Source organism: Symphodus melops, assembly GCF_947650265.1.
Source record: "Symphodus melops genome assembly, chromosome: 5".
Taxonomy (NCBI): domain Eukaryota; kingdom Metazoa; phylum Chordata; class Actinopteri; order Labriformes; family Labridae; genus Symphodus; species Symphodus melops.
The window spans coordinates 13,551,424-13,695,602 of record NC_136695.1 but is presented as its reverse complement, the minus strand read 5'-3'; the positions used below and the strand labels follow the sequence as shown (position 1 = coordinate 13,695,602).

The 144,179-nt window shown below is 41.6% G+C and overlaps 3 protein-coding genes across 3 annotated transcripts; all 3 read right to left on the bottom strand.

Moving 5' to 3' along the window:
* Nucleotides 1-27,570: 27,570 nt before the first annotated feature.
* LOC306823391 (eukaryotic translation initiation factor 3 subunit H) lies at nt 27,571-87,700 on the bottom strand. Its single transcript, XM_079342877.1, has 8 exons — nt 87,541-87,700; nt 77,453-77,609; nt 55,235-55,402; nt 50,300-50,399; nt 47,289-47,438; nt 36,606-36,726; nt 28,356-28,488; nt 27,571-27,874 (listed from the first exon to the last, which is right to left on the bottom strand). Exons 1-8 carry the CDS (start codon nt 87,640-87,642, stop codon nt 27,780-27,782), a joined length of 1,026 nt encoding a protein of 341 aa, XP_079199003.1. The 5' UTR covers nt 87,643-87,700; the 3' UTR covers nt 27,571-27,779.
* A 1,891-nt stretch (nt 87,701-89,591) lies between these two features.
* Nucleotides 89,592-96,435, bottom strand: LOC306823540 (double-strand-break repair protein rad21 homolog A-like). Its single transcript, XM_079343131.1, has 14 exons — nt 96,181-96,435; nt 94,801-94,991; nt 94,434-94,563; nt 94,138-94,237; nt 93,842-93,948; nt 93,230-93,427; nt 93,008-93,133; nt 92,661-92,786; nt 92,333-92,556; nt 91,646-91,799; nt 91,388-91,533; nt 91,066-91,248; nt 90,714-90,797; nt 89,592-90,525 (listed from the first exon to the last, which is right to left on the bottom strand). The coding sequence occupies exons 2-14, from the start codon at nt 94,942-94,944 to the stop codon at nt 90,334-90,336; spliced, it is 1,914 nt and encodes a 637-aa protein (XP_079199257.1). The 5' UTR covers nt 94,945-94,991; nt 96,181-96,435; the 3' UTR covers nt 89,592-90,333.
* Nucleotides 96,436-101,713: 5,278 nt separating this feature from the next.
* LOC306823911 (exostosin-1a-like) lies at nt 101,714-135,028 on the bottom strand. Its single transcript, XM_079343842.1, has 11 exons — nt 133,078-135,028; nt 114,173-114,266; nt 111,231-111,338; nt 110,745-110,864; nt 109,046-109,178; nt 107,935-108,053; nt 107,022-107,117; nt 106,058-106,147; nt 105,774-105,934; nt 105,478-105,649; nt 101,714-104,765 (listed from the first exon to the last, which is right to left on the bottom strand). The coding sequence occupies exons 1-11, from the start codon at nt 134,016-134,018 to the stop codon at nt 104,580-104,582; spliced, it is 2,220 nt and encodes a 739-aa protein (XP_079199968.1). The 5' UTR covers nt 134,019-135,028; the 3' UTR covers nt 101,714-104,579.
* Between the last annotated feature and the right edge of the window lie 9,151 nt (nt 135,029-144,179).

Genomic DNA, 144,179 nt, shown 5'->3' with positions numbered 1-144,179 from the left:
GGCCCTTGTTCTTATACAAGGAAACTGGCACCTCAGCAGTTTAGGCAAACAAGGTGAAAAGATGAGGCTAGCAGCAACTAAAAAATTGAACGGAAACTTCCTCAGTTTGAACTTTATCAGTTCTGCAAGGAAGCTGTCACATGCTGCTAAAGCATGCAGTGTATCTCTAGAGTGTATCTTAGCTCATTTATAGTCTCCACTGATGGAAAATATCTGACTTTAGATGCTAAATGTTCCACTATCTCAGTGTATGTTCTGATTTTTGAAACAGCTAACCATGTTAATGGGCTAACTGTGTCTGTGGGCTGTCAATTATCGGGAGAGAGAGCTTAAAAGATTCATCAGAGCTTTACTGGGGGAAAAATGCTGTCGACTAAGCTAAGCTCACAAAGTCAACTTCTAAACTATTAATGACTTTAATTAGATGCAGTCAGAAAATCAAAGGGAATAAAAACATTTTATTTTATTTTTTAAAAGGTGCTTAAGGTCAACTTGAATTCTAGTTTAAAGCAGTTGCAGCTAGATAAACTCTCCTGTCTGCTCGCTCCTCTCCATCCCTCAACACCTTGGCAGGGTTAGATAACAAAATGCCACAGGGTATGAAGAAGCCCTGAGGCCATCATCTGAAGCCCCCTCACTGCTGTCAGAGGTGACCAGATAATCCAAAGTAATGAGACGACAGAGGCCTGAAATTTGGTGGGAAGAGTGTTTGAAAGTGTAGTAGAGTGATCCTGGCAGGTACCACCAGAAAAAGCCAAGGACTATTTATTGATGGAAAGATTTCTGCAGCCCAAGAAAGCAAAATTTAGGCAGTAAAAATGACTTTGGTGTCCTGCCAATGAATTAAATTCTCCTTTCAATATTTGCCACAAGTAGGAAGTTCATTTAAATAATCTTAAATCACAACTCTTTAAAATTCTACCCTAAACATATCTTATTTTGTCTTGCCTTTGAGTCATCATCTGGACCGCTAAATGCATTTTGTGTTTGTGTAGAAATGGCATACAGCTATATGTTTGGCAACATCTTCATCCTTGCTCTGAGCCAATCATTAGAAACACCTACTAAATGAATCCACTGATCACAGCGGTGTGTGAAGCTGAATCGTATCGGCACAATTAACTCCTGCGCTCTGACACACACTTATGCTTCCCCTCTTTTATGCCCACACATATGCAGAAGTGGCTGGTGTGACGGACAAACATCAAAGAGGCAACAAGGAACTGGAAATGGCTGAACAGCGGCAGCTTCGGCCGAGCCACAAGGTGAGGGAAGGAGTGAGACTAATGAAATGGGACGTGCTAAATGTGAGCTAAAGCACCAGCCGGATGTGGAGCAAGAGGGTTTCAAAGCGGAGGCAGGGAGGTGTTGAGCAGTGGAGGCCCTAATGCAGACTGACACTGTGTGAACTACAGTAACTAATCCCTACATCAATATGGAGCCCTGTCTCACTCCAGAAGATGATCTTATCCCTTCAGACAGGCTGACATCCACAGAGCCAGATGGGACCCTCAGACAATAATAACCATTAAATGCACATTAACAGTGGACAATGAATAACAATAAATATCTGTTCACTACATATCTTAATTTGTAATTCAAAGTAAAATGCCCAATGTTGCCCTTTTCATGTTAATTTACTGTTCTTGTCTCTGTTCATTTTAAATGGAGGAAACTACATGAATGAGACCTCCACGGGCAATCTTTTAAGTACTCATTTGTATGTTTGGTGTTCCATGCTGGTTGTAAGCTTGCAAGCTTCATATTTCACGCACGCACGCACACACGCACGCACGCACGCACACACACACACACACACACACACACCTACACACACACACGCACGCACGCACGCACGCACGCACGCACGCACGCACACACACACACACACACACACACACACACACACACACACACACACACACACACACACACAATAACATACATACATACATACCAAGTGTCAATTTGAAGAGTGTTTGTAGAGTTTGAACTGTTTCTGATAGAACAATATTTTCTACAGCCCATTTACATTACTTGACTTAAAATTATTCTGATTTATGTTCATTATTCTTATCTAACTTCATGAAGACTGCATAAATCACACAGGATTAATTGACAATAAGATACTTCCATGGCCCATACTTTTAGAGCCGCACAGCTTTAAAGCAGAGGCGCTGCTTGTCAACAGACAAGGCAGGTAACTGCTAGGGTCCTAGACCAGCATTGGCTCAAAATGTGCACATTTCGCAGTGACAGGAGGAAACCTTCCTGATGGGGCCCCATCTGACAGCACTGACTCTTAATGCCCTGCTAAGGGTTGCATGCATTATTGCTGTGAAAATAATAATGGATGCTGGTTGGAGGGGCCCCCAATGAATGTTAGCCGAGGGCTCCAACAGAACCTAGAAGCTCCACTGCTTTAAAAACATTTTTAATCCTTCTTTGTTCTACTGTGTTGCCATCCTATTTCTCTATCAGAGTAACAGCTGTAATGTGCCAGACTTCTTTCTGTTGTTTAAAATGATGGCTGTGACCTATAATGATAGTTTTCCATTTTTCACCCAAAATTGATGTATGAGCCACAGAGCAAACAAGCTAAATTCAGCCAAGAATTACATTTCAGCTTTGGCTTCACAGGTTACGCCTGTTAGTAGAATCAATGTGTTTTAAGTTTTGGTCTTTTTATGATATTTGTTGACACCAAGGAAAAAAATAATAGCTCCATTCTTACCGTAAAAACTAAACTGGCGAGCTCACAGATGCTGAGCACAACAGACGTACTATCCTCTCATTCAGTTCAGTCGTATTCAGGCCAGTGCTAACCTGACATGTGGGAACACCCAAGGACCCAACCTGTTCATACACAATCTGCAGTGGCACAATCCCATTACTCAGCCTGTTATTGGCCCCTTTCACAGAGTGCAGCGCAGCACTGGATCAGTCAGCCACAGCCAGCCTTGCTCGTTCTCGGGGGAATAGACTGGCTGCTTGATTTTCTATGGTGCTCGTCTCACACTCTCCCTCCCTCACCCTCGATTGTCCTTACTCTGTGCTTGGGTCTAGCCTACCTCTGCCTCCCATTCTCTCCCTGTCTCTCCATCTTTTCCCCCTTCCATTCGTTCACTCTTACTGTTGCCCTTACTCCTTCTCACTATCACTTGTCACTCCTCTCTCTCTCTCTCGCTTCTCTCTCCACGGTCACAGCTTTTTCTCTGGACAACAGAAACCTTATTTAGCAGTCTGCTCAGCACAGCCATAGCAAAGCTGCCAATTCACCTGCTTAGATTGCTATATTCGCCACTCAGTCTCCAAAACCCATCGCAATTACAATCCCTGCATAAGTAAATGCACCTGGTACACAGACATGTCTGATCAGCACCCTGTATCATAGACACACATCTTCCCTAGATGCTTACTCCTACATGGTCTCACTACCTACAAACACAGCTTGTTGAATATAAAGCAACCATTACCTGACATTGCTTATTGGATGTGTGTAAAAGAAGAGTGCACTTTCGTGGGATGCAGGCTATTCTGTGTAAGAGCTTCCGGTCAACATTTGAGTGTCAGTATGTTTTTAGATTCTAGTCTTTATAAAGCTATGATGTGCTTTGCTTTGCTTTGGTTTGAAAGCTGTCTATTTTTCATTCAAAATCAAATTCCAAGCAGAGGTCATATCATGTCACACATGCCTGCTTTGCCAGACTTACATTTGTTGCTCTGAATGCCAATGTTTCTATATTTCAAAAATGTGCTGTTTCATCCTAGCAGAAAGGGGTGCAGCGTTTTCTCGGCAGAGCTAAAATTTTTTAGATTCTTTATTGACTTTGAGTCAATTGTTTAAGCCGTATATAGACACGATAGAAGTGAGGAATGAGCTATCCTCATTTCGTTTTAAACTTTCAACAGTAGCATTGGAGTAAGAAACTCACAGCTATGGTTAAAAAATCACAGTCTCCTGTGCATGTCTGCTGTGAAGACCTTCTCAATTCTTCTGACTTCAAACGCACCATTTAAGATGGTGAGGCATATTACCTTTAACTTTATTCTACTTTCTGAAAAGTAAGAAAAAAAGAATAGTTCTAAGAGAAGTGCTCGTCATATCATATCCTATGAGGACAAGTACAACAGCAGCTGGATTTAGATAATTTACCTGAAAAGGACCATAATATTTAACAGGTGTCAAAAATATCTGCTCCTTTTAAATGATATGATATGATATTTTTAAAAAAGATGTACCTATAGACAGATTCAGAGTTTTATGGCTGGGTTACTTCTCAAAATTATATTTTTTGGAGTTTTATAATAATATTAGACCAGGTCTTCCGGAGAAACATATTCAAACTGGTTTACAGATACAGGCCAACAAAGGTTCAGGTTGTAAAAATAATACATATGATATATACTGTATATAAGCCGAGTCCTGATGGACTCAGGTGTCATTGAACTAACAACCTTTCAAACTCCACCTACTTTCTGCAAAGCCAGGAAGCAAAACAAATGCAGACAAAGGGGAGAAATCGCTTTTGATTGAAAACCTTTGGCCGTGTGTGATTAATAGTATTAAATCATATTAGTGTCGACCATAACAGTCATAAGGACAGATGGCAACAAGGTTTGATATTCTTTCAAGCAGCATGCAATATGATTTTTATATGGGGTTTTCAAAGTTCTACTCTATACAGTGTACTAAAGTCTTTCATTTAAAAAAAAAAAAAACATTTACGGTATGTGGTATATCTGTGCATTACTTTGACTGACTCCCCATAATCAGAGCTTAAACAATACTGCTAACATCTCAATAGACTAAATATATAAGAATAAATGTTATGAACCAAAATATCCATGAAAAATAAAGAAGACCGTCAATTTCTTCACAAAACCGTCTCTGTGCTCCCTGTCAGTGGATGGAACAGAGAACAATATGGGATATATACTGTGTGTAATTGTCATAAAACACATCATGCAATATATTCGTCTGTCCTGAAGCATGTACCTATGCCAATGGGGAAGCATGTACCCTGATGATGCCCTTATAAGGGGTGTGTGAGAACTTCAGGTTGGTGCAAATAAAAGGAGTGGTGTTAGTGTCAACTCTCAATTGTCAGAGCAATTAAATCTGTCTTTAACGTCTGCTGTGATGCCTTGCTGACCTTCACAGGGCTGCTGGGAAACTGTGCAAATAGCCCGGGGCAACAGCCATTAAGATGCACACAAATTACAACGTCTGAGAAGCCATTGGACTGTTTGCCCACTGGCCCTCAGTGGACAGGGACTCAACCTGAGGAAAGTTAAACAAAAAAGTTTTTCTAAAATGGCTGTAAAATGTCAGAACTTTGAGCTTAACGCTTAGTAGGCATAATGGGGATACTGTAATAAGTGAAAGTACTCACTGAATATAACTTGTGTGTTCTTTGTTATAGTTGGTTGAGATTAAACTAAATGTATTTCATTTATAAAAGACAGAAATAAATATGAATGTTTGCATGTGATATGAAAAGTAAACATCTGCTATTCCTTGAGGTCCGAATCTGAAACCAAATCTTTTTCGTATTAGTTTTTTCAAATCTTTATAAAATGTATCCAGTTCATTTTATGTCAGTCCATTCATTCATAGAATGAATGATCATTTTAAACCAAATGGTTTGGTTGTTGAATCTACAAAATGCAACTCATTAATGAACTTTTCTCAATCTGAATGAAACAAGAAACTAAAGATGTTAAAATAATTGCAACTGAATAAATAATCTGGAGTTTTTACTGTCAAAAATGTAGTGCATACAAAATTCAGGTTGTATGAAAACGATGATCTCAAGCCCTAAAATGAAGTACAATAGCACTTGGCCTTTGTCACGCCACCTCAGCCAGGAGTTCTGAAACAGTTATTCAACATAGAGTTAGTACCTTAGAATTAAAGTGTCCAAAAAGCAAACAAATAAGAGCCACCCACAAAAAGCAGCAAGAGTGCAGGAACATGTTTATATGTTGCGAGGGAAAAGTCGAGTCGAAGTATAATTCGATGACTTCTTTTTTGGAGACAAAGAATCACAATCTATGTGTGGATTATAATTTTTGACGACGATATGCTGCCTGTAGGGCCATTGTGTGAAAGCAATATCCCACTCAAGGTTGTGATGCTGTTCTGAATTTTAGCTGGCTTTAATTATCTCAAGTGCTCGGCCTGCTTCCTTACCCGATGACAGAATCATACCATCTCTCTCTCTCTCTATCTCTCAATGTTCTTTCAGATAGTTTATAAAGTTCTGTTCTTTGTAATCAAATCTGATCATTTGCAGATATACTCTTAAATAGATTACTTAATTAAATAGATTACACTTAAGAAATATGAGGATGTATATGTGTTACTTTCAAAGTCACACACGTTTGAAATAACAAAGGACAAGGACTTTAGAGAATTAATTCAGGTGGTCAATTCTTTTAATAAGCTTGCCTCCCTAAAGTGGCAAAATTTGAAGGTGGAAACAGCTGGTCTTAAGTATCTCCTATCTTTTTCCAGGACAGGTAACTGATTATATACGGAGACAAGTACTTTGGTTTGATACACTGACAGGCTGACAGGGATGAGAGGAGCCACCAGGAGGGGAGGACACAAAAAAAACAACTCTCCACTCTGAGGATTCACTAAAAAAGAGAAAGGAAGAACAAGATCAGGATGACATAACCCACAGCAAGTTGGCAGTGATGGCTGAGCATTCATATCGGTGTGATACTGCTAATGAGTAGGTGCTGAGTTGTTCTTGTGTTTCAGCCTCTACATGGTGGTCACTTCTGTCCCTGCTGATCGCTGCAGGCAAGCAGAAAGTAAAGCAAGTTGAAATATACATTACTCTGCAGTCATGGGCAGGATACAGGTGTGGAAATTAGCCATTCGATCCAAAGGGGGGGCCTGTTCACTGTTACCTTGGCAACAGACCCTGGTACTTAGTTCTGAGTTGCCGACCTAAAAGTTTTCTCCACAAGAAGATAGAAAGAGGATGAACCACACTATCTATTCTTACTGAATTTTCCTTCCTTTATACCAACTTTATGGCATACATTAATTTGGCTTTAAAACTATTCAAAAGCACTGTGAGTTTAAATAATTAGTCAAACATTTTTCACATATTTAACTTCCTGGTTCACTAACATTTACTCAATTACATTTACTAACTTATCCCAAGAATGACTACAGAAAAACAAAGTGTTAACAACTGCAGTTTCTTGATCGGCCGATTGGCTTCTTGATGAGTCAATCCCCATAAAGCCAACTTTACAGCCAAATAAAACATGTTTACAGTTGAGTGTGAAGATTGATTTTGGTCTCAATAATTAATTTTTCTATAAAGACAACTATATGAAGTTTTTTTTTTTTTTTTGATAACTGGCTGAATGTTTTATTAAAGGTATATTGTGTAGAACTGCATGACAATGTTTACATTCAAATATATCAATTAAAATACCTCAAATATATCAGAACAGTTCGAAATCTGTAATTTTATAGATGTAACGGGACGTGCCTGTCGCAGCAGCTGCCATGACAGACACAAAATGTTTATGGTTGCCAAGGAAACAATAAATGTTACATCAAAGAGCATTGCATAAGGAAGTGGGAGCTGCTACTGAAAGCTGCCATACAGTTGCTGTATATGCTGATGTGATAAAAATAACATGTACCGGTAAATTATACTTAGATACAATGTTGGATAACAATCTGTTTATTAGCTGGGCTTTGCACGTTTGTATTGACTACTGTCAACACAGGGTTTGTTTTCACAACTCCCATGATTCCCTGCTAACTGACCATCCAAGAAGTCTGTTGCAATCAAGGCAGTCTATTTTGTGATGTTAATGAAAGAACAGCAAGTCCTACTACTACATCCTACTTTCCACAAATGTTCTTTTCGTTTTTAGTCAGAAAACTCCTGTTGGCTAGCACAGCAAATCTGGATGGAAACAATGGTAAACGTGCTCATTTACAAGCTAATGAATTAGCCACAGGCACTGACTGTATAGCTTTGATATCTTCGCATTCTCTAACTCCTCACAGCTCCCCAGCACCACATTCTTGTCCAAACATTTGACGCATCTAGCTGCAGGAATCTAAAATTGCCATGGCTAAGATAAACCAACAGATGCAACTGTGGTCCTTATAGAGCCTATGCATTGAAGTTCATCCACAGGGTTCGCTTAAACCCACAGTGGTAGACTTATTGGGAATTCCAATGCAGTCAACTCTTTTCGTCACTTCTTTTTTTGATTCACTGCAACTGTGGAGTCTGTGGTAGAGGCTGTGTATTCATTTTCCTTTTCTCATTCGTCTCCCCTCACAAAATGGATCAGAAGTGGATGATGCTATTGTGTTCTTTTCTTTCTCTCCCTGATGCTTGCCGGGTGGAAGATTACTAGTTTTCTGTACTCCATAAAGTTCAGGTGGTGTGTGATTTGTGCTTGAGTGAGAAGCCCAAGCGATAACTTCAGACAATTTTTGCATTTTCCATTTGAGACATTTAGCCGATACACTCATCCAACACATCACATTACAAGCAGAGTGCAAGTAAGACAAACAAGAGTTCATGCCATGGTCGACACGTTTATTTCTTCTTTTTCCATTCAAGTATTAACTTCATTGTCCCTGTATAATGGTCAATTAATCCGTCATGAACTAAGCCCTTAATGAAAAGCTTGGGTGTAAAGGTACTAAATCTACACTTCCCAAACTGATGAAAAACCCATGAAATAACCTCAGATTTAAAAAAAAATGTTTATATGCTTTGAGTTAAGTTTCATATCCGTGTCACTAATGGCTTTGAGCATTGGTGTTCTTGAAATTGTGCCATCGTATTGCACCTGGAGACACTTTTGGCATGATCCAGCAAACTTTTGATCTTAAAGGGGGAAAGTGTCTTTAATCTTGATGCAACTGTGCTCGGCAAGTCAAGTCCCAGGAGTCCCTGGTGAGCACAGAGAAAAACTGAGTGGCAGTAAAGCCAGTGTCATCAGTGCAGAGCCAGGCTCACTGATTCCTGGTCTTATAATTCTGCATGCTGCAAGGCCTCAGCTGTGCTCGTGTCCCCCTCTCATCTTGTCCATCTGTGTCTGGGACCATGAGGGCACTCCAATCCTTTACCTAGCTCTCTCGACAGGATATCTCCAGATCCCCTCCCGTAATTATAGAGTGGAGACTAAAATATGAAAGAGCCCAGTTTTTAAATAGTGGGTATTAGGCCTGTGTTTGAACTAATTCTTTGCTCAAGAGAAATACATCTTTAAAGCTGAAATCTCATATTTTATCATACCTTCTCATGATGTTGGAAGCAAGATGGGAAAGACGGACAACAACAACATCCTACAAAGACCTCTAAATCCCTCTCCTCGGTGTTGCTAACATTTCAAAGCATCATCAAGAGGTAATTGTGCACGAATCCATCCCGCTCTCTGGCTCTCTGGTCGAGGCCACAACAGGTTATCAGTGGAGATTTTGAGCTTTGGCTGACTCGACAAGAGAGAGAAAAAGGTTAGTGTGAGAGGATTATGACACAGACACCCAGCAGTCAGATAAGTTGGCTGGTTTATAAAGATAGAGCTTTGAACTGAGCCTCAAGTAAGTCAGATTAATAAACTTGTTATAGACAGGATCTCTTTTTATTTAATTTCTAACTAATTATTTAATTTAATCAAAATAGCAGCAACAATTTTTACTTTATTTTGGGCTTCTGAGCCTGTGACAAAAACTGTGAAAAAATGTAGCAATAAACAAAAACTTCCTTCCTGTCTTTCAAACCACACATCACACATTTCTTCATCGACTGATCAAATATTCATATAGCTAGTTCAAATATTTGATTGGCTTTAGCACCGCCCCGTCTGAGCTTACTTTCATATTTTAAATCTCCTCCTTCATAGCTGAAGCATGATTCAAGAACACACCTCTCTTTATTATTGAAATGAACTCCTACATCATTAGTATGTGGAGACATGATTCACATTTGAAGTGCTCACCTCTGCTCATTAAGCTTACTCATTCAGTAATTACTCACCAGCAGGGCTTGTTACGAACGTGACCAACGCTAGGAACAGTTACAGCAGTGCAATCATTTTCACTGTATCTCTACATGGTAACATATCCACGCTGAGTGATAATTGAGCTCATATTATGTGACTTGCTTTAATTGCTGCCTAACTTCTAAAGTGTCCTTGGTAATTACATTTAATGAACCGAGAGCAGTAATGAGAAACCTTTGCTTCATGTCTTCCTAATATTTGCCTTCAAGGTGATCAATATGGTCCTTGGTGTGTTTGCAAAAAGAAAACTGTGTTGTTTCAATATTAAAGTGCAAAGACAGCCAAAAGCAAATGATGGACCCAAACCAGAGCTTAATTAAACTTTACAAAGTTCAACTTGCTACATAGTGCATGATAGACTGAGCACAAATATTATTCATATTTCTGTAAGTATATTGTCAAAGACCTTCACAGGTGTTTAGCTACAAGCTAATTTCAAGACAATTATATTTAATCCAGTTGTACCATCAAATGTAGAAACGACGGAAGATGGGAAACATTTTATTTAATCGAAGTAAAAAATAAAGCTTTTATACCATCGTAAGTTGTTGAATGAGAGTGTTTATACACACATCACGAAAGTGGAGAGATTTTTAAAAAACAGCAGTTAATCACAACATTTCAATACAATGGTCCTATATGGATTATTACCTTACAAACAATGATCCGATGACGACCATTGGATGGAAACATTGTGATACAAATACATTTTTAGCATTATGAAAATGTGCAGGATTTTCTCCTTGTCTTGCAAACCATGATGAGGTTTGAAATAATTTTTTTTTTTAAATGCTTTAGAAACCTAAATGGAGATATAGATCTTCAAGATCACTGAGCCTCTTATAAACCCCAATGTTATGTTTGAGCCTATATTAGTATGCTATTGGTTTTGAAACTGGTAGCAAGGCAGCAACAACAGAAATTACACCTACAAATATTTATTGTGATTACATCTTTAAGTAAGAATGCGCCTGTTGGATGCAACCCACTTGAAGTTGGAGTGAAGTTAGAGCTGTTCTTAAACAACAATATGATTGTAACCAGGCTGAGTGTGAACTATGAATAGCTTGATAACAATCTGGTGCAACAGGCTCTAGGCAGCTGACACTCTCAAAATGTCAAAGGATTAATTAACAACAATGACATCTGAGCTAAGCAGTCTTCATCTGACAACGTCTGCATGGAGCATTGATATATAAGAAGAGTATTCTTTGCCACGGAACCATTGTAAATGATTTGTCTTTCTGGCTCATAAGAATGAGGAGTGGGTGTGGGTCGAGGTCATTATAATCAAAGTAATGAAGGAATCCGTGTTAATGTCCTTTTGTTGAAGCATTACATTTTACCTCATCTTCCTCTGGGACTCTATTCAGGCCCATCTATGAGGTTGTTAATTTCTTCTTCACATCCTAATTGTCTTCCTTTTTGTCTGCTTTTTATCTGAGGCATGCAGTCTCTCTCTCTCTTCTTTGCCAATGGCATGAGGTCTATTACGTGTTGATCATGGCTTTTTAATGCATCATTGGTGGGAGTTATGTGCAGAATAATGCATTTGAATGAGGTCTTTTGAGTCTACTTGCCAATGAAAGGTATTCTAGATGTCCCTTAGATAACTGATAGATGCTCGGAGTAAACATTCAGCTCAAAGGATAAATAATGGTTGTGTTTGTTATGCTAGCTCTGAGCCCACCAACTGAGGGATTTCCCTCATTTATAGCTCTGTAATGGCTGCTGTTTCTGGCATTCGCTGCTCCTCTTTAGTAGCCAAGGCTAATGTTTATCACCACTACCATCATAATTCTGAATAATCACCCTGGTACTCCATTTTTATGTTGGCTAGTAAAAGCTCAAATGAGATAATATCTGGTTATTAAGGAGGGCAAGTGTAGTGTCAGAGCCACACAATCATAGAGACTATGTATAAAAAGTAGTATTGATATCTTACAATTGTACTGGCATTGATCTATGAGCTACTAGTGGAAAATAGCAAGTCTAATGTGGATGGAGAAGATATTTGTCACATTTGGTTCTTCAATTCTCCAACACCGAAGACTGATAAATGAGGCCCAGCTGTTGATTTACCTCTGGGACATAACATACATCAAGCATTTATATCAAATAACATTCATTTGGTGACTCCGGGGACTTCATACACTGTTAAGGCACCACAATGTAAAATCCGACATGCAGATTTTATCACATCTAGGTCTGTAATTGAATCTTTGATACTGGGCTTGACAATAATTAAACAGTAATGCGTTTAATTGGTAAACTGTAAGTGAAATCCATAGAATTGGATTTCAGTTGAGAAAAATAATGACTTAACCTTTGTAATACACTTTAAACACTATTGTTAACCTACACACGCATGACTTAATGTATTGAGACCCTCCTCAGACTCTATTACATTGGGTCCCATGGTGGTGTGATCAGACTGATTAAATGCAGGCTGCATGTATGAATCAGATATATGAGCAGCCAAGGGAGACTAAAATAATGAACGGGCTGCAGCATCAATTAGCAATAACCATGAGGTAGTCTCAGATAGTACTCAGCAATGCATCCTGAATAGTCAGCCAAACTAATGGAACTGAGCTGCAGTGTTTGTGTGCATCTTTGCATGTGTGGCTGTGTGATGGAAAATGAAACAATGAAATGAATTCTGAAAAGAGACACATCTGACTGAATTCTGCCTGAGCCTTGAATCCTGAAGCAGAACAGAAAGTAATATTTTTCTTTTGGTAAATGGGCCTGCTGCTTGATGGATTTCCCGCCTTGAAGATGATGCCTTAAGAAAACTTTTTTGAGGGAACTAACAGCAGCTGTCATTGTCATGTCAAAGGGAGGAAGCATGTAATGAGATTCATTGTGTGTCTGCAAGGTCATGGTGCGGAAGACGTGTGGGCGAATGGATTAAAAGCATCCTAGTGCTGACCCTCCAGGAGCCTCCAAGGTGAGCTGCATTGACTTTGTACTTGGTCCCTGTGGATGCTATAATTGCATAGTTGCTATAATCATTTTTTAAATGTTGCTACGCTGCATTCAACTTCCTCTGCATGTTAAAACAAGTTAGTTCAGTATATTGGAATTGCCTTAAGGATTGTTATAGACTTCCAAGCTTCAAAGTCTTAGTTTCTTCACGTGCAAACCCTTTGTACAACTTAAATACAGAGAATTTCCCTTAAATAGGCACATGAATTGTCCTATTTCCTGTGAGGAACTTTTAGTTTGAGTAGATTTGAACGAACCCTGAGGACAAATCTCCACATCTTATGTCTTTACTGATTTTATTCTATATACGTGTTTGAAATGTAATCCTGATTTTTTTTAACATTCAAATATTTCACTCATCCTTTGGCTTAAACATGGGTTTTTTTAAAAGTCTCATTCATAACCTTCATAGTCCTACCCCTTTTTCAAGCTTATATTTATTTGTCTTCATCACATTTAGTCAATCAATCAAACTTCAATTGTAAAGCACTTTTCAAACAAAGATGCATCACAAAGTGACTTACATGATAATAAATTAAACAACAACAACACAACTCCTTCCTCCACCTCACCCCACAATTTAAAAACTAAGGTAAAAAATAAAAAAAAAACTAGATTAAAACAGGTTCTGACTGACCGAGATAACGCTATCATTAATTCTTCAATGAGGAAACACTGGAGGTTACAAATGTAATAAAACTAATTAAGATAAAATGAAATTCAGTTAAAAGCTAGACTAAAATGGCAGGTCTTGAGTTTGCTTTTAAAACTGTTTACATAGTATTCTGTCCTCAGGTCTCCAGGTAAACTGTTCCACAGACGGTACCGTTATAATAAAAAGAAGATTGTTGCACAAGGCCATGAGACTTGGAGCAGGCTCGGAAGCCATATAGCATCCCTTTCAAGCAAGTTACAAAATGATGGCACCAAAAGTTTGTTGGCAACAGTAAGTGACGACTACGCCTTTCTTTTGTGTATGGTTCTGGCTTTGGATGCAGATCAGAAGAAACTGGCAAGGAATCCTGTTTGGTTTGATACTTGTTTACATGTTAGTTTCTCCAAGGTTGCCTACTCTCGCTAAAAGGAGTTTCTTTCCCTGCAAGATTTGATGTAAAAAAGCTTCTTAGCAGCAGTAAAAATCGGATTAGAAACTATATCAGTGCAGTAAATCACCCTGTGAAAAGATGAAAAACCCCTCTCTTTTTCCAATCTCAATCCTTTGTAGAAGACAATTCTAGAGACAATAAACCCGCTCTTTGATGGGAGAATCACATCCATTTTATCTCCCCATGCTGCAATTGCACCATTCCCAACAAAAGTTATTTTCTCCTTCTGCTCTAAACTACTTCTGTTCAATATAATATCCAATTAACTAACTCTGGCTTGCCTCTGTGTGCTCTCCTATCCCTCCGCAGTCAATGAAGAGAATCAGCCCACAGGCAGACTGCATTGTTGACTTTCTGGCTCTGATGTTGGCTTAGATTAATTAATCAGCGGATGTTCTCGCACTGGTGCAGAGATGTGTTACAGCAATGAACAGTGCCGGATCTACTTCATGGAGAGGCACACTTTGTAGATACCTGGTGTTGTTCAAAGCGAGCAGGCCGACAGAAAACAGACTGCTAAGTGGCGGGGTAGGTTCATGGTGGGTGTGAGGCTGAGCCTGACCTTTTTATCAGGAAACAGTACTGAGCTGCTGACTGCCACAGTACTAATCACCCAGCAGCCTGGCAGCAAAAGAATAGGCTAAAGCCCAGGCTGGATTCACTCAGCCAGCCAAATGACAGCCTGGTGCAGAGGAAATAACTGCTTTCAGATCAGCATCACTCATATTAGTCAATAAACACTGTGGGCTTTCACCTGCACCTATGCCATCAACTTTTCTACTGCACAATAAAGGGACCTTTAAGCTGCTTGGCTCAAGATTTTTTTTTTCTTTAGTTTTTTTTTTCTGTTGACTGTTGGCAAGCAGCTAACCTGAGGGAAAACAAATCATAACATAGCATGGTGCCAGATGACAGCTAAAGTTGAATCTCTCATTCTCGGCCAGGTTTCAGATGCTATGATACTGTCAGAGCAGCAAAACAAAACCAAAAAAAAAAACAGCAAACAAGGAAGCTAAAGGTTTGAAAGAAACTGGCCAAGATCACCGCACTACTATGCACAATGTGAAGTAAAACAAAGGCATGTTGACATAGTGCTATTATCTGACCTACACATCTTTAACATTACATTTACTAGATTTACATTTAAACACGTTTAATCATTTAAAAATAGTTATTATAAAATTTACATTTCGCATTCACCCAATATTTTTTTGTTGGCTTTATCTACAGACTGATCAACTTCAGTGAGCATCTTCAGCTCATGTTAAACCAGTAGTTGCTTATTTACACATTGAGAAGAGTCTTACATTAGCATTCATTTTAGTTCATGTTTTTAACCACCCGAGGAATATAAATCCAATATTTACTCCAATTTTTTCTGCTTTTAGTCTCTACCTGCTCCTGAGGGAAATATCTGCCTCTTTAGCTGCTAAGTATTCAAGTATATTCAGTCACTTTTCAGAAACTGGTTGCTTAAAGGAAGATGTTATAGCTTTGCCACTGAAAGCAGTTGCAATGACAAAAAAACAATGTGAGATTGATGAGTGTGAACCAAAACTTAAATGTGCACTAACAACTGAACAATATGCTAAAACTGGATTGAAGCTCTGTACTTCAGACGGGAGCTGAGGTTTACAGGTTATTTCTGTTCGGTTCAAAAATCATCCCCCCTTGGGGATTTCCGTACTGTACCAACAAAAGAGCTGAGAAGAATTAGTGTGGATTTAGTTGAATAAACACCACCCCATTCTGCCCTGGCCACACCATGCTAAGCTAACTGGCTGCTACTTCAAAAAACATTTTAATTCAAAGACATGAGTGGGCTGCTTGTTTGTTTAACTCCAAGCAGAAGGTCAATTTAGTGAATTTCCTAATATGGCCAAACTATTCCTTTGAGAGACATTATGGCTACTAGAGCATTTGTACTGAGAATATACTGTCCTTTACATTTTTTTTATTTCTCAAAGGAGGGCCATTTTGATTATATCATGTGCACTCAATGTACATGTTGTCTTTCACATTGTCACACATTTTCTTTGTCTTTCCATTTTATTCCTAATAGGCACAGAAGGTAGGCAATGTACTATATGTAGGAAATGAAAATGTAATGCCTTATTCTGATAAGTGGTCAGTAATCTGAAGTGTACAAACAGTAGATGCCGAGTTTAAACATGCAAAGCCAGTTGTTCTTTCCTTTTAGACCTTTTTATAATGCATGACTCTGTAGAATATCCAGGCAATACAGCTCCTCATCCAATTATAAGACTAAGATGTCATCATTCCCTGACTGATTTCTGTTAAGAGAAATATAAAGTCTGAGATCAGTGGCCTTCTGGTCAGGGTCGGCGTTGGTGCAGATTGAATTGTTGAAGGAGACGTGTCAAATGTGATAAGCTTGACTACCCACACAGCAGAATATATTCATTCATTCATCCCAGTACTTAAACTGCCATATTCTCCGCATGCTCTTTTCAGAAGAGAATTGAAGAGTTTTTCTCTTCTTCTATAATTTCCAAGCTATTGAATTGTAATTGAATATAGTGCATACATTAGACACTCGAAATGTATTGTGTCTTGTGTAAATTCATTTTCCTGGAAATTATGTATAAAAGAGTACAAAGGAAATACTTCCAGTGAAGGGTAGGCACTTAATGCAGCTTCTATTTATCTACACCTGTATCTTCCATTTTATTTGGGGAGTTTCTTTGACAGTTCATATTAGAAATAATAACTACAAGCTTTTAATAAATATCCTTCATCAGTCAATGTACCTATTATCTTTCTGTGGGTTTCTGCAAGGTCATAATCTGTCATTTACATGATGAAGTTGAGCAAGGATTGATGAGATGTGAATAATGGTAAAACTGCACTCAGGCAAACTTGCTAAATGTCATACAGGATATGAACAGCATGTCCGGATTTGACAGACTTCCAGTGTACAGTAAAACCTGTTAATAAACCTGGCTAGGTGACTAGTCTCAGGTTATATGAAAGCATCATACATGCTCCCTTTTTGTGCACAGACCATGTCAAATCCACCCTGAGAATCAGGGCCAATTCATTTTAGATTGGGTAGAAATTTAAGAAATTTCTCTTTGCGAAGAATGAATCATTTGTCTCGTCAAATGCACAGAGACAAGCCTCTAAACACGAGCCTCAGGCAATTTTTAGAGGTCGAGGGGAAAAAAGGACACAATGACTGACCAATTTCAGCCTGAAAATTGTTTGAGAATGTATTCCAGCTGAGAAAAAGGTAAGGGATGTGAAAAGTGCTGACACTTCGAAAAAATTTACAACTGCTTGGCCTTGGCCGGTGCTTCTTCTGCAAAGGGCTGGAGAGCATCAACCTGATTTTCTCTAAATCACTTACCTGCAGGCCATCATGCCCTTACAAAAGCCTGTTATGGCTGCTATAAGCTTACGCTCTATCACACTTCTGCAGTTACAGGTCGGCAGCTGCATCCAAGTAGTGCAGCATCGCCCTTCAGGTGGCTTGGGAGCAATTGAATTAAAATATTGAAGGAGAGAATAGAAGTGCATTCCTGGATGGCTGCTTTGTTTATTGATGTGCATGTTATTACTTATTATCTGTTCTGCTGGTCAGGGTCTCAGCAGGAGATTCAGTTAGGAATCTGAGTGTCCCGATGGTTTGATTTACACAGCCCTTGTCATGCACTGTGTAATGTGTGATTCAGGTCACAGGTGGAGGCAGCGAATCATTGTGCCAAAATAATGTGATTGAATGTCAGTGGGCTTGCTGGTTCCCTCCAAGGAAATAAATGGGCACCAGATGACAAGGTTCAGGGCCCAGGCATCAACATCTGTTATAATCAAAACGTGTGAGGACAGAAAAAATAAAGCTGAAGGTGAAAACTGCAACTAATCTTATAAAATTAGCTTCTTTTCATCTTTTCATGTGTCGTTTTCTGTTTTAGCAGCTGGGGGATAATGTGTAAAAGGTCAGTGACGTCTTTCTGACGGTTTGCCATAACAGTGAACGGCCAATATTAACAGCTAGTGAGCAAAAATGATATTTTTTATGCACTGATGCACTCTAAATGTATAAAGCCAACTGTGCAGCTATTTTTGCTTCAGACATACCAGAGATCAGAGAGATGACATCAACTGAGTGAATCGTACATGTTGCTGCTTGTATTTTAAAGGTTACTGTGATGAGTCAAAAATAGATGAAAAAGCTGAGGGGGGAAACAGAAAGGAATCAAGAATAAAAAAGAGGGCGATAATCAATTTGAAGTATGTACATAGTTTAAACGTTCTCAGCGTGGAGTGCATGGAAGAGAGCATAATCTTGAAGCAGATGAGTATTTAAATTAGCACTTAGCATAAAGCATCAGCTGTAACAGTTGCCTCTTTAAACAGTTTCCAGAGGAATTAAACTTAAAACAGGTCTGCTATTATTGACGGAAACTCCCCAAAATCTAAGAGAATAAACAAAGAACTTATTTCACACAAAACAACAACTTATTGAGTTTCCCCCCCCCCCAAAAAAAAAAGTCTTTCCAATACACCTTAAAGACATTTTCCAAACCTCCATTCCTCATCACTAAAGAGAAGCCTAATGGTATTTTGGCAATGCTGCTGGACTGCTGATCAGTCTCTTATGCAGTTCACAGTCACTCCACAATCAGTTTGATGCTCCATGATATCAGAACTTGAAGTCGATGTTACAACCCGTGAACTGTTGCCTCTGTACATGAGGCACCTGAAGAACTGCAGATTCAAGGGCTTGACACTAAATGTTCCTTCCAACTACACAACTATAGTTTTTTTATATTCAAGAGTCTTACGATAGCACTATGATAGAACTCAGACTAGGTTAAACATCAGTTCCTCCAAGACCTTGTGCTTCATCTCCTTCATTGATGTTACTTCCACCACAAGAAGTAAAGCCCTGCAGGATATGGAGAAAGCTCAGGACGATTAGTAGAGATGACTGCATGCAGAAAAAGAAATCACACTTCAGAGATTCTTCCTCAATCTGATTCCCAACTTTGGCTCACACAAGTTCTATATTAAAATCCTTTTTTCTTTTTTCTTTTGGTCAAACATTGAAGTTTGCGGTGTAGTGGACACATTCTCAAGACAGCACAGAATCAATTCAGATGTTGTATTACAATGGAAGCCCTGGTGAAAAGAATGTGTGGTTGGCACAAGAAAATGTGGTTCAGGACAACATAAGCTGGAAGAGATGAATTTTTCATGGGCTGAGGCCAAACACGAGTCCAGAGACCAGAGCAAAGGTTCCAGTACTGGTCAAAGGCTCGTGTCTCACAGGATAGAGGTAAAAGTACAAGTATACATAAGCCACAAATATTAATAAAAAAAACAATGTAGATGGAGAAATGAAGAAAATCTTTGTCCATTTTCCTGCATCATATGATAAATCATTCCAATGAAAGAGGATGTTTGGTGAATTTGTCCTGCGGGCACGCAGCATGAACATAAACACACTTACATTAGGTGCTGCTTTCCCTTGAGAATGACTGTGTGGAACAGACGGGCTACAATGAAGCCAGAGCGAGGAGGAGGGAATGCATAAGTGAAGGGAATGTTAATGTTTACCTGCGTGAAAGAAATATTCAAATGCACATCAGTCATTCTAAGGACACAAGCTGAGAGCAAGGCATGATTGAGCATCAAAGGGGAGGGTGCTATCAGCATTTATCTTCCAGAGTCACAGCTGGGAGATAAGGTGCACTTTAATTGTGGGTCTGTCTATTGTAGGTCACAAGCATCCCATCAATCACTTACTGAGGGTAACGTGGCATCTCCAGACTTTAAGGAAGAGCGGGGAGGCGATCATGAATTATAATAAATTACTCTGCAAGGCATTTTCTCATTTTCTTCATTAAAATATGATAAGCCAGCAAAAAAGAGGGAAAAGGGGCAGAATTTGAAATTCAAGGTTTCGACAAGGATGATGGCTAACATGCGTTCAAATCCTGAATAAAAAGCAATAGGCACATAAAAGCCTCATCAGGGAAACAAAGTATTGCATACAAACTCAAGAATAGATACAATATTATGTTATTATTATGGTCTATAACCAAGAGAAAGCCAGAGTATTTTTTTTTTTTCACTGTCTGAATCTGACGTACAACTAGCTGGTTGAAGTAGCAGTAAAACCAGGGTTTTGATATTGTCTCGTCTGTCAACTTAAAACGCTACTGTAGAAATGCAGATACGATGTGGTATATCTATATGTATGATAAAAATGGTTAAAAATGGTTAACATCCAGGGCTCTGGGATAACCTGAAATAAACTCATCATATTCACTTAGTAGGAGCAGAAAAAGAGCTGTAAACTCAATATTATCACCTCTGCAGGTAATATGGATAAATGCAATAAAAACACTGTTGCATAAGGTTGGAAACCCACATTGATGTATTTAAAGGACAAAAAGGTTATGAAAGAGACTTATTTTAGAGATGGGACAGTGGCTAGATTCCGAAATTGGGGAGAGGGTGGGGAACAACGTGGAAAGGAGCCACAGGTCAAATTTGAACTTGGGCCAGTCGTTCACAGGATCACAGTCTCTGCACACGAATCCCTAAGCCACTGATGCCACAATAGTGAAGCTTCTTCATGACAAAAGCAAACAAGACCTTTAGCAACATAGATTTAGGGCAACTTCTTATGACTTAAACTGCTGCCACTGTGAAGCAATCAGACAAGACAATTTAGAGCACACTGATAGAAAAAATAATCATTTGAAAAGATTCTCCACTGCACATCTTCACAATGAGTGATACGTTCGACATTTTAAAGAGATTAAGATAAGATGTAAGAAAACACCAGATGTGCATATATAGAACAGGGTCAGCAAAGAGGTAAGACACACTGCTTTGTCCACACAGGGCGCAAAACTGACAAAACAAAATTATTACATATATAATCTGTGTTCATTAGCACATGTGCTTCATTTACATAGAACTTTGAGCTGTATGAGGTACAAATATATTAATTGTACCTGCTTTGAGGGATTTGGTTGACATTTCTTGTTGAAGAAAACAAATCATATTTAATATTTGTATGCTTGAGCCCTTCTGTACTTGGATGAAGGTTAATTTACCTTAGCATGAGTTTGTCTAAATGACTTACAGAACTGTTAAACCTTGTGCATCTACTAACAAAACAGACAAATAAATACAATCCACTAAAAAAAAAAAAGGTTCTGTCTAACTGAGAGGGCCACTTCTGAACTGGGCACAAGATTAGATTAGACTTCTTGAAGTCTTGCCATCAGTTATTAGATTGAACAAATGTCAAAAGTATCAGCTATATAATCATTAGGCATGCTGAAAGAAGTATTTGGAAACTTTGTTTATACTAAGCTAATTGACTTGAGCTGAACCACCAAATGTACCTGATAAGAAAAAACCCTTCAACAACCTGCCTGATCAAGACATCAATAAAAAACATAGTTTATTATGTGTTACAGACAGGACCAGCTCTGAGAATCAGTCGCAGAGACAAAGCGCAACAGCAGATTACACACAACACATGATTGATCTCCTGCAGAAGGACACCCAGTGCATTTGTCTTAGCTGCTCGAGGATAGACGAGATGTAAGTGATGGAGTGGGATGACAACAATGCATTGTAGCCTTGCCTGAAGCCCACAGATACATGTGACAGACAGGGTATCATGCTCTGAAACCCTCCTTGAAAGGCTTCTGATTCTGCCGTAGTGGGGATTAAACCTGCCTCATAATGGCCTGTGGGATTTGTGCCACTGCTAGGTGACAGCCGTCGAATTGGGTGGCAGGCAGAGACGAATTGCTACTAGAACACAGCGTTCAATCCATACAGTTGCCAATCACAAAGCAGATCTATTGACCGGAGATAAGGTAAATATAGAGCTGCCTCAGTGACAGGTGGAGCATTGTTATGTGAAGAAATGTGTTCACACACTGGTTGTGTCAAGACCTGTGTAAGTAATCCTGAAAATGGAAAATTCCCAAACACAACCTGCTCCCTAAAACTGCATCTGCCTTCCTCTCTGCTCTTGTTTTAGGGGATTTGCAAGATAATTTTTTTTTTCCACAGGAACTACTTTACATCCTCAACAGCTTCTTTATACAGGATCCACAGTTGCCATGGCAATATCTGTGGCAGGAAGAAAAAAAAAAGACAGCGAGAAAGAGAGAGAGGGAATGCAAAGAAAAAGAGAAAAAGTATTCAGAGTTGACAGTGAAATAACTGGTTTCATTATATTCAGCCAGCTGATTCTCTCTATCACCGATGACAGGGCGACGGCAGAGAGAGAGAGAGAGAGAGAGAGAGAGAGAGAGAGAGAGAGAGAGAGAGAGCTTGTGTTTGTGCGGTCATAAATTACTGCTGGGGTCAGGGCTGTGCAGGCCGCACTGCCTGATTAAATGAGACCAAACTTATATCCCTCTGACATCTACCAGCCTCCTTCTCAGAATCTGAAGGTGCAGAGACAAATCCCATAATCCTAATGAAGTATTTCCTCCTATTGCAGTGTACAAAACGCCCAGCTGTTTACACAGCTAAAGCCTTCATTCGCTTCCCATGCTTATTTCAAACACATAGTTTAGCGTAATCTGTGCAAACATTGGAAAAAAATGTGAAACCATATGAAGTGATGAAAAAGATAATTGGGATATTGAGTGAAATCTCTGGAGAAGAAAATGTAAAGTTTAAGTGTTGCGTCAGCAGACCACAGACTCGGCTTCTGATCCGTTTGTGGGTGAAGACAATTTGTCTCGTATTGGAGGATGTCGCTCTCATTTTCCCGACTCACAGAAGTCTCACGGTCAATTGAGTTGGATAGTGTGCGAGAGAAAATCCTCAATGCAGCTGCTGTGGGTTTCTTTTCTTCCAAACAGTTTAACATTTCAAAAGGAGCAATACAATGAAGCGGATACTCTGCACTTCTAAATGTGCATCAGTGTTTCCCTCGAGTGGGCACATAATGTGAAGTGTCTGCATGTATGGAGGGATATAGGTGCAGTGTATTAAAGCCAAATCTTTCCTTTTGCATGAATAGTGTTCAGCTCATATAAAAAGATGAATTTACTCAATTAATTTTAAATTGCATCAGACCTAATAAGTGGTTGAAAGTATTTGTGCGCTCAATATAAATAATTTATGACAATATAATGTTGCAATGGAACTTAAAAACCAGAACCATTACAGAATATTTGTTTCACATCATGTACAGATTTTAACCCTGACATGCAAAGTGACATGGCAGTGGTAAGAGGGCTTTACATGTTTAGCTAGGAACTATCTGCTGATATGAGCTTTTGCTGAAAGTAAAAAGAGTTAAACGTGCACACAAAGTCATTACCCAATGAATATTAGCCATCAAGTAGTGCCTTTGTATCAAACAGAAGGATCATAACCTTATGTGCAGCATTTTAATGGAGAGGCCTGAGTGCATGGTAAGCCGTCAATATTCGGTTTTCCAGGAAATAGCTAACTCTAAAGTCGAGAAGAAATTCTTTAAAACATAGTTCTCTGCATAGATTGACCATGTTTATGCAATAACCAGCTAGAGAAGTATATAATTAAAAAAAAAAAAATCCAAATAGCTCTTCATCCACCACAATAGGCATTCTCAGGACTCAATATTTACACCAGGTAAAGCTGTCATCTTGTGATCATATCACTACAGGAGGAAGGTACCGTTGGGTCCAAACAGGGCCATAAAGGACAGCCCCTTCTGGAGAGAAAAATGCGGCCCTCCTGGTCACGTCATACAGAAATTATGCATGAGTGCTTATTTTTCCCACACGTTGATACCAGTTTTAAAGAGTCATAGTTAACACTAGTCACATTTATCTGGCTTTTTCAGTCCAGGGGAGTCAGTAAGTCCAGCAGTTGAACTAGAAACAAACAGTTTTTGTATATTTTCAGATTCTGACGTCTATTTTTTTTTTTGTTTGAATGGTAAGACAAAGCTGTCTCTAAAATAGATATATATTAAAGGTTTAAACATACATTTGAAACACTGCACATGATAGGTACGAACATTATATATTTCCATTAAACTAGTCCTGGAGATGACTTTACTTTGGAATGTAATTCAGGACACCACATTGTTTCGTTGATCTGACCCTCTGATTTACTGCCCAAACCCAACTATAAAAAAACGTCATCTTAGTTTGTTTGGCATGACAGTAAAAAACTGATGTAATGATTTATATTGACTGCTGAGAAATGTGGAAGAAAAATACTAGTTTGACTCTCATGCACTTGCACTCTGTTGCCCTTGAGCCCTGCCGTGACTACATGAATCAGTCTAAACTGCTTTCCACGCCAAACAAAACACTGTCACTTTAAATACAAGCTGAGCCTCTCTGTTAGCGTGTTTCCACTCCGCAGGGGCGAGCGAGGCCTCAGCGGCTTCACACAACGCTCATCAGTTCTGTTGAGGGCATTTAAAAAAGTTTGTAATTCCTCACACATCTCAGGATTAGGGACATGGAGGGAGGCTGTGGCCCCATCTGGCCCTCAAGGGCAATGCCCCCCACCCCCCTACAGAGCTGCTTCAGAATTACAAACAACACAGCTTTAGAAGGAGACACTCATCAAACACTAGTCAATACCTGCTTGGAAGAGAAGGCCTCACATCATACAACACATCAATCACAAGGGCAGGTGAGCCTGTCAAAACAGCAGATCCTCCAATTAATAAATATAAACCGAGCCCTCTGTGGTGAATTAATATATGCCATCCTGCCAGCCTGTCGGGGAAACATGTTATGATTTGGGGAGGAAATCATTTCCGGCTCGAGTGTCACCATTCCAATAAGCGTTCATCATGTTGCTTGACTTGTAATTATTGTTAATGACATTGTGTTGATGACAAGCAGGAGCACTACAAGTTATTACTCGACTGGGCGATGCTGATGACGAGTTAAATAACATCATCTGCTGAATTAGATGATGCTGTTTAAGCACAGGTCGAGGAAGAACAACGGCCACACACACGCAGCGAGATAGAGCTGCGGTGTAATTATTATACAATGAACCACACGCCGGCAGCTTTCTTATTACGTGGAGCTCCAAGAGCCATCAATTCAGCCTCGTGTTGTTTTCAACTGGAGTGGACACTGGTGACAAGCCATACAAATGAGACGGGCTTTAGTGGCCAGAAAGGTAATACCAAGATATGCGCTGCAGAGGACCAGCAGCTAAACAGCTTACACATGTGACGCTCTCATGCAGGATTTGAAGTAAGCGAGCTAGTGGAGTGGCAGACAGGTTGAAGGATACTTTACTGGACCTTTTACTTACCAACATGTTCAATGCAGAATTATTGGTCAGCAAAGGTTTATTTTAAGATGCCCTGCCCTTCATTTCTGATGGACTTTATGAGCACTTTTGAAAGTGTTCTTTGTTATCAGTTCCTTTTTTTTTTCAATTTTAACTTTTCGTGGTTGTTTTACTGAGCTGTTATGCCACATGAGTCATCTACATTTATTCCTTCAAGGGCCACTGCACAACACAGTCCACCTCCCAACTCAACAATCATGCTCTATGATGAAGCAAAAAACATTCAAGAGTTTCAAAGCTATTTCTAACTTCTAGAAATAAAAACATAAACTGAAAGAAACGTTTATTATCCAACACTCACAAAACATTTCTATATTCAGGATACATTGTGGTAGTGTAAATGAGCGAATGTTGGTTTGATAAAACTCAAGACGATGAGCATGCTAAACATGTTTTTTTATCATCACTATGATAACAGCTTTAAGATGAAGGAAGCAGTACCTCATTAAAGTCCATTCTGAGAGGGTAACAAACTACTCCAGTACTAGAAGGAAGAACTGATACCAAAGTGTATTAAAGAGGTAAAAAAGAAAAAGGGTGGGTGGGTTAGCACTAGTGCAGTGAGGCTGTTGCTGATTGTGATTTTCTAGCAGGTTATTGACTGACGATTTGGAGTTTGCGTTTTCTCCCAGTGCAGCGCTGGGCTCTCTCTGGGTCCACTAGGTCTTCAGCATCCGTCCACAGTCCAAAGACATGCTCTTGAGGTTAATTGGTGTCAATTGTGTCTTGGTGTGAATGTATGAATATGGTTGTCTGTCCGTTTTTTTTTTTTTGGCCCTGTAATTGACTGGGTGGGTGTACCTCATCCCTTGCCCCACTGACAGCTGAAATCAGCTTCAGCTCCCTCAAGATCCCTAAACAGTAGAATGGATGGATGGATTTTAATCAAAAACAACAAAAAAAGCACAACATAGAATAAGCAGCAGTCTAGAAATGTTGGATAGAAGATGGTATAAAGTCTAACAATTATTTTTTTACAGGTACGCTGTGGTCAGGTAGGTTCAACATGCTCATTGATTCCCTTATCACTGGTTGGCCACTAAAGAATCACTATATTTGACTTCAATAACAATATTGTTCAGGCTGATTCTGTCGCCCTCTGATAAGCTGTTACACACAAAAAAAGAGGTAGGAGTCTCCATAAAGGATTTGATAAATGTTAGAATAACAGAGTCAGGTTTCTGAAGGTGAGCTCTGTGATGGCCATGAATGACAATGAGGTGGATGTTTACATCCCACTTCAGCCGGCTGTCGGACAAATTCCCCGTGTTCTTGTAAGAGCCGTCTATTCTAGCTTTCAACCCGCTCTTTATTGATGTTTTAGCATGGATTATTTACACGGTTTCATGAGTAAATTTTAAAAAGCACAGTTTTTGGTTTCCCTTGTTGCCAGTTTCCCTAAAATGTTGTCAAATAATTTGTGTTTTTGGCACTCACAGACAGAACAGCAGTTAATAAGGAAGGCCTCAGAGTGCATTTGACGGTTTTTTCCTCTTTTGTTTGGCACACCTGCAGTCTCTCCATGAAATGGTTACTTAAAAACTCAACAGAAGAGATTTCTTTTTTTAAAATCTTAATCTGGTTAATGTCACTACAGGGACATTATTACGCATCCTAAAAATAAACATTCTTTTTTACCTGCGTGGATAAAAGGCTGTGTAACTGCAGTCGAGTTAGAAAAACATCAAAAGTCGATTCAGTGCTGCGAGACAGTGGAGGTAGAGACATGAAAGTGGCATTTCATTTAATGCTTAGCTTTAACTTCTTCTTCTACGGCTGTTATGTTAACAAGGATATCACTGTTCCCACGGTTCAAACCAACACTTCAGCAAATCCAATCATAATTGTTCTCACCTGCTTAATGTTTGAACCGCAAGATGAAAAGCATGAAGCTAGGAAATTATGTTTGAATACCATTGTAGTGTGTAATTATTTTTCCATTATCCCTCATTTCAGCAATGTGCACAAAATGAAATAGTCCTGTAGAGACAATCTTCAAGTCTACAGTTAAATGCTGCAATTACCATGAAAAGTAGAATCAGTTCAACTGTGCGAACAAAATCAAAAGGCAGACATGACGTAGAGATGGAAGAATTTTATTTCAATCAATATCAAGGGTTTTTAAAAAGATAACTCTTTTACAAGTTATTGTTAGGCATAAACAATGAATCGTTCTCCAAAATTATAAAGATGTTTGTAATGTTTCTCCTGGTGTCAGCGTTCTATTTCTTCATCCTCTGTGCGCCTTCGTTTCCTCTCTTGCTGCTGGTTTCCCTCGTTTGTCTCCTTTTAGTTGTGTTCTTGTAGAGCCTCTGCCATGAACAGCTTCCCCAGATTCTGTGATGTGAACTCCTTCACGTTCTGGCAGTAGTTGTTGATTTGCCCTGTTGGAGGGTAGCCACATGCATCCACGTGCCCCCACACGAAAAAAAAACAACAACACACACACGGAAACATACATACATGCGTGTACGCAGACATGTACACAAACAACCGGGGGAAGCAGGGGAAGGGGAGAAAAACAGCAGCACAGCAAAACATTAAATTAGAGGGGGAGCAGAGTAAACAAAAGGATCCGAATGTTGTCATGGAGGCGGAGGAGAGCTGAACAGCGTGAGGGAGCAGGGGAAGGGGCGGTCGAGTTGGAGATTGAGTCAATAAACTTTAAATTAATGTAATTTCAAGATAATAGCGGAGATAATTACAAAACAGAACCTGAGCTCCTGTGAGGGGAGCGGAGGCGGCTGATGGATTTGAAGCCAGGAATGTGTGCGTGTGTGTACGTGTGTGTGTGTGTGTACGTGTGTGTGTGTGTGTGTGTGTGTGTGTGTGTGTGTGTGTGTGTGTGTGTGTGTGTGTGCGTACCTGCAATAAGCAGCGTGTCCATGCGAGGAGGAGGCTGGGGGGGCTTGAACATTTTGGTGATGTCCTCCTCAGGCAGCGGGGGCTCTCCTCTGCTCTGCCGCTGGGCGTTCTCCTGCTGGCGCCGCTGGGTGTACTAGAAAAAAAAAAAAAAGAGAGAGAGCGAGACAGAGAAAGAGGGGTTGTGTTAGAGAACAGAGGGCACAGAAGAGGAATTAGAAGAAGAAAAAACAGAGTAATTGCACTGAAAAAGGATCATAGAAAATATTTTTACGGTACATGGAGAATGTTGTTTGTTTCTATTGTTGTTCTTTATTCTAATGAAGAGGCAGCTAAATGTATGCAGCCCGGGAGGAGAAGACCTATTTCCCCAAGGGGACATTAAAGTGTACGGCACGGTGTCGTATCGTTAAGAAAAAGGCCAAAATCTCCAAAGAGGGGAAGCCAAGGGAGGATAATGTGAGTAGAAACTTAAAAGAGGAAACAATAGATGCACATTTGTTTAATGACTCTGATTGAAATGACTCTGATTGAATGGTCTAATAAGGTCTGGTGTTTACATGCGTGAATGCCTTTAATTGAAACAGATGTGTTTGACGTGACAAAGTCTTTAATACAGCATGCATTCCTTTTAGCACCGACCCATTCAGCCACTTTTTTTTTTTTTTTGGACTCGTGTTGTCTGTCAGCGTTGTAGTTGCAGTTTGTGTTGCTTTTAAACTTACAAGAAAGAACATTTCCGACACCTCATGAGTTCGAACAAACAGGTCAAGAATGAGAAAGAACAGAGCGAGGAGGTTCTCAGGCTGAATCTTTGATCGATTCATTAAAGGTTAGCATAAGTCACGCTCAGATTTCTTTTCTTTTGGTGTCTAAAAATGGAGCCTCTGTGTTCTTGTTGGGCTTAATAAGGATTCTAATCAAAATATTTGGCTCCATAAGAAGTTATCTAATAATATCAGGATGGTTCACTTTATTAAGTAGCAAAAAAAAGGAGGATAAAGAAGGTAAGAGGAAAGAATGTCAGGAATGGGGAAAAGAAGAAGAATAAAAAAAGGGGGGTGATATAGCTACAAGTACTACAGACAGCAGCGACTGACAGCTGATAGTAAAAAAACACAAAGAAAGATGAAGAACAAAGAGAATGGGAATGGCCTCAAAACAGTTAGAGGAAGGCAGCGAGATGCAAGGAAACATTGTGATGAAAGAAGAGACAGAAAGAAGAGTTATAAGTGCTGGCAGGGATGGAGTGATTTGTGGAAGGCTGACAGTCGGTAAATCAGTAAGGTGCCGGGTCTCTGGAGATCCTAAAAGCCTTGTTAATTTGGCAAGATGGAGGAAAGACTGACACACAGATTGGTGGAATGGGAGGCTGCAGGAGGAGGAGGACAAAATGAGGTGGGAGCATCGAGGGCTTTTAACCAAACAACCCACGACACACCTGTAGGGGTGACTGAGGAAACTGCTCAGAAATGAAAAATGTAATTATTTGTTCAAAAGAATCGATACTCCTCCAGTTTCCTTTTCTCCTACCAACGTGTCACATCACGACTGTGCATCATCAAAATGCTAATGTGTGCAAATTTAGGTGACAAGGATACAAAGGCAGTTTGCAGTTGTGCTCCACTTTCCGTATTTAAATATAGACAAACAGAGCCTAAAATGTCTTACCAAACCCCATTGGAAGTAAATGTCAGAGTAAAAAAAATTCCACTGATCTAATTTAAGTACAAATATGAAACTTCCTCCTTTAAGCCCCCATTTCCAGTTTTGTCTTTTAGAAACTATACACAGGCTCGGTGTCGTTTTGCACTGCAAGTGAAAGATCAGGTTTAAAGTTCAACTTAAAGTCTTAATTAGACTGAGGTCTGGACCCCTGTGAAGCTTTGCCTATACGTTTAAGGTCGTGGTCTTCGTTGAAAATAATCCAGTCCAAATTCACTGTTCTTTTTTTGCAGACTGCAGCAGGATTTCTTTTAATTTTTGTTGGATTCATTTCCACCTCCACCTCCGTGAGTCTCTCCAGAGCTGCTGCAGGGAAGCGTCCCCTCAGCGTGCTGCTGCTGCTGCTGCTGGAGCCACCATGCATCATGCTGGGGATGATGTGTTTCTAGCTACTACTGGGTTAGGAGACTTAGCTGTAATTCACAGACAGCTCATAAGTTGTGTCGACTTTAGATATCACAGTTCAGAAGGGTGCCATAATGATCGTAAAGTTTGTAATTAAAGAAAAAAAGAACAAGAACATAAACATGTTTTTTAAAAAAAGGCAGAGCTGTTTCTGGCAGATAAGTTGATTGATTAGAGCATTCTTGACCTTTTTTATTCAGGGTTCTTAAAGTCTGAGAATAGAAGCTTGACTGTCGCATTCAGTATCTCCTTCCTGAATACACTCCTGCGTGGTGGGATCATTCAATCCCTTGGCCTTAATCTTGCTGTGCTTGCTATAAATATCCTAGAACTAGGCAGGGTGTAGCACTGCCCCTTTTGTGTACTGCTTAACAAACCGTTCTCACGTCTGGTGCCGCCTCGTAACAGGCTAGGCAGTTTTCCACAAGTTGATTGTGCAGTTATTGTAGGTTCTGTACAAAGTGGCTGTACACTGGTGTCGAAACAGGTAGTCCCCCATCACAATCAAGAGTATAATTGTTTACAACTTGAAACTGCACCTGATGAACAGCAATGTCCACCTGCTGCTTTCCATCCAGATAAGAAAGGGTGGCGTGTGCTGTAATATTCATTTTGAGTGGGTGGGTAGGATATTGTGCCCTGTTGTTCCACGCTGTCAGGTGCACGTCAGAACTAACAACTCGGGGATTTCAAGGACAGTCTACGTAAATATGTGTGTATGTTTTAATGACAGTTCACTGTATTTACTGCCCCTGTTTGCACTTTTCTTTATCCGTTTATGATTTCCATTTAAGATCCAATAAAGATAAAAACAATCTCCCCTCAGTATCTACATTAATCATTGTATAGGAACAGTAGTGCAATGGGGTCTGATACAGGCTTTGTAGATCAACAGAGAGAACCTCGCAGTTAGTGCCCGCCCCCCTGTACGTTGGGTTTAAGTCCTCAAGAGTGGGTGGTCTGGGTTCCAATTCTACCTGTGATTCCTTTTCTGGAAGTGGTCCCCCCCCCTCCCCCTCTATGCCTTCTGACTCTATCTACAGTCTATCTCCAAACATAAAGGGACACAATAACGGTTCAAATTCCACTTGTGAGTACTCAAAGGAAAATACCCAAGATTCGATCATGATTATATCTGGGTCCAGAAAAAGCACTAAGTGGTGCAAAAGGATCAGAAAGTAGGCAGAACTGTTTAAAATGACATGTGATGAAACAAACATGCATCGTTATGTTAAAGGTAATCAGGGGCCCTAAATTTAAAAATGATCAAAAACATTTACATATAACCATCGTTTAACTTTGTACATTGAGAGCAGAGTAACTGAAGACACATTCCTCTCTGTGTGTGTGTGTGTGTGCGTGTGCGTGCGTGTGTGTGCGTGTGCGTGTGCGTGTGCGTGTGTGTGTGTGTGTGTGTGTGTGTGTGTGCGTGCGTGCGTGCGTGTGTGCGTGCGTGTGTGTGTTCGAGCATACGAGGCCAAGAAAGCTGATTGTGATTCGGTAATGTGGAAAATGTGACTGTTATTTTTCTTTCAAGAATGTTTTCCATTTAAATGCAACAAACATTTCAGCAACAGAATTGTCAAAACACTGAAATTGCTTTTCATTCTGTGTAATGTAGCTGTGAAATCGATCGCAGAACCCTGAATGGAATCAATATATAAAATCATATCGAAGCAGAGTTTGCGATAACCACAAATATCCATATCGTTTTCCAAAGAGTCAATAGAATATGTTATCATGATGAAAGTGGTAAATTAAACTCCCAAGAACTAATGACTGGAAAAGGACTGAACAATGTCTTGGTAATTGAATTGCATCATTCGCCATAAATCACGACACTATGGTTCATAAGATTAACAGACTGCACCCTAATCTAATCTAAAGCACAGTGAAAAAACCAACAAGAAAAGAGGAACAGAGGAATAAACAGGGGAAGAGAGAAGTAAATCCCGAGGTATGAAGACTAAGGTGGCCACAGATTGTGGCTGGGATTCTGCTATTCACCGAATTCAGAGAGCTCTAAATGATAAATGGAGCCCTCTCAGCACGGCTCCGTTTTGCAACTTTCTATGATGATTAATAAGGTTCCATTTGTCCACGAAGCAGCAGGGTCAATAGAACAAGATTACATGGAGCAAGTACAGCAGATGTCTGAAAGGTGCATTAGAGGCTCACTTTCTTCTTCCTCTGTGGTCGTCATTGTGGGGCATTGCATGAAACGGAGAGGGCGTCCGCCTGTGCGATAATGTGTATGACACCAGTGTGTGTGTTTCAGGGCTCCGGCTTTGTGACTGTGATGATCTGAAGGTCAGTAGGGGAGGATGATGGATTATAGTAGCTGGAGTGTGGGTGATTTTGGCCGAAGGGGAGTGGGACTTTGTAGGTGTCTGATTCTCTACAGTCCAGGTTGTAAACGCATCGTCTGCATACGGCGGACTAGCTGTGGTCAGAGACCACACGATTGGTTTTCGACTCTGCCAAACGTGTGTGAAGTTGGTGGTGATTTTATCCTCCGCCGGCCGAGGAGATGATGACTCAGTCGGGTTGACATGAATATTTCAGACGTTTGCTCGTTCCCACTCGCGGAGGATAATGACAGAATAATGTGTCTATTTGAACGTAGGTGTCATTTGGTACGTGCTCACGGGACGCACAACCGTGAGTCACCTTGAGCCTCTGTGCTTTATTTCCCTGTGTAATGACTGCGTGTATCTGTGTACGTGGTGCCAGATGTTTGCATCTGGCTGAGGTTGCAGTTGGTACATGGCTGACTTTTCATCTCCGCGGCTGTACATTTTGTTCTGGTCTTTTCTGGAGTTTGTGCTTGTAGGTGGTGTGTGTATGGTTAGTGTTGAGCACATGGGACGTGTGTGTGTGTGCGACTATGTGTGAGCTTGTGCTGCTTCGAAATACATTTTGAGTTTGTACCCGACATACTGTATTAAAAAAACTTGAATTTTCAATTCTCTCATTATAATTATCGCATACTTGGAGTCGGTATGAATCAGAAATCCCAGAGTGTCAATGGTACTTGAAGATTGCCTGAGCATGACTCCTGGAATTAAACCTTCTGAACCCACTTTTCTTTACAGAAGTAAAAATTAATAACTGCACCACCGAATTAACCCTTGTAAAAATGAACCTGACGGATTCCTTGACAGGATGTATGTGTGTGTGTGTGTGTGTGTGTGTGTGTGTGCGTGTGTGTGTGTAGCCAGCAGACACTGATCAGCTCGTTTGAAGACTCCGACACCAACTCCACAACTTACATCACTGTAAACCATTTATTCTCAATCTGCATGCACCATGTGGGGTTGAAATACATTTACACTGCAGACCAGCTGCATTTTAACTGGGCTGGAAGTGAGATATCTGTTGCGATTAGCAGAGAGGAGCTTGTAGTCAATACCACGGCTCCACATGCAGATGTTTACGGCACCGTCTTTTGGCTCAAAACGATGCAACTAGCTAAATATTTTTAGCGCCCATCAAGGTAATTACCGTAAATTCCGGACTATAAGCCGCTACTTTTTTCTCACACTTCGAGCACTGCGGCTTCTACTCCGGTGCGGCTAATGCATGGATTTTTTATGGGGGACAATGAGCTTCTGCCGCAAAAACATTTGACTTCGTCACGTCGGATCTTAATATCAGTCATTTTGCGCTTCATGCACGCACCCTCATCATGGAAAACACACGGAGAAATACATATGATGCAGCTTTCAAGTTAAAGGCGATCGACCTGGCTGTCAAAGAAGCTAACAGAGCTGCTGCACGTTAAGATGACACTGACGGCGACAACAGAGACTGAGGAAGTGAGTAATGAAGTCAATCTGAGGCAGTGAATGGATGGACTTTTTCTTGTGAAATATATTACGGTCATCTTTTTCATCAGCCGTGTTACAGACACCGTCGGCTAGGCTTCGTATTGTAACGGTTCATGTTGTAAAGTCAGTAGTTGATAATGTGTTCATAATTCCGATTATGTGGAGAGTCAGTGAATGCACCAGTGAGAACGTGTTGAGTGGCTGTATGAGAGAACGCTGGGTGAGAGAGTTGGATTGTTACGGCAAGTTATGGTTTTGTTCTCCGCTGTAAACGGCGTGGTCACGGCCGACAGTGATCGGGTTATTAAAAGTTATTATTTGAACGCTCTCGTCGTCCTTTAACGTCCGTACGGACGCTACAGTATTTGCGGATGTTACCGGTAGCCTACGTCTGTGTAAATAGCTCTTGTTATAGCGTGGACACCTGCGGCTTATAATCAAGTGCGGCTTATATATGTACAAATACATTTATTTACCTATTTTTAGCCGGTGCGGCTTATATCCAGGTGCGCTCAATAGTACGGAATTTACGGTATTTTGGTCCGAAGTCAAAAACACTTACAGGTATGTTAAAATTAGAGACATCAAATAGTTAGAATGAAATCTGAAGTGGTTCAACTATTTGTATTCTTTTTTTGGTTTTTTTTTTTACAGTAAATTCTGCAGCATTTCTGACCCCAAAGAAACCCTCCATTCTCATCCTCCGTTGATGTTTTTAATTGCACAGGCATTTCACATAATTGCAGTCTTTAGTGCTGGGATACTGTCAATCTTTGGTCCTGATATTGAATGGCTCACTTTTTCTTCCTTGCATTACCTGCTGAGCTGTAGAGACTTTTAAAAGGTGCTCAGCGTCACTGCTTAATCGTTCAAAAAAAGAAGAAGAAAAGAACCCGACTACAAATCTCCTCTGACGCTTTCTGAACGACAACCAGGTGAAAGCCAATCACACTCAATTTACCGCCTGCAGATAACACAAGTACAAAGTTGTTCACGTCTTCACTCCACTGTGAAGTGAGGGTTACTCCCCGTGCAGAAGAAGCACTTAAATGCCAATCAGTCCCGTCTGCCAAGGTGTCATTGTTGCAGTACACATTTTAGACCGCATGCTCCATTGATGATTTTCTTTTTTTAAGGCAACAAGCTGAGCAACCAGAAATGAATGATGTGCACAGTATAGCATCAGTGAGCTTTGCAGGGTTTTATATAGTTGATATTTAATATTTATATACATTATAAACCTTTGCCATTCACTGCAGACAGATTTTTTTGATCCACAGCAGGTGAATGTACATTGATGTGTGAGCTTGTAGCATCAACCTTCTCTGAGGTTCTGTCTTTCAGTGTGTGTGTGTGTGTGTGTGTGTGTGTGTTTGTTTGTTTTTGCTACCTGGTGCTTATGCTGCCTGCCTGCTGAGATTATAGCAGCAATTGGTTGTATCCATGGCTCAGAGAAATATTCCTGCTGTTTTCCTGTGGAGTTTGTGGCTGTAGGTGCATCTGTGTACGAGTGTTGGTACCTTTTCTGTTGAATAAATTCTGGAAAAATGATGTCTCTTCCGCTGCTGCTTGCTCATTGCGTCTGTATGAGGTGCGTGCGCTTCATTTAATAAAAGCTTGTCTGGCGTGTGTGTGTGTGTGTGCGTGTGTGCGTGTGTGTGTGTGTGTGTGTGTGTGTGTGTGTGTGTGTGTGTGTGTGTGTGTGTGTGTGTGTGTGTGTCCGTGTATGTGTATGTGTAAATACATGCACTGCACTCATTCCATCGCGTACCTTGCTCGTGCAAAGACGTCTGCGATCTGACCAACGTCTGACACAACACCTACATTTTCCCCCATAGACTTTGAATGGTCACACACATGGGCACAATTGCACGTCGTGTTGCATGTTGGCATGATGCGCCTTAACACGTTACCTAACGCCACACTTTAAAGCGTATGCACACCTACGCCACACCGGCATGACACCTAACAAAAATAAATATATTTGTAACGCGTAGACGCAGGTGTGGCGAGACGAGCTTCACTATGTAGCAGCGTCTGCGTGACATGTAAACACATAGAAAAAATTCTCAAGCTCGTCTGACCACAGGAGCTTCAGTGTTGCCACACCTGACACTACACCCGACTACTTTAATGAGGTCAGTTTAGCGCAAATCAGACAGGCAGATACGCAGGCGATAGACTGCAGTGGATGTATTTAGAATGGATTCACACCTCATAGTGCGGGTGTGTGCGTGTCTGTCCGTGTGTGCGTGTCTGTCCGTGTGCGTGCGTGTGTGAGAGAGAGACCTACCTGGTGCTTCTGCTGCTGCTGCTTGCTCAGGTTGCGGCTGTAGGTGTTATATTTGACAATGTCTTGGCTCATGTCATCCACTCTGTCCATCAGAAGTTGAAGGCTCTTCTCCAGGTGGTTGCTGGAAGAAAAACACCAGTAAGTCATTCACACATTTTAATAGTGACACCAGCGACAGTGACGTTTAATCTTTAATTCACTTTCCGTGCCCAACAGAAAAGCACAAGCTTACTTAGGACACAATGGAGCGCATTTATATAGCACTCAAGTTTACAAATCTAAATCCCCCAGACACAAGATACAAATCACTGGCCGGACCGTTGGGAACAATTTGGGTTAAGTTAAGCATCTTGCCAAAGCACGGTTCAACATGTGGATAGTTTGAGCCAAGGCTCCATCGCCAATCCTGCAGTCAGTGAAAAGCTCTGGCTGGCTCAGACTTGGATCCCCATGTTGGCCTTTTGTATGCTGCTCACACTCGCAGCATGTTCCAGAAAAGACACTCGCAAACGTCTGCAGTTATCTACTCGTGGTCATTAGACATATTCTCTGTGTGCCTCTTGAAATACAAAATATCATGGCATGTGGCCATTCCAACCAAGCACATCTCAATAGTGTAAATGTTCTTTCACCCAAATCAGTTTCTTCTCTTCCATCTTAAAACAGACTCTTGAGTCAGGTAGTGAGCATACAACCAGGAAGTCATCAACAATAACACTTCAGATCAGCACATCAACAGTGGTGTTGTACAAATGTACTTGATGTAGTTTTGATGGAACTTTCATTTATTTTGTCACGATCAGCAAACTTTGGATATATTTTGAAAGAGCAGTTTGAGCCCAATTCAATAAACAAAACAAAAAAACCCCTGTGTTGTCTGGGGGGCGGGGGGGCAATTCAAAGGCACACAGAGCGGTTATTAATGAGAGAGCAGCTATACTACAAATTTTACCAAAGATAAAGCATCAACAAATACATCAAGTGTCAACAAAAGAATAAAGTGCCAAGATGCAAGTACAAGGTTAAAACACAAAATTACAAAGTTAAATACAAAACACGGTATAAGTGGTCAGCGATGGACTAAAGATGCAAAATAGTGCAGTAAATAGGATATAGATATATATATAACATATATTACATATATATATTACATATATTATGCATATATATATCCTATAAACAAAAGAGGCTGACAGCATAAGCCACAATGCATGTATGATGTGGATAATAGTAAAATAAATGGGCTAACAGGTTCTTTCTTAATAAAGATAAGAAACACATTATTTTGGTTTAACCTGAAGTAGCAAACATTCCTAATTAATGAAATATGTAAAACTAATAAAATTTATAAATAGGATTATTGTTTTTTGTTTTTTTTTTTAGCCAAAAGCACCGTAGCATTCTCTCTTCTCATTTTCTTTTTTTATCCCAGCTCATCACGAAGGACCTTGAATTTCCTTCGGGATCAATAAAGTATCTATCTATCTATCTATCTATCTATCTATCTATCTATCTATCTATCTATCTATCTATCTATCACATGTCAGCACTGAAGGAAACTGAAGGGCAGTTTAGTGTGTGATTTAAGCTCTGCTGTTCTCTAGCATTAAACCCAGGTAAAGGTTTAAAAATCTGACCGCTTGCCTCCAATCAATGAGTCATATCACATAAGGGGGCGTGTCTGCCAGTCAAATGGAATTCATGAAATCTGCTTTAGTGCATTCTCTCATGTTGCTCCTCAGATCTCTTTCATCTCTCCTCCATCTGCAGTGAGAGCTTCGGGATGATCCTTAACATGGCAGGTCTGGAACCACTCTCTGTTCGGCTGAGGCTCGCGAAGGGAGGCAGCATCATTAAAGAGGACTGGGGTAGATGGGGCTTCTTGTAATGAGTCAGCTCACCTCAAAACCAAAATCACTCTACAACCATTTACAGTTCACGATGTCATGTCAAACGTCGATACGCATCTTCCTTACTTTGGCATCGGACGACGGCGTTCTCTCTAACAAGACTCAACAATTACCGGTATGAGGACGTGCGTCAGTTTCCAGCTCGAAGATCTCTCTTCCGTAAACTCTAAAAACACTAGAGCCACAATTTTTCCATGTTCTCTGTTTGCAGTTCGTTCTGACCTCATCATTGAGTTCACCTCCTGTTTGATCCGTCTTCTGGTGCGTCTGCTGAGACATCTGACATGAGAGATCTCTCGAGGGGTCTGACAGAGCTGAGACCTCCGGACCTTTCTTCCCGTCCCCGCGCCTCAACTCTCTGCTCTGGAATCACATCCCTGATCTTTTCCCCAAACGTAGTCATTCTGACAAAACCCAACACACATCTCTACCAGCCTTCATGTTCTCTTTCCTCCCATGAGCCTCTTCTTTTTTTTCCCCTTTTACAACATGCCTCACTTGAACTGCCTTAAGTTCAACCTTGACAAGGCTGCAGAGCTCCACTTCAAGCCTTCTCCCTCTTGTACGATCCTCTGTGGAATTATAATCTTTCATTTACGACTGTTTGCGTGCTACATAATGCAGCGTGTACTGTGGGAAGACAGATTCTGACTGTTTATTTTAATGACAATTGTACCCGCAAGGACTGCCAGTACTGTGTATGCTTTGGCTGTGTGGGAACTTTTGCTGACGTAACCACTTTGTGTGTGTGTGTGTGTGTGTGTGTGTGTGTGTGTGTGTGTGTGTGTGTGTATGTGTGTGTGTGTGTGTGTGTGTGTGTGTGTGTGTGTGTGTGTGTGTGTGTGTGTGTGTGTGTGTGTGTGTGTGTGTGTGTGTGTGAGAGAATACATGGAGGGAAAGTTTGTTGTTCTTTTTTTTTGGGGGGGGGGGGGGATTACTTTGCTTTCTGCTGTGAGATGTTTCAATAAGTAATTTTAAAAATCAATATCCCTCTTCACCTCCAGGAGCTCTCTTGTGCAACAAAGAAAAAAAACATTATGTCAAGAAATAATTTACCCTCCCTCAATTTTCGTAGACTCTATGAAGTCTTCAAATGAAAGGAATTGCCACTAACCATCTCAACAACTGCTTCCAATTTTCGGGCAATGACTGCTTATTGTTAGAGGATAACACAGATTTTCTTATAAACAAGCTCGAGTGTAACCACAATTGACCCGAGGCAGACACATTTTGCTCATCAATGTGTGCAGATGTTTTTCTTGTCTTTTGTTTTTTTAGGCTGAATGAAAGTGTATTTAAAAGAGTGAAAGCATGGAGAAAAAGAGAAAAATCGAGACGATGGAAACAGGATGTTATGAAAGTGAAAGTACGACATGCTGGAGAGCAGGAGAGAGTGTGTGTGTGTGTGTGTGTGTGTGTGTGTGTGTGTGTGTTTTTTAAGACGGCTGCCTCCTGATACTGTACACTTTTTTAAATTCTTTTTTACTTTCAGTAGTAAGAACTAGAGAAAGTATTTTTGTGCTTGATCGGCTGTTAGAAATAAAACAACGAAGGGAGTTGTAATGAAGTTGTATAATTAATGAATGGCAGCCCAACTTACTGATGAAATCAAGAACAATCTCACATCAAAGCTACCAGAACTCTTACTTCTCTCACATGGATTGCAGAATAAATATAACATGTCAGAACTTAGGCAATTTACTACTGTGTTATAATTTTCAGTACTTATGATAAAAACATGCCATTATAATAATTATACTTTATTTATCCCACAAGGGGAATTTTACACTGTGTTAATGGACATGAACACACACAGGCTGAAATACACACTCATACACAAACAGGATCCTAGCGACAGGCATTAATGGAAAAGGTCTCAGAGTGAGGGGGCTGCCCACAGCGAGCACTCCAGAGCAGTTTTTGGGGTTCGGTGCCTTGCTCAAGGGCACCTCGGCAGTGCTCAGGAAGTGGACTCTCCAGCGACCAAACCAATTTCCAGACTTGGTTTGTACCGGGACTTGAACTTGAAAAAAAAGAAAAAAACAATCCCAACTCAAGTCCCTACAGACTGAGCTACTGCTGCCCCATCCATCCATCCATCCATCATGCCAGGAAGTGTAAAGTATCAAGCTCAAACTACATCCATCTGTTCGCATAAAATCAAGCACCCACACATGCATGATAAAGTTAAATATTCACATCCTTAGGATACTCATCATGATCATCTCAGTTGAACATTTGGCCGTTATCCACCCCGTCCAGCCTAAAACACCCTAATCACATTTACAAGCAAGCAAACATGCAGATCGAGTCCCTCAAGCTTGCGTGTACAGACATGAGAAACTAATGTACCCAAGTAGAGGCTGATTATTTGTATGAACTCTGTTGGTGACGATGTATAAAGCTATTCTCACATGCTTGACTTTCTGTTACACCATCCATATCACTGCCTGCCACCTGCACGATCTGCCGTTTCGTGTAAGTGATCAAATAATCAGCTTGAAGGGCTTCCTGCTGCCCTGCTTCCGCAGGATCTTAGGCACACTGGCTGTGCGGTTGAATACAGCAAATGGGTTTTCAGTCACAATTCATTGCTCGTCTCACCTTTTAAATTTTTTCTCTGAGTCGTGTATGCTTTTACACAGCTCCAATTGTCTCTCCTGTAGTTTAAACTGCTGAGCCGTTTCCACTCCCATCATGTTTGCCTGTGAGGAGCGCTGTGCGATCAGTTTGTCAACCCTCCACTGTGGTGTCAGTGTTGCAAACATGAAAACTGATGGCCCACTACCAAATCTCGCCATAACACTTTCCCCGCTGCGTCCCTCCGGCTGTGTCAGAATTGATTCTCGCTGACGAGAGCCCATTTAAAAGTATTTCATCAAGCAATATGGTGGCTAATTTGTGTGGTGTGTGCATTTATAATATATGCAGAGGAAATTGTTCAGTCAGAGCGGGATCCTTCAAAACATCTGCTGCTAATGTGTGTTGAGTGTTTGAGCTGGAAAAGTGTGCGTCAGTGCGTGTGTGTACGTTTGCCTGTGCATGTGTGATTGAGTGAACAGCATATTGTTTTGTGTTGATGTCAGCTTGTAGAGTAGTCTTTCAATGGCAGTCAGCTGTAAATTGCCCCCGCCCCCAACCCCCCAAAAAAAGAAATCAATTAATAAATAAAAAAAATCACATCTTAAAGTGTTTTCTGAATGCCAGCTTTTGTTCCCAATAAGTAGAACAAAAGCTGAGTAACCCTAACCCTTATTCACAGCACACGAGACAGGTTAATTTAAAATATCTGATAATTATCACTATGACTTTAAATAGCAAAGGAGGGCATGACTTTGACAAAAAAATACTTCATCTATTCTGATTAAAAAAAATAAAAAAATCCTCTTTCCTTAGGGCTCACTCAGCAAAAATGTCCCGTACCATGCACGATTGTCCCCCCCCCGCGCTGGCCTGCACTCACACTGCTCCAGGACTGAGCATGGTTACCTCTTATACAAAACGTTGTCATAGAACAGTTTGGTGGCGTATTGTTGTGCCTTTGTTTGTGTTTATTCTCTCTCTCTCTCTCTCTCTCTCTCTCCTGTGTGCTCCCCCATGTGTTGCTACGGGGCCTCAGGTGCCCAGCCACACATGACTATTTAACAATCAGGGGCTGAGGTATAATGAGCAGCCTGGATTCTCATTTATAAAAGAGTGCATAGAATCCAAACGAAAAATGTAGGTGCGCCTAAAACCAAGAAGCTTGCATACGCACACATGCACACAATGATCCCTTTACAAAAATAAACAGTCAATGCAGGGCAGATCATGAAGGAAATGAAAATGCGTACAAACGAAGGGGCAGATAGATGGCTAATTCTGATCTTTAAATCAGTGATTACATTCGTGCACAGTCTGGTCCTCTGAGGTCCGTCTGGGATGATGAAATACTGGATCTATTCAGGCATACTGAAAGATACAGATAAAAACAGCTCACTACATTCGCCCGTAGAGCCTTAGTAAAACAACTGCTGGTTCTAATGATTAAATTATGACGTGTCACCGTACAGTGAAGTTTGATATTTAATTAAATAAACTGCAAAAAAAACAAACAAACATGAACTGTACTGTCGACGCACACCTCTACCAAGCGTGCCGGGACCAAGGATCAGAGGGCACTCTCACCTGTCAAACAAACCGGACTTGAGGAGTGAAGCATGCTTAGACAAAGTACGGATTCCCCTGAGTGAGCGCACGCTTACATTTCTTCTTTTTTTTTTTCACCCTTACATTTCTTAACTGGATTGATTTTCTCCTGTTCTTTTCTTTGAACTTACAAGTGTAGAAAAAGAGGTCTGAATATGCAAGGAATACAAACTGCTCTTCTTAAATGGGTACACAATTATTTATAGTGTTAAAAAAACTGAAGAGGTTTGCTAGTCTTAGAGTTATCAAAACTGCATGCTGAATAATGCAACCCACACTGCACAGTGTTTGGTCATAGACTACAAACAGTTACATTATTTAGACAGGTCAGCGAACTTACCGATCAATCCTGAATTAGAAATCAAAGTGCACCGAGGGATTTCCTGTCATCATTTATTCTGTTTTAAGGTTTTATTCAATGGCAGCACATACGGAATACCCGTGTGTGTGTGTTTGTATTCACAAAGGACAACAGAGGACAAACTCTCAAAACTGTATAGATGTGGAAGCGAAAAACTGTCTGACATTCAGTAAATTTAAAGTTCACACAGAGGTTGTCAAACAAAGCCGTTACAGGAGTGACTTCTATTCTTGTAATGAGTGTTAAAATCAGACGGAGCGTTTTTAACTGATGGACTGGGACTTCAGCTGACGCTGTCTGGCTCTTTTCTGGGAACGTTTGAAAGATGAAATAACTGAGATCTGACAGTGTTACAGCAAAACTTTATAGAATCATCTCTGTGGAAATATTAAATAAGTCTGCAAAACATTTAACAACTTTGTTTAAATCACTGACACTACTCCATTATCACAGTTCATCAAAAAAAAAAAAAAAAAAAAAAAGGCTGAATCATCCGATCAACGGTTATTGGCTGTTGATCAAAAATTCCATCCCACTTGGGGAGCTGGCATGCTGTGGGTCATTTTTCATATTTTATTCATAGCCGAGTTCTGTCATCACCTCCTCTGTGACCCTTTTTCCAGTTATGTCTCCTCACTCCTCCAAAGGCTGCAGCCCTCATAAAGCCTTACACCTCTGCATTCGCTCCTTTTCTCCCTTATTGAATTCGAATCATCATGGAGCCCCGGTCGAGCACAAAGCTATGTTTATACGTCCTTACACATTTTTATGCAGAAGGCCAACTGCAGTAATCAGATAGGAGGTCGTGGACGGGCAAGTTGCTCATTCACGCACGACGAAGAGTAAATATGAGGTTTAAAGGACGATTCGTAATGAGAAATGTCAGCCACTTTACGCCAGGCAGATTCTTAGGCATGTGCAAACCTCTTTCCATATGTGAAACGCTTCGAGGCCCAACATGACAGACTGTTTTGGAACTTTGCAAACAGAGAGGCGTTTCAGAGGGGAAAGGGGCAACGTGACTGAATTTACGTTCACGCAATCCATCACCCCCATCAACATCATCATCTGTGGTAAGAAAAAACCCTGTTTGCCGGAGTGAAACTGCATTCACTCAGCCTGAGACGTCTATGACATTGACAAATGGGGCTGCAGATTGGAAAATGAGACAAAAAGGAAAAACATTAAATAAAACCCCATATCATTATCTTTTTTTTTGTTTCTTCTTTTTTTTTTTTTTGAAGGGGTGGAAATGAGGAAAAGGAGGTGGGGCTGTCAGGAGAAGATGTGAGGGGAAAGAGACGCCACAAACCAATACGAGGACAGCGCTGCGCAGCAATCTGACAACTTCAGGAAACAATTTCATCTTGGTTGACATTCCATCGCCAGCCACGCTGGGAAACCTTTAGGGAGGGCCGGGCTGCTTCTGCCTCATTTTAGGTCAAATCAAACTCGATGTTTGAACACCCGAGTAGTCATTAGGAAAATGGAACAATATGTCGGAACAGTGAGGGCTTCTCCTTCACTCTATTTGACAATTTCTAACAAATGACTGGTGCCGGGCTTGGTTGGCCATGTTCACGCTCTGTATATATTTGGAGTCTTTATTGAATTCATGACTTTGTTACTTACTCGGCTGTTTCAGGACACGTATGGGACGAGTCACAACAACTCCAGTAAGCACAGTGTGTTTTTGTGCGCCAGCAGTGTGTAAATCTACACTTTGAGTCGTTATTGTACTAATTCCTCACACCTGCCCTCGGGAAGCTTCACAGCTGTTGCTCCACTTGCAGCGGTTTATCTCCATAAATGATTGCTGATAAATTCTCCGGAGACTGAAGCCGAGCGCCTCGGAGATCTGAATGCGAGACTTAGAGTGCCGGGCTGTGAGCCGAGATGCTGGCGTGATATTTGTTCTTATTGTGCTCATTAGTGATGGGAGACAAAGTTTTGAAGGCAGTTCCTGTTTTTTTGGAGACATTTCTGAATAAATTGGTTTTGACATTTTGGATGTGGCATTTGCTGCATCTAGTTTTGGACTGGATCTGATCTAAAAAAAAAGGTGTTTTTTTTTTAAATTACCCCAAAATCAGATTAGGTGTCTAAGATGTTGAAAATAGAAAATGTATACTTGAACTGCCCTCCTTCAGAGTGTCTTACAGTTGTGATCCAACACTCCAACATGTCATTCAACACTATATAACAAAAGGAAAACCACTCCATGACTGGCAAGTTTTACTTTTTGAGACGTCCTGATACTATAACCCTCACAAATCTGGGACTGAAGTCCTAGTAGGTATAGATTACATTTTAATGGACCAGGCGTGTGTTGTCTTTTTTTTTTTTTTTCCATGTAAAGAAAAAAAATACCCCCATCACCAACATGTTCTTTTTGTTTATGCAGCTTATGCTGGTATATGATTGAAGTCTATGATCTTCTGAAAAGTCTAATAAGCTCACAGGAGAGCGCTGCACTGGTTGATCCATTCTTTCATCACAACATAACGGCCCTGTGTAGTCTATCATCTGGAGCTTGTTGTTGTGCGTTTCTCCGAGGCGCTCGTGCTTTTACATCACAGCTCCAACCAAATCTGGCCCTTACATCATTAGTGTTTGCCAACTGCTCGTCTGACCTCGTGAAAAGTATCCGAATGTGACCCGGTCGATGTACATTTGAACGATAATTTGTGCAGCTAACTATAACTGGTAATGCACGCGAAACAAAGGAGGTCAAACGCAGAGCAGCTTCTGTGTGCAGAGATCTAAAAAAGCAGCTGCTGTCATTTCAGAGAAAAGTTCTGCAATTGTGGACATTTCAAAGAAGCTATTTCAATAATGGGTCTCTTTTATGTCTGTTTTTTTTTTTTTTACATGTCTGACTGCGTCACAATTGTAAAAGCATGGCCATTATAGCTCCACCTAACAGGTAAAATGTACCAATGCCGAGTGATAAAGCACTTCCTGGGCTCATACACATTTCCTTTTTCTTTTCTTTTTTATTCCAATATCTTCAAACTACTGCAGTGCGTTGATTGAGATTGCTCAAATTGTTACAATGATGAACACGTGATTTATTGTGCAGCCTTTTACAACAACGCAGAATTACTCGATTTAGCAGAAGCCCCGCCTCAGACAGAGCAAACAGCCAATCACAGTTGAGGATTTCAGGGCGGCAAGAGGGGAAAAGGCCACATCGATTTCAAGTAAGGGCAATGCCACCGCAGGCCAGCCCCGTCCACACATTCCAGCTAAACAACCCCGCTTCCCGGTCTTTGAACAAAGTCTGTATGGCGGCTCCACATGAGAGAAAATACGCCAATAGAGCTTATCCCTCACTTCAGAACAGTGTAGACGACACAGACTAATGCCCAGGAGTTCTGTGATGTCAAATCAATTTTAATTTTCAGAAAGCGTTTACTCATGTCTTTGAAAGCAGCCTGCAGGTTCAAAGAGATACCATGACATGGTTTAAAGCTTGTCAGACACTTTTAGGAAGACGCTATTCTTCTCAATAGAGATTTATGCGCAGTACCATGGTAACCATGTTCAGACGGATCAAATTAAAGTGGCACCTGTTTCCAGTGCTGGATTGTTGGGGATGATGAAACATCCATCAATAAACTCTGTTTTTTTTCTGGATATGATTAGAGTGTTTTTTACAGTTATTTTCCACCATATAAGCTCTTGCTCATGTGCTTGCAGACACAATGATGTAGGCCGCATCCGAAAATAAAGAAGGCTGTTATGTTACCGTCTCCGATGACTAAAAAGCTGCAGAACATTATGATCACACAGAGGTCTCCCCGAGTGCAATAAAAGATTATTAAACTCCAAAATAAAAATAAAAATAAGATTTTCATTTGGGGGGGTAAAAATACGAGGTCGGCATACAAAAATCAAGAGGTCATTTAAATCACTCCAGAGTGTCTACAGCAGTAAAATTCTTCCAGCTATGTCAGTGTTAGATTGCAGCATTTACAACCAGACTGAAGGTCAGGTTTTTTATTTTTATTTTTTACTACTGACGGATGTTGATAAGCCAACAAGACGGCTCACAACACGATGCAGAAACATCTTGTAAATGTTGGTCGTCTGAGAAAAACTCTGTTGAAAACCACAACTCAAGATAGCATTTTGTGGTTACACGCACTGCTAATATATTTACAATACAGTTGTCCGGCCTTTAATCCTGCTTGGGCAAATGATCACGTGACTTTGTCTGACCTGCTGGAGAGGTTGAGCAGCTCGTGTTTGTCCGCGACCGTGGACTTGTCCTCCAGATCCCACATCAGCGCGTTGATGAGGTGCGAGTTCTTGATGATAATGGGCACCTCCTCAAACATGTGCTCGAAGCCGATGCTGGCCTTCTTCAAACTACGGAGAGAGTGAAAGAGGAACAGGAGCAGAATGGAGAGGAATTAAGCGTTAGCCTTTTGGTGAGAGGGACAGAGGCAGACAGAGAACAAAGATATAATAAGACTGATCCCATATTTAGTCCTCTTAACATGAACTGTCATCTTCTGAACCTCTCAGAGTACACACACACTCCACTCAACACATTTACAATGAAAACAGAGCAAGTGAAAAAATGTGTGATTTCTTTGATCCATGATGATCCAGGATTGTGCAAACCAAGAAGTCATTCTGTCCGAGAAAAAACACATTTCTATCCATGTATGGACATTTGTTTTCTGTTGCTGAGACTGAGCAGTAAGAGCTCCATACGTGACAATAAAACACTGATTTGAAATTCAACAATAAGAAAAGCTCCTCTGAAAGCCAGTGTGCTTTTTTTTGTAAGGACAGCTTGCTTATTAATGCACATAAACTGAATGTATAACAGAACACATGAGAATGACTCAGTGTTGGAAGTCAACCTGGAACTACTCATTCCAAGGATATAGACATTTTGAACACCTTACAATATTTGCAGAGTGGATTGAGGTTATTCTAAATGGAACTTAACATCTGTTGTGTTTGAGTCAGAGACGCCTTCAGGATGATTTTTTATTTTTTTTTGCATATGGTGCATATTTTATGTTTTTAGCATATTCCTTCAGAGAGAGAGAAAAAAAGAAAATGCAAAAGGTGCATTACGCTCTGCCAGAAAAATGCATCACAGCACATAAAGAAAAATGATATTAACGTGTAAAGTTAAACTATGAAATCTGGGTATCAGATCACAGCCACACCTGACCAATGTTAGACTCAGTAGCATCAGTAACTCTTTATGGACTTTGCTGAAAATTGGATTCTTTATACATGGACCAATTGTAAACCTCCTCTAATTGTTCCTTTAAGAGCATCTCTCTTTCTTTGACATCGGCCTGTTAACACAAAATGGAGGTTCAAACTTTGCTTAATGTCTCACATAAATTCAATAGCATTGACTGAGTGCCTCGTCTCAGCCCGTCACTTGTGCACAGTGCATGAGCCTCAAACTAATGTCTGTGTATGTCTAACGCTAGCTCGTTGCGGCGTCTTGCTTGTTATAGGATCAATATGCTCCCTGCATTAATCCACTTTGAGCACCGTACCAGAAAAAACAGAGATGTTTACATAATGCCTTTTTGTCTTGTGTGATACCACCGCTTCTGAGGCATCTTCTGATATACATGGAGAAAATAGGCTTTATGTATTCCAAGTACAGCATTCACCTTCAGCGAACTTTAGGAGCAACTCTAATGCAACAAATTGGACATTCCTGCCTGAGGCTTGGAGTGGGGAGGACAGAAATCAGTATGGAGAGCTGCAGTCTATAGGGGAAATCTATTATAATACAAACACACTCAGCCATACATATTTGCACAACTATCCATCTGCGGTGCCTTCAAATATTTCCTGGAGATTATGACCTTTCCAAATGCCTGCAGAGCCATCTACAGAAGCTGCCTGTGAAGATACAGAGACCAGCACATTTCTAGGCAGGACAAATTGCTGCAACCCAACTGGACTTTGGCACACTTAATGCCATGCTCTTTTCGAGTTGGGCCCCGCTGGACAGAGCCAAAAGGTTCACTCCACAGGCCGACTAATTTGCTGCTTTATATTGTGTGCTGAAGTGGAGGCTATTGACCACTTCCCTCCATTGCGCCCAGCAGACTTGGAGGACAGTTCAAAGGGTCTATTCAGCACTCGTCGTTCCCTGCCTTTCAATTCAGAAAGATGCACAATATATGCAAGCTTAACATCAAATATACCGACATGAAAGGAGATAGCGTTTTCCACGCATTGTAGACATAGGGTGGCACGAAACGCTTTTGAAGTTTTCAGTCTTTACGAGGGAAAAACACGGACACACAGAATTCATTTAGATTCTACTCAGAAAAAAAAAAAAAAAAAACACAGACTAAATTATTATTATGGATTGATAGTGTCCTTTTCCTGCCCGCAGCTACCCTCTTTCAATCACAAGCTTATTGGGAACTGTGATAGCTACAGATCAGGGCCTTCATAAATCATAGGAACTAATGAAAAGCTGCAGAAATCAGAAGGTTCCTGACTCTGAGCCAAGTGCACTGGGTCAATAACGGAGTGGATTGCAATAGAGACACAAAGGTGAGGAAATAAAGAGGAGACTGGAGAGAAGAATGGGATGTAGTTAGTTTGTCACATGTTCCTTCATTTTCATTGGCCTTTAGTGGATGTAAAAATGTATATCGAAATGTTCTTAAATCGACAGCCATCTGGTACCACGGACATTTCTTCATTGCTCTGTTTTCCTGCCGCTTACTCAGATTTTACACTGCATGTGTGTGTGTGTGTGTGTGTGTGTGTGTGTGTGTGTGTGTCCTCTCGTGAATGTGTTGATGCATGTGTGAGTTTTTGAACTTGGAGCACTCTGAACTGCCTGGAAAATGCCCTCCTCATTACATTCGCTTTAAGCTGCAATTTAAAAGCAATTATAACAAGCCTTGGGGTCAGAAATAGTGTAAACATTGTACATTTGTTTGTTGGGCAAGGGCGGGCTGATAAATAATCAGCATCAATCTCCGACTGCAGCTGAATACCTCCCCTGTGGACACACCGGCCGATATTTGCATCCATTGAATAAGTAGAAGCAGATGATCAAAGGCTTTTTTTTTCCTATTCATTTAAGCAGTGTGAGTGCATTTGTGTATTTGTGCCGTGTACGCCCACACCAAAGCAAGATTTATTTGTGAACCTTCAGCCATATGCATGCATATCCATCCATCAGGTCTTGTAATTTGTGTTCTGTAGTATGAAGTACTTACGCCTCAGGTGTGAAATCTTTCTCCTTGCAGATCTCCATGAGTTTAGGAGTAAGCCTGTAGGCCTTTAGGGACAGGGAGCCTTGGGCTGTCTTGATAGGATCTAGAGTGAGAGAAGGGGGGGGGGGGGTTGAAAGAAAGAATTATTAAGGTTGAATAAGGTATATGATTCAGCAAAAACAAAGCTGGCACAGACCTCCTTTCAGTTTACAAAAAACACGTCTCTAGATTTAGCTTTAGCCACTGGTGGCCCCTGTTGATGACCCCTCACTGTCAGTACCTTTAACATTATAAGACGTATCTGGAGGTCTTGCTCCAGTTACACAACCTCTGACATCTTTGGTAAATGCTTGGGCGCCAGTTTGATTAAGTGCCTTGCTCAAGGGAACCTTTAGGAGGATTGAATGAGCTCGGCAACATTCGCTATTCAGCAACTGCCTCCCATGTTTTCCCAGTCAAACTCAAGGTTTGTTTACAGGTCCCTATTTCCACCCTGTGGTCAGCGTACTTCTCTGACGCTCCTAAAGTGCAAAATAAGTGTTCGTAAATAGCACTGCACTGGTGGCATTTTTTTTTTTTTTTCACTTTTATACATTTGGAAAGTGCACAAATCTTATAAATGTCATAATTGAAGTATTTTATACCGCCTTCTTGGTGTGGTGGGAGGTTGTGTATGGATGGTAGGGGACACATTGTACACAGTTTTTAATAATTGTTTATGAATTATTGAAGGGATACAAGCTGGAGAAAAGCAACACACATCTATTAAGGAAATAAACTATCAACACTCCCATATGCTGATTGGCTGATTTTGTCACTAGACTGGAATAATTTTTTTTTTTAGGGGATGGAAAGTCTGTACATGCTTACTAATCTGAGCAGAAAGAAAAGTAGTGGGGGAGCTTTTGATGAGTCAATTGCAATAAGATATACAGATGGCAAGGATTCTGTGAATAATTAGTCAACTAAACAAAGTGAAAAGAAAAGTTAAACATCAAAAAAATAAATAAAGACAAAAAGGTAGAGTGCTCTAGAGTGTCTAATCCTTCACTTGTTATTGGCTTGTTTCTCAGTTGCTGCTGAGATTTTAAAAGTTAAAAAAAAAAGTGTTTTACTGGCTCAGGCTGGGTGTGCTGACAGCCAGTCTACCAGAATTCTTAGTGTGACTTATTTACTTCCCAACAGCCAACTGTGAAAAGCCATTTGCCCAGAGCAAGCCTATCTCAAACAAGACACAGCCAAATTTGCGCTGGCCCATCTCCACTGAGGCTGGATGGTGACAGCCACGTTTGATTGAGACAGCTCTCTCCTAACTGTTGGAAGCTTGGCGACTAATTTAAAAGCTTGCATGGTCTAGCGTGACAGGTATCCTTCATTTGTGAAGGGGATCATTACTGGCAGAAAAGGATTGTCTGAGTTTTTTTATTTTGCATGCATTATATACACATGACTTCTGCTCAATTTTATGTAGGATGAAATGGAGTACATGAAAGGGGCTTGTTACAGCTTTCTCTCTCACCTTCGGAATTAGAAGTCTCAATACTTACAAAGAGCATAAACAAAAGCAATGTCATTTAAGTCACACGGCTAGTGAAGGGGATGCAGATCCATTGGCCGATTTTGTAAGATTTTATCGTAACCAAGAAACCAGATTTATAAAATGTACCTCAGCCAGCAATCTGTTTTACATCTTACGGATGCAGATCAATTTTGAAGTTTGACTCCAGCTTGAATGGGGACACTCAAAAGCTCTTTATATACACACTCCTGAAAATGTCGAGGAAATCCAGAACAGCCTGTGCCTGAAATCTTTCTAAGTTGCTCTTTCAAAAGAGAAACAGCAGGGAATTTTCTGTGTGTGTGTGTGTGTGTGTGTGTGTGTGTGTGTGTGTGTGTGTGTGTGTGTGTGTGTGTGTGTGTGTGTGTGTGTGTGTGTGTGTGTGTGTCTGTGTGTGTGTGTGTGTGTGTGTGTGTGTGTGTGTGTGTGCATGCTTGAAATGACTGACCAGGTGTATTAAATGTTTCTTTTCTATCGCAAATATTTGTAGCCAACTGGATCAACCGTCCCCTCTTACTCCAACCTGTCATTGGACGGAAGCCATTTACTCACCTGTTGGTTTAATTGGTGCGACTGGTGGGAAAATGACAGGCGGAACAAAAAGTAATCAATTTTCCTCCAGTTTGACTTTAAACAGAAGTAATGTCAATTCCTTTGAGGTGCTTTGATCCATTAAGCATTGCATTATTGACTGACATTAACAGGAGACCTCATTTAGAATGAAAAAGGGCGGGATGACCGACTTCCTGCCTCAGTGGACAAGTGGATGGCGGGACCAGATTGACGGGTTTATATGTCCGTTAACTAAAATCAATCTTTGTCTGTAATGGATTTGTATGATCCGAGAACATGACTACCCTGAAAGAGATAAAGCACAGTGCCTGGAATAACAGATTGATAGAATTCAAAGTGGTTTTTATCAGTTCATAAAACAACAACTTAGGTTGCAAGCTTCGTCTTTAGGTGAGTGGATAGTCAAAAAAAAAAAAAGGTGCTTTCCAAATCACCAATTGACCAATCCTATTGCTTCTCAACATCCAGTTTTGTTGTCTTGTGTTTAGTTTAGTCTCTTTTGTCGGCTTTGTAATTCACATGTTTAACGTCAACCATGTTAGGGTCTTTTTATTGTGTCTAGCCATATTTTTGTTCTATAAATGATGCTGCTTCTATCATTTTGTCTCATCATTTTTAGCTATTTTCTGTTATTGAAAAGGTTTTTTATCTTAGGCCAGTGAGTTGTAAGAGTTTTTTATGACACCCTGGTTTTACTCTAAAGTTGCTTGTAAGATCGTAAGGCTCAGGGATGGAAAAGGTCGACATCGAATGTTTGTCCTCATTGTGAAAAAGTCCTGTGCGAGTCACATGAAGCTTCTTGAATACACAAACAGTTGTGCTCTCATACCGTTCTTGTAACGTCCTGATTTATTGACTCTGAACTTAATGACCACTTGTAGCGGTAACATACTCGTACATTTACATTTATAGACAAAGAGGAGTTCGATGCATGCCACTTTACGGTAACAGGCTTTAATTTGCTGTCATCTGAAAGAACGCTTTCCACAATCTGGAATGGCATTTGTGGTGTGGTAATTCTGGGCAGCTCTTAGCGGTTTGATCGTAAAGCAGGTGCATACATGATGTCTGTAAGTGTCATGTTAGTGGCTACCAGCCTCCTTGTTAATCCTGTGTGTGTTTTCTTTATTCTGAGTGTCACTGCCTCCTACGCTGTTGTGCTGTCATTTGCTGTAGAAAGACAAGACGGACATTGATGAAAAGCAGAGAGGAGACAATCACTGGTCTTTGTGGCGCAACTACCCTAACACCTCACATTCACACTGCTTACATGTTCTTTGGTAGCAAGTGGCAGAAAAACACATTTCATACAACAAATGTGAATCAAGAATGATTCTTTTTATTCTTGAATCACTAAAGTCTATTTAAAAGATACTTTGATGTGATGAGACTTCAACTTTGAAATGCAGCCATTTCTTTATAACATTAGTGCTTAGCTCAACTAGAATAGACTACTATAAGATTTCTTAGAGGCAGTCCTATACTTAGACACCAACCAGTAAAAGAAACGTTTTATGTTTTGTGATTCTTTAAATAAACATAGACCACAAATGACTAGGAGCATTTATGTTGTTTCATTTCCAATATATGATTTGAGATGGGTTTCCCTGATCGGAGATTGAAGATCTCATAACTTTTGGAGCTGCTGTGTTGATCTTAACTGGTGTGGATGCCTCTCCTTAGAACTACTTTCCACAGACCATTCATTACCAAACGTCAGTAAATGGCTGGCACATGAACAATAAAGCAATGGATTGGCCCTCTTGTTCTTTTACAGCTCTGTCAATAAAGCTTCTCCTGCTGGAGATGGAAACGGTTGTGTTACCTGTATTGAACAATGGTTGAACCCATTTCTGTTTTGGTGTATTTAACAATGAAGATGTAAACTTCTAGAGAACCTGTCAGATCTGCACTGCAGAACTTAGCTAATATTAAGAACATACAAATATTGGGTTTGTGTTTCATTTAGATAGCATGGCTTGGTTGAATATTTACTCATGAAATAAGGTATTCTTTTTTTACTGAAGGACCGAGCAGGGCAATTTATCGAACAGACATTCAAAACCTTTAATTGGCGTAATCTCGCTCATGTCGATTATTTTCGTGACACGTTATGTCATCCGATCCTCGACACGGAGGCATTGTCTGTGTTGTCAGTGGTTTATCAGAAATGCGTTGTTTCATTAGAAACAATAACCCAGCTTTAACAGTTGAGCGCATTTACAGTAAAGACCATGTGACCAGTGATCAATGAGGGCAAAAAAAACTAAAACAAAATAGTTGATCATTAATTGTAATTATGGTAAAATGTTCAATTAATCGTGATATTGATTTCAGCCCTTCTTCTTCCTGATGCTCTTGTGTGCAGTTGTAGCTTGTATAGAGTGAGTATTCATTTTAGTCTTTAACCTAACCTGGTCAAAAACTTTAACGGGCATTTTAATAGTTTATATTTTCTTGCAAATGTCTTGATCCCAGAAAAAATGAAAAGGATAATAGGGGATATTGTGTGTTCATTTTTGGGATTAAATTAGATTAGGTTGTGTATCCAACAGATTTCAGCTCTCGATTCGGTTCATTCAAAAGAAAAAAAAGCTTAAAACATTTTTTGTAGTTGAATGCGGGGAGTATTTCCATAAAATGTGGGGAGGAAATCATGCAGGGGACCAGCCTGTAAAGCAGAATGTTTCAATAACTTCTTTTGACAGGACCCGTCTATGGACATTTCTGAATAGTTGCCTCTTTTTCTTACGTTTGACGCAACAAAAACACAAAACAAACAGTCTCACTAATGTGGGAACACTTACCATAGATGAGCACAACTGACTCTTCGATGGCGTGCTGGTAGCTGAACTGGGAGTCGAGAAGCGCTCGACTGACAAAGGAGCCATAGAAGGTGGACTGGTACCAGCCCACATGCAGATGGTCGATGTTTACGTGACGCAGAGAACGCATCATCTCCATCTGGTACTGGACTAGAGGCAGGAACGGAGAGAGGGGGAGAGGGATGGGACAAAAGAAAGGAGAGAGAGAGAAACATTTAGAATGGCTTTCATTGATATCAGCATGGAGATTTAAAAAAGAAAATGTTTTTAGATCTGTGAATATCTGGTCTCCATCTGGAAGTGGACATGGTGTGCGAACAGAGGGATGGTGATTGAGGATGTGAGATAAGCAGAGAAAAGACGTGAAGAACAAATGCACCAAAACAGGAAAAAAAACAAACAAAAGGCTTCATCTCCTGTTATCAAAAGAGCTTTGGCGGAGATTTTCAATAAGGGATCACCAGTCACCCTTTCCTTCCTTTTTGTCAGTAATACATCCTGGTAGAGGGATGGAGGGTGTGTGACAGATGCACAGGCAGGCTTCAGCAACTGCAAAGAAAGCGAGATACATTGCGAGGAGAGCCCATTTCATTACGCCCGACACATCCTAAGGACGCACCGGCACAAATATAAACAACCTGCCTCGTCGGCTGTAAGTAACAACCGAAGCAAGCGAGCAAAGCAGCATCTCCATGCAGGCTGGCTGGAGGAGGTTGATAAATCAGGGCGTTATTGGGCAGCTGTGGCCCCCTAGACCCCAGCCTGTGTAGCACATCGTTCTCCTGCTGGGGCCGTTAACTGGGAACAAACTGCAAAGGAAGGGGGAAAAAAAGAGGATTGTGGGAAGCAGATAATAAATAAATAAGCCAAGAAGATAGACAGATGAGGACAGGAGAAGAAGTTGGGGAAGAAATTAGAATTGGGGGGGGGAGGGGGACGTGATGTCATTTTGCTACAAAAGGTGATGTCGTGGATTTGCCAAAGTCGTGGATTTGACCCCTGGTTGTGCTGTTATATAAAGTGTTGGGGGGGGTCTTTGGTCAAAATGTATTAACGTTTCACTTGATCACTTCTAGGCGTTTGACCTCCCTCAGCACTGCACTCACAAACACGCTCGGGATGCGTTATGGGATCAGGCGCGGGGGGAGTTTTCAGTCAGGCGCGCAACATTTTTCCAGTTTGTGTCCGTTAATTTATACGGCTTTTCAAAAAAAAAAAAACACAAAAAAAACCTCCCACTAACACCTCTCCCTCACAGTCGTGCGTACCACTGCCTCTGCTTTTACACCAAACAGAAAACGAACTGCAGTGTTCTGCCCACGGAGAAGGGCAGCGCTGAATTGCCTCTTGATCATCGTGATAAAGTCTCGCTGATTTGTAAAAACATCTGGACTGAGCAGATGTTGCTGGCTGCCAGACACAGTCCATCCTGTACAAATCGCACCTAATAATCTAGCCTTTCATTTAGTGATTGACATGGCTGGTGAGACAAAAGGGAGAGTTGAATACGGAGGGACGAGATAAGGAGGAAGGAGAGAAATTGAGGGAGATAGGGAACATGAGGGGGGGGAAGAGAGATTACAGACCATGAAGCAGCTCTGTGAAAAACCAACGGAGAAGAAGGAGGAGGAGGTGTCACTTGTGTCTGCCTGGCACTGCGTGTGTGCTTCTTAGCTGTGATCTTAAGCGTAGTAACAAAACCCAGCAGAAAAATAAACATATGGTATGTTTCGTTGAGAAGAAGTCGCTGGTGGGGAGTAGCAGGTGGGAGAACTCTCATGTCTTTGTAATCTTCAGTATGCACTGACGAAGAAGAATTAGGTGGGGGAAAAAAAAAAAAAAAAAAGATGTTGGGTAAGAGGAGGAAAAAAGAGAGAGCACGGAGAAGGTAAAGAGTGTTTGTGACAGAGAGTTGGGAGCAAGCAGCCGGGCCTAGGGGCAGGCCAGCAGCAGACCCAGCATCACACACAGCTCAATGGAGAGGAATGGCAGCCTGCCACACAAACCAATGCATCTGCAGCGCCTCTGCCAATCAGTATGTGTAGTTACCTCTTAAGCACCGCTGAAGTGTATACGTGCCCCAACACCCCGTCATTAGGAGAGAAATTGTGCACAAAGTGATCTGTCTCGGCGAGAAGTCTGAAGGCCGCAGAACTGACAACAGAGGGAGGGAAAACCAATGAGCTCTGTCCTGTCCTGACCCAAACTCCACTTCCTGCGCAGTTCTTTATAACCCCTTCATGCCACGTTAACATGCAGCGTCCAATAATCTTATTTTCATTCAAATTCTGTCAGAGAAAAATGGCCGATTTGTTTCAAATGTGAGCCTGCATGGACCGCTCTCTCTCTCTCCCCCTCGTCAATCTAAAGGATAAAGTGACGCCCACAACGCCAACTCCTTCACTACCGCACTTCTTTTTTTTTTTTTCCCTCTTCATTTTCACAGATTGGATTCGCCTCTCCTCTCCTCATGAGGAGAAGAACCCTTTTGAAATGTTTGTTTGTTAAATGGAGGTTCAGCTGTATAATTTCCGATGCATTCCAGGAAGTCTAAATGCTTCGGCGTCTCAGCGTGATGCATTGTTCTCTCGTGTAGAAATTGTGGATCCAAAACAGATTGTTAGCTACACTTGAATACATACATCTATTTATAAAGACAAATAAATCTTTGTCATATGGGAGCTGGGAAATCATCACAGTAAATTGGATAGCGCCGTTTTTTTTTGCTTTCCATATGGAGCCTTTTTTTCCCCCCCTGTATACACCAGAGCATGCCGCTCTCTGATTGGTCCATACTGCTCGGACTACAAACCAGAACACTTCCCACACTAAAATCCAGACCCTTGAGTACAGAGTCGACATTTTTTGCTTCTAATCTGTAAAAAGAGACGCATGATGATCTTTACCAGTGTATGTCAATGTTTTTATGTTTTCAACTTTAAGAGAAAAAAAGTAGTGAAAATCACCTCAATCTCACGGTTCAATCTGAGTACCATCATGGAGACTGAAAACATAGTCATGGGTCTGGGGAAGGTTGTGAAAGAAACTTCTGAAGATGCTAAACTTTTCAATGGCGAGTACTAATTCAAAGAGAGGTGGTGCGGCTCAGTGTTCTTCCCCCGAGCTGGCTGGTCAACAGAGCCTCAGAGAGCTCACAAGTGACCAAGATCCAAGCCAGCGAACACACCAAGACAGATTCTTGGCAGGAGCGAAAGATCATTCTGCAGAACCGGCTCCATTCAGCGCTTCACTAAACGTTTTGAAATGTACTCTGAAAAGCACAAAAAAAGCATGGCCAAGTGATGCACGGCGAAAACGCTCGACGTTCCTCGGAATCACACGTCGCTGTATTTTGGGTAACATTTCCGATTTGGTTTCAGGGGACATTTGGACTTTCTTTCAACAACGTCCCAAAGCGTCAAGCTAAATCAAACAATGTGTTAGCTGAACATCATTATCAAAAACACATGCATACACAGGCTGATTTATAAACAGGCTTTCGAAAAAACTAAATTGCTGTACCATGATTGTTTTATAAGGGTTGTTCCTGTTCAGTAAATGTAGTTTTGTATTCAGTGTGATTAAACTCTAAAAAAACACCTGAAAGGATAAAAATGAAAACAAAAACATGCAGACCTTGAACTAATACTGTATAACTAGTACTTTAACATAAAAAAATAATAGATGGAGATGGCTGTCTTCCAATACTGTTAACAACTCTAACTCCACTTCTCCAGGCATCTCAAGCAGGCATGCAGATTTACACACCACATGCTGTCCGTGGTCAGAAGGAAACAGACAGAGGACACATGTAGAGAACAAACTGAGATACAAGCCTCGTAGCTTAACGGAGATTCAGATGGCTGAGAGAGAGCGAGAGAGCGAGAGAGAGAGAGAAAGAGAGCGAGAGAGAGAGAGAGAGAACAGGCCAGCGGCAGACCAGCCAGCTCATCCTCCACAGATCCAATTCAGAGCACAGAGCCCGAGAAATGCCGCAGGATCACTACCTTGTTTGTTCATGAACCAAGAACTACAGCTGCGGAACAAATAACAAAACAAACTTTGGGACAATCTGACTTCAGAGTGTATACGTGTGTGTGAGTGTGTGTGTGTATGTGTAGTTCAGTAGTGAACTATATTATTGGTGAACTGTAAGTATATACATACATGAACTGTGTGTATATGTATATACTGTATGTACAGCATGTGTGTGTTTATACGATACGATTCTGACACATGCTTGTTTCTTTTTGGATGTTGTGTCTTTTAACGTGTCTGTTATAAAGTTTGCTTGTATGGCTGCTCACTGTGCTGGACTAACATTGATCTGCTCTGATACACTTTACTACAAGAGGTAATCATTTCGGGGTTAGGTGCATGACAGATTTGAGTTTTTCTCTTCTCTTTCCATTTCTTAACCCCGAGTAAAGTGAGGGTGGGAAGGCTGCTCAATTATAAACTTCTAACTGCAATCAGTTTGATAGAGACCGTGTCCTCCAGGGTCACTTTAAAAACTAGATGGCAGAGGAACGAGCTGCTTTAGAGTCATCTCAGTTCTCTGAATAGATTGGACTTCCTGCTAATTGTTGTTGCATTGTCAAGACAGCCTGTAATATTGCGTAGACATTCAAAGCAGCATCAGCCAAAAATAGATAATACAACAATATCAAGGAGCCGAGGTGGGAACATGCACCACCGTTTGCTTTTTCCTCACTCATTTCTGCTGCCCTGCTGCCTTCTCATTAATCAATCTGGGTCCCCAGGCCAGACAGAGAGGGAGTCTGTCCACAGTATGCCTTGATTGTTCAAGAGTGTGTGTGTGTGTGTGTGTGTGTGTGTGTGTGTGTGTGTGTGTGTGTGTGTGTGTGTGTGTGTGTGTGTGTGTGTGTGTGTGTGTGTGTGTGTGTGTGTGTGTGTGTGTGTGTCAGAGGCTGAATGAAAGTGTATTTAAAAGAGTGAAAGCATGGAGAAAAAGAGAAAAATCGAGACGATGGAAACGGGATGTTATGAAAGTGAAAGTACGACATGCTGGAGAGAGTGTGTGTGTGTGTGTGTGTGTGTGTGTGTGTGTGTGTGTGTGTGTGTGTGTGTGTGTGTTCTAAATGTGAGGAAAGAGAAAGTGTAAGACGTGCGGAGCCTTAGGAGGACATGTTCTGCAACATGCTGTACATTCACCGCGGAGGCTGTGTGAGTGCATGGGAGAGTAAGGGTATTTATCAGCTGGGAGCTATACCCCCCCCCCCCCACCTTGGGCAGTAATGTTAAGAGTGAAAATCAGTGTGTGTGTGTGTGTGTGCGTGCATCTGTGGGTCTCTGAAATGAACCAGACAGATAGTCCATACTCTAATACTCAATGACACAAGAGGTGAACTGCATCAGACCTTGCATGCCGCTGCAGGCCACAACATCTCAGCGCGGGCAGCAGGGTGTGTGCTGCGATGTGGGGCTGTGTGTGTGTGTTCGTCTCTGCATGTGGGGGATGCACGTATTTGTGTGTCACCACAAATTCTAATCACCCCGATGACGGGCTGAAAGGTCTTGCCTGGAAAGTCTTCTGTGGTGTAACACAGACAATCCCACACACAACCACTGGGCAAAGTTTATTTCCACTTATGTCAAGTCGAGCAGATAAATAATGGAATGAAATGATGTTAAATGTCTGTGACTTGTTGCTCAGCTTGGTGAGAGAGAGAGAGAGAGAGAGAGAGAGCTATTCAAAGATTCAAACTGCTTATTAGCGCCAAAAGACCCTAAGGCAGAAATAACCCGATTATATTCGTCCAAAATCTTCCCTCTCGTACATGCGAGAAAAGGTAGAAGTGTGAGCTTTAGAAAGACACGGTGAAGGACAGACGGGGTTTTGGAGAAATGTAGAAAAATATCTTCAAAGCTTGCTTCAGACCAAAAATATAAAGCTGCAATTGAACGGCACTCTGAAGAAAAGAAACGCTGTTAAGTCTGATCAAAGTCAGACGAGAGGATGAATATACTTTTTTTTTTTTATCCCCTCAAAGTTGACAACAAACAGAAACATAGAAACAACCATTTCGGCTGACTTATTGGACTGCAGGTTTTTGCTGGCTGCTCTAAGTGACTAATTCTTTTTTCCAGTGGTGACAGCAAAGCGTGCTCGTCTTGGCATCTCATGAATACTTCAAAGGCAAAGAGAGGAAAACAAAACGAATGTTTAGAGGCATTACGATTTAAAAGCCACACGTTATTATAAAATCGGTGTTTGTGCTGAGTGCAGAAGCCTGTAAATCCAGCTCGTCCCCCCCAACATTGTTCTGACCCGATCGCACACCGCCGACAACCCTCCTCGAACTCTGCACCGTCATGACGTACATTTTATTTCTCGACACAAACTCGACGTCTGAAGAAGAGCCTGAGCATCACGTGTGAGCCGACGAGAAGAAGGTTGCTCAACTGTTCCGCTTGAGAGACGACGACTATAGAAATTTATTTTAAACTTTCAAGTTAAGTAAAGATTTTTTTACATTTATATATAAATAGTTTATTATTAATTTTAAATAAAGTTTATTGTTTCAGTTTACTGTAAAACTCAACTGAAAAAAAGTACATGTACAAGATAGATATGCCCAAAAATTGTTGGGCATTTCTTTAAAGCGAGAGGGGAAGCTTCTGTTCTTTTCCTTTGAAGCCTTCTATAAATACAGTTGGCCTGACTTTACCCCTTATAAAACAATTACTTCATGTGCTATTGCTATGGAGAATAGAGAAGTGGATTTCACTGTTGGAGGGCCTGGAGACTCGCTGCCTATTCTGCCTTGTTGTTGTTGATCCTCCTTTTTGGTTTACCTATCCTCCTCTAACCTTGCTCCTCTTCTTGATTCCCCCAAAGAGGAACGGAGAATACCCGATGATATTCATGAGTTTTTCCTCCTCCTCCTCCCAGCGTGTTCATCACATTACAAATTGCAGATGAACCGTTGATTCCTCGTCTCTGAGGACCCCGTGTTTCAACGATGCCCTGTGCACTGTTAGGTCAACATAATTCAGATTTGAGGGGAAATGTAATTCATTTTTTTTTGAGGAGAAACCACTCCTCATGGACTGAAATATAAATCCGGTTAGAAAGTGAAAACAATGAGTGCACAATGAATGAACGAGGAGAAAAGTTATTTTCAAGGACACTCAGGATCTGAAATCAGCAAATGCATAGAAACGGTTCTTCTCTGCCCCCCCCCCCTTCAGAGGCCACGTTATAGTCTCTCTCAAGAAACATTTGACATTCTCAAAATGTGTAATATTACACTAATCCATTCCAACCCTGCACACACACTTCCCATGTGACACAGACTTAACATGATAAAAGGCACTGGTGAAGTGTCAGGAGACCTTATTTTCCTCCATGAACAGACACAGAGGAGAAAACCTTCAATGAGTTCTCAGGTTGTGTCAAAGTGTCTTTTGTTCGGGTGGGCTGCTCTTTGTTCCATGTAATACGCCAATTAGGCCTTGAACTACAGACCTCGCCTTGAGCGTGCTCATAAGTGCTCCATGTATATGCCCTGCATTGATTTCTTTTATCTGTTCGCTTTTCACTCCATGTATGTAACTACATTATTTTGATTCCAGCAAGAAGTGCACACAAGAAAAAGCAAGCAATAAACACGCATGTGTATACACACACACACACACACACCTGCAGGTACTTTTAGAGAAAATAAAATAAACACTAGGCAATAAAACCACCCAGAGGCAATGTCAATTATTAAGGACAATGATTTCTAAACCTTTCACATAAAAAATGGAAGGAAAAAAAGAAAAGTGAGTCCAAATTTAAAATTGATACTGAAGTCATTTTAAAATGTAAATGTGAAGTAAATGGACAACAGTGGAGGTGGTTTAAATGTGTGTGTGTGTGCGTGTGTAGGTGTGTGTCACTTTCACGCAGATTATACAGCAGCATAAATGGCTGGAGGAGGTTGTGTTTGATACAATGTCCGTGTGACAGAAGATTAATGAGGTCTAGAACTTGACTACGTTGTGAAATACATGGGCGGAAGAAACAGGGCGGTCACAACGGGGAAGTGACGCTTGAAGACGAAGAAGAGGTGACAGCAGGTAGAAGGAGGGGAAGGGCGGAAAGTGCCTGTCTTCATCAGGGCTGCAATCTGCTAAGTGCAGCAAATGTCATTGTACCTGTGTGTGTGTGTGTGTGTGCGTGTGCGTGTGTGTGCGTGTGCGTGTGCGTGTGCGTGTGCGTGTGTGTGTGTGTCAAAGAGGGCACGGGGAAAGCTGAACTATGACAAGACTATCGATATCTGAGGTTCAGTCTGTGGAGAGGGAGAAAATGATGAGTCATGGTGGCAGGAGAAGAACTAGGATGGCACAAATTGTTTAACATCAGGGCTGATATAGATCCTGATGTTTTTTTATTAACAGTTTAGCTGGTTGCAGATTCTGATATTGTTTTCCTCATTACTTATTTTGGTGTAAGACTTTCACATATCGTCTCATGTTTGACCATGACAACAGAACAGAGTGACAGGTAAACTCTAGACCGGGGGTGCTCAATACATCGATCGCGATCTACCAGTCGATCGCGAAGGTAGTGTGGGTAGATCGCAAAGCATTATAGAGTAGACGTCAGCCTACCGTCCGTCCTCACTATGAAATTTAAAAAAAAACACGGCTCAGCGTTCCGCGCCTCTGTATTTTCCCCTTAAGTTTTGTTGCGATGTGACCGTATTTGCTGAATGAATATGAAAATATGTAACGTAGTGTTAAAAGGCTGCATCAATCAAGTTATCATTTCTTGCAGCAAGAAAGGCAGAGGATCATCAGGCAAAGAGGAGGAAAGGTGAGAACTGTAATAAGCTAAGATAAGAGAAACATGGTGAAGGAGCCGACAGATGAAACAGATAAAAAATAGAGATGGAAATGTAGCCTAGGCTGGAAAACTAAAGGACATTCAATGAATCAGAATATTTCAAGGCCATGTTCAGTCACAGCATGAATTATCCATCAATAATATTATTTGGATGGGTAAGTAATAATGTGACTAATCATGGCATTACAGTTAAAGTAATCATGACTCAGGAGTATACTTGGACTTTTGATTTTAAAAATTCAACAGAGGATGAGACAGGAGAGAGACATGAAGACCAGGACCCAGTTACATACAAAGAGTCAGTCAGTCTCTCTCATACCAAACACTTCATATACAGGTACAGAGCTAAATTCTAAATAAATATATGTTTTGCATGTTTATATTAGGTAGATCATTTTGACATGGTCATTTTATAAGTAGCTCCCATGCCGAAAAGTGTGAGCACCCCTGCTCTAGAGCAGTTAGGTGGACTAGATGACAGCTGATGCCACATGATTTGCTCATGTCTGAAAACAGGGAAGTCTGTACATCGCTCGTGAGGACATTACCTATATGAATAAAAACAATTCTGCCTGTTTGTCTGTCATGTTCCGTTTTTTATGGGATGCACAGGGACACGGTTTGGTCTAAAGTTGGTTATTGATGTATAGAAGATAGAGCTAAGAAAGATATCTGCTGGTACGTTGGTAACAGATATTTATCTCTCCCTGGTTACAATAGTGGGAACAGGGGTGTTAAAAAAAAGTCACCAGCCCAGAGGACCAGGGGCAAATCCTGACGGTGCCCATCATCGTTTGTGTTTTGTTCTTTCATATTTTGAAGTCGATGTTAACTTGAGGAAAAGGAGTAGAGCTGTGATGACGCTTTTAGACAGACCAGGTGTTCTCTGACTGACCAAAGAATGGTTCTTAATACTGTTATATGTCGTTTCATTTTGGAATACTCCAGCACAAAGATGAACATCCCAACGATTTATGAATTAAAACTCATTCATGATCACTATAATAACACTTTAGTTTAGGAAACTGTTCCCATAGGGATCAAAAAAATCAATTGTATTAATAATACTTCATAATAATGCTGAAAATCCTTTTTTTTTTTTTTTATCGTATCAGAAACAACTTGTTCATCTCTTCATTGTTATTCTTTTTTGCATTGTATTTTTTTTATTACCGTGTTATTTCCGTTTCAGAAAGCACTGATAATTAACATGAAACCTTTTTTAAAGAATTTTTAACGTCGTCATTAAATTTATTCATACATAAACAGTTGTGAAAATATTGAAACATAATTATATTTCAGACTATATAACTGACCTTCAACATCTCTAACAGTTGCATTCCTTCCACTCAGTTAAACTCTGTGCTTTCTCACAGAATGTGCTGCATCTGTCAAAGACGTTAAGTTAGAGCACATCGTTTCCCTCTGCATCTCTAATGAGAGAAAAAAAAAAAAAAAGACGAAACACTTTCTTTAAAACGTTTCGTCAAGGTCAGCTGGTGCTGATGTGAGAGGTCCTTCTGTCGATGTGTTTTGTCCGTCCACGTTATCGCCCGACGGACGGACGGAGGGAGGGAACAGTGATAAATGTGGGAGTTGTAGGGAAGTAAATGTTGGTATCGAGTTGCGGTCTGGTCCGGGGTGTCAGGAGAGGTACGAGGCTAATTTCCAGCAGCAAAGCTATAATGGGATGTGTGTGCCTATTTGTGAGAGCATCTGTGTGTTTGTGTGAGTGCACCCACCGCGGTCCTTGTTCCACCTGGCACAGTGGATTAGGTGCAATTAATCTTAGTTAAAGCCAGCCCTTCGGAGAGTGTGCGCACGTGCACAGGCACAAATGCACGCACGAGAGGCCGCGAAACAGGCTAACAAACGCACTCCTTGATGCACAGGAGAGAGTGAGAGCACGGCGAGGCAGCTGCACTGACGAGTTCAGCATATGCACATTTGACAGCGCTGCATGTCACACAGGCTTTGTTGTTTTTTTATTAGTGGGAATGAGGAACTGGCGTGGTCCTATTCGATCATTTGAGAGGGGGGGGAAATCATATCTGATTACATTGTCGATGCTCATTTAACGTATCGTTAAGCAGATTTTTTTAGCTAATAGAGGGAAGTGCAAAGGGTGCATGTATAGTACACAGAATAAAACGCTTTCTGCAGTTTCTTTAAAATGAACTAACAGCCATACTCAGTGAGATATGATGTAGAGATTAGGTAAGACACTTAGATTGAATTAATGTCACAACATTTGAATTAGAAACTAGTGTACATGCAGCAAACTATATGGCCAAACGAACAATGTTAAAAAAAATAAAAATCTAGTTTTTAATTCTTTTCATAGAGCCACGCATTTCCTCTCCTTAAACACCATCAATATCCCTCATCTCCCCTCTGGCTATAGCAGTTGGAGCTACAGCATTAAGCACATGTATCAACAGCCGTGTGCCACTTAGCCTCTAAGATAAGGACCTCAGTGTCTACACAGGGTTCATTATGTGCTACACCAAACCATGTCTCATCCATAACGCATGTGGCCCTCCCGAGAAAAGGAAACACACGGGTGGGGAACCGAGTCAAACAGGGAAGCACATTTACAGCAGCTAAATCAAACATCCAAAAGTACACACTCGACCGTGACGCCTTTGAAGGAAAGATTTAAAACATGGACATAGTCACGTGACCCGTCGGTTTTCTGAAGAAATAAAGGCCAGTGTTAGTGTTGGCAGTCGCCATGTTGGCAGTGCTGACTGGACCTGAAGGATAATTGGGTGTTCTATCAGAAAAATAAAATTAAGCAGAGTGAGTGGGAGGGACGTCATTATCACAGGTCCACTAGTTTAACCCCACAGCACACACTCGGGCTCCATATGCTAAATATGTCGGCACTCGTCGCAGGGCTTCATATGTTCTCCATATTTATATACAATCATGGGTTTAGACCATATTTGTCATTTGTTAAGGTGTATAGGGACACATTTTAAACACGCTGAATGGAGGAGTAGAGTAGACCTCCTATAATGGGCTCTTTTTCAAAGTCGTTACAAACTGTCCTCTCTTGACGTCCTCATCACTGCAAGTTTTATTCTCGCTCGCTATCTCGCTCCATGTTTTGCCGACTTGTTTTAATGCCCCCGCTTCTGTTTACGTCTTCCTCTGGTTGTTCCTGCCCTAACTCCTCCTTTTGCTTGGTTGCACTCATTTCCCTCCTAACTTTCTCTCTCTCTCTCTCTCTCTCTCTCTCTCCCCATCTCCACACCTCACACCTCTCCCTTCCCCCTCTCTCCCTTACCACCCTCAGCCGTTTCCTTTATTTTCCCTCATCCTGGTCACATCCTCCTTGCCTCTTTACTTTTGCCCTCCCCTTACTCCCACCAGCCCACCTGGATTAACAGCAGACTGCAGTAATGCGCTGTGACCGCCCCCCCCCCCCCCTTGCACACAGTGACACACAAAATTTAATGTGGGGCACAATTGTGATGAGACAAAGAAGCAGATGAATAAAACAGTGGAACTGATGGTGATGCTGACAGCACCTGGGGGACCCACACTCTTGATTTATAACGCTGGGTGAGCATTCAGGAGCAGATACAGCCTCAGCCGGGCTCAGACAGTGAGCTCAGATGGGGAGATAGATGTGGGGAGAGAGGCAAGGTAAAAAGGTTGGGACATAAATATTTTCTTATTTTATTTTTAGGGCTCAGGAAAAGTGACCATCTTGAAATTCTAAAAACAATATTACGTCAGGAGTTTTCTAATTAGCCTCACGGAGGAAGAAGACGGAGGAAATCAATTTCCCATTTGAGGCAGGTAGAGTGACCTATTGAAGAGCTAACTCCAAGGAAGACCTTATCAGAAGTGGAAGAGGGCCATGCTTCTTAAAAGAAAACACACAAGATAGTCCCGTCTGACTGCGTACTGAACGGCGTATTTAAGACGAGGAGTTGTGAGATCATGGCAGAGACGTTTTTAATCCCTCTGACTTCAATTAACCCGCCATGAAAATGTCTGTCACAGCCGCCAATTAAAACTCCCGAAAAGCAAAGACGAACCTTGAAGACCCGAATTGAGCAAAGCTGCTCATGTAATTGACCTTAATTAGGTGTGTTTGTGTTTTCGCTTCCACTGCTCCGCTTTAAAGAAGATTAACATTCTTTCTTATTTAGTTTTTACAAACAGCCCCTAAAGTGGACACTTTCCAACAATTTATAGAATTATTGTTAAACAAATGTTGTTAACCAGATGGGAAAGATACATCAGCAAACAAGTCATTTTAATTTAAAGGGATACTTCACCCATTTGCATGAAGCTTTGTATCATGCAATCATCATGCAATATGACGCTTTTTGCATCACATGAAGAAAACTTACAAGCAAAGAAAAACACATTTTTCTCGTCTCAGGGCAAAATGAGGGTTGGATTCACGACCATTCAACACTACTACCATGTTTCTAATGATACACAGCTTCATGTAAATGGGTGAAGTATCCCTTTAAGTCTGCGCTGTTTTTTTCCCCCCTCCCGTACAAATGTAAAGTCTGTTCATTCGGCAGCACAGCGCAGTCTAACTTTGAGAAGGCAATTTTAGATTTCTGTGACGACCTCACTACGCTACGGAAGGAGAAAATTCAATTGTGACAAACAATTGTTCAGCCTCGTATTGAATCCACTTAAAATTGGACCGCTTTGATATAAAGAAGGAAAATGGGGGGGAGGGGGGCTCTGAATAATGAAAACACCTGTTGCGGACTGAAGGACCCGCGAGAACAGGAGAGGGAAGGAAGGGAAGATGAGAGGAGTTAAAGGAGGCTGCAATCATCTAACATTTCAAGGGGAGACCATTCAGTGCAGGGGAGAAAGGATCATTGGATGGACAATGATGGTTCAAGAAAAGTTCAAAGGAAGACGCCTCAAAGCAGAGGATTGAGCTTTTCTTACCGCGCGCCGTCAAAACAGAGATTATGAACCCTCCGCTATGTAGCTCGTTAGCCGACTAGCACAGCCAGACTGAGAGCAATAGAGCCCGCTAAATACTGCATCCCAAATGTCACATTCCACAAGAGACGAGATGAGCTGTATTTATTTTACAGTTACGGGGTGACCTTTCTACCCGGAAAGTTATTTATTTGTTCTCTAACATAAAATGTCACATCTTTGAGAGCAGGCTGAAGGATGACGACGGGGGGGGGGGGGGGGGGGGAGATGTGAGAAGAAATCAGGCAAACGTCTCTTAATGGCCGATGGTGGTTGGACACACGGTATGGCCATTTGATTGTGATGCATCTAGCCGTTCACCGACGGACGTGAGACTTTCAATAAGGGGAGGGGGTTTTTTCCTCAGCGTGTTGTTTCGGTGATCAATGACTTGAGGTGACTTCTTCACCTCAGACAACACGCCACTACTGTCACGAGTTGAAGCATGACACAGCTGAACCTTTACTCTCCTCACATCAACGTGTGGCCACACTTTACTTTCCAATAGTCTTGCTGTCTGCTTTTAAAACAAAAGGCTTTTAGGGGGGGGAAAAGTGCTTCAAACTGAGATCGAACTCTTCGGCTACAAACATAAACTGTCGGGTCCGGCGTGAGAAAGAGAGAGAGAGGAGCGTAGAGGAAAAAGCTGGTTCGAACTGGTGAGCGCTGCAGTGGATTTATTATGCTTTGGATTGATGTGCTAGCCAGAGGCACGGTCGCTGCAGACCTTTCCTCACAGCGCACATTGTGATGTGACAGCATGGAGAGGCACAGGTGTTACTAATAACGTTAATGATCGCTCAGTTCAAGTTAGGTTTCAGTGCACCGTGCGCCCGGGCTCTTGGAACTTTAAATACCGCCACAGGGAATGCAGCCATGATTAATAGTCCTGCTTACACCTGTTTCTGATACTTCAGAGTCAGGCTGGAGAAAGGACCGTTAAAAAAGGCCTTAAAAGGGAAAAAAAAAACAAAAAACATGTACCTGAATAATTATCGCAAAAAGGAAACAAGGCTGGACGAACACTGCTACAGAACAAGGACACTTTGAGACATCGACATGGAAGCAAGAATTGAATTAGAGCTGATGTATGTGGTGCAAAGACAAGAAAAGCTTCTCGGAGACTTGACAAAAGCAGCAGTGAAACAAATACATTTGCCTTCAAATATTCAGTGGAGAAGACCTGATCACTTTTTTTTTCTTTTTTTTTTAAATCACAAACGTTAACTGATTGAATTATAAACTGTGCCCGAGGTGGAAATTCATTCAGTTAGGATAGTTCTTAGTTGTTAAAGACTTTTTTCCATGATTACAGAAGAGCCTTTGGGAATTCTGGCAAGACTTCTCTCGTCTTTTGGTGCCTTTTATATCTGCCTCAGTCTCGGCAGCCAGATAACCCATGCAGGGAAGCATGTTCTCCATCTCTTAGCCCAATCAGATTCACTTCAAAATCTGAACTTGTGTGGCTAATTAGTTTCCTGAGTAATTCAAACCGTGACAGCAGGAGTGACACAAACAACAAATAAACAATGGCAAAAAAAAAAAAACTGTTCCAATCAGCTAAAAATCAACCCTGTTGATGACTACAGGTGGTTTCTACATCAACGTTTACTTTTCATGCTCTTTTTAATTAAGCGTCTTGTTAGACGTGGGGTATTGACTATCTTTCATAATGGCGTCACGTCAAAAGACAAAATGAAATGCTCCCAGGTCTAAAAATATATATGAAAGGGTTTCATGTTTAACCGAGGAGCATTATAGCAGTAAAAGCATTGATTGAATCACTGAAACCAGGACACACAGCAAAACAAGCACCCTAAAAAAACATGTTTGTGTTAGCAGTGCTCACATTGGTGTTTCTGGGCCAATGTGAAGCAAGATGCGAGCCCAGACAGGGAGCCTGGCAGCCCCTGCCACCTGTGCTGGGCAGAGAGTGAGCAGCTTGGCGTGCAGAAGCGCGACAGCCAGAAGGAAGCACTGTGTGGTTTTAGAAAATCATTTCAAGGGCAGATTCCCAATATTGATGTTTATCTCTCATGTAAAGTTAACACAACATCCCCAAAATATGGATTCAAAACGAGAACGCCGGCAACAGAACGCGCTGCTTCAGAAGTCAAGGAGGGGGTCAGGTTTCTTTTAAAGAGCCCATTTAAAACAACAGCGTGTTGGGCTGAGAGCCGTACAACCGAGGCAAGCAGGGGGGAAAAAAACAAAAACAAAGAACACCCACATCCATAATAAAACACAACAAGCCCAAAAGAGATAAAAGCAAAGAGCGGAAGTGTGCAGGACAATAATTGACTGCCGTTTAGAAAACAACCGGTCTTCTTCAGCAGGTGTCAAGACGCTGAGCAGCTCTCACTTGGATAATTAAACTATTCCACAACTGCAAGACCACAGAAGCTCAACATGATCAGGAGCGGCAGTTCCACGTCAAAACCTCGAAACGATCAATCAAGTTTTAAAATCAATCGTACGACGGACAGTCAGTCGGCGTCGCTGAAATGCTGTCGCGGTTCTTTGCCGCCGATTAGCAGGCGCGCTGCACAAGCTGGAGACGCCACAGACGTGACTGATGTCGAGCTGAATGAGATGGATCACAGAAGTCAAACCTGGATGTGATAAAAGTTATGGATTACACTCTCAAAGTCGTTTGGACAGAGAGAGGACTTAACCTTAGCGAAGAGTCTCAGCTGGTTTGTCCATAATAAAAGTTTTCTAAACACCGTTTCATGCACTGATCTCTTCTCTGAATCAAAATACAATCCTGGCCATCGTTGAGCACAAGGTTCCTATACCTTGTGTTCCCTTTGCTTTATTCAAGGACGTTATTCTCCCAAAATATTGTCTGGGCGCTTTACATTATTTCTCTCTCCAAATGTATGAGTCTGTTGCTTTTTTAGAGGTCGGGGAAAAAAATCCATTCACGTAAAAAAAAAAAAAAAAGAGATTCTTCAGAGATTTTAAATAAATGTATGACTTCTAAAAGTCAGTGAGTCACTCCCTGCTGAGCGCTAAGGCTGGCTCTTTAACTTCCAAGAATGCCAAATGGAGCAGCAAGAAATTCCTAGATCCTAAAAATATGTACTGATTCATTAATAGACTTTGAATCCAGAGTCGCTTTGACTGATTGTGATGCACCTAAAAAAAGGTTCTCAGCCCTTTGCTTTACTTATCTCGCCACTGTTGGGAAAGACAATAAAATGGGTAGAACAAACAATGTGGTACACAAGAAAGGAACAAGGGCTAATGAAGAGAATAAAAAGAAGAAGCTAAAGGAAAGGGAGAGGGAGAGGGCCGAGGCAGCTCTCTCACCTGCAGTGACTCAGAGGAAAGGAGGGATGGTAGTGGAGGGTGAGCGCAGAGAAAAGGCAGGCTAATTTTGTTTCTACCTTCAGGATAGCTTGTCCTGCTGCTGAACACTGGTGACACAGACTGAATATCAAACGCACGCAGCAAAAGTGGTACTGAGCGACGCTTAGTTTGATATAATCCCTCCTTACGAGTCAAACAGGCAACCCAATCTTGCTTTATAAGCCTGTGAATTGCACCGAGCCACACTCCATCAGTTGTTTAACCAAGTGGCATTTACAATTTGCTGAAGGTTTTTTTTGTTTGTTGTTGTTTTGTTCGCCTGTTCACTTCTTTCTGAGTCAGATCTGACCAAATTAAATCGCACTTCTTATCACAGCGTGAGAATTATCAGAGAGTCATCATAAACGGTTATAATGAAAGACACTTTCAGGCGTCATCGTTTGAGTCAACTTTTTTTTTTTCTTCTTCAAACCACCTTTTGACTCATCTTTGTACTATTACTCCTTATTGTATTGTCCACTTCTCATGACAAACATCTCTATTTCTCCAACTAGCTGTAGCTCTGCACTACTTTCCAGACACCTGTTTGAAAGCGCTCTCTGACCTTGGTGCAGTGCGTCTGTCCGTTTATTAAATTGGAGCAGCCTGTCCATAGCTTAGGTTTTTGTTGTTTTTTAACGATAGCTGTTGAGTGCAGGAAATATTGAAGACAATTCTAGATAAACCTGTATGAGATTAGACAGGTGCATGGCAGAATATGGGAGTTTGAAACAAGGGGGGCGGGCGGGGGGAGACAAAAAAAAGAAAAAAGAAACGCCTTTTTCGCTGTCAAAACTTGAGTGCAGTGACATTTTCAACAAAGATGCATCGTGTGTCGACAGGGTGCAGAGGTTGGGAGAAGCCAACGGGAGTCAGCCACATGGGCCGACGCGCTGAGACTATGCGCTTGAGCCGCAGACGTTAGGTGTCGCTGCTCAGCAGGACGAATCCCTCGTGCGAAGATCTTAATTGAAGTGTTGCAAATGTAGCTTCAGGCGTCAGAATAAAAAAAGAAAGAAAAGAAAATGTAAACGCAAGGTTGAATTAATTAATTCTCTGAAGGGACGAATGGTTTCCTGGAAAGAAAAAAAAACATCACAATCCTCTCTGTTAAATCACGTGTGGTCGTTTCGTTGCCGGAGGATCACAACCACTTCCGTACACGCCTGTGGTTGTGTGCGGCCATGGAGACGCATCCGTGTGCGTCAGGGTGCCTCTTCTGTGTGCCATCGCAACAACAAAAGAAGAGGAGCCAAGCACGTTATTAGCATGCTACGTGCGCCTCCAGTGCACAAAAAAGCCTAAAGAATAACGGCGTGTACTTCAACGCATCTCTCCCCCCCCCCACCATACGTTCTGAAAATGATACAAGGACAGAGTTTGCAAGGACATAGGAAATAGGATGGTTGGGGTTCAGCCAAGGTTTTTTATCGGAGGCCGACTCTGCTGCATGTGCTCCATTACTCTCTTTCCATATCTTTTTATCACTTCTGTTGGTCACACTTGCTGCCGTCAACTGTCCTGCAAGTGCAGCTCCACAGTGGCACCTGTTGATAAAAAAGCAGCACAGCAGAGACACACAGCCGCCGTCTCTCTCTCAAAAACACACACACACAAAAAAAAAAAAACACAGTCACGAATCCACCAATCCTGTCCATCTTTCTGTGGAGAGATGGATTGAAGGAGGGCAATGATTTCAGTACGTGGCCTCTGGCAGGGATGAGTCAGTGTGAGGCGATACAGGTATACAAACACTGACACAGACAAGTGCAGGTTCAGAGAAAGAAGAGAGAGAGAGAGAGAGAGAGAGAGAGAGAGAGAGCAGAGAGACGTAGCTCCACGTGCAGACCACGGCAGCTCAACGTGCATCGAGTGTCTGATTGGGGTTGAAACAAGTTTGCGCTCTGCCCGAGTCTATCCGGTCTCTAAATCTCCGGCTTTATGTAACGATTAGCTGATGCGCATCAGAGAGTCAATAGTGTTCAGAGATTGGGCTTCACAGATAGAAAGACGCAAAATCCGAGCAGATTCAGAGAGATCTTAATTGTGTAAGTGTTTGAAGCCCCCCCCCCCCCCCCCCCACCACACACACTTCCCTCTCATGTAAGGTTTCTCAATCACCTTTCAGGTGACCGGCTTAAAAAAAGAAAAAAAAAAAAAGGAGCCTGGTGCAAAATGTTTAAGAGCTGATAAAAAAAAAAAGCATTAGAGGGTCTCTGCACTCGTTACATAAGACCAACTCTGTCTCACAGTACACTGTCCGCCTAGTTTAAAGCAAACACTGAGGGCAATGGGTTTGCCAGGAACTTTGTTTTGTCTGGCATTTTTGCAAACACTTAATTTAGCTGGACGACACTCAGATCCATCTTTGGGGTCTCAAACATCACCTCCCTGAATTGTGTTTTTTAGCATAAATTAAGCCTTCAATATGGTGTTTGTATGCCGATGGTTTACAGTGAGTAAAGTGCTGATTACATGTCAGTTTTGTAAAGCAGAAGTTTTAAATTGATTGTCACCAGGTGTATCACTGATAGCTGGCCCTCATGAGCACACAAAAACAAACGTACTCCGTGGTTCTTCTTTTTTTAGTACATCTTTAAAAAAATGAGTGCTGATGACTCATACTGCACCTGGAGACATCACAACATACACTTAGTTCAGGTGCATGTTCCTCCCTCAATGGGTCGCATCATAGTCTGTGTTGGAACGGTCTTTCATTGGCAATAACCGTGACAAGACTCTTACTGATTCAAATCTGAGAGAACGTGTAAATTATGTTTCATGGATTATCACTTTTTAAATATTAATGGATGGAGTCTGAGTGACGTCAGCCATCTGTAATACAGGGAGCTCTGGAGGCTCAGCGCCCTCCTGTCAATCATGCGAGAACACGCCGTACCATGAATGACGCGCATCGTTTTGAAAATCAAAACAGAGCAGAGTTTTTTTTTGGTTTTTTTTTATAAATTCAGCCTCCGTGTTGCACTTCCACATTGGCTTCATTTTTCAAGACCAGAGTGTGCCGCTTGGTTCACTTCCTGCATCTTTAACCAGGCTTAATGGCTCCAAGAGTGAGTGTACGGATCATCAATAGGAGATACGTGTCTGCTTTAAAGTCCACCTCACACTTTAATAAAGACCGGCTTCTGGGACAACATCAGCTCTCGGGTGAAACAGCGAGCGAGCGAGAGAGAGAGAGAGAGGATGATGGTGGTCTGGCTGGTTAGCTGGATGCGTGGGAAGACAAATCAGGCCGAGGTAGGAGAGAACAGATCCACCAAATGTACAGACATAAAATCCACTTGACCAGTTTTAAGTAGGATCCTTTTGTGCAACATTTACTCTAAGCTTTTGTTTTCCATGATTGTGCTTCAGTGAATAGATTCCAAACTGTAGGATGAAGTCATTTCTGCAAACACACTTTGTAAACAGAGACAGGAGCATCCTGCAGAGACGTCTCTTTATTTATTTTTTTAACTGTACTGCTCACTATTTGAAATCATTCCAACATCCAACACAACATGGATGACTCCCAAGAAATGATCATGTCGACTTTAGTTCAGTAGTGACAGATTATTCAAAGTCAGTGACATGTTTGCAAAGCCTCGTTGAAGCGCTGTACATTTTACTAAGATTTCACAGCCAGGCTCAGCTCGCTGAGAATCTTGTTAACGTAAAGAGACTGACGGAGGGGGGGGGGGGAATTTTGCACATCAAAAGTCAACAGCACTACGAGCCATGATGCTCAGCAGCACAAACGCGCACACACACAGTGAGTTGACACTAACGACCTTCGGTCCCCATTGGTGCTTGTGTGTCTGGGAGAATTTCTGACAGTTGCTTGTTAGCAGAGGATGCCTGTTAGAGCAGGATTCTCTCTCCCCCCCTCCTCTGTTTCCCCACATCTGCTTACCTTCCCATCCCACAGCTTGGCTCGCAGCCCTTTTTTTTTTTTTTTGCGATAACAAGGAAACTGCTAACAACAAGGCTCGATAACGCACAAGCTAAAGTCAGAGGACATAGCATCCTTTGATACGGAAGCTGGCGAGACGTGGGAGGAGATTGGAAAAGCGTGTGTGCACGCGTGGGGATGAGGACCGAATCAAACCCTGTGCACGTTCTCGCCACCCACCTGCAACGCACAAAACAGTGGAACACCGCTGCCCTGAACACATCAACCCTGGAACTGACAGCGTAGGGCGCCTGGCACGCGAGTTAGCTTCGTTAAAAGTCGGCCGTGTCCTTAGCGCTGTGCCTCGGGCGTCTTATTTGCACAAATGTTAGAGAGCAAACAGACAGCGGCATTCAGAGCTCTGTTGATATGATTGTCCTCTGGCTCCTCCTAGCATTGACAGTCTGCTCTGTTTGAGGAATCTTAGAGGGCGAGGCACAGCTTGCCCCCTGCAGCATCGCTCTCAGAAACACATCCAATGACGCAACACACAACTTAGCATTACACTGATTCCACTCAAATTCTTTGGTTTGGGAGGTTTGTTTTTTTTTGTGTGTGTGTGTGTTTTTTAATGAATTCATTTGAGGCAATGTTTGAAATTCACTTTGCAGCTCACCTGTCAAGGACACAATCAATGTATTTATACCAGCTGACTGCTAAATGTTTCTTTAACCAAAACAATGCACCGCCTTCACGGAAGCTTTTAATGTTTCTGTGTTGTTTGGAAGGCAAAGTCCTCAGCTGATTAAAACCTGTGCAGTCAAATAGGCAATCCTCCGTGGCCTTCAGTGGAAGCTAAATAACAAAAAGGCCTCCTTAAAGGGAGGTTGAGAAAAGAAAACAAGCAAAAGGTCAAAGCTTATGTATAAGTAAACCAAATGAAAAGCCATCGTGGCAGTAACGTCGATGCCGTCTTCACCACGTATCTGTAGCAAGACAAGCATCCATTTCAGTCTCTTGCTCGCTCGGGCTGTGCGGCGTACGTGTGCATTTCCCAAGCTGAAGGAGAGGATCGATCGATTTCACAGTAAAGGGGGGGAGGGGGACCACTGCTCTCAGTTACCTTCGTCGAAGTCGGCATCGTCCTCGGTGTGCTGGGGGAAGGGGAAGCAGTTGGTAATCTCCAGCCGGTCCTCGACTACGAGACCCAGCAGGACGCCCTGAACCACCTCGCTGCCCTGGCCCTCTTCCTGGTAGTGCTTGATAATCTTCAGCACCACCTGTGACAGAAAAAAAAAGGACAGTTCTATCACTGGAGTACTGCGACAGAATGGAGGAACAGAGACAGGAAAAGAGGCTTTGCTTTTTTCTTTTTTTTTTTCTTTTACAATGCTACTTTCTGGGGAAATGATTTCCTGAAGCGGGGCTAATTTATTTATGGTGCCAATTGTCTGTGCATTCTGTAGCGGTTAGCGCTAGCAGTTTTTGTTATTGTATTTGATCCTCCTTTGAGTTGCGTTATTCAATTACTTGCATCTGAGCTCGTCATGTAGATTTGTAACTCATTAGTTTGGGTTGGTTTGCTTGAGAGGTTTCTTTCCAAAGCCGCTCAAGACGCTTTTTCTACCTCACTCTCTGACTTACTAACCAAGTTTAATCAAAGTACAAATACATACAACTCCATTATTGATGCCGACAGGAAACAAATGTGCACATGAATAATCAATGTAAACCTTTCATAGGATGAACAAAAATAACTTTACACTGAAGGAAACCAACAGGGAGGCTGTGATTAATACTTCTCCAACACACTTAAGAAGACAAGAAATAAAACACTGAGGGAGGAGGAAACTCTTCACAAACATGAAAAGAGTTTAGGCTCAGAGTGTGGTCGCTCACGTTCAGCACACAGAATATTGATGCCGTGAATTTGCTCTGATGTGATGAAGGATAACGTTGACGTGCAGAGGTTACACAAACGCTGCTCATCCACACTGGAGACCAATCAGATACTGTTTTCTCTCTGAGAGGAGCGCTGTTGTCGATTTGACTGTGTTCAGCCTTTACAGGTGCTAAATGCTTACATGACTCAGCCCACCCTAAGCCGGTTTAACACACCTCCACTCTGGGGAAAAAAACAACAACATATAAAGTCACTCCTCCTGCGCGTCTTCGGAGTTAAGACTGAATGAAAAACGCTTCACACATTTTCCGTAACATTGCCACTCATCTTTCGGGGACGCTTCCGTCTCGTGCACACCTTCACCTCTCCCAGCGTGTGGATGCTTATTGGTGATGTCACAAACATCATCCTAAACTCTGTTTGTTTTGGGGGTTTTTTGTTTGTTTTTTTAAATATGAGAAGGAGTTTTCCTTTTTGATAGAAAAGGAAGGATATAGACGTGGGCGGCCTGACCTGCTCTCGTCTTGTGTGGGAAACACTTCTGTTGTTCAGACTGTAACACATCACACTGCTCCTTTAAGTGTACTTTATTCTTCTATGAGATAAATGTGTGATGTGCGTAAACATTGTTCAATACATCTGTCAATCAATCCATATCTTTTTTTTTCTATACTGTCAATTCATCACGACGGTGATCTCATATACAGTGACACTTCACAGAAGACATGTAAAGGACCTTTCTCTCCGTCTATGGTAAAACAAAGACCATGCTCATTGTTCCGTTACAAAAAGCAGGATATGTTACAAAGGGGTCCGCTTCAGCCGTCGTCATGTGGACAGACATGTTCAACAGAGCCGGGCTCATGACGGAAGAGTCATCTGCTAAAGCTGCGCTGGGCTTGAAAATGGGATAGGTGGAGATGGGATAAGACACACAGGAAGAGGACAGAGGATGGAAGGGAAGGAGACTGGTTGTTTTGGGCAGGCCGTCTGTTGTTTTAAAAAACACCTGCGTTAGTAACATCTCCCTCCTGATCCAAAACACGTTCTCACGACCACATTTACATGATCATTCTGCGGGTGGCAGAGAGCTCGCTTGAGCTACTTTTGAGTGCATCAGTCTCATGGCTATCGCGCCCAAACGGAAACGTACCTGTGCTGACAGGAAACGCTTTGTTCATGTAAAACTTCTCTCTTTTTTTCTCCCCCCAATGCAGAGTCATTTTTGAAAACTAGCATGATCTTGAAAGTAGCATCCTCGCCGTTCTCCGTCTTCACTCACCCCCCGTCCCCTCTGTGCTCCCTCAAAAGCCCCGCCCCCTCACTTACATGCACTAGCGTCATTGGTCCAGAAGCAGATTTCAGCTCATGCTTCGAGCGTGGGCTCGTGCATGTATGGGGTAGAGAGACTTGATTGGTTTATAAAACGTGTACCGAGTTCGGACACTGGTCAAAGTTTTACGAGTTTAAAACTGCTACAGATGCTTCTTTTTCAGAGCACATGAATTATTAATTCCTGTCAGGACATAAAGACTATTTCAACCCAAGTCTTAAAAAGTGTATCTGGAGAAAATCACCAAGCCTGTACTTTGAAGTGATAAATTTGCCCTTTCTTCTTGTTGCGTTTTATTCTGAATGTGCTTGTTGGGGTAACAGTAGGGGTGGAAGTCGATTAACCAACGGTTCTTAATTTTGGATCTACATACATGGTTCATGTTTACTCATCAATGCAAACCAACAGGTAAATTTAAACCCTTTTTACAAACATCTGCCTCCTGATAAGACTGAACAAAAGCAAACTCAAAACTAGTTTTCTCGGCTGCTCTCCCATTTTCGATCTCAGACACTGCGCTTACGTAGCTGATGATTTAATAAGGAACAGGCATGTTTAAAAGAGATGACTGTGGTGACGTTCGCAAACTAGACTAACAACTCCAGCTACATGAAGTTTGTCAAATAGATTCTGAAAAAAACTAAAAACAATAACGTAGACTTCTGTACATGGGTAACAGTACATTTACCTATGTTGGCATTTTGTGTCGACCTTCGCGGCTTACTGGGCGATAACATCGACTCAGTTGTGCACCAAGGTCAACAACAGCATGTCTCCAGGCAACACGAGCCTTCAAGTGTCAGTCAACCGGCCCGCAGAGGCCTTAAGCGTGGACACTGTTCCAACAAATGTCAAAATTGTTTATCTGCGTACGAAAAAAAAAAAAAAAAGTAACGTAACACGCCACATCAGCAGCAGCAATATAATTCATTTGTCCTTGCAGGTGTAGAGGGGGGAAGGTCATACACACAACACTAAAGCAGCCTTTACATCGATACTGAATTGCATAATAAATCCACACAGGCATCTTTCTGCACTCTGGAGGCCCTTATATAAAACATTGCCTTAAGACTTGTTAAGAGGGAATTCTGGGACAGACAATCAGCGACGGTGGCTGAGTGGCTGGTTAAGTGGTAGGAACCACCTGCAGGCTTCAACACGGCTGCGCCGCAGATCTGTAGTGCGTACGAAAGCGTAGTTAGTATTCCGCACAGCTTAGCAAATTTACACCAGAGAGAGAGAGAGAGACAGAGAGAGAGGGAGAGACAGACAGAGAGAGAGAGAGAGAGAGAGAGACAGAGAGAGAGAGAGGGGGAGAGAGACGGAGAGAAAGCGAGAGAGACAGAAAGAGAGAGAAAAAGAGAGAGAAAGAGAGAGAGAGAGAGGGAGAGAAAAAGAGAGAGAGGGAGAGAAAAAGAGAGAGACAGAAAGAGAGAGAGGGAGAGAGAATGAAGAATCTGTTGAAAAATGCTCCCTTGCTTTTGTAGGAGGGTATATTTGGACTTGCAGTCTGATATCCCGCTCGGCCGGGGCTTCATCTGAGCCGGGTGTCCATGCATCATCGTGTGCGTTTAATTTTTAATGCCAGATAAAAATGGGCCAATAGGACAAGCCTTCACATGATTGAGGAGCTGGATTCACCGACACCAAGGACAGCAGACTCGCGACGCACGCACACGCAAACATGATGAGGCACACTGACCGGCAGAATACAGAGCGCGGCCGCGGCAGAGGAAGGTAGAGCGTGTGAATGAGCGGAAAGAGGATGTGAAGCTGGAAGCACTGTGTGTGTGTGTGTGTGTGTGTGTGTGTGTGTGTGTGTGTGTGTGTGTGTGTGTGTGTGTGTGTGTGTGTGTGTGTGTGTGTGTGTGTGTGTGTGTGTGTGTGTGTGTGTGTGTGTGTGTGTGTGTGTGGAGCATAAATCATGCTGATAACAGTGTGGGCAGGTCGCAGCCTGAGGCATTAATAATACACGCATACACACACAGACAAAAGAACAGGGTGGTAGTCCTGGGGCCACGCTCAAAACAAAACACCCATCATCACCATGAGGAAGCTCTTACTTGTGTCACGAGCTCACACGAACGCACACACATCTGTCCAGGGAGATGATTTATTTCAATAGAGCGCTGGACCTGTCATGCAACAAGTAGAAGGGCCAGGGGCAAGAGAGGAGGGAGGGACGATATGGAAAGGTAGAGGGGGGGGGGGGAGGAAAAACAAATCTCATTCCCTGCCTGCCTGCTTCAGCTTGTCTGACTGAGAGGAGAGGAAGGTCTGAGGAATAGGTCAGAGAGAGAGAGAGAGGAAATGATTTAGAGAAGGGATGAAAATGTGCGAGTGAGAATTAGATGGGCAGAGTGGTGAAAATGTTGGAAAAGGAGGGAGAGAGGGTGAGACTATTAGAGAGAGAGAGAGAGAGATAATGTGCAAAGAGGAAGGGACGACAAAAGGAAGGAGGCGAGGTGTGCACAAGGAGCCGCGGAGAGAGAAAATGACGGCGAGGCAGATATGAGGACATGAAGGGGGCTACAGTGGATGCCCTCAGAATCAGCACTCCTGGGTGCTTTACAAAGACCCCTGCCGACCCCCACCCCAGCCCCCCCCACCCTCACTCCCCTTTGAGCTTTGGCTCCTTTTACAGCCAGCAAAATAGCTTTCCTAGCCTCCATCAGTGAGAGCAGATAGCTGGGATACACAATGCTTTCAGCTATCTCACTCTTGGCAATCTGTTCATCACACACTTAAATAGCGTCCGTCTGGAGAAGGAGGAGGTGAGAGATGGACTACTGGCCAAAAACAACACCACCAAGGTCAAATAAATAAAGATAAATTGCTGCAGGGCTTTAAGGGGGGGAAAAACTCCTGAATCTACAGAAATGCTTTAAAGAGGAGATGTGAAGCAGCGTCGGCATTAAAGGGGGGGGGAGGAAGGAGGTTTCAGAGGATTTGTTCTGCAGGCTTCCTGATGCCGAGTAAATGCCATCAGGTATCATAAGCAAAGCCTGGAAAGTCCTACGATTGTGCAAAACCTGCAGACACACACACACACACACACACACCTACACACACACACACACCTCTCTGCAGTCCGGTCTTTTCCTGCTACTTTCTCCCGTGCGCACTTTTATTGATCTAGCACACCACGAGCTAGCCCACTGAGCTCACCTCATGTGGAGAAGCCCGAGATTGATATGTGGACAGCGTATTATAAATCAACAAGCTTAAAATTGAATTGTGCAAAATCAATTGCGGTCCAAATCCCCCGTCGGCCGCCTTTAATTCTCATCATAAATCTTCTCTCTCGCTCACACAAAAAGGGCCAACGCTCCCCCCCCCCTCCCACCACCGCGGGACTCAAGTTATGAGAAGAAACAGCAAGAGAGACCGTCCCATAATGAGTTTTATTTGTCTGCCGCTGATGTGGAGACAAACTCTACATGCAACGCTAGCGATAGCAGGCTCGGCGGAGTAAACACTTTTTCTTTTCTTTTTTTAAGATAAGCTCATGATGGAGATCATGACATCTGTAAAGTTTCACTTGTGGGCCAACGCAGGTCTTTGTTAAAGGAGTCAGGGCTCGACAGTTACATTCATTGACAGGACACTTGCTCCCTGGTGATCTACTTATTTTGTGCAGTGGGGGAGGGGGATTGGGGGGGGGGGGGGTCAACAAGTGCACCAGAACTAGAAACCAACTCAAGCATTCAGCTCAGAATCAGATAACAGAAACATTTTTGGATGGGGATAAATGTTGGAGCTTCCGGCGACAAGATCGAAAGAAGATTCAATTAATCAAAACACATTTCATCTCTTTGTGGCAAAGATTGTCTGGCTTTTAAAAAAAAAAAAAAAAAATCATAGTAGCAAAAGATATGAAATGTTAAAAATATGCACGTGGAAAAGCACGCTATGACAAGCAATCTTTGTCGAGCGGCTTCCTGCGCATCCTGATGGGAGCTGACCTGCTCAGCTGTCGAGCGTATGTAAATCGGTGCTATCGATGTAAGTGATAGTTGAAAAGACTGACCGGATCAGGAGGATGACTACAGGCTTGAGACGAGGGTTGAGCTTTAAAAGTAGGCAGAGTGGAGGTTCCTCCCTCGTAAATGATCTTTGAGACAGAGTCTTTAAACAAACCTGACGAGAGGACACTTTACATGACACCACCGAATAATCCCGTTCAAAATGTCAAACCTATTCATGCACACTTTCATTCTTGCGGAGAAGTTATGAAAATGAGATTTTCATGAAAACTGGCTTTTTCGCTGCTTCCGTTAACAGCAACACAACATTCAGTGTGTTTACAGTTTCTTATTACCTCTCCACACGTCAGAGGCTCGATGTTAGGGTCCGACTCCGATGCTGGATTCAAATTGCTTTTGAGTACTCAAGGGATTAACAGAAAACTATGTAGCATGCAATCCAGGTTTTTACATTCCATCCTATTGAAAGGAGCCGCTGTTTACGATTCTCTCTCCTGATACGAGGCAGAATTAAAAAAAAACATATTTAAGACCGTTTTGACCTTTGAGGTTTAATTGAACAAGAGTACACAAAAAATGTGATTATAGTTATGAGACTGTGACTGGATAACAACTGAACGCACCGGGGGGGGGGGGACGCACAGAGAGAGAGAGGGAGAGAGACGTACAGAGAGAGAGAGGGGGAGGGAGAGAGAAATCAATCCATGCACAGTTTGCAAATCTGTGTGCAGAACTTGTAACCCATTGGATCGTGCATGCATGGGCGAGAGAACGAGCAGGGAGAGAGAGAGAGCCATGATTAGTTCATCAAACTGGTACCTTGTGGCTGACATTGGTCGAAGTTTACAGCTGCAACAGAAGACCCATTCTCCCCCCCCCCCCCCCCCCCCCCCCTCCCCGTTTCTTCTTCAGAGCACATTAATAATGTTTCTCAGGACCTGAAGACAATTTCAACCAAAATCTAAAAGAAGTATAACTGGAGAAAATGAACCACCCTGCCTTTAAGTAGAGCTGTGCGTCCATGACTGACATTGAAGGTTCCATCTTTAAAATCCATACTGTCCATTCTGTAATATATAGAATTAGAACATTGTGGTTCATGACGTAGTGGGAAACTGGGAACATGCAGTCTGTACACGAGGCACCAAGTCATCTCCTGTGGCCGGTGGTGTTCCATTGGGTCGCATCATGGGATGCCAACAACTTCCTGAGTAGCCCAGGCTTGAAGACCTGAGGCGAGTGGAAACGCTTCAGGGGGAGGAAGGGACTGTTCCGACACTGTTGTACTCATTCAATTACTCGCTTAGGGAAAAGAAAAAAGAAAAAAAACAAAACAAAAAAAAAACAGAAGAGTAGGCCTGCCACCAAAAAGACAACAGTGTTCAAACCATGCGAGTTCAGATGTCTCCTCTGCCCCTTTGTGTCCCCCCAGAGCTCGAAAAAAAGAAAAATCACAAAGACGGGGCCCTCGGACTGTTTCCAAATTCACGGACCGTGATAAGGACCCTCCGTCTGACAAGCGTCATATACGTCGGAGTGATTGAATAAAGTTTTTTTTTCCCAAACCCAGAGGCAATTGTGTGATCTCTGTAGGTGTTTAATGGAACACGTCGCTGTGCAGCACTCCACTCCTGTGGCAACGTCAGCCATTGAAAGCTCTTCAAAAGCGAGGAAACAACCCAATTCTATTACACAGCAGTGGTGATGCTGTCTGTGGGCAACCCTCCAGCTACACCTCTGACAGACGGGTCATGACGCAACACAGCGGCAACTGCTGCATATCAATGTATTCAGGTGGAACGCCTGACACGGCTCTACCTGAAATAGACACCTCCTATAGTCGAAATCCGAAAGGAAGCCACACTCTAAACAGATGCAGGTTTTCATTTGAACAGTGGTGATTGGACGGCTTGGTTGATGAGGCCGAAGAATGAATTAAGAACATTTCATTACAGGTCTAAATAAAACATGTGGAGGTGAAATATTTAGACTTGAAAGGAGGGCCAGAGACTCCGGGGCAGCTTTAATGAGCAAGATAAAAAGGAAGGCAGCAGCTGGCGAGTGAAAGTCCTGCTACGGCGTTCAGGCACGCCACACAAATAAGCTGCTTTGTGTCCAGTGCAGTTTAGAGCGAGAGGAGCGAGCGGATGCATTGTACGGCGGTGAAGCAAGTTTGTCCTCTGCTGTTTACACAGAGGTACTACAGAACAGAAATACTTCAACAACACAGGATGGTCCACATGGACACAAACTAAACGATCAGGTTTCCTATCTAAAGCTCCTGTTTTCGGAAAATCACTGAGGAGGACAAACATCAGTGCTACGCGTTGGTTTGATATTTACAGAAAACATGAAGATGGATCTCTAAGATTTAGATGGAGCCTTTTCAAATTCTGAGGGAGATCTCCTTCTGGAAGCCTTTCACCAAAACGAACAGAGCAATTGTTGATGTGCAACTTCTGCTGTGAACGAAGGTTGAAGCAGAAACATGACACGCATCAGTTTGTTTTCCAGACAAATACCAGATGACTAAGGCTTCGTTCAGTCTGCCGCTCAAATCTGATTTTCCCCCAAAATCTGATCAGAATCTGATCGATCTAACTGACTGACTGTCCACATTACAAATTACAAGTGACCAGATCCGATCTGCCCGTCCATATAGACGTGGTCTGATCCACATTGATTTCTATGGTAGCAGGTAACGCAAAGCAAAAACAACAGCGAAATGGATGACAGAGACGTGTGATTATCTCTCATTCAAACAGTCTTGTGGAGCAGTCTGTCTGCGGTTTTCTTTCACTGACCAAAGTTAACTTCCGGCCTGCCAGATCTACATTGTTGCTACATTTCGATGGTGTCACGTTGAGAGTAACACAGAAGACACATTGAAGCGACTGAGACGTTCAGATTGAGTCGGATCTGTACGAATCAGATTTGAAACCACCGGCAAAAAAAAAAAGGGAAAAAAAAACAAACCACATAATCTGGATGTTCTATAAATCTGATTTGGAGGTGCAGTGTGAACAAAGTGTCATTTGTTTAACTGCATATGTCCATATCATATAAAGATGTTCATCAACTGGGGTTAGATTGAAGTATTTAAACAGGGTTATTTATATCCCTGTCTACACACTTCAGTTTTCTCGTTATCTGGGTTTAGTTGGATCTCAGTTTCAGACCATGCAGATATTCAAGTGTGACCGACTTTAAACTACGCACAGCATCCTTGTGTACATAAAGGGCACTTTATAAATCACATGTACTATTATTATTGTTCATATTATTGTTAATATTGGAATCTGGATGTTTTTATTTCCCACCTTTCTGCATCCTCTCATGAAAAGTAGCATAACCAGGTTTCTAACAAGGATCAAAGGTTTACAACAGAAATGTACTTGGTATCAGTACTTCAAACAATGATAGTGTGCACACACTATAGTGAACTGACTAATATTAGTGTTCATTATCTTTAAACCCTTTCCACACAATAATAGTTTCTTTAGTTATCTCTAAGCAGGAGTTAAGAGGTTTAGCATCTAAACTAGTACAGCTGTTGTTGTTTAGTTGGATTGTTTACAAATGACACATCTTTATGTTTCTCTTTAGATGTAAATAAAAACACGTGTAACAGAGGGAAGCTCCCTTAATATTGAGCTTCCTAAACTTAAAAAAAAACGAGCGGGACGTCCTGGTGTAGAAATCAAACGCCTCTGTAACGTTTAGATTAAACACGTTTAAAAAGGTAACAACAGTTAACCATCAGGATCGAGTAAATATTATCATCTGATCATAAGAAGTAAACTGTACAGAAATAAAGGTACACAGAGCATTGATTGACAATAAAAGAGACAGTGTTTCATCAGGTTGTCTGTCCGCCATGATGATGCTCACACACAAATGCTAGCAGTTAGCATCCACATCTGGTCACAAGCTCTCTTATCTGAACAGACATTCATTAAGAAGCTTCAAAGAACAGAGTGGAAACTTACCAATCCCTCAATCTGGATCTGTTTGACTGGAGAGTCCAAAGTGCCGCCGGTAGAAGCCATCACGGACGTAGATCCTGAGCCGGACTCTTTACGTGAAGCCATCGAAAACACGCGGAAAAGGTCGGACAACTTTCAGTGGCGGACGCTTCCGGGATCGGTGCCTCCGTTTATGCGTTCGACCAGAAACAAATGCTTGGTGTCCGAATTGGGCCAAATACGGTTACACTGGATTTGGTCCGAAACAGTCAACAAGTGAATGGCACGTTTACAGCCTATTATTATCCCAACATTTTCCAGCCAGCACAATTGAAGTTAAGGGACATTTCAGGTGGTCGTATCAAAATGAAGAAACAATATTTTCTCTTAATGAATATTCTTTCCTTGGAAAAGTCCAAATACACAAATCCAAGGCCTTGAAAGGCCATTAAGGTTATGATAAATGGTAATACATTGAAGCTTCTCAGTATTGTCGAAAAATATTACTTAAGGATAAACATTATTGATCCCTCAATGGGGGGAATTTGGTTCCTACAGCAGTTTAAAAAAACAATAAATATAAACAGTAACAACAGCAAAAAAGTAAAAAAACAACAAAAACAACAAAAAAAACCAGCAATAAGAAGGTTTACAATAATTGAATAAAGGAACAAAAATACAATAGAATTAAATGATATAAGGCACTTACAAGAAAAGCAAACATCTTTAGTTAGTTATTTGTTTTATTTATTTATTATTATTTCATTTGTTTGTCTTTCCTTGTTTTAATGGTTTGCATTTGAACCTGTGCCCTTAGATTTCTAGACATGTTTTCAGAAATCTCGATTACATTGTAGGCATTTTTGATAATCAAAAGAAAAGACAGCCTATGTTTGTGTCGCCTGTCTAAGTGGATTTCAGTTCATCATCATTAAACATCTGTTTGTTTTTTAGTCATGTACTGGGAATTATTCAGATCATTTACTCCAGAAACACTTGTGATATTTATACATCTACAAAGAACCATATATGAGATTTCTAAGACATACTGTAGATCTGCATTGACAACACTTAACACCTCACTGAGATAATAAATGAATGCCAACCAGCCTAAGCCTCCTTATTCCCCTACAATCAACCCAGGAAGGGTTTTGTAAAAGAAGTTTTAGTGATGATTTTCAAAACACAAAATTAGTTGTTCAAGTAGTCAATGAAAGAATGGAGGCTCACTTCTACAATTCATTCAATAGATAATTTTATCCATGAGCATTGGAGTTTATATACAACCCAAGCAAAGGTCTAGAGATGAGGAAACAAAAATAACTGCAAACAAACAGGGGTCATTACATGCCAAGTGGTCCGATGCTGCCCAAGTCACCATCTCAGATTTCGAAAAAATTTGTTAGGCCAATACCAATTTCATTTTTGAACTCCTTGTGAAAATTCAGATGGGTATTGTCATTTTCAGCACTACAAAGTACATAGCCAATGAGTAAAGGCCTCCTTAAAATGGGGGTACTCTTAACTCTCTAACTTTACCACCTAAGAAACTGTGCTCCAGACACTTCTCCCTTTCAAGACTCAAAAAGATCTCCGAGAGGTAGAACACAAGCAAAGAGAGCAGATCCCGAGATGCCAATTTCGATAGGAGGATTTGAGGGTTAGCTTTGTCAAAGGCAGCTGACAGGTCTCGCAGCAATAGAGCTGAAGAGTGACCCACAACTCTACCCAAACGTGATTCTATTACTGTCAGTATGGTAGTTCAGTCTCAGTAGAAAGACCCCCTCTAAAAGCCTGACTGATCACTTCAATAGGGAAAAACTTGGTTTATTTCATGGTTTAAACCTTTTCAGTAAAAAGCTTCTGTTTTTACTCTATCAGATCACTTTGGACCAACACCATTTCAAAAGCAGTTATAATTAGCTCTGTGATGAATAAGTGATTGCCCTGAATTCTAGGTTTGTTGTCAAGGGTTTTAAGTGTTTCTTTAATTTAACCCATTTTTCTATTGCAGCTCTCATCAGATCATTCAAGGAGGCAAAATAAAGGAGAGAAAAAAAAACCTTATTACCAAATACTTAAAACACTTTATTTCAAATCTTTACAGATGTATCACAACTAGAAGTTACTGAAGACTAAAAAGGTGGGATACTGAACTTAACTGTAACAAGTACATTACCTAGTTACATAATGCAAAAAGGTGAATAAGCATGAACGTAAAAAGGTACAAAAACATCAGACATGAAAGAACTGATAAACTGCCTGAATTATACATCTGAATCATGATATTCAATGCCAGGATAAGGATTACCAATTTGTTGACAGATTAAGGATTTTATCATGAGATAACAAGTGCAACAGGGAGAGGGTGGGAGAGGTTACACTCCAGAGCAATAAAAAAAACAGTACCTTCCAGAACATGAAGAACAGAGTTTGGTGTGTAAATACAGGGCGCTTTGACTAAAATCTCAGGTGTGAGTGGGGATGGTACAAATCTTAAGGAATGAGCAGACAATGGAAATTTAACTTACAAGACATAATAAAGCAAAGCTTACAAATCCGTGACTGAAAAAGGTTGCTTTATAAATATAATTGTTAAACATTCTTCCTTTCCTTTTGAACCAAATGAATACTGCATGATTCCATCTGTAGTACAGTAAAATCCTTTTAAAAGCTTCAAAACCCAAACCCCCCTACCCCTTCCCCAGAAAAAACAAAAACGGGCCGACAGGAAAACAAAGTAAAAGGCAAAAAAAAGTTGAGTAATTAAAAAAGTATTTCTGTTGCAAGCAGAGTGTTTGTCTTTTCTTCCAATGTCTAAATAAGGTGGAATCTTGGTCCAGCGGTGGCGATGATGTCGCTGTAGGGCTCAGTCTGGGTGACCTCGATGGCTTGCTGCTTCTTGAGGACCAGGAAACTGTAGAACTTGGCGGCTGCCTGCTTCTTGTTGTTGTTCCGGCATAATTCAAGCAGGCTGATTGAGTCTGCGCCAGTCTTAGCCATGACGCGCTATGGGGATGGTAGCACAACATGTAAGTTTCAGATATCCCAAGAAAACATAAAATGATCATCTTCCTCTGTCTGGATTTAATCCTACACAACTACAGGGGCCATTTAACTTTACTTTGTTAAACTGATTTAACTTTACTTTGGTAAACTGCTTTAAGCTTACTTTTACAAACAACAGCTTTTCTTACCTGGAGACCGTGCAGCATCTGCTGGGTTCTCTTGTTCCATCTCTTCTCCTCCTGATCCTGGTCTCCTGCCTGTTCTTCCTCTTCCTGAGGAAAACAGACACTTCCCATCAGCATCATCTCTCACAGGATTCAACATGCATTTGATACACCTTCCAAAGACAGTGTCCTTTAAACTGCTCAACTGAGGAGGACCACGTTTGCTTATTTTGCTTTATGCTGCGGGATCACCTGATTGGTAGACATCTTTTCATTAGTAGTATCTGCATTTTTGACAAACTGTAATTCTTACCCTCCTACAAACAAATACAACTTCCCCTGTCACCACGAGAAGAACGTGTTCCAAAGCGTTTACCTCTTCTTCATCGCTATCATCCTTCTTGTCTTTGTCTTTTTCCTCGAGCAGGTCAAGCTCGGGGACGAGCTGGGTGAGATTGATGCTGGTCTCTTCAGGGGGCAGATCCACCTGAGGCATGTCTAACCTCTGTGACAGGACTGAGCGCTCAGCCACCTGCTGCTGCTGCTCCAGGGGAGCCATCTGAAAGGAGGAAACACCCATGAGGAATCTGTGCACTCAACTGAACACATTGTTTCAGATATATTTTATGCAACTTCAGAGCTTTCTCCAAGGTCATTTCTTAAAATAAAAAATAAAATAAAAATTGGCATGTGCTCACAGGAAGGGTGCCTTCTTTGTCAAGGGCTTTGCGTTTGACGCCACGGGGGGTGGAAGGAGGAGGCATGACTGTCTCGTCCAGGGTGGTCCTGCTGCCCTCCATTGCAGAGGCGGCGAGCATGCTCGGCTCCTCCATGATAGTCTGGTCTGAGGGACACATGGAGTGTTTGGGAGGAAATTAAAAATCAAACGATGTTGAGAAGTGAACAATGATCACGACACGTGTTGACCTCTTCTCGTGTCTTCCAACATGACTTACCAATGACATCTCTGTGCTGGCTCATGACGTCCTCTCTTGGCACCTCTGGGTTCTCCAGCTCTTTGAGGAACTCGTCGAGACTGTCCGCTTCGCCGCCCTTTCTCCTCTTCCTCAGCTCGTCCGGCACCAGAGGCGTCAGGCAGCGCGTGAACATCTGACATCGGAGGGGGTGAAACGGTTAAACTTTAAAGGGGAAGTTTTATTTCATGGAAAAGTACAAACTTTATGCAAAGTCAGAATAAAAATGCAGAGGCTGTTAGGAAGGATTGATGCTTGACAAAAGAAAAATAGACCTGCTAAATTATGCACCAACACGTTTTCAATTCAGTATTCTGGAGGGGTGAAAGGCGTGGGTGTGAAGGATAGGAGAAAAAGAAAACCAATCATTCCCTCGTGTTCTTTCTTTGTTCTCATTTGAAATCCCACAACCTGAGCAGAATGTCAATGGATGAAGCAAAACTATAAACTGACTCTCTCCTCCACCATTTAACAGAGTCACAGTCTGACCTGCTTTGAGTTACAACTCCGGTGTGGCTTGTTCATTACAGATTCTCAAGTGGTGTTATTGTTGAATTGATTTCAGGCTGACAGCTGACAGTTTTATCATGTCCTCAAATAGCTACAAGTTTGTGTTTATCCACAAATAGTCGCATCTTTTTTTTTTTTTTTTTAAACAAACTTTGTTACCTTGAGCAGCCTGGCGTTCCAGAGAGGCTGGGCGGGCAGAGAGAAAAGCTTCTCCACTCCTCCGGTCTCCTTCCACATCATCAGCTTCTTGGTGGGAGGAGCGAGGTCCAGAGTGGTGACAATGTCCGAGTAGTCAGAGAGCTGAGCCCTGATGGTCTTACTGTCCAGCTCCTTCACGCTGTCCACAATCAGCTTCCTCTTACGCTTGGCCTTGGTCTCTTTCACTAGAGATGGAGGGGGGGGGGGAAATAATACATCAACACTTCATGGTAAGCTGGAAATGTGACTTTTTTTCAGCAAAGCCACAGACGGTGAAGGAGCTTCTTACCCGTGATGTCGATGGGCTCCAGGGCAAAGGCCTCCTCCTCGTTGTGCACTAGAGTGGTCTGTTCCGTCTGGTCAGCCATGGCTGGCAGTGGCTCCACTGGACCAGAGTCTGGGCTGTCTGGACCCGCTACACACACACACACACACACACACACAGATTACAATACACACTTCACTGGACTTATCTGACAGTCAATTTACCAACAAGCATTAAAGACGGTTCTCCACACAAAGTTACTTCCATATTCATTTAGCAGAAAGTTTAATAGAGACAGAATTCTAAACAAATTATTTCCCGTTTTAACATTTTGCAAAAACAAAGAAGCAGGAAATCAGTGCTGTGCTTACGTGACTGGAGAGCGTCAAAGTCGTCTTCGTCATCCCCGTGGTCCGGAGGCATCATGACACTTTCTGTGATGGCTGGAGGGTCGTCAAAAATACCGCCTCCGTCCTCAGAACTCAGTAGCTTATCAACTGAGAAAGAGGAAAACAAGATGAACTCAAAAGATCAGAGGAAACTTGAAGGCCCGTTTTAAAAGCGAGATCATTCATAGTCTCAAAACTACAAACCCAGCATCCCCCCATCACTGTTCCCCAGGGAGGCATCTCCAAAGTCATCGTATTCCATGTGGGTGGACTTGTCGGGGAGATTGGCGGGACCAGGCTCAGGTTCTAGCAGCAGGTTTGTGGCTGTGGCACCTTGCATGATATCCTCCTCAAACGTGCTGGCGTCGCGCATCATCTCCCGATCGTCCATGCCAAAGTCAGCTGAAAGTTAAAACGATTAGAACCACGATGAGCACTTTAGAAAAACAAGAAACCAAGTGCTTTACAAGCAAAATAAAAATTTAAATATAGATGAAAAAAGTAACAAATAATAAAGTATATCATTCAACACGTTATCAAGGATTTCAATTAAGCGCAATATATTTGTGCCCCAATCAAAAGAAGAGCACTGAGGGAAGAGACACGACTACAACATGCTGTTATTATTCATACAAACAGATATCAGGTTATAACATTTCTAAATCTGTTATTGAAATAAAACATGATGATGCATCTTAACTCAACACCCTTTAAAATGTACGTCTGCCCGGCCTAAGAAACACTCATAATGAATCCAACCAGACAGTATGGATGGAAATGGCGTTATGAAGGGTTCAAGCTAATCTAGTGTCCTACCAAAGTCATTATCCTGCAGGAGGCTGAGGTTGCCAACATCTTCCCTCATGGTGATCTCTTCCACTCTGCTCTGGTTCAGCGTGAATTGCTGTGCCACATCTATATCACTGTTGAGTAAACACACACAAAGACATTAGAGATGGACCCAACCGCTGATTCTTCAGTGACACAAACCGACCCGTGCAGACGGCAGGTAAAATAAAAAGTTCACGCTGTGAAGACCTCGATCAGTCTTTCCCTTCATTTGAAATGAGGAAAAGATAAATTAGACGAGAGCGGAGCGCAGAGACACTTACTCCAGGTCAGGAAGCGGCTGGTCAAAGTCGTGGAACTCTTCGGGTAAGGTGATGGCATTGTAGGCTGCCTCTCTGTTTTCCTCAGGAAGATCCACCACACCTGAATACAGAAACAAACAGGTGTTGTTACAGAACGTCATTGATGACATCACGTCTCTCACAGAGAGAAAAAAACAAACAAAAAACTATTATCTCTGCACTGACATTGTTTATCAAGAAAAATAGACAACTCATTTCATGAGTGTAAAATTAGAGAAGAAATAGCAGAGCTGGGATTTTTTTCCTTTTGTCCTTACCCGGCCTAAAAGCCATTTTGATCTTGATAAAAGCTTCATTGCAGTCAGCAAGCAGATACTTTGCCTTCCTGTGGTAGATTCTCACCACCCCAAGGAGCAAGTGGCCAGACGTACGCAGCGCCATCTTCACCTAAAAGACCAGGGAAACATAAATACAACATATTTTATACAGATACAACAAATTGCCCTTTTAAACCAATCAAACAGCCTCAGTTCTGCTTTTATCCGTTTCTAGTCGATGCATTTCTTCTCCCGTAGAGAAACACTTTGAATTCCATTGATTTTGATCAGTTAGCAGTAACGACAGAGCCAGGAGCTCAGAATCTGAGCACGCTCAAGGAGCAATATGCACAATGTTCCACATTACCTTGGGTGAGATGATGCTCTCCACACTGCTCTCCAAGTTGCATTCAAACACGTGGGCCTTGGTCAGCTTCTTGTCCCAATGGGCCGCTAGCCAGATCTTGGCCAGCGGCCCACGCTTGCTGAGGACAAAGTGGGCGTAGAACATGGCCCTGGTTCCTCTGGCTCACACACTCACACTGCTGAATGGTTTACCTGGAAAATCCAATTCATTATTATAGGTACAAGAAAATCTATATACATTTTTTCTTTTAAAGTAGACATGAGAAAATATCTAAATACATGAGAGCAAAGCAGTAAAGACTGATCAATTACACAACAGTATTTTCGGTCAGCTTCAGTAACAGAATCGTCAATATCTCTTCAAGTTCATAATGAAAGAAATGAACTATTTACTGATGCATTGATGAATATTTGGCCATCTGAAACAAATATTCAGACTGCTGGTGAAGCAATGAGCAGCATGCAAGTTTTTAAGAGTGCAAGTACAATGTTGATTCTTTCATCCCTTGATACCTACACGACAAAGATATGTCCCAGTAATCCTCTGAAGAACTGGGACTGCTTTTAGCTCCATTAACTCTTATTTTAAAGACCAACAGAACATCATCACCAGAGAAAGATAAAGACACTTTTCAATCCGATTCATTTCAGAGACAAAATCGATCAGGTTCATGACGCACTTCTTTTGTTTTTACGCTGTGTCGAATTCAATCTATACTGTAACCGATGAAGTTATCGCTGTTAATAAAACACAAATTGAGACATACGAAACAATAAATGTGTTTTATCTGGATAAAGTGACTAAAGCGCCGCTTGATTCCCGGTTAGGAGGCAAACACTAAAAATGCACGCTGTTCCGACACCTCACCTTACCTTCATGAATCATTCAATTTAACAATGCATTATTGCACAGAAAAGATCAAGGACAAATTTGAGAGGTTGTGTATGCACCGAATACATGACAATGTGGTAAAAGCGCCAAGGGGCTGGTCCACGCCAGTAAATAGTCGGCGCCATCAAGTGGGACGAACTAGTTTTACGTTAGCCGCCAGCTAGCTCCAAAAAGAAGCTCTGAATTCATCTACAGTGTAAATAACAGCCTGGGGAAAAGATGATACCAGTCTGATGGGAAAAAAAATAAAACGTCTCTAGTCTTGAAAACGAACACATTATTCAGATATGAGAAGGAAGTAATTCACAGAGTAACGAGGCGCCAATCAAATCCTGCTCATACTTTTTTCCTCTCCTGTGTAGTTAGCTGGTGGCTAAAGGCTCCTGCTACGATACAGGCCGCAGATAATAAACACAGACCTGCATGCTCATTTAGTCTCACGTAGTGCACTAAACTGCGCACTAATATTAAATATGCAAACACACTTACCGACGGTTCCCCTCTTAGACTGAAATTTCAAATGATTATGTTATATCTCCCAGTGAATGCTCCCCTGTTGTACTCATTAAAACTGCCAAGATGGCGCCAGTCGCCTTCCTCCCGCTCACCGCTGTCCTTTTAAAATCGGCAGGATGTTTACAGTCAAAAATGGCGGAGGAGGAGTCTGCAGAGGAGGAGGAGGAGGGGTAGGAGGAGGAGGACACCAAGCAGAGGCAGCGCCCAGCAGGAGAAGATAGAGGCGCTGTGGCATTTACAGTAGCAGTGTACGGAGCCCGTCTAAATGTGTGGACACGAAATAATAATTTGTGACCCCAAATTAGTTATTCAGGACCACAAATTATTATTTCGTGGCCACAAATTATAATATTTTCACCAAAGTCACCAAAAGGGGCAGGCGCTTGACATAAGTAATTAAGACAATTTAGATTGAGTCTGCAACATACAAAGAATCAACAATTATCACTATTAAGTTGTTGCTGTGTTAAGTGTCCATCCTCCCCCCACTAGTGAACAAGATCCCAAAATACTTAAACTCATCCACCTGGGGCAAGGACTCCCCACCGACCCAGAGAGGACGAGAACCATGGCCTCAGATTTGGAGGTGCTGATCCTCATCCCAGCTGCCTCACACTGCTAACCGCCCCAGTGCGCGCTGGAGGTCCAGGTTCGATGGAGCCAACAGGACCACATCAGCTGCAAAAAGCAGAGACGAGACCCCGTGGTCCCCAAACCAGACCCCTCCGGCCCCTGGCTGCACATAGAATTTCTGTCCATAAAAATTATAAACAGAACTAGGAACAAAGGTTCCCGTCCAGAGGCCAACACGCACTGGAAAAAGGTATGACTTACTGCCGGCAATGCGAACCAGACTCCTGCTCCGGTCATAAAGGGACTGGACCGCCCTTAGCAAAGGGCCCTGGACCCCATACTCCCAGAGCACCCCCACAGGAAGCCACGGGGCACACGGTCAAACGCCTTCTCTAAATCCACAAAGCACATGTCAAGTGGTTGGGCAAACTTCCATGAACCCTTGAGCACCCGGTGGAGAGTGTAGAGCTGGTCCAGTGTAGAGCTGGTCCAGTGTTCCGCGGCCAGGACACTGTCCTGGAATAGACTTTCCCAGGGAGACCGTAAGAACACACCCTCAGATCCCACTTCTTGAAAAGAGGGACCGCCAGCCCAGTCTGCTTGTCCAGAGGTACTGTCCCCGACCTCCACGCAATGTTACAGAGACGTGTCAACCATGACAGTCCCTGCACATCTAGAGACTCAAGATGCCCAGGGCAAATTTCCTCCACCCCTTCATGGTGCCTTGCCACGGAGGAGCATGGCAACCACCTCGGTGACTTCGGCTTGGATGATGGACAAGTGAACCTATTTCAATAGGTTTCATCATTTAAGTCATGGCCTAGTGTAATGGAACAGAGTACCTTAATTTTCAAGTACAATTTTACCTTCAGTTATATCTACAAGAAGAATGTAGAGACAAAACAGGTAGGCTACGCATTGTTTACAAAAATCAGAATCCGTGCAGTTCAGTCTAGTCCTTCAGTTTAGTTCTTTCTTAAATGGGAACTGGACATCAATGCATACAACAACAGTATTTTACTACAGAGATCAGGAGAAGCATGCGTCACGGACTGACTGATCTTCACTCAAATAACAAAACTGGTATGTGGTAAAGCCGATGTGTCTCATAGGCCACAGAATCTGTTGCAGCAGAAAAGCTGCCAGTGCAGCATGTTTATGAATAATAGGGCTTCATATGAGGATGCCTGACAGAAAACTGAGCGAGGCTGCATTACTCACATTACATAATTAGATATATTTTTCATCTGTTTCCTAATATCAGTTTGATTTGAGAAATGATTATCAGATATTTTAAAGTTACATTTAGTGAATTTCTGCACTAACCTGAATAGCTGCAGTGACAAAAGGGAATGAAAACACGATCAAGTCACAAAGCACTTGAGCTGCATGATAATGCTTTACAATGAAATGATTAACTGTTATCAAGAGAGCAATTTACTTAATATATTTAAATGCTCCAGAATCACATCATCAAATCATGTTGCATCATTGCATAAACAGCTCAATGTGAGATTAATAAATTATTGATCCATGGCCAATTACCTCAAATGGTTTCATGAATGAAAGCTTATCGAGAAAACAATACATTCAGAATAATGTCCAATTAGAATTTGGATACGTTGCATCTCCAATTAATGGAAATATTAAATTAAGCAATTTATCTAATGTCTCGTTCAGCACAGTAATGGGTATATGACTCATAACAGAGTGCTGCACAGCACTGTCTGGATGGTGACACAGTTTTGGGCTGCCATCTGTTGAAGATCATTTTAACCAGATAGCTGATTGCTTTCTGCTGATATCATGTGATTGTTATGCATGTAAACAGCATCAGAGAAACCCGCCTCTCCCTACTTTCCTGACGTGCATGGTGTGAGTCACAAAGCCTGAGCATCTGTTCAACTCTCCATACCTAAACATAAGTACATTATTATCAGCACAGCTGTATGAAAGAAAACATCTCATGCTTTGGACTTCCAGAAGCATTGTAACATGTAGGGAACACTGGGGTAAGATGAGCCCTTTTTTCAGAGTTAGAATCACTTCATCAGGGCATCATAGTTTTGTCACTAACTAATATATCCACATATATTTAAGGATGTTGTGCATCCCTTCAAACAAACACACTGAGTGTAAACATAACTGTTGAGATAATATAGCACGTAACAAAAAGTGGTCTCATGTCCCTTCTCCCCACCTTCACCCCACCCTCACCTTCTCTCTCCCTAAATAACCATCACTTTTTATTATTGTTGCATATTACTGCTACACTGCTGTTTTGTGAAAAATACATTTTCATGGCAATGCCGTAAAGTGCGCCGGGGACGAGAACATTAACAGCTGTGTTTTTGGGAAGAAAACTAGAACTGAATCCTTGGTCCAGAATCCTAGTTCCCTGATGTCCTTGCTAACAGTAAGGTCAGTTATGGACGAGTAATCATTCCACATATCACCATCCCTCCCTCGATCCATCCATACTCCACCTGTCGAGGTAGCAGGGGAACACAAACTGCTGGGACCTCCTTGCTGTGCCACCAACTCTGTATGGTTTGGGGAGTTTTGGGATTACATCACATTTTAGGAAGAATCCTTTATTTTTCTCTTTGAAAGTAAAGGTGGGTTTACCATAGCGTTCTTTGCCTCTTCTCGAGAACCTACACTCGAGTTCATTGCCTTCAATCTTCTCCAGCAAGCCGATGTAGCTGTCATTTCTTGGCCTACCGACTTAACTTACCCCAGAGTCATCATTTGAACTTTATTCGTCCCCACAGCTAAAATGGTTCACTTTAACGCTAGGTTTTTGACCTCATATTGTCGGTCATAGATACCACAATTGATGTATGAAACCAATTTAAAATGATCTATTTTGGCCTAAACACAATTCTCATGAAACTTATGATAGACTAAATTCACTTTCAAGAGTGAACTTTTTTTTTTTTTTGGATATAAATATTTAACCACTTTACACGAGGTTCTTATCGTCACAGACTTCACGATGCCATGCTCCTAAATATTTGGTCACATGATCAACATTTTTTACTGTTTCCTAGCAACAAGGAGTGGCTGAACTTACCCTTTGCCTCAATATACCCCTGTCTCCCCTACATACAAACACATTCAGAGGACATGCACTTGCTAAGAGTATAGCTGCAGCCTTAAAGGAGGCAAAAACTGATTGAAGCAAAAGATTCCTTGAATCCTGTAACATGAATTGTTACGGACTGATAGTAGCACAATGTGGCGAATGCATTCACTGATGTCACTGTATGGAGCCCGTTCTTCTATGATTGAAGCCAACAGCTTTTCTTTGAGGTGCTGTGTGGTGTTCAGTTGCAAACAGTTTTCTTGAACTGTTTGCTGGTATTACCCAACTTTATATTTTTTGTGATAGGGTGCTTTTGGGTGTCATCTGACTCATAATATGGTACTTCTCTATGGCTCTGAGCTAGTATTGTGAGTTCTGTTTTGTTGTTACCTGTCAGAGTATCTTTTATTATTTTAAGGCTGTACAGGATAACGTCTTGTCATCATCATAACCTCTGAGTCACTTTATCCCTTCTGTACCGTTTTTTTTACGCAAATAGCAACAAGTTATTTATTACTCAAAATATCAACTCCAATGGACAGGTTCTAAAATTATACGACTACTTCCCACATACAAAAGCTTCGGGACTAAAAATTTAAAGAAATCAGTTGTCAAGTAAAACTGACACATTTGTCTTTCATATTTTGGAGTATGTTTTTTTTAATGAAACTGTGAACATATCTTATTTAAACTTGAAAGACAATTTTTCACATTTAGCCTCAAGTCACTGATATTAATCAAAGAGAAAATAAGAGTACTGACTCCATGCATGCTGAGATCCCTTGCCAGGCTGCACAGATTCATATCTCGTCAGTTGGATTAAGAGACAAGGACTGATTAGCATACCATTCTATCATGCAAACAGCCTTTTGGCGTTTGAACCCCCAGTGCAGTAAAGTTTCACTCTTTGGTAATCAAAAAAACTTTTCCACTTATACCATGCAGCGAAGCCTCGATACATCTAGACCTTTACGTCCACTTTGTTGATTTGGTCTTTGCATCACTGTCCTTCCTTTGGGTTCCACACCGGATCATTGATCATGGGTCCAGCTTTGACAACCCATCTTTTTGCTGTCAGTTTAGCCTAGTTTTGTGTGTGTGTGTGTGTGTGTGTGTGTGTGTGTTTATTAGTGTGTCTTTGGGGTAGCGATCTGTCCTGAAGCTGTTGCTCCAGCTGAGTTGGCAGCTCTCATGCACCATGGGATCATCCTGGATAGATGCCGTTATTTATGCAGCGTGTCTAAACCAATCATCCTGACACAGATTTATGTAAACACAGCAGTTTCTTGGCATCCGATGAGGTTTGCACGCTCGCACTCATGCATGCATGCATACACACACGAGGAGAAAGCTAAAGATATTGTTTTCTTTGGCTCACCCTCAGTGGGCTCCGTGCAAAAAAACCCAAAATGCAAGAATATATTTTGGAAGCCTGAAAATGGGAAGCTAACAGGTCAGAGAGGAAGAGGGGCAATGAGGCAAAGATAACAGATTAAGAATCTGTACATGTATCTTTTAAATAGTACTGTATTCTTCAAGTATGTAATGGTTGTAATTAAGTTTGATTTTATTCTATTTGAAGAAAGATGTAAACAGCACATTTTGCTATGATTACACCTTTTATACCTTAAAGGACACATTAGGGTCACTGGTTTAGCCCAGTTACTGGTTAACTGCCCATGTAGTGTTTGCAGGTTTCACTCTCATTCCTGATGCTGTCTGATCCATGATGTCATACCCCTCCCCCAATCTCCAGTCAATCTGAAGCAGTACTAAGTAAAGGCAAAAGCCCCAAAAGAATCTAAAGAAAAATTAGACATACAATTATCACAAAACCACAGATGCATATCAAACATTTTATTGATCGTTTTTTTTTTTGTTTTTATAAAATTCTTTTACAAAAAAAAAAAAGTGATTTTTCCTCTATCTTTCCATTTTAAATCTCTATAAAATTAGGTCTGTGATTACAGAAGAGAGTGAAGGGAGCAGGGATAGATTTGTGACACAATCCTGTCTGATGAATATTTGAATGGGAGAGAACTAAAGTGTATTTGTGTCTTACATGTATTTCTATATTTGAGACAACCAATAAGAAAACCTCCCAAGTATAGCAATACAAGGCAAGAGTTCCTACAACAGAAGAGGCAGGAATATCAATATGAGATGTGTGGAGATAAGTCAAGAGTACGATACCAGTATAACACTGCATCATATAGGGAGCCAATATGCTTTACTGAATATTGATACAGAAAAAAAAAACAAAAAACAAAAAACAAAAAAAAACAATCCACATTGAAATGAAACACAAGGACCTTTTTCTTGCACAAGGCAGATGAGGGGAAACATTTCTTCTGAAGGCACATCAATACATAACCCCCTGCCCTCTGAAACAAAAACAAGAAGAGGAAGGGGAAAAAAAAGAAAAAAATGTCATCTCAAATATTGCACCAACGTTCTTTCTGAAATGTGTTTCTGTTTACAACCATATTCAGTTGTCTTGATCACATTGCGTTTTATAATTCTAGGGCTGTTTATTATCCGTTGAGCTGATAGCACATCCTCAGAATTGACAAATATCACACATCTCTGCTAGGACTGTTCTCTCTCTCCGCCCTTTCCTCTCGTCTTTCTCACACATTTCACTTTCTTAACGCATTAGGAAATCATTTTAATGAACAATGTCAATATGGGAATGCATGGCATTCCTCATATGATTATACAAAATAAAAGCATATGATCCATTGGCACAAGTTGGGCTGACGGGTACAGAACAGTTAAAAAAAGTTTTTTATCTTCTGAAAGGAAAGTGAAGCAAACAGAGGAGGCGTCGGGGCAGCTGTGATTAGAGTTCTATAGTCATGTTGAAAGGCTTCACAGGGATCGTCATCGTCATGCATCAATAAACTTTACACTGATAATGCACAGCGATTTTAAAGACAAGTGCACGCAGTCAATATTTTTAATGATGTGTCAGGTAACCTGATATGACGAATCGAGTGTAAATGAAGTGAAGGGTGAGTGGTCATAGAAGTGATGGAACCAAAATCCTTTTTTCATCCATCTGCAACAAACCCGATGTCACGTTCCACTCACACTTGGCATCCAAGCACAGCCTGGTAGTAGATCAGAAGCTGACAAACCTGGCTGCGTGTGCCAAGCTGAATTGTGAAACATACTGAAATCCTGGTGAGACATCGTTTTTTGATTTTCAATGTGGTGCAATCACAAACTAATCCCATTCATCTGTGATGATGAGAGACACAAGCTGGTTTACTGATATTTAAAAAAGCCGTCTAATTGCACTCAATTTGTGTTTAAGACTGAACACAAATGTCCTTCCTGTACATGTTGAAGCATGTCTCCCATTAGGATCAAATGTCTTCCCTGTGCTTTCTGACAGCGTTACTAATGCTCGATGTGGATTCTTGTCTATCTGGGTTAAACAGCCAATTAAAAAAAGATACCGTCTTTGACGCCAACAAGCACCGTCTGATGCTCCTGAAGGAAAGTGTTAGCTCATGTCAAGTACTTGTCAGTTTTTGGTCTAATTGAATCTATGGAATTGGAGGCAATAATCATATGTAGTATCTCTTGCTAGCAAACCCTCAAAAGATGTATTTCCTAGATTTCACAGTGGTTTGTGTTTGAATTGGCAGGTTCAGCCCCACTAACAGAGGCAATTCTTCTGAGCTACTGTTCTTCAGGCCAGCACTTGTTCAAGTACCGATTCCAGCTCTTTAAATAAGCCTTTATGAAGGAAATAAACAGAAAAGAATTTTTTTGTTTGCTGAAATAAAAAGGCTTTTGCAATTATTTTCCCACAAACTAAACTAATAATCAAGCTAGTTGCGTAAGACTGTTGTGGTTTTATCAGGAATTCTTTGAGATGGCACAAAACGACGATTTACCTTGTTGAAGTGAAAAAGAAATTTCATTACATTTCAGGGAGGAATGCTGACCTGAAGAATTCACTACAAGACCTGTTATTCCATCGACGGTAAAGAAAATCACAAATTATCCAAAAAAAAAAACAAAAAAACAAAAAAAACAAAGCAGCAAGATCAAGGTGCTCGTTCTGCACCAAATCCCAGTTCCCAACGCCATTAGATAAACTTGAGGCACTGTGAATATCACATCAACGATCGTAACGTCTCAGTTCTGTCATTTCTCTCCTCGACCACCCTGCTAGTTAAGACAATACACAGAGAGAAATGCTGGCCATTTGTTCACCGTATAGAAAAAATAGCTGGACACATTCCAAAATAGTGTTATCCTCTTCATAGTCAGTATTATCAATAATAATATGCTGTCAGCAAAAAGGTTTGTGGAACCTGTGCAGACTTTACAGAGCAGAAAAAGTCTTTTGAACCAGTTTGGGGACACTGAAGCAGCAAGCTGGGATTTCCAACTCCATGACTTTGACTAATTCAGTTCAAAGTGGAGGTGGCCTTCAGTTGGTGGTAGACTCAGTGTATAGAGCTGGACCCGTGTGCTTATCTGTTCCCCCAAAACACAAAAGAGAAAGAGTAGACAGGAGAAATAAAGGACGACACAGCAGAGGAGAGCAGTTAATGTTTCCCATTTGCTTCTCCACTGATCCGTCCCAAGATATCCTGGAAAAGTTCCATGTTTCTTTAAATGTCCCCCCCCCCTTCACTCTGACTTTGTTGTGTCAAGTGTTTTTTTTTTTAAGGGCGGGGGCTCTGGAAGGTTATAGCCTCTCGATGTCCCTGTATTTCTTCCGCAGAATAGACACCTGGTCTTTGAACAGCACTGGGTCCAGCCTCATCTGAGAGTGGACCAGCGGCATGGTGCCAAACCAGCTGGCAAACTTGTTCATGCAGGTCTGACGCTGGGCAAAATGGTCTGGGTCGGCCCAGCGAGATGCCCGGGAGCTCTGTGGAGGGAGAGGGAGAGAGAGAGGGAGACAAATGAATAATGCTGTCATCTGTAATGACTGACCTTTCAGAGCCGGTTGCAATTACTCCCAAGTTGATTTATTTATTGAATGCCATATTGCGAGAAAACTAATTGCTGTTCAAATGTATAAATGGCTAACACTATTAAGGTTTAAATGGTATGAAGTATCTAACAGTCATTGGCCTCTACAGATATCAGGTTAACACAACCATGTCTATTCAATACTGAGCCTCTGTGTGAAGACAATAAACAAGGATGTGGGCTGTGACATCAACAGCAGGGATTTGTTAGTCGCTATAATTGCAAGTTACTTGCGAGGCAGCCCTTGTTGGTTGTTCGAGATACAAATGAAGGTGCTCAGACAGATCGGACACTTTGTCCATGAGTTTAACCAATATTTGAAATCAAGTGACGATGTGTGCACGTTTATTTTCCCACACATAAACATGACTTGTTATGAAATCGTTATTTTGGTATTTGACCTCCTGCATCAATTCAACTCCACAATGAAGAACATCGGTAATCCAACGGTTACTTTTACGTTGGGTTTTAGTATGTAGACATGACTCAGATGAAAACTCTAAATAAGACCAACTGTTGATTCCTCCCTGAGAGACAAAACCAGCCATCAGTAAAGAATCCCTTGTACGCTTCCTGTTCGACCTTCATGCATACGTTTCCAGCCTCACCTGTCCCATCATGGTCTCCTTGTACTGTTTCTTCTGGGTGACCTTGATGGGTGGAAGTTTGGAGACAGAGGACACCAGAAAATTCATCAGAATGTCTTCGCAGTTAGACATCTGGTCAACCATGGCCTTCAGACTGGCTGGAAGGTAGGAGGTGTACAAGTAGTGGTAGTACCTGAGAGGGGAAAAAAAAAAAAAAAAGTTCAGGGATTTAGCTAAACTGAAACAACAATGGAGTGTAAAGGAGTGAACTACAAGACAGAAGCAGGGCGGGGTAGATAATGGTCGTATCTCTGTACTTGTGATAGATGGCCGCCCCCGTTAGGACCATGGAGTAGTCGTTGGTCCATTTGGAGGTGTAACCCCAACGCTCCTTGTTGCTGTCCCAGAAATGACTGCGGGCTGGGTAGCCAACGATGCGGTCTGGGAAACTCTGCCACACAGTGAAGGCGAAGTCAACCTGGAGTGAGATCAGAGGGGAATCAAAGAGGCAGAAGACATGAGGAGGCCCGCAAACCAAGAACACATAATCCCAGGAACATTGGCAGAGTGTAGTCGTAATTCAAAAGATGGTTCCTCTGACCTCTGTGGTAGACAGCACGGTGTCCTCATCCAGACTGAGTACAGCATCAGTGGGGATTGTATTGTAGGGAAGAAAACGGCTGCTTATAACCTGGAGCCATTTACAAAGACAAAAAATAAATAAATAAAAATAAGTAGTGGCTGGAAGGGAGTAAATAGCTAAAAAAACAACCAGGGTAGAAACAAAGTCCATGTGAGGTAACTCCTGCTCTACAAGAAGCGTCACAGGTTTCACATCATGCTACAGAGTTGTTGCTGCATTTTACAGTCAGCCAAACATGCACACCGACATAAAACAGATGGCAGCAGGAATACAGCGCTCCACTGATGAAATTTAACCACAGATAGAAATCTACACGCAGCAGAGCGCTTTCTCTCCCTGCAGCCTCTACTTTCTGCCAAGGAAACATAAAAAGTGCCGGTTATTCTTCTGAATATACCAAAAGGCTTTCTGTCAGTCACAACTACAAACACTAAAGCAGACACATCCCTCTTATATACTTTTAATTATTCGGCTGTTCTCAAAAATATGCCGTCGTGTTTCTTGAGTTTCAAGAGTGCTGACAAATAGCGAACAATTAATAGGTCTTCTTTTAAAGACCTTTTAAAATTACATTTTCAAATTGGAACCCGGACACATCTGGGACTGTGTCGTACAATAATATCTGAAGTGCTCAAGTGTCTAAACTCTTCATAGGAGCAAAAGCTTTCGAGGCCGCTGCATTGTTCAATGATTCTAAAACTCATTACCTGCAAAGGGCAGTTTGAAAAAAATAAAAAAATGAAAGTAGAGAGAGCCTTGAGACATCCTCAACGAACAAATGAGCACTCTGATCTATTTGAAATGTGGTGAGAAACACTGAACTGTCTGCGAGTTGAAAACGAAACGCGTTTTAACGTATTCATCTGGATCCAAGTTGAAGCCTCTGTATGGAGCGGGACATCGCCCGATGACAGAAGCGTACCTTGCTTTCTCCTTCTATAACGATGACGGGGACAGAGGTGGCAGGCCAGCGGTGCTTGGCAGGGAGAGGCTTGTCACAGTTCCACAGAACGATCACCTGCACAGAGGGGAAACAGGTGAAGCTTGCTCATCATTCTGAAGGCGGCATGCTCATGTTCATCTGCACACCCACTGTATGTACGTGTGTGTTTTAACCCTGTTGAGATATTTATAAGCTCATTAATGTTTCACGTTCCCCGTCTGACTTAGTTGAAAAAGCGCACAATAAAGCCTCGATTCAATCCAGAGCCAACGTTTGATTAGCTTCCTATTCAAGTGAAAGACGACAACATGCAAACTGTTCGGGAGATCTATTTTCAGAACTGTCAGCCGCCCTTCACAAGAACTACAGAACATTATGGAAATCAGCAACAGCTCTAAACTCGGAGCAGCTCTCATCTTCTGTATTGAAACTATGTTAAGTTGCATCATCGTCCCTTTTCAATCAAATTCACTCAATTCAATTTAACTTGTTACAGCAACACACTATTAACTGTGACTGTTAATGCTTTACAGTGTTCCAGGTGCACTGTGTTATTACATCTGCTGAGAGAGGAGCGTCTGAGTGGATCTGTTGTGAAATCATCAGAACAACCTCCCTTCATCCCCAGCGTGACAGAAAAAGGTATTTCAAGAGCAGTTTTACGTTTGTGATGCGGTGAACCTAAACGGCACAGTGTTCTGCTTTGCTCCATTTCTGTGTAACATCGAAGACTCTTTATGATTCCCTTTTTTCTTCCTCGTTTGATAAACTGGCTCGTGAAATTACACTTCAGTGGGCGATCTACTCACATCCCATTAGCACATTCAGTCAATCAAACGATAACTCTGTGAGGTGCCATTAGCAGCGTGTGGTGCGTTAGCTTTTGAATTACCTGAGCACAGTACTGGGATTTGGCCACAGCAACAAGAAGCTTCATGACCGGCTGTGACTGGGACACCAGCGGGGTCACCACGTGAATAATCGCGGTAAGCTTGGGGTACGGCTTGTTACCTGAGAACAGCAGAAACACGACAAAGATGAGATAGGAAGCTTTTTTAACCTTTAAAAGGGGAAAGTATTGTGAAAATCCACTTTTACAGTGTTTTTGAACATTTATTTGGGTAACCTGAGTGTCTACTGACCTACAAAATGTGAAACAAATCCATTTGTTTGTGTGTCTGTTTAAGTCTTAGCACACAGGGAAAAATGCTCTGCTTCAAATTTTCCTCAGTTTGTGACGTCACAAGTTGGATTCTGGTAAGAAAATCCCCTCCCCTGGTATCATCACCTCCAGCCTAGAGTTAAACTTTGGTGCGCGTCCGCCATTTTTATCGTCTCTACAGATGAGTGATGTCTACCAGGAACACTCAGGGGGAGTCTCATTGCATTTAAAGAGACAAACCTGCTTGATTCATGTTATATTTGGACCAAAGCACAACACGGATGCTTTATTTAGACCACAGAGACTGTTTGAAAAGGTGATAAAAGCGTATATTATGTCCCCTTTAATGTAAGATATAAAGCATACAAAGTTTGGATGTACAAAGCATCCGTGTTGTATATCTGACTGTTTTCATAATGCCCCAACTGAATCAGTCAAAGTCTGTTGACATGTTTGAGTATCCTGTAGTTTGTGCTTGTTACCTTCAAGCTGTGTTTACTCAGCATTCAGTGTAAGAGAGAAAAAGGTCTAATAAGGCCGAGGAGAAAGGTGCCAATTAAAACAAATCCCAAGGTGAGCAACAAGCCCCATGTTCGTCCAATTAATCACAGCACAACAACATGGCAGGTCTAAGTGGTGAGCTTCGTTGTGACGAGTCATGAATTAATAAAGATGGACTGCCTTAGTTATGGCAATGTCACTGAGTCACATGTTAGTTTGAGGATTCAGCAGCTGCCACACACCAGATGTTCGTGAGCTGTGTGATGAAAATCAAACCTCAGGGTGTAGCGTTAACGCTGTTTGTGGCCGACAGCAGCATATGCACGTATAATGAACTGACCGAGCTTGGCGTAGTAGAAGGGAAACTCCCCCAGGTGTGTGGAGTACTGAGGCAGAGTGAAAAGGCCTCCAGGCAGGCTGTTCCACATCAGGTTACTCCTGGAGGTGTGCCGCAGCACCCGGTCCTGGATGATCTGCATGAATAAGGGAGCGGAGGAAACACACATTTATGTCTTCTGTGAAGCAGTCGATTTATAACGAACTCTCTTAATGTGACTCGTAGAGAAACAACACAAGTCCAAGATAAATCCTTTGTAGAATCAATTGGAAACTGTAGACAGGATGCCAGTAGGACATTTGCTTCGAGCCAAGATCGTCCATGTCATTACACTTCAAATTCAATTAAAATGTCCCTGACTCTCAACATGCAAGAGGAGTCTGCAAACATCTGAAACGGCTTTACAAGTCACATGAGCTGAACAACAACCTTTAACTTGGGTAATGGTAAGTCAAATACATAAACGTATACCAGTTAAATTATTGTAACCTCAACTTAGCTACACTGGCTTTGCTAAATACCCCCCTCCTTCTCCTGCACATCACGAGCTCCACAATATAACCCATCACATTTCAGTCACATGACTAGTACCTCCACTTCAACACAATGTTCAGGTGAAGGGCACCAGCAATTCCATTATTCAATAAATCAGTTTTTCTTCAGTCTTATATTACAAACAATGTGGAAGCAGGTTTAACAGGCAAACACAATCAACTGCTTCCTCTCCCTCAAAGCTTCATGAAGACTCTGCTACTGTGAGTGGATACCTTCATTAAATATTAAACAGTCTCTGGAACTGTGATGGAGCTACACAGCAAAAACAAAGCCTTTTTAACTTCTGGTAGGATACAGTGCTACTAAACAGATACTTGAATGAAACCTCACCTGGTTATCTGAACAATACTTAAAGTCACCTCAGGCATTCAAACACAGTCTTGTACTACGGCATGTGTTGGAACAGGCGGGGGGGAAATACTGAGAGGGTAAACAGATCGAAGATCAGCTTCTTGGGACTGTAACTTCAGCCTGCTGACATACAAATCCCAACTGTGCAGTCCAGTGATCTGACCTCCTGGAAAAAAAAGGGCCTGTGTAACACTGTCTGAGGACGACCTGCTGTCAACCATAATGCTCATGAGCAACACAACAGCCAAAAATGCCGACGCTTATCTGAGGGAAGGAAGTGACTAAAGAAACATCGGGTAGGCGTTTCATGATATTAAGTTAGAGGTGCACTGCTGAGAGAGGCTGTTTAGGAGGACATGCACGTATTTCATTTGTATGCATTTGAATTCCTTCCTTTACTCACAGCCTCACACATCCTGCCTCCTCTTTTAAACCTCTTTTTTTTTTTTTATTCCACCTTGTTTTCATCTTTGCTTGTTTGTAATTCTAGCCTGAGAGCAGCATCATAGGAAGGAAGAAAACAGACAAATGTTATCTGACAGGAACAAACTACTGACATGATTGATAGCCAAAGCCACACAACGAAAACAGCCTCACCAACATCACATCAGTGTTTCAGAGCAGACATCATCCCTCTTGTTTGTCTACAGAGCTCGGAGAAGTTTCATTTTGTCTGCGGCTGCACACACTGCACCTCTACGCTTTACAGTGCAAAGTCAGTAAATGGGTGAGACACTTCAAAACGCTATATTTGTGTATCGCAGAGTCGTACGTGTATGATCATGAAAGCGTGTACCTCCAGCGTGGTCAAAACTATCTTCTCCACAGAGTTGAAATAAGCCTCCCACAGGAACTGGGTCTGCTGTCTCAGCGACAGGATTTGATCCTGGTGGATGGAGCGCACTGTTGAGGGAATCTGAGACACAAAACTCATGGGTTAGCATTTAGCATTCAGTGGCTCAAAGACAACCTTTGGTCTACACTGGAGACTGAGAGCTTTAGAAGATGCAGTCTAAATCTATAAATTCAGACCTTCGCTCGGAAAAGAAAATGTGTCATTAGATAAGAAATTACTCAGTCAAAGTTAATTTTAACAGGCAAATATACAGCTTTAGCTCGTCTACGCTGTGTCAGAAAACTCTTCAGGAGATCAGGTCTGATGAAATTGAGGTCAACAACACTGTCATGCTCGAGAAAATAAAAGATTAGTAGGCAATGTGGCAGCAATGTACAATGAGCCTTTCTTCCGTTTGTGGTGACAAAAACCTCTACAGGTTTTTACCTGTAATAGCAGCCTTTCATCCCCGATTACAGCCGCTGTATTCCAGTCCATAATCTCTGAGAAGGGAAGCTCCCAGCCGTTACTCAGCATCACTGGCACACAAGCCGCCTGTACGAGTAACACACAGTTAGAAGACAGAGTTAGGAAAGCTAGAAGCCATAAAATACGATAAAAACCGCAGAGGGGAGAAAGAATAACGTGACATGGCTTATGCCATCGCTGCACATGGCAACTCATCAACACATTAACTACAGAACCACTGTAGCAGCTTGATGACTGACTGGAGGAGAGAATAAAATCATCAGTATGTTCTGTGGAGAGGGAGACACTTTATAACTTGAACATCAATATAAGCATAGAGATGAATATCCTTGTTTCTGTGCCCTGGTTTTTTTTATTCACCCATTTTTGTACACAAACTGGTGTACATCTATATATTATATAATATTTCTGCCATAAATTTAATTCCTTAAATGTTTTGCAGCAACCTGCCGGCAGTGTCAAGCCCTTTAATCTGTTAAGTGTGGTGCCATTCAGTGATTGGCCTTGGTCACCACGCATGCACACACAGCACAAACGCTCCAGCATCAAGTGCTGCAGTGCCCGTTTAATCTCCTTGGTGTCATTAGCAAAAGGCTGCAATCTGCTGAAACGCTTCCATGTTTTCCCCTACCTATCTGCTCGGAGCAATCAACTAGAGACTCCTGGAGCTCAATCCTCTCATCCCAGCTCGTCACATTATACACACACTCAATCCACACAGGACAAACATTCATTAATTCGACTTGATGCTGTGCACGATCTACATTTTGCAAACACGTGCAGCAGAGGATGTCAATGTGAGTCCAGCCTCCTGCTCGTCAGATCACCTGCATGGCACAACTTGATCCTGCAGGTTTGCGCTGCACGTCTTCTGCTGGAGGTCAGCCCTCCTCATGTCACATCCCAACTCTGGACTTCTAACACTGCTTACTATCTGCTCTGCTCCTCAACTCCTGTTGAAGGCTGTGAGAGCAAAGACTCACTAATACCTGGAGGCCAGTGTCCAGCCCCTCCACTCCAGCTAACCCTTGCTGCACGCTATCCCACCTGCAGCTGCACTGGTTTCTCCTCCTGTGAGGACCTGCTCACAAGTCCAGTCTTACCTCGACTAAATCCCTGCTCTCCCGAGGTTCAATTATCTCCCCATTCCCGTCAACAAACAGTCCCATTCCGACTCCTGGTGTAAACTTTTAAGTCCAACTCTGGCTTTAGAATCGTGGGTTGTCTTAGGGCACCGGATAGCCTAGCTGTCATGGTGCACACTTCATGTACAGAGGCTATAGATCTGACCTCGCCCTTTTACTGCTTGTCCTCCCCCACTCCCTCCTTGTAACACATCCTGCCTCTCTTTAGCTTTCCTGTTTAATAAAAAGGCAAAAGCAATAATAAATCTGTATTTCTAAACTATGTCTTTGTTGTTTTCTGTATTCTTCTGTTTATATATTTGGATTTTTTCGTTGACATGGGACGTTTCTGGGCGGGGAGGGGAAGTGGTTTTCCCCAGCCAATGACAGTGTGCAGGAGCTTTTGAGACTGTATACAATTCAGCGATAGGACGCCCATTCAAACTAGTGAATATTGACGATGGGGACGAAGCAGCAAAGAAGAGAGAATCTAAATCACATTGAGGTGAAACTCAGAGTGAATGAAGCGCAATCATGAAAGATGGTGAACCTTAGTTTGGCTTTCATCTGTGGACACACAGTTGGACAGGCAGCGGTTAGCTTGTGCTAGCTTGCTAAATTTGATCAGCCTTCCACTCTTGAATTTCCCTCGGGATCAATAAGCATTATATCTATCTATCTATCTATCTATCTATCTATCTATCATTACAACAAATGTAATACTCTCGGGTAGCTTGCAGTGTAGGTACAAGCAGTAAACGTAGGCAGTGTATAACTTTATAGTAGTTATGTATTGTGTACTTTTTGAAGTGTAGTGCTCTTACATTCTGTCTCTTATATCGCTGTATATTTGACTTCCTAACAAAAATGCCGTCTCTGTTTTCTGTCCAGCGACTGCAGATGTAAATGAGCTCATAGTGGCTGCACACCGTCTCCGTCAAAATAAACAAATCATGTGGCGATGAGCCCGGGAGGAGGGGCCCAATTTGAATGGTGTGTTTACAAGCTTCAATGAACATTGCTACTGACTCCACCTTTAACAGACTGGCCTCAAACAACTTAATTCACCATTTAAATGTTCCTCTAGAAGTCTAACTGTGGTCTGAACAAACAGTGCTGTCACTTTAACATCAGAGCTTTGTTACAGGGCAGATCTCGATTGGAAAAGTGCTGTTGCAGAGTCGGCAGCAGAGACTCAAAGAAGGAACTGAAGAGAAGAATAAAAAAAAAACGAGGCAGAAGAGACGACAGACATTGAGTCAGCCACAGCTGTAGCAACCCTAACACTGTGACTGGCAGAGAGTGAGAGGGCTTCTGGGAGTTACCCATCATATCCCTTTTTCCATTCTCAACCACTGAGCATTAATAGCTTTATTGTTGAGAAGAGAGCTTCAGGCTGAATCACTACAGCATGGCTTGAAGCAGGATTTTGTCTTTTCGTTCAGCTACAAACCAAATGAACAAAATGTACCTAAATATTAAGACTCTAAACCTGAAGCCTAAAGCACTTTAAGCGTCTGAATCTTGAACAAAAAGTCACGTTTGAATCAAGAATGGAATATTTGTGAAGGAAAAGAAAAGGCATACCTGTAGCATCAATCTGCTTTGATTTATTCACTTTATATTATTGGTTCGTAGCAAGTGACCGGAGTTGCAGAGAGATTTAATGTGTAGCCAAACTCCTGACTCACCATTATGCAACTTATGTAACAGACTGAGGTTTATAAACAGCCAAGCGCAGTGTTAATGAGCAACATCTGTTTGTGAGTCACTGACCTGCAAAGCCTCTAAGAAGCGAAAGGAGCCCAGCCGTCGTCCTCGAGGTACCAGACAGAACGTGGAGTTATAGAGCATTTCTCTGTAGTCATACCTGCAGGACGAGAGAGAGAGAGAGAGAGAGAGACACAGAGAGAGAGAGAGAGAGAGAGAGAGAGAGAGAAGAATGAGGACTTCATTCTTCTATTCCACATTTAAAATACATCTTTTAAGAGAAGACACACATGTTCCATCAGTACATTTGTTTTTTGTCTTTAAAAATGTCAAACAGACTCATTGTTCATTGACGCACAGGCTTCAGAGCAGATAAGCCGCCTCATCTCGACAACGAAATACCTGGAAAGCACACATACTTTGAGGGAGAGCCCCCCTGCTTTGATCTCAGCTCCCCTCTCTCTCTCTCTTTCCATCTCCCAAGCCATCTTTAAACCCTTTGCCCTCTCACCTGCTCATCTCTACATCCCTCCTTCCTTCCTCATTCCTTTCATCCAATCTAAACCTCAGTCAGCGCTTGCTTGGATTAAGGAGCTGCTTGGAATTCCTTCAGTGTGGATTTTATACCTGTCCCAGAGTGAGTGCATGAAAGGGTGTGCAAGGTTTCCATGCAGCAGCAGCAGGTTTGATTTCAATAGAAAGCATTGAAAGTCGGCATATTTTATTCAGAGTGATGGAGATGGCATTCAATGCATACACGTAACATCCACATATTTTTAATCACTTCAAAATGTGATCATGCTTTCATTAGCTAATATGGATGTTCATACCCTCAACTCATGGCACTTCATTAACCCCCCCCCCCCCCCCCCCCGCCTCCTTTACTCTAAATGCAAGTATCAAGATTTATCGTGCATCGCTTTCATTTTGTTCCCGTCTCTCACGTGTGCACTGCTGAGAGTTTGATCTCCAAGTAAAGCTGTAGCATGGGGCCAGTTCACTGCAGACTCGATGCTTCAACTCATCCACTTTCTTTTCACTCGTCAACGCAGACAAACTCGTTTTCTTTCAGGGACATGGACTGAAGTATATTTCAGTGACAGTTGTTCTCCTCATTTGAAGTACTGCCATATATTTACAAACAAGTGTGCTAAATATAAATAAATGCTACAGTCAGTGGTGAATGTACGTAACGTTATATATATACTTTACAGTCACTGACGTGTGCTACATGAAGATTAACAGGCATACAATGCATTAAGGCTCGGGTTAAGCTTGATGCCTTCTAGAGTCATTCACAATAATGTGCACACAATCCATTATCAAGTGTGTTGATTTACGTAAGCTGCAGTAAATGATGCTACGATCTTAAATGCTGCTCTGAACCGTTATCAAACAACAATCTGTCACGTCATAGCCTGACTATCACAGATCCTGTGAGGGCTATCATTAAGCATGAAGAACAAATAATCCAGCCAGACGCACATAATAAGCGACTGCTTCGCGGGCCAATGAAAAACTAAAGTATAGGTTTATATGTCGCCCTGGCTCGGTGTAAATCTCCCATGCATCACGTTCGCCGTCGATGCAAACTCAGAGCGCACCAGATGTTCCTCTCCCTGCATACCTCCATTCTTCTCTGCTCTAACAGATGGCTGCCTGTGGGGAGAGCAGACTCCTAGTATGCTGCTGCATGTCAGCCAAGACATTAACGACGAGTGCTCAAACTGATTTTCTTCATAAACCAAGTCCTGTCATAGTGGGTCTTTTTGAGATTGAACTGGAAATGCATGAACGTATTAACCAATTGATGGCAGCGGAGGAAAAAAAAAAAGTCACGAGTCATTGCCTGCATTTAATATTTGTCGATTGGTCAAAGCTGTAATCACAAGCTCAGAAGCTCTCACCTACATGACTGATGATGGAGCACACATTTGACAATACTTAAAAAGTACAACGACAACACAGGGATAAACTGTTGTCTCACAACTCCTTTCAAAAATGGCAACAAAATATCAGACTCATCTATCCTCCTAAAAATGTGCGACTACGTGCTCAATTTCATGGAACTTTTAGAAAAAGAGTAAAAGATTTTACACTAAACATTTAGGAGCTTTAAAAAGGTTGAGGCTCCAGACTTTTAAAGGTAAAGGTGGTAAACTGAAAAGTGCTCACAGACTAATCAAGTAACTTTTAGGAAAATGAAGCCTGAGCTCTTTCTACGTCTCCTCTACTTCCTCTGCAAAGTGGAAAAACTACAAAAGTGTCTTTTGAAAGGAGGACTAAATCAAGGAGCTCAATGTGCTCACTATAGCGGATATCATCGAATGAATCGCTTCTCTACTTTTGATCATTTCCGTCCTTCTCTTTCCATCATTATTTTCATTATTAATACTTTAAGCTTTCTGTCTAAAGCGTTGAGAATGAGCATGTTATCTAAAACACTCAAACAATGCCTCTTGTATTTCCAACGTGATGGCGATGTCGTCCACATGGGCGCTGGGAAAACTTGAATGGACTTCATTTCACCCCAGAAACGTCTTCTTCATTGGCATTATTTTGACAAACGCAGCATTATCACTTCAACACAACTCAGATCAATAATAAGGACTGAATCCCCTGCTACACGTCTCTGTTTTCTACAGTAAGCCTCTCATTAGGACAAAACAGAAAGGATGCAACAATCAAACAAACGTGCACCATCGCCTCTTCTGATGCTGCTGAAAGATCGACTGCTGTGCCATCTTTATATGAACCTTTTCTGTGTTTCATTAAACCCCATTTATAAATATTGTCAGGCAGGGATGCAGTGTGATACACAGAAAGAAAAACAAAAAAGATAACAGGAAGTGAACTGAGTCCAGAAGAAAAAGATCAAACAGTCTCCTAGCAACAAGAATGGATGGTGTTGAAAAAGACATGCACAGCTCAGTCAAAGAGGCCGAGGAGACGAGGAAGAACAGCCAGTGTTTGTATCTGCGTGAGAGACCACACACACACTTTCTCATCTGTGATTTGTCAATCAGGACCTTTTTGTCCCGAACCCTCACATGCAAAATGAAAAAAAAAAACACATTCAGAAAGTCCTTTCCTTTGTTAAAAAGGGGAACATCTAAAATGTAAATAGGATATTTAGAATGTATTCTTTGTTTGCAATTTGATCATTGCTTTAGTGATTAAAGCCATACATACAAGACTCCACAGTTCATTTAAAAAAAACCAACAAAAAAAAAAACGAACGTCTGAGAAAGCTCAGTGGCCTAGATCCTCGTACATTGTCTCATTTTGTGATCACTTTGATAGCAAAACAAACTTTTCTATGATTTTATCCAAACTGAAAAGTGATTTGGGACTCAATGTGCAGTCCTACCACTGAACGGGTGCATTTGATTTGATGAAAATGCTTAAGAATGTAAAAAAAAAGGAATTACAAATTGCATAGCCTGGCTCCAATAAAACACAGCGCTCAGTCCCATCACAGTGAGACGAACCTCAGGAGGCAGCTGTGGCACTGTCCCGTCACACACGGGCTACGGTTCTTATTTTCGGCTTCCTCTTTTTTGGGGCCAAGTTGATGGGCAGTGGGCTTTGTCTCCGACTACGAGGTTTGAGCCAGAGGAATTTCAGCCTGAAAGGCACCGGATGAAAGTTAGTGTCATCAGATGAGAAAGGAAAAGATGAGGAAAACAGCAGTTGACAACCACATGTCGTATCGAAGCCCCACACAGCCAAAGCCACTCACAGCAAGAATGTCACACTCCCACACGACGCAAAACACACACACAAAGCCTCCTTCTGATCATCTCAACACACTGCAGAGAGAGACTTCAACATGTCAGGACGCTACCAGTCATGCTCCCTTTGTTTCGTTTCTCCTGACTGGACTGCACACACAGAGGCCGACATCATGTACACAACACAGTGACAGGCGAAAAGGGGAGAGGAAACGAGCAGGTGGTCCAAGCCTGAAAGAAAACGCTTCCTAGTTAAATAGATGAACTTTCTTTCCAATAGACAAGCATCAGATCTGTGTGTGTAAAGAAACCACAGTTTGCACTACATGACGGTTTTGATCTCACAAACACAATTAAACAACGCTTGTAACAAAAGGTTAATAAGTGCTCTTCATACACTTTTTACATGGGGTTAGTTATGCTCCAACATTAACCCTCAGTCGATCTGACTCTCTGCACTAGACTTCTTCTACTTGTTCATATTCAGGATACAAACTGAACACATTCAAACTTCTTGGAGGATTTATTTATTTATTTTTAAATGGTGGAAGTAGAAACACTGATGTTCATATCAATGAAGCTTTTTAAAAACACAAAGCCTTAAACTGTTTCCTGAGGGCACCTTGATCTCACTCATCTTCCCCCGGTTAATCAGTTCAAAGGCAGCTTGATAAAACATTTACAGGCACACAGAAGGGGGTCTCAAGCACTCCCACAGTTCGACATGACCCCGGGTTAATTCCCCTAATTATTATACTTTGAATCCCCCCCCCCCCCCCGCTCTCTCTCTCCAGGATAATCAAAAGGCAAGAAACCTTTCATGTCTACAAACATCCCTCCTCAGACACCAATCAAATCCGCCCTCGATATTAGTGCTCCAAAAAGATCAACACACACTGACCAAAACTCAACCTAGCTAGCTAGAAGATATTTGGGCCATGTAAAGAGTTGATTTCAGCTCACTGAATCCTCCGGGAGTGTGGAGAAAGTCTTTTCTCACATCTCTCCATCAGCATGATGAGGCTGATGATTAGGACGCTTTGAAGTGCCCTCTGGACACCAAACACAAGAACAGGGGAACCTTGGAGATAACGAAACTGTTAACTCTTGTTAATGGAAAGGCCATTACAGCTGGATGTCAGAGCTGACTTGTTAAATCAGACAACATAAAGACGATGGATCAGGTTTCATCATTTTATAGCAGCAATCACACAGACCGCCCCTGCCCACACGAGGCAGACTGGGACTAAATAAAATGAAGTCCTAAATGTCTTTCCAGTCTTTAAAAGGGATTTTTGTAGAGGATTTTTGTAGGTCCTCTTATCCAACAACATCTCACTTTGTCATGGTTTTGGATCATTGGTCAATCGATCAACTATTCGGTGGTAAATGATTTACTCATGAATAAAAAACAAACTATTCTCTGGATGATCAGTAAGCGAGTCTAATTCTGAACAAAGGTGGAAGTGGAGCAGCTTAATCTAAGCGCTCCCTGATCTTAAAGGAATGCCAGCAAGCAGCCGCTAACTGACTCCTGCTGGTGCTGATGTCTGAGTGGCTGCTCTGCACGAGAGATAAAGTACAGGTCAGGAATGTCTCTGATCCTTGGCCAAGCAGGGATGGATGGAGGAAGAGAGATAGAGGGATGTGAGAAGGCAGATAGAGGGGAAGAGGAGAGACTGATGAATGAGGGGGGGAGGAGTGGGATGAAACGGAGAAAAGGAGAGTGTGAAGACTCGGGGAAAGTTGACCAACACAATTTCGGAACAAAAATCTGGATCAATCACAGGTTAATGATTTGGAAGGCACATCCACATGCAGTCTTGCCTGTATGAGGTTTTGAATATACGAGCACGTGGACGTCAGCTTTAAGACCTCTTCTTCTTTTGACGTCAAAGCACCGTGACAATTTAAGTGGCAGGAAGAGGACGGCTTCGTAATAGCTTTGCTTGGTTCAGTAGAGGAGATGTTATCAACTGAATTTGATATCAATGCATCATCAAAGTCCCGCGCTGTGTCTGATCTGATCCATCATGCTGAGAGATGGAATTAGGCAAAGCCCGACGGCTGAAGCCAGCCTCTGCATCGATTTAGAGGTCTGTTTTAAAGCCTTCTCTGTCTGTGCGAGGGTTTGACTCAGGACAATATTGAAGAGGTAATGCATCAGTGGAACTGCAGGACCGTGTGCCTTAGCATGTGTGTGATTGCATGTGTGCTGGCATGGTCTTTTTTTTTTATTCTTTTTTTTAGGATAAACGGGGGAAAGTCTTATGCAAGAGGGACAGAGGGAGGGATAAATAGTTAAGAGGGAGAAGAGAAAATTCTTCATGATTAATGTAAGATGGGAGGTTAGGGTTAGAATGAGGAGATTTCGGTGAGGGTGATAGTCATGTGTTGTTCCATTTCTATCTGCACAGATCAAGTTAAAGCTCGAAATAAGGAACAGAACTGACGACGCTTTAATTGCATCTCCAGAGAATTGTGTCTCTCCAAGCGTTCGCCAAATACATACCTTCACTGTAAATCGAGATCCCAAGAACACAAACAGTTCGACCTAAAGGGATGGTAAACACGAGGAGGAAATGTGTGTAACTACTCTAAAACGCCACATGAAATGTGTGTGTGTGTGGGGGGGGGGAGAAGGGAGTTTATCCAAACTGCTGATGTCAAGCAGCCACAAATGCACTGGGAAACAATCTGGGAAAAAACTGGGAATGCAAGTGCAGAGTCGGTGTGAAGTGAAGTGAGAGAGGAGCTGCTTCTTCTTTTTCTGCTGCAGAGAGAGTAAATTAGTGTCTTGCCAAGTCAAGCCGCCAAAAACTAAGTGTAAACACAGTACTTTAGCTCTCAGGAGAGAAAAGATGATTACCACACAATTACGAGACCACAGAGGGGAGAAGGCCCATTGCCTCCGTGACAGAAAGAGAGATTACAGGGTGGCGGCGGTGCTAATGATGATGGGGGAACGAGAAAAATACAGCAGTTTGTCCCAGAGGACGCGCAAAATTGCAGCAACGAGCAGAAATGTTTGGCATTTGGCTCGCGTTTGTGCATGCACTTCAAAATGAGAGATGAAGAGATTGCCTTATTTATTGAGCGCCTGCTGCCGGCTTACACCGTATTTTTTTTCCTCCTAAAAACGTGAAGTATCAACATCCAAAGGAGGTATTCAACAAGTTCCTCTTCCAGTACAGGAGCACTACACTGCGATGTTTTGGTTCTATAAGTATGCATCCATATTTTCCTGGCAGCAAACACAAGCAGGCCTGTCAAAATCATTAAACAACTAACACATGATCAAGGCTGCCAATATCACTGGCTGAAAACAGAGACATTTGATTTTGGTGACGTGGCATTTACAACCTGCACTGCTCCACAGTCGTTCTCATCAAGGTTTAAATCTGAGCAGAGGGCGTCATTCAACACCCGACACCCCCCCATGGTTAACCCCTGTAATAACTCCTCCCCCACGAATGTGACGACTGTGGGGGAGGGCAAGTCTTAATCCTAATACTGATGACACACACCTTCACATGTACTGACTATGAATGAATACAAATGTGACCCCACAGAGCAGAAGGAACTTTTATCATCATTATCCTGATAATAAAACATCACAAAGCAAGTCCCAAGAAAGTGCTTTTAAAAGGAAGCGACTGATTCTGCATGCCTTATATTTAACAGCATGATCATATTAAAAGGTAAAACATATCAAGTGAATGGTTTACACAAGCCTGCAAAACACGTTTAGAAGAGGTAAGCAGCTCTTTATTCTCTTTTTTTTTTTTTAAATCTACAGTTGAATATCTCAAATCAGGATCCCGTATTCAAAGAAAATATTGTAAACCATGTTATTGGTTTAACACAGGGTGGAAAATGTTCACACAGCCTTTAAAAAAAAAAAACAGCTGAGGTCAGAGCGAGGTCAGAGGGAGGACAGGCGGGATTGACGTGGGTTTAAATTACTGCATGCCACTTCAAGCACAATGACACACTGTCACTTTCATTGTGCAGGACGTGCACACCAGATCACCACATGTACACAAAGCAAAACAGCTGCTTTGGTACAGTCGTGTTAGTAACAATAGTGTGCAAACACTTGTCATAAACAACAACTTTAAGCACTTTACATTGAAAAACTTTTCCTAAACAATCAGGGCTTTTTTTTAGTAAGCAGCCAAAAGCATCTACATCCTCCAAATGTTACACCAAAGGACAAGTTTGACTGATCTCTGGCAAAGTTAGATTGCAAAATGTCGACTCTAAAGTTGCTAAATTCTTCTGTATTCTTGCAGGCACAACGGTCCAGCACAAAGCTTTCCAATCTGTTTATGAAAATCTAGACCCGCAGTGCTCGCTGCTGCAGGCAGGTAATTAGTTTGAACAGCAGGAAAGATCAAAAGGCTGCACTTCCTGTTTTGCCTCCTGGTTGTGACCTCACAAACGGAAGTTACAATTATCGCTGGTTGAGAGGAGGAAAGAAAGTGTGTGAAGCTCGGCCAAAAGGCTCCAAATATAGCGCAGGTCATTTTAGTGTGTGACTCAGGAACTCACAGGTCTGACAAAACAGAGGAGGGTTTCAAAGTGAAATTGTTGCCGATATGTACTTGTTTACAACTTGCTGCGGCTTCTTTGCCTTTTTAACATGAGTGAACAAGTTTACCTGAAATGAGAGTCTTCATTTAATCGATGAGGAATAGAGTCGAATGAACACTTAACCTGTTATGGATTGCAACTAAAAAAATACGGTTTAACTCAAGGCCAGTTTGGAATTAAGAATATCACTTAACCCAGGTTATCATTCTGTGTGCTCCAGCTTCCCTTCTCTCTCACAAAGCTGGTTGAAACCCCTATCTGACAAAGTGGAGTCCAAAGAGGACAGCGAGAGATAGCATATCTGTGTGTGTGTGTGTGTGTGTGTGTGTGTGTGTCAGTTTTATCTGATGATCCATGTTGCTACCCAGCCAAGCCCCCGCAACATGGAGGCTGGTAATTTTTCCATGCTGTCAAGTGTGGTTACATTAACACAGCATGGTTCATCACAGTGATGATGATTCATTGCAAAAGTCCCTTCGAGAAGATACTCAGAGACTAATCTTCAATAGTTGGGCCACACGAGTGTGACTCTCTTTCTGTCTCGAAATGTCAAAAACAGAATCTAAAGCTATTTATTATTGTACTGTTATCCCTTCCTCTACTGCAAAAATAAATGGGGAAAAAAATAGATTGTGTGGCACTGAGTCAGGAGTCACAGAGATTTAGTCTACAGGATGTCCACAGGCTTGGCAGGTCCACTCACCACACTGACCAAAGGATTATAAGCACATAGGACTTTGCTGGCCTCGGTTTGAGAGCGCCTCTTTAATTCTGCATGTTGCTCTCACAACATATTTTATCGAACATGAGGGATAATTGAGAAAGGCCGCTGTCATGCAGGCGAGGCAACTCATCCGAGTGTTTGAAAGGACAGTACATGAACCTCATGTGTCACGCAAACACCGGGCTCGATGGATGATGTCGATGGATGATGATGAATCTGCTCTGTAAAGTTCAATCTTTTGTCCTGAGAAGCTCTTCCAGTGACACTAAAACAAAAACTAAAGAGACAAATATCAAATATTTAGGACTATGATCTGAGGGGGAAAATGTCAATGTTTCAAAAAAGCATACAAATAAGATTTAAGATCAATCCTCACTCACTGCTCTTCACCAAGGTTGCTCTATCCAAATCTGTCATCATAAAAGTCTACTTGCATTTCATTACAGATTATTTTTTATTTGTCCAACTTTGTTTGGCAGCTCCCTTGTTTCTTCCATGTGCCTCCACATGACGACAGAAAGCTCTACCAGGAATGGACCACACTGTGTCTGGCATGTGGACATCCCTTTCCCTATTTCCCTCTCCCAGCATTCCAAGAAGTATACATCACCTGCACAAGGCTGCCAAGGACGAGACATACATCATGCTGTCGAGAGCGAGCGAGCGAGCGAGCGAGCGAGGGAGCGAGCGAGAGACTGGCCAACAAATAGTTCTGCCCTCTGTCCAGTTTACAGAGCAGGGAGACTGAGTGCAGACTCATTCAAGCACATAAAAGTATATTTGAATTAATTCAGGGTGAATATTTGAAAAAAAGAGGGAGCCAGAATCCGATCTAACCCTCCAACTAAATGCTCATGTACACAAGACTCAAATGACAAGCAATAACTCCACAACTTCCTAGATTGTGACTGCTCTTAAATTAGACGGCTTCAGGTCACAGCAAGTTAACGTCCAAGAGCTGACATTAACGTAATGTAGAGCTGGCTGCTTCACAGGCACTGTAAGTAATTCATGAGGATACGTGAACAGTGATGGTGATACCCTCTGCCCCCCCCCTCGACCTCCCTCTCCATAAATCCTGGCAGTGAAAAATGAGAAGGCAATCAATTGAGAGGTGGGTCGACTGAATTCTTCTGGGAAACAGTTTGGTTTTGGCAGTTGCAGGGAACAAGGGGGGCGTACATGTGTATGGTTTCTTACCTGAACCTCTTTGACAAACTGTCACAATATTTTCAGTGCAAGTGTGTGTAAACACTAAACCGCTATAAGAACAAGCTCAAATGGACAGACTAGATGGAAATGTGCAAATATTTCAGGTAGGTAGGTAGGTAGTAGTTATTAGCACAGTTTATTCTAAAGAAGTTCTCCCTTTGTAGCTCCCTGAATGATCCATGAAATCCTTTCAGCCACAGCGTCTCCATCTCCTCGACTGAAAGTACAGTGGAAAGTGACGGTGATGAAACTCACTGCAGGTCACCAGCCTGATTCCGAGCAGTCGTTTATAATGAGGAAACGGGATGAGCTGGAACTCAACAGATCAGCCCCACATGACTCCGACTTCACTCAGATTTCAGACTCTGTTTGGTAACTTTTGACATGACATGAAGCAATTATGTACAAAAACAAGGCCAGCCGAGTTATAGTCAGGCTGCTATGTTCTCCTCTTCCCGGCATTTGTTTCCATAGCTATCACTTACCATGAGCTCTAAACACGAGCAGTTTATAATCCTGAGGCTCTATAGGCCTCCCAACCACTTAAAACACAACTATGAGCCATCAGACTCTGAGGCTAAATAAATCCCTTCTTACACAGTATCCATCAGTAGGAAGATCCATCATGAACATCTGTTTGACATAGTTTTATAAACAGAAAGCTTACATGGTATCTTTTGCTATGAAAAAGGAAAGAAACCCTTTTGCTAAAAAAACTGTGGCCAAAGATGTGTTACGGAAAAAATAAAAATAAAGCTCAGTGTCATACTGACATACATTTCCTGTTCTACTGTCCAACATCATTCGAAAAGACCAAACACAGAAACAGATATAAAACGTGTTTACAACCACAGGATTGAGAAAAGTTTAATAACAATAATTTATACTTTACTAATCCCACACGGGGAAATTCAGTTTACACTCTGTTTAATAGAGCAGTTTTGGAGTTCAGTGCCTTGCTCAAGGGGCACCTTGGCAGTGCTCAGGAAGTGGGCAAAAAGAATGCTGATTTTAATCCTTCAGCTGAATTACATGATGAGACTTTGAACATAAAAAACAGCAAACAATGGACTCTCAGGTGACATTCAATGAGTGTTACAAGGTTTCAGGTATTTTTACTGCTCTTACCTCTCCAGTTACCAAACCAATTTGTGCCGGGACTTAAACCCTGTAGTTCCCAACCCAAGTCCCTACAGACTGAGCCACTGCCGCCCCGAACTGCCCTCTACATATACTCTACATCTATGCAGCTTAAGTGACAACACGGGAGACAGCACACAGCCTGTCGTGGTGAAGGTGAAACTGACAACACAACATACTGAAGACACTAAAGAGAAAACTGCTGTTTTCAACTTTAAAGACAATGGGCAACAAAAAAGTCCATTAGACCTGAGAGGCAAGAACACACCAAGACTAAGCTGAGCGACCTCAGGAAACAGGAACCCATGTGAAGGACTCATCGAGTTTGCTTAGCAAACAGAGCTGCTGCTGCTGCTGAGCTTCTTGTACACAGATTTACTGTGTTGGTATCGAAAGGCCTCTAACTTAGCCTGCAATACAAGCTTTCAGGTTCACACACATACATGGCCTGATAAATCACATCTGAAGTTCAAACGACTGATCCTTTTCAAGATGATGGTGGTCATGTTAAGGTCATATAGGCCTCTGTAAATAAGGAGGCAACAATCACCACAGAGTGGTTTTGTGGTTTACCGGCCTCCTTAGTGGCATGCTGTAGTCAGCACTCACAGGCAGGGCTGAGTGTCTGTGCTTTCCTGGAAGAAATGAGTAAAACAGAGTGGCCACAAAAGGAAAAAGGATTCTTTTCATAAATCTTAGTGCCTATTGAGCGAGCAACACAACCAACAGCTATGTATTATAGAATTAAAGATGGCAGACGAGCACAGAGTGAGCAATGACCTCGTCTTAATACAGGCAACAGTCAATCAGTACAGCTTTTCCTCAGAGACTTTAAAGACACAGAGGCTCAGTGGCTTACTGGACAACACAGAGGGATATTATATTTCTAACTAAGTATATTAAAGTAAAACATTTAATTTCCAATCAAAAGTCTCGGCCATTTGTTTTTGTGTCATACAGAATGAATCTGGACAAACATCTCCAACCTGCCGGGGCCCGCTGTAGGATCACGACACATATCAAGCCAGCTGTTTATCATTGCTCACATCTGGGCCATCTTCAGGTGTCCATGGCCAAACATAGCCTATGTTTGCAATATGTACGCTCAATATGCAACATTAACAAAGTCGGTCATTTAAAAGTAGCTCCTGATCAGCTTGTGAGCTTTAATATAAAATAACTAAATCAAACATTGCACCCATTTAGCCAATTTTTTTAAATTTATTTTTTTACCTTCACTGACCGTACAAAACATTTCCACCAAAGAAATCGGACAGAGATGCCAATGCAACACAGCTCTGTAATAATGCCAAATGAAAAGAGCTACTGTGACTAACAGATGCTTGGCTGGTTTGATGTTTTTACTTGTCACAATTTCTGGAATATAAAATCAGAGCTTGCCCTACTTATTCTTGAGAGGCAAGTTGACTAAAATCTCACACAGAAGCTACATGCATTGAGACGGTTGTCTGACTGATTCTGAGTTCAAACTTTTGTCAGAAGAGACCAAAGCATTTGATCAGTCTGCCATCTGTAAGTTATAGTTATTTGAAAGCAGCTTTATGCCAGTCCCTGTTAGACACGTTGTCAGAGAAAAATCAGGACTGTCGGTTTAACATGAAACTATATGTATGAAATTAAAACCTTTTTTTTTCATCTTGAATGGTAGCGTGTACCTTTGATTGACACTGATCAGAAGCAGCATTACTCAAGTACTCAAAGAGACTGTGAATAAATGAAACCTAGCTGCTGATCAACTGACTTTAAATAGCAGTCAGGAGTGAAAACAACCATTTTAAGTTAATATGCAGGAACTCAGATCAACCATTCTCCCCCAACGATTATCATTTTCCCCAAGCTTTGTAAAGCCTGCATCAAGTTGGCCAGCAGCCCTCTGCCAGGGGCTTTGGCCAATACTGAGGATTAAAACCCTGCAAGCCTATAAATACACCGAGCAGACCAGCGTCAGCACCCAGCCAGCTATTGCTCTCACCTCTCGCTGCTGGATGGCTGGCATGTGTTTTTCCTTTTTCAGTCTCTCTTGCTTTTACTTTCTCGCCATGTTGCCAGTTTCTCAGCCTCTCACTGTGCTCCTTTTTTTACTCGTGTTCCTACTTTTTTCCCCCCCCTCAGACTCACTCTGTTTGTTTCCCACTCTTCTTGTCACTCACTCCATCCCTCTCGCACTCTCTCGCTTGGCAGGGCCTCTTAATTGGAGAAAAGCTGCGAGAGGGCTTTCAGTTTGAGGTTAAAATTGCATCTGACCTGCCTCCTGCTGCATCTCCTCTTCTCTCCTTTGGCTGTATCACAGGACGTACCCAGGGGCTGAATGCAGATGTCAGAAGGAGTGGTGAAGTGGGAGGCACAAAGTTATCTCTGACCACTGACTGACAGCAGATAAAAGGTAAACAAGCACAATGAAATTCACCTGAAAAACACATTTCATAAGTATGATTTGGCAGTTTAAATCCTCAAAAGGCACCCAGGAAGTTCATCATACCGAAAACAACCTTCACTATCACAAATGGTGGAGCATTTGCAACGACTTGCCTCAATCTCTCCCAGACATGAAACGAAACCACACGAGGGAATCTGCAACGTGTCAGTCATTACCACACAATAGGAATTCATCAACTTTTTTTAAAAAAAAGCCTCGTTTCTGTACAAAACAGGCATCATGAGGGTTGCCAATTCCTATCAACATCAACAGAAACTAAAAAAGGCCAGAGGCAGACGATAAAAAAAAACTTACATTAGACGTAACAGCAGTTTTATAGAAGAGATACACGATTAAAAGACCATTAAATCACAACAACGGTCAAACAACCTTAAAACATAAAGGGTACATACAATTACAGACAGGCCACACATGTACACAAACCTGTAAACACACTCCAAGACAACATCTGGAAAATGAAGTTCTATTACACACAAACAAAATGACACAGCCTTTACATGGTAATTATGGTGAGAGGCTGCGTTCAGTCTGTCACAACTTCCTTGTTGTCAGTGGGAGAGGATAAGAGGGATTTGTTGCACAATGGGCTACAGCCAGGCACAGAAACCATTACTTCCACCCAGTTAGACCACAGACTGGACCGTCTGACCCATAGGGCTGTAGAACAGGACCAGTAAACGTCAACCAGCAAGGGGATATCAGTAACACCCCAAAATGCGAATGAGCATTTGAAAGGACGATCAATTAAACTTTGGAGCAGGGTCTTTACATCGTGTACGGTTGATGATGCTGTGTGTTTACTATGTTTAAAATTAAAGCTTTTGAACATGTGACACCGTCTTCAAATAAGCTGTATAAATCTGACAAACTGCCTAAACCAAAGAGATATTTTTAGATCGATGCATCCATACTGTGTTGTTTACAGCACAGTGTCAGTCAGAATCATTTTTCATTTGGAAAGTAGAAGGTTGGACTGCAAACAAATATTGATCTCCTTGACAACTGGCTTCCTACACCACTGTCACGCCCACATCTTTGGCCCCGCTGACTGCACAGCCTGGTGCCAGGCTGGGAATATGCAGCCGTTCTGGGTACAATTACAGACTGAAAATACGTCACGTTTTGGGGACTGATGAATCAGTTCTGTCAGACTGTAATGTTAACCATTTAGATTAGAGCTGAGAGATGTATCGTTTTTACAAATGCAACATGCGTATGCACAATGGTCTCATCGCAGTCATGCAAAGTCAGCGAGATGACAAGAAGCACATCATGCTAGTTCACACCACTTTTGTCTTGTTTGCTGCAAACTAATACCTCAGTGTTCTTGTGTGCATGACCAAGCTACAGTACAAGTCTGTCCGATGTCACCATCAGTCGTCAGAGAGCTGACCACTGATACCTGTGTCAGAGCCTGTCAGTGTGCCCACTCCAAACAGAACCATAAAGAGTAACTTGTAATGATTGAATGTTGATTGTCCATGATGATGCTATCGCTAAGAATGCATATGCTTGATAAATGCCAATAAAGCAAGAAAATGTCATTCACATAAAACAAAGCTCAGCTTGCTGCACAGATCAACGCTCCCTTGAACCACATTACAGTGTTGCACCATTTCATGGACGTTTATATTACTTACAAACTGAGACCCAACACATCACTTCCTATTACTGACATCTACAAAAGGAAAGGAAAACGTTTCGCTCCTTCAAACGGACGGCCTTCATCCCAGTCTATCGCAAACTTAAACAACAGATAGGAGTCCAAAGTCAAGTGTAGGTAACACGAGAGAGGGCTATTATAGCGCGCACGTTTTAAAGATGGTAGACTGCAAGAGAGGCGTCCCCGCGGACTCAACCTGGATACCTTAAAACGGCTGTACACTGCAAGATATTTTTAACAGATCTGTGCTAAACAAACTTCTCGTGAAAAATGTATAAGTGGCCCAGAGGTGCACTTCTCTATTTGTTTGTTTGACTGCTGAGGGGCGCCAGTCAGGTTGTGTCCTCACTAACGCTGTGCTGGGATCCTAGAGTAAATACGACAAAAGATATGCAGCGAATAATAACAATAACAAAAAGACATTAAAATACTTAGTTAAATAATGAGGAGAAATGTTTGCCCCAACTTCCAGCACTGTTTCACATTCTGTGTATTTTAACGGCGCTAGCTACGTTTGGCTCAGTGTTACATGCCAGTGTCAGCTTCGCCCGTCTGTAGCTCCTGAGGCACAAGCACACCACGTTTGCCCCACTGTGCGGCGCGCTACATGCTAGCACAGGAGGTGGAAGTGCGCGGGCCTCGTCTCCTTTGGGTCTCGAATATCTGCGCGCCTCGACAACTGTACAGTCGCTGATGTGTGTTAACAAAACCATGTCACAAAAAAAGTGATTTTTGTTTTGGCACGGTGGTTAAGGCGTGACATCTGTTCCACTAGATGTGTTTTTGTTGTTCAAAATAAACTCAAACATCCTGTAGGCAAACTAGCCATGCAACGACGCTAAGCCAGCTAAGGCTAGAGAGGCACCCGAAGCTCGTCTCTCCCCTTATGCTACTTAATGACAGGAGGATTATTTTTTTTTCCTTTGGGTTATGACTCCGATGCCACCCGTCTTACTGTGAGAAATCACTCGCTGGCAGCACTTGGCAGCGAGGGGCAGAAAGAGCAGATAACTCGCGTCTTAAGAGTGATGGGGAGAATGTTATTCTGCTGAGAGAACGGATGAAACTCTTAAGCTGATACCCACCCACACAGACTATCACAAAGACCAGGATCCTTTTGTGGACCGATGTTTAGCGAAACACATTACACAGGATGATATGGCACATAAATCAGAACCTGTGTAAACACGCCTGTTGCTCATGAATTGTAATCATGTAATGCTAAATTGTAGATACCAACATGCAGAGAAAGGGAATAATAATTAATGTGCACAGTCTTAAAATGAGGAACCTGATGGGGATCAACATAATCCTCCTGTCAAAGACGAGCGCACCAGAAGACCGCTGTTTTCATTGTATTGTCTTGAAATGATGGGAGCCTAAATTAGCAGGGTCATCGTGGTCAGACAGGTGACTGCTGAAAAGAGTGCGTTTTTGTGACATCCCATATGACGGCCTGTTCACACGCTATCACCCCCGTTTTGCCTCAGACATGACAGCAATGTGATAATCAACTGTGCTCAGTTCACAAGACCAGAGAAAGATGTCTTATATGTCAGAGTTTAAAGCCACCCTCTCCTCTGAATGTGTGCTCTTTTGTGCTGTAAAAATAAAGGATTAACTAAATGTTATTTTACTCGCTTAACTGAAATGCATCTCTGAAACACTGGCTTTCAAAGTGCAACACTTCATTCAACATTTACATTGTGCCAATCAATAGATCATTTTGTTTGAGAGGGAGTAGACCTCTGCAGATCAGTCAGCCAGCCCTCAATCATCTATTCTTACACCTATATAACTGACAACATCCATGGTAAAGAGTTGAGGGGGGGGGGGGGGGGGGAGTCAGTGACAGCAGGTCCCAAATATTAAGGGGTCACGCAGGACACCGGTTTGGGCCAGGGCATTCCTGGCTCATGCAGTTGGGTTTGTCTGGGAAATGACTGAGCAAACAGGGGCCAGAGTGGCTTCCCCTTACTGGCACCAGTGCTTTGTCCCCTCTAATCCACTCCAAAGAGCCACAGTCAAACACCCAGCGCCACACAGTCACCAGTAACAACACAGCACAGTCTGAGGGGACACGAAATGAATCCTGTTGGCCGAGGCAGGGAGACAGGCACCAGTTTACTCATCAGATTTAGGCACAAAAAACAGGTCTGGCTGATGATCACAGGGGACCTTTTTGAGCCAATCAAAGTGTGAGATATTGACTTCTTCAGGGATGCTGACTAACACGACTGGCAATGAGCACCAGCCAAACATGGGTGTGTAAGGTGAATTTGCTAAACTATCGGCCAAGTTGTCGGATATATAAAAGTCACATAACAGAGTGATTTGTGACTGATAACGCAGGCTAAATTAATCCCTGTCTTCTGATTGTTCCGCTCTGACTTTATGCCTGAACATGGGATTATGCACAATCACGTAATGAAACTCACATTTTCCAGCAGAAACCTACATGACTGTGACGTCCCTCTTCATATAATCTCATGTACATTTAAAACAATAAACTGATTGTCTTGCCTCTCAGACGAGGTTTGGTTGCAGCTGAATCCGGCGTTGAGGAAAAATATGCATAAATCAAAAATATAGGTCTTATGTCATTTTAAAACGGGTCCATTAACGTGCCCACTTATTGGTTATAGGAGTGCATCATGTTAACTGCAGTCTGAGTGTATGCTATTTGACATTTCTGTTAGGGAGGATCAGCTTTCAAAATACAAAAATAGGCAGGAAGGTAAAAATGTTCAGAGGAAGAACAGTTCTGCACTGCTGAACAACAGGCTGTATGGGCAGATGGGGAGATCAACTGAATTACATTAATACAGTCTCTCTCGCAGCTGACGTTAAAGTAAATCTACTTATCTGTGCCTCACCGTGTTTAATTTGTTAAATAAAGTCATATGATACAAAGACTATTCAAAAGTCAGATCCTCATTGTGCATTTAGGCATTTAAAGTGCTATTGAATTCATCAGATGGGCAGAACGAAATACAAATGAATCAAGGAAAAGAGGAGTCACCAGAACATTGTGCCCGCACAGCTCTGGGAAGGATATGAGAAATGATGCCAGTACCATTCTAAACTAGATTTTCCTAAATTACAAGCAACAGCACATGATCCACAATCTGACAAACTATTAACAGCGTTGTAAAAAATTGTTGTAGGACTGGGCCGATACAAAGAAACACCCTGCTTAAAGTTTCACTTCAATGTGAGTTGGCTTAAGTATGACATGGTTACAGGACCCATCTTAAAAAAAATCTATATTTGAATCCAAGGTAGAAAGGATTTTTTTTTTTAATGTTCAAGATGAAAACACTTACCTCAAAGATGCTGAGTCAGTTTAAACCGTATGAACTTTTTAAAACACAAAATATGTGGACAGACCAAGGCCAGATATTGGCAGAAGCTGTGTAAAAACAGACATGTTCAAGTACTCACTTGTCATATTCTGCGTTGTCTCTGTCACAGCGTGCATCCTTGTGCTTCTGCCAGTCCTTCCCATGCTTGCAGGTAGTGAGGAGAACCACATCCTCTGAGTTATGAACATGATATAAAGCGTTCCGAGTGTCAGAACCTATTCCAGTTAGGTACCGCTTCCCCTTAAAAACAAGCATGTACTTCCTAAAAGGGGGAATAGTGTTATGTTTTAGGTAGCCCCTTTCCCCTCCTGTCCTTGGGTGGTCTTTGGAGAAAAGAGGGATAGAAACGTCAAAGTGTGGCCTGAAGTTTTCTGTGCTAATGCTTGCCTTGGCCAACATAGCAAGGCCTATGTCAAAACCAAGGTCTTCTGTGTAGTCTGGCCAGGTGCCAGAGTATAAGTTGAAGATGATGTGGTTTTTGCCCCCATTCCAAAGAGGAAGGCTCTGAATTTTTGCTTTCAAGTTGTGAACATACTGGGGTGAAAGCTGATCCCGGTCCAGTGTGTCCAAACTCAGGACAAATAGGCATGCCTGTCCTGGATCCGGCGTGTAGAACCTTGATCCTTCAATAGAGGACAAGATGTTCTGGTAACTCTCTGACATCTTCTCCCCCTTTTGCTGGGGGTAGACATACACTTTAAATCCATTCTTCTCACACAGGGAAAAGTCGAAGCAGGACTCCATCCTGCAGCGTCGTCCAGTGTAAACGCCTGAGTTAGCATCCCTCTTCTGCCTCGGAGATATGTGCTCATTGTGATCATCGCTCTGCTCTTGGTCCAAGGAGCAGAAAGGCTGCAGAGACCCCGGGAAGCGACGCCAGCGCGCCCCTGAGAGGTTGCGCTCATCACGCCGGCTGGGACTCCGTCTGGACAGTGGGACTTGTATACCCCCAAAGCAAAACAAAAGGATGAGACACGCGCCGGCGGAGAACAGGCTTAAGTACCGTTTTTTGGCCTGCATGTGTCCTTAGATCTGGGATAAGATGTCTGAAGATAAATCCAAGAAGTGCCAAAGTTTGGGTTTCACCACCTCCTGCGGGATCGCTCCGCCATCTTCCCCCGGGCTGCTGCGCGCTCACGTCGTCCACCTTCTGCTTCAGATGCCTTTCACAGGTCCAGGTCCGGGAACTGATCCAAAGCATGTGGGCGACTTATAATGTTCATCCACCTCGTCTCCTCGTCTCCAGTTTAATCGACTCACTGGTTCAATTTCTCCTATGCAAAAGAGTAACCCAGTCTACCTATAAACGGGGATCTATGGTTAAAGTGGGACCCCGCTCTCTTATGTATACTAAGTTGAAAAGGCTTAAAATGCTGAATTTCCACAAAGTCTTCATGTTTGGCCATCAGAATTAAATTGATATCGACATGGCACAGAGTGAGTACAAACTTGAGTATCGTTAAAGCATTAGAGTGTCAGACTTGTTGACTATAGTTAACTATTGTCTCTACTGCAAATTAACAACAAAGAAGGCACTGGAAGCTTAACTATTCAACATACCCAGTTTAAAATGTTTTCACAACCCCTTTGGTTAATGTGCCAATGAATACAAAGGAGCATTTCGACTCTTTGCTTATTCTAAACAGCGATTTTCTCCCACTGATTTAGCTAGCTAGCGAGCTAAAACACTGGCTAGTTTGTGAAAACATTCTCAGTTAGCTTGTTAGCTTGTTAGCTGAGCGGCTGCATCAAAGTGAAGACAACCCGGCCGGCAGTCTTTCTCCTCCCTTTAAAAAAACACCTAACTTAGTCTTCTGTCTTTCCACAGAGCCGACAGGATAACCCCTCCGTTACATGTCTTCAGTCGTGTAAAGTGTTGAAGTGGTGTCTTTCTCCCAAACACAAAAACAAGAGGTGGTGTTGTTGCTGCTGTGGAGACTACAAGCTTCAGTCTCACCACGACGGCTGCTCGTGATGATGTGACGTCCCTCCCCGACGCACGCTGCTTTACTATTGGCCCGCGTCATATCCGAAGGGGCGGGGCTTCTGCTGCACCTATGCACATCTAGAAGAACGGTAACAAACAATTAAACGTACCTGCACTGATTTATGGGCTGAGATGTAGGATTTTCCACATTAGGCCATATGAGACGTGTAAAATTATATATTAACAAAGATAGGTAGCTTGTCATTTAGATTATTACACACTGATGAGTGATTAAAACATGCAATATTCTCACCAATGATTGATTGATTATTATTAATAATAATACATTTATTTGATGGCACCTTTCAAGCCACCCAACATGGGATAAAAGCATCAGACTCTGATAAAAGCATAAAAAAACACAGAATGATTGATTGATGTTACATTGATAGGACTTTATTGTCAAACTTTAATATCTGCCTTGCATTACAGCGGCTCTATTTACAACATCTAAATCAAATATATGATGCAAATATACAAACTTTTGACATAGTATTCAAACAAGTATATTTACAAATATGTCAGAGGCCTTCAGTGTGCTTCAAACACGGAATTAGCTTCATATTAAATTGTAGGGTTGACTGTACACAACTGTTGTTCAGTCTGATCTTATTAAAAAGTGGGACGTTGTATAGGTTTGATGGTCATATTTTAAATTCACTATTAAGGGTATGGATATGGTCACACCTGTTAGCAAGCCTGAACATATTTTTATAGTAGGCTAATTCAGAGAGTCTCTGAAGCAGTTAGTTTGCTGACAGTCTTTAAGCAGATTTTCAATTGGTGGAGCAGTTTAAAGCAGACTTTAAAGTGGAAACACATTTATTATTTATTGGTCTGGAGCTTTTCACCATATCACAAGATGTTCAGTCCAGTTCTGTAAAATTTAGCTCATGTGATGAACAAGAGACAAAAACACAACTCATTTTTCTCTGCTGGTGGAATCAGATCCTCAAGAACTATGGCTTCAGCTCTTAAAAATTCAACTGGGAGGGACAATTGAACTGAAAAAAAAAACGACTGATCAACTGGAGAAATTATAAATTGTCCAAATGTCAGAAAAGGCCCAAAATCAAAGGACAACAAAGGAAGACTATATGGTTGGAACTAAAAAGCCCTATACTGACTGAAGAGGGAAGCAAACATTTTGCGGCTCATTCTTCAAGTAGACTGCTTGAGGACCTTGAAATCCACAGATAGGCCCTGAGACAGTCCATCACATTCAACTCAGAGGAAACTTAAAGTAGCAGCCAGTGGATATGACTGAAGTAGAAACCTCCAAGAACATGATATCAGGAAAACAGAACAAGGAGATGGTACTGGGACACCAGAACCCACCATTTGGCCCCTGGAGCTGTTATTTTTGATTCTAACACAGATTATTGTTAGGGTACAGGATGCAAAAATAAATTATTCTTACTCATGCTGTATTTTTCAATGTGTTTTAATATTTTTAAGGCTAATGGTTGCAGACAGTTGAATACCCCTTTCTTATGATAACATTAAAATATTCAATCATTATGCTGGTGGACAGAGACCATTTGTAAGTCAGGGTTTGGTTTTAGTTGTGCAAACACTAATGTTGTACTGCAGATGACGGGCTACTCCTGCTATGAGACCAAAAAGTAAGATGCCTGCAAGATTTTAATTTCTGGAACCTTTTAAAGCCTTCTTCTGAACAATTATGATTCATTAAGTGTGTGTGTGACAAGATCAGTCCAAATGTTATTAATTTACCAGATCCTTTTAATATTAGTCATATTAGTGGTGTGCTTTGACTGAACATGACCACTGAGCCCTCTATTTGGACAAAAAGAAAAATATATTTTAGCCTCAATAAAAAATGGAACTTAGGGGAACCATTGGATAAGAATGGAGAGTTTGCCCTAATAGGAATTGCCTGGGTGACTGAGGACCAGCAGGACAATGGCACTGCAGTGCATTAGCCAGCAGGTCTTTTCTGGCATGTAGTAAGCCATGTTGTGTTTTCACAGCTGCTGTGGTCTGAAAGACTACAAGTGATTTTTCAGGAGCGGGCAAAGAGCAAGGAGGAATGTGAAGCTGCGTTCCTCAGGAGCTGTGGACCAGCTATCTGCACTGCCTCTGTTCCCCATGGACCACTGATCAAAGACTGTGAGGGATACGATGGCCACCTCCTCATTCTCTACCTCCTCCCTTTCTCTTTGTCTCTCCTATTTCTGTCTCACTCAGCCCTCTTCTCCCTCTATCACTCTCTTTCCTCCCCTCTCCGGTGTCCTTGAAACAATTAAAAATGGGGTACTGATGTGAATACACGGATTGTGCTCTGGTTTGCTACTGCAAAGATATGATGCACATTGTTTACAGTATTTGTGACAGCATTTTTGCACAAACTCTTTAAAGTTGTCCATCCCTGCTAAATTATGATGATCCCTAATTTTAAAGATGGACATTTACAATTGGATTTACAGTAGGCTTATTTGAAGGTCTCATTTATAATTATAACACATTATAAAAGACTAAGAAAAAAAATCATGAAGTAAGGTGGACAATTACAGACAATTACAAAAAAAAAAAATCATCTTTGGGCCTCTGCTTTATTTCAGCTATTATCTGCAGCTAAATGGGTATGAGAGAACGAGTGTGGAGATGCCTCCTCCCTGCTGTTGCATTGTGTTCGCTTGCCAGATTTAAAGCAGCAGGGTTACTGAGCCAGAGTAGCACTCCCACTGAGTAAAACACACAACCATGTCAATATCTAATTTGGATTCACCCAGGTCAACATACTTTCCCAAGCCTCTCCGCTAGTTAGCCAAGCAACTAAACAGCCAAATTGAGATTTAGTGTATCCTTCAAATCACATTTTTTTGCTTTTTTACATTGCTTTTTGTTAATGTCTGTGCAGATTCAATTTATAATACATACACACATATATCAATATGGGATTCTTGCAAAAGTTGTGTATTGCATGATTAAACATGCAGCTGCACTCTTTAGTTGTGCATGAGCCTTTTTCATTTAGAGTACAGCCATGATTGCTATAATTTAATGTCCCCCAGTGACCATCTTGGTAAGGAACCTCGTCCATCTGTTTTGACGTTAAAATGCACAAATCTCTTTGCAGTGTTTCAGGACTAACATAGAAATGAAATGTTCAGGTAAGAAATGATGTTGTTTTGATGCAAATAGGGCTTGTAGGCTTGAATGCTGTAGTGTGTAGGCAGTAACGGTCTCCTGATTTATTTTCAAGTCGAGTAGATAAAGAAATTGCTTTTTATTTCAGAAAATACAATGTACGCTTGTTCACGGTTCAGGAAATGAATATTGTCGTCATTTAAATATGTCAGCGCAGCAAACAGCTGGTAGCTCAATTTGGCAATTTAGTTTAGTCTAAACCAGAAATCCAGAGAGAACCACGACTTGATGTTTTAATAGTGTGGTTTTGGTATTATCAAATTACCTCGATAAAATCAAACAGGATGGGAGTTTAATTAAAGGGAGCTATGGTTGTCAAATTTGGGACAGAGCCATGTTGTTTACCTCTCTTTCAATTAGTGAACCAGTTCACCAACTTTTAGCTGTAGCTTCTTGGCTCAGTAAACGATATAAATCTGGTTTTAATCCTCGAAGAATAATTAGATAAAATATGCCTTTTACTTAAGTTTGAAATTGAGTAAAAAATTTAGTAGTATACATTGAGTAAAAATAAAATTAAATACAGATTTCTGTCATCAGTGTAATACGCAAACTTTATGCAAATAAATAGAAATGGAGAAAGGCAAAAGTTTTTACAGAAAAACATAGAAATTCAGACAAAACTTGAGAGGTGAGAAGTCTCTAAATTACCAAGGCATATACCCAATGTAAAATGTTTGATTGAACACTAGTTTGGATTGGAAAAAAGACTGTAAAATATTACTCTAAATTATTGGCTTAAAAGTATTAAATACTATTTGCCAAAAACGACAAAAATTAAATCTATGACAATCCTATCAAGTTTGATTTAAGCAGACTTCTGATCATTTGAACATCCAAGTTTGGTGAGTTATGTGAGTAAATATTTGCTGTAACAATGCAAGTAAAACATTTGGCTTATTTGACTTTTGTCATCCTCCCAGGACAATAAATGTCTTGCCTGTTCTGAGCTATATAAGTTAAAAAATATCTCAGGGGTCATGAGAGTTTTTTATTGTCTCATTTTAAATGTCATCACAAAAAATGGGTAAAAGAGAAAATGAGGCCACAGTGAAAGGTCGACTCCATTAGATTTTTGATAGTCTGCTCTTGTTCCCAGCAACCATTTTTGTGAAGTATACTATCATAAGGGCCTGTCACATCAATTTGAAAGGCATCAGCAAAGAGCTTCCATGACCCTGTTAAGATCCAGAGATATTTCTTTAAAACTCTAATTAAATAAAAATGCATGTGTATACATGTGTGAGTTTGAATACTTTTTAAAAAAACTTTAAAATGTGCAGTGGTTTGTTTAATGATTACCAACATTTACATTTGTCCAGAACACCCCCCCCCCCCCCCCCCCCCCCCCAATATAATACTGTATTACAATGATCTCATTCAGAGTGAGATTGGAAAGATACATAACCTTATTATTGATAAGGTCAATTAAAGATGAACATTTGGGTTATTATAATTTTTGTGATATTAGTTCTATAAACTGATACAGAAACAGTCTACAACTAGTCTAAGTATTCCTATAATAAAAGAAGCCATGATTATATTCATATTCCTTGTTCCTGTGTTCTATCTATTCCACCGTCCTTGCTCTTATAGTATTTCCATAGTGCGGGAAACTGTGACTAAAAGGGAAGTACAGAGAAAAAACCTCTTGAGTGTGAAAGTGTGCGTGTAGACTGGCTCCCTCCTTTGTGGGAACGTCTCACTCACAGAGCAGAGATCAGGTTCAATTACACATGCAATAACTTTTAGGTCTCCATAGGCGTAAAAACGATTTGTATGCTAATAAGTACGAAGTTAATGACTTGCAATAAAGGTAACATCTGCCCCTTGATCACATCTGATATTAGAACATTACCACAATCAGCCTTTACTATTTGTCTTCAGACTACTTGTTAGCCTCCATATTCCTTTGAGGAATTGTGTTGGCATCCGACACTGTTGATGTAATAACCTTTCTCCCAACCTGTTCTGGTCTTTCCGCAAGGGGTGAAATTGCAGTATTTGTGTTGTCGCTATGTTCTCCTTTGGGAAATCTACCGTGCATTCTTCTATGAAGTCAGGTTAATATGCATCTGAGTTATATTCATGTTGAATATAGTCCCACATTACCTGAGAGTGCTTTGGATTATAAACTTTATTCCGAACAATAACAATGTACGTGATCAGGAAAGTAAATATTACTATCCCACAAAAAACAATAGTGCACAATAAAGAGAACAGAACATTCTAGTGATCGGATACTGGATTATCATCAGTTGAAAACCAAGATGTGGAGGAATACTAAAAGACAAGGTGTGCTGGCCACACTCTAGCTCTAAAAAAACAAACTTCAAAGGATCTTCTTCCATGCTTGGATTGACTTCAGTTGTAAATGTGGCACAATAATACTGTCTGTAAATAATTGATAACAATTATCAAATTATAGAGTAACTGCATTGAACTGAAAATACCCTCCATCTGTCACTCTGTCATTTTTCAATTTTAAATGTATAAAGCTTTGTTGGCATGAATTTTGAATAAACATTTTTTGCTTCTCCCTCTTGATCCTTTTCTTCATCTCATCTTCTTTTCTGTCCTCTCACATTTTTATTTTATTTGAATATGTTTAACTATTAAATATGGGCTTCTAATTGGTGCTTTTGCAACTTTGGTTTTGCAGCAGACAGAGACTGAGACTTTTACTGAGGCTGTACCTGCTGGAGAGCTGCTGTCATCAGATTGGAGTAAGTGGATTGCTGGACCTTCACTAGGGAAAGTTCCTCTGTGAGACAACTCGACAAGCAGCAACATGCAATGCTGATGTGGTCAACGTTAAAGCAAGTAAGTTCATTGATTCCTTGCAAACTCCAAATGTGTATGTCTTAGATTAACATAAGCAGGTGCCTTCATTTGATTTATGTTTATCTGCCCATTTATTCATTCACTTTTCATAATTGCATTAAATAAAGGCACAATTTATTTTTATCTATTTATTAAGTCATTATCTGTATGTTTTTTTTCTCCAGATCTTCTGCTGGTCAATGCACTTGACAATTAAATCCCAGAAAATTAGATTATCAACAAATTCATTTGTTTAATTTCCTCATAAAGAAGGTTGTGCCTCTTTACGCTGAAATAATGTGAACCATTGATTTGTAAAGCAGCCTTTTTGTACACAACATATTATTCTGTAACAAAGTAATGTGATGAAGTATAAATCGCTCTTAAAACTCTTCATCGCTACACCCAAGGACAACAGCAGAAGAGGGCTCGATCCCTCTTGCAGGGTGGACCGTGAGGCGATAAGTAATGTTTAGAGCAAACAGAGTTATCAGTAAGAACAGAGAAGATTAATGGCTGCCAATTCAAACTGTGTTTAGAACCTTGTAAGTAAAGTGTGGCAAAAAGGGTGGCAACATCAGTCTGTTAGAGTGAACTAAATCAGTGACAGGATTGTCAGGAAATGTTGGACAGACATTGATGTTGTCAAGAGGGATGAAGACGAATGACATTTACAGTATGTCCTTCAGTGCCAACTTGAAATTGAAATCCCTGGTTGTGAGCGAACTTAAGACGACACTCTAGGAAACAAAGTAATCTACAAATACTAACAGCAAAAACTTCTGATAGATAAAATACTCAACATCATAAATATTAAATTTGTTTTACCCAGTTATATATTTTGTCATTCAATCTCAATCAATCAATCAATCAATCTTTATTTGTATAGTGTCAATTCATAACAGGCGTTAGACACTTTACAAGAGCAGGTAAAGGACCTTACTGTTTGTCTGTTAACATTAACAAAAGAGCAGGTAACAAGACCATGCTCATTGTTATGTTTACAAAAAGCAGGTAAAGGACCTTACTTATGGCTATATTGCAAACATCTTTGCCTCTGTTTGTATTTATTACCATTTAATGCTCTTAATTTAAACACAAATGAAATTGAAATACTTATATTCTTTAGTCTCAACATAAGTGAAACAAATCCCCAGTCTGAACTCTGTATTCCAAAAGATATATTATAAGTAATTCAAATTAATTTACAATTAAAAAAATACAATTAATTAATTAATTAATTGTATTTTCGCCCTCTTGAGATATGTGTCACAGATAAATAGGATCAGTTATCTGAACACATGTTATTTATGGCAGTTTTGCTTGATATGTAGTCATGAACACTGCTCAACTTTAAAGAGCTTAATCAAATTCATTTAACAATATTAAAAAAATACAGCTTAGTTAAATATAAAAACACTATTAAATACCAGCCATAAATGGCAGCTAATTTCAGCTGTGATTAGATTTGATAGGTCTATATGTCTGTGAAATATTTGCTGACACCAAGGCAGAGAGAAGAGTGCAGAGTATGTTTCCTGTCTCATTCCAATGAGAGACGCCTGCTGCTCTCTCTTCAAGGGCCTGAAAAAGATCAATGGCGAAGAATAGCTGTGGGATTGGACTACAAATTGAGCAGCCTTTAATCACCTCACACAGTTCACAGTGGTGTAAAAGTTCCCGCCACGAAAAGGTTTAATCACTGGCCAAGCTGAATAGAGTCAACCGGCTGCTAATAAAAGGGCACACAGGGCCTAAGGGGACACATGCACACGTGTGTTTGTTTGCTAATTTACATTGGCAGGCCCCAGATACACTGAACACCCTTGCATCTGTACACTGAGACCATTTTACATGAGCATACAAGACACCCTTTAAAGCTGCGGTATATTGAATAAAACCTCCAGTCTATAAATCTCTGACTCACTCTTTTCTTGAAACTGTTATCTAAAGTATTTTATGTTGTTGGCTCGTTAGCACATAAAGTAGCTCACAGAGAAAGAGGCAATCATCATTTGTCAGCCAATTCAAGGGTTTCACTGACAAACGATAATTACCTGACCCAACAGTCAATAGCCGCCAGGCTACTCAGGGAATGAGAACTGAGATCCGTCAGTGCTCTTAATGGGCAGAAACATGAGGGTCATTTAGTCCCTCTTAAGATGATAACTAAGTAAATATATATGTTATAAGTAATACTCAGTGGGATAAGATTGCACTGTAGCAGTGTATATGTGGTGTCCTTTACCAGCTTATACATTTGATTCATAACAAACAATCTCGTACTTCACAATAAAAGCAATCCTCAGAAGAGCTTCTATAAAGACCAATCACGATAACAAGAAAAGAAAGCCCTCAAGGTGCTAGAAGGTTAATAAAAACGGTATGCAATAAGAGACCTCATTAGTGAAAACCTTTCATGATGCTTCCCAGTAAACCCATACAGCTGACCCAGGTGATGTTGAGAATGTGACCTTGGTGTGATGGTAAACGGGTAATAAATCCAGCGGCTGCAGGGACACAGTGTGTAGTCTGTGGACAGCTGGGTCAATGAGTAGACGAGCTATGAATCTAAATTACACCTGCCTGTCTTTCCCCCTTGTACTCACTATAAAATGTGTTGAAATAACGGAGCTCTAGTGGCTGGGTGAGATAAGAAGCACGTTATTCAGGACGTTAACGGAGCTCACTTTGCCATATGTCTCACCCTCTATCTCCTCGCTGCCTGTCAATCAAAACTCTGTCATGAATAAAGTAAAAGTTTTCTAACTATAATACCCTGAAGCAGAAACTATTTTTCACATTACAGAAAAAAGCAATTAAAATTGAGTTTAAATCTTAAATAATGAGGGTAGAGGATCTTCTGTGACACACAAAGACGTTAACTGGGATATTATCTCTCTGCCTCACTTAAAGATGGCAGGTCAAACAATCAACTTACTCCTGCTGACTGTTATTAACCTCCAGCTCAAACTGCTTTAAGGAAGTGTCTGTCAGCGTGTTCGACTTATTGGCAATAAAAGCCCAATACAATCAGAATTTAAAGGACACATAAAGGATTATGCTTCTTCATCCATGTTGACAATGTTGGTCCAGCAACTGCATTGTCTGTGCAGGACACAGTGAACGTAGAAACTTCAGTACAAGCAAAGCAATTATTCCCCATCCAAACTAGTTTAAATGCCATGAATCAAAAC

Coding starts and splice junctions, on each gene's coding strand:
- LOC306823911 (XM_079343842.1), bottom strand. CDS start 134,018: ATGCAGGCCAAAAAACGGTACTTAAGCCTGTTCTCCGCCGGCGCGTGT. Junction 110,865..111,230: donor ATGAAAGGCTGCTATTACAG/GTAAAAACCTGT, acceptor TTTGTGTCTCAG/ATTCCCTCAACAGTGCGCTC. Junction 107,118..107,934: donor AATCCCAGTACTGTGCTCAG/GTAATTCAAAAG, acceptor CCCTCTGTGCAG/GTGATCGTTCTGTGGAACTG.
- LOC306823540 (XM_079343131.1), bottom strand. CDS start 94,944: ATGTTCTACGCCCACTTTGTCCTCAGCAAGCGTGGGCCGCTGGCCAAG. Junction 92,787..93,007: donor CTTTGACGCTCTCCAGTCAC/GTAAGCACAGCA, acceptor GTGTGTGTGTAG/CGGGTCCAGACAGCCCAGAC. Junction 90,526..90,713: donor AGATGCTGCACGGTCTCCAG/GTAAGAAAAGCT, acceptor CCATCCCCATAG/CGCGTCATGGCTAAGACTGG.
- LOC306823391 (XM_079342877.1), bottom strand. CDS start 87,642: ATGGCTTCACGTAAAGAGTCCGGCTCAGGATCTACGTCCGTGATGGCT. Junction 55,403..77,452: donor CGATGCCGACTTCGACGAAG/GTAACTGAGAGC, acceptor TCCTGCCTCTAG/TCCAGTACCAGATGGAGATG. Junction 28,489..36,605: donor AGCAGCAGCAGAAGCACCAG/GTAGGTCTCTCT, acceptor TTTTTTTTCTAG/TACACCCAGCGGCGCCAGCA.